The sequence below is a fragment of the Hydractinia symbiolongicarpus genome, chromosome 14 (genome assembly GCF_029227915.1).
Source record: "Hydractinia symbiolongicarpus strain clone_291-10 chromosome 14, HSymV2.1, whole genome shotgun sequence".
NCBI lineage: Eukaryota > Metazoa > Cnidaria > Hydrozoa > Anthoathecata > Hydractiniidae > Hydractinia > Hydractinia symbiolongicarpus.
The window spans coordinates 11661243-11766483 of record NC_079888.1 but is presented as its reverse complement, the minus strand read 5'-3'; the positions used below and the strand labels follow the sequence as shown (position 1 = coordinate 11766483).

At 34.6% G+C, this 105241-nt stretch overlaps 5 protein-coding genes and 3 long non-coding RNA genes across 8 annotated transcripts; 4 read left to right on the top strand and 4 right to left on the bottom strand.

Annotated features, from left to right (window-relative positions):
• Positions 1 to 17066: 17066 nt before the first annotated feature.
• Positions 17067 to 18283, bottom strand: LOC130625942 (synaptic vesicle 2-related protein-like). The gene has a single exon (XM_057441066.1). The coding sequence runs from the start codon at positions 17967 to 17969 to the stop codon at positions 17553 to 17555; it is 417 nt and encodes a 138-aa protein (XP_057297049.1). The 5' UTR covers positions 17970 to 18283; the 3' UTR covers positions 17067 to 17552.
• A 17339-nt stretch (positions 18284 to 35622) lies between these two features.
• Positions 35623 to 36603, bottom strand: LOC130625766 (uncharacterized). Its single transcript, XR_008981756.1, has 3 exons — positions 36134 to 36603; positions 35900 to 36023; positions 35623 to 35762 (listed from the first exon to the last, which is right to left on the bottom strand). It is a non-coding gene; the product is annotated as an uncharacterized LOC130625766 (long non-coding RNA).
• A 5936-nt stretch (positions 36604 to 42539) lies between these two features.
• Positions 42540 to 43025, top strand: LOC130625164 (universal stress protein YxiE-like). Its single transcript, XM_057440232.1, has one exon. The coding sequence runs from the start codon at positions 42540 to 42542 to the stop codon at positions 43023 to 43025; it is 486 nt and encodes a 161-aa protein (XP_057296215.1).
• A 9614-nt stretch (positions 43026 to 52639) lies between these two features.
• On the top strand, positions 52640 to 53780 carry LOC130625467 (germ cell nuclear acidic protein-like). Its single transcript, XM_057440569.1, has 2 exons — positions 52640 to 52808; positions 52902 to 53780. The coding sequence occupies exons 1-2, from the start codon at positions 52706 to 52708 to the stop codon at positions 53669 to 53671; spliced, it is 873 nt and encodes a 290-aa protein (XP_057296552.1). The 5' UTR covers positions 52640 to 52705; the 3' UTR covers positions 53672 to 53780.
• Positions 53781 to 57072: 3292 nt separating this feature from the next.
• Positions 57073 to 58305, bottom strand: LOC130625713 (aspartic and glutamic acid-rich protein-like). The gene is made up of 2 exons (XM_057440815.1): positions 58111 to 58305; positions 57073 to 58017 (listed from the first exon to the last, which is right to left on the bottom strand). Exons 1-2 carry the CDS (start codon positions 58211 to 58213, stop codon positions 57182 to 57184), a joined length of 939 nt encoding a protein of 312 aa, XP_057296798.1. The 5' UTR covers positions 58214 to 58305; the 3' UTR covers positions 57073 to 57181.
• A 10718-nt stretch (positions 58306 to 69023) lies between these two features.
• Positions 69024 to 70422, top strand: LOC130625163 (tigger transposable element-derived protein 4-like). Its single transcript, XM_057440231.1, has 3 exons — positions 69024 to 69079; positions 69287 to 69609; positions 69665 to 70422. The coding sequence occupies exons 1-3, from the start codon at positions 69024 to 69026 to the stop codon at positions 70420 to 70422; spliced, it is 1137 nt and encodes a 378-aa protein (XP_057296214.1).
• A 2899-nt stretch (positions 70423 to 73321) lies between these two features.
• Positions 73322 to 75561, bottom strand: LOC130625288 (uncharacterized). The gene is made up of 3 exons (XR_008981695.1): positions 75354 to 75561; positions 74149 to 74276; positions 73322 to 73875 (listed from the first exon to the last, which is right to left on the bottom strand). It is a non-coding gene; the product is annotated as an uncharacterized LOC130625288 (long non-coding RNA).
• A 13147-nt stretch (positions 75562 to 88708) lies between these two features.
• LOC130625287 (uncharacterized) lies at positions 88709 to 102349 on the top strand. The gene is made up of 3 exons (XR_008981694.1): positions 88709 to 95973; positions 97513 to 99692; positions 101355 to 102349. It is a non-coding gene; the product is annotated as an uncharacterized LOC130625287 (long non-coding RNA).
• The last annotated feature ends 2892 nt before the right edge of the window (positions 102350 to 105241 follow it).

Here is a 105241-nt window from a genome sequence, read left to right as displayed (position 1 = left end):
AAAATCTAAATAATATAGAATTTTGGTAAGGTGAAATTTTGCGCGTTTGATTTGTTGGTAAATTTTTCTGTTCTGTATATTTATCAAGATTAACGCCTAGTTAAAACGTTCCAAAATGCAGTGCAGCGAAAACTTTCTATAGCTAACAGCCTGACTCCATTGGAGCGTGAAAAGTATCCACTTATATAATGGTGTCCGCTCCATAGACGTTCTGTTCTAGTTGACTTACATTTCTTAAAAAACTATACTCCAGTGAAATTGATTAAAAAATATGTCAAAAGGTTTGTTTTGGCAGAAAAAAGACTTAAGTTATTCTTGCGAGGTCCTATTTTTATAGCCTTAAAAAGCCTTAAACTGTCTAAAAAGTCAAATAACAGAATTTAACGAATCCTTAAAACACCGATTTAAGCAAAATATGATTAAAATTCTTACAAAAAATTATTTTATATGAATTACTGTTTGGGCGTGTCCCCAATAAAGAGGTCAGTTCGAAGGGGTAATGTAAATCGGTACTTTGAAATGACGCCCGCTATGGGAAGTTTCCGCTATAAAGTGTCTGCTATATAAAGCTTTTGTTATGAAAGTTTGATCGACATTTTAGCCGTTCCGAGAAGTCCCCGTTGTAGGAAAGTGTTTGCTCTACACGATCTCCTCTATAATGAGGTTTTACTGTTTTATGAAACTTTGAAACATGGCAAAATAATAGCCTATCAGTGTCAGAATATAATAACAAAACCAAGAACATGGAATAAAACAATACCCATTCGCAGAATCTGTGAAACACAGTTTTAGATGAACACTTTCATTTTCACTTTTAGATTATGTGCCTATTTTTTGTGGCACATTGCTGCTGAAAGAAAATACTGGTTTTCATTGACAGCTGATCGAATTGGTGAGTTTTGTTTGTACTTACCACAAATAATTCAGGTCGCGGGCTTTATTTAATGTTACTGCAGGAATATTTTGTCTATGGGCCTTGATTTGTTTACCCTCTTTTTCTTACTACTAAACATGGAACTTCCACTGACTCTTAAATTAATCACTAAATTAAATATCAGAAATCTTCTCTAATTATACGAATTGACATTTTATTCGCGAAATTAAATTGTTGTAAAAAACCTTTTTGGCTGAGTTGCAAAATTATTTCCGCCACACCTAGCCAAAGCCGAAGTAGCTTAGTATATATTTTGCCTCAAATTAATACGAGTTTATATTAAAATTTCAATCTCTCCTTAAACCGCAGAGCCACGATCAACATGGCTTTGGAGAAAAACACACATTAGAATATTCTTTGGTGAAAAAGAAGAGTTCAATAGCGATGTTTTCATAACCGGTTTTAAAAACTTAAGCGAAAAATGCCAGCAAAGTTTTTTCAATAGTTTTTTACAGTGAATGAAAATCACCTTTTTGTCTTAACACAAGTAGCCTGTTCTTTTCTGCAACGTCGAGTCTTTCGTATAGCATGTAAAAAACGGTAAAATGATGCAAAAATAGCGTTGATACATATGGGTCACGGATAAATTTGGTCGAATATATAAAACACGCTGAAGATGCAGCAGAATCAAATCAATTTTGATTCTGTTGCAGAATTTGTACAACATGTTTTTACTGAAAAAGTATAATTGGCATACGTTTTTTACTACTGTGTTGCGTGCGTATAAACAATGTTGATCGTGGCTTAGTGACGAAAACAAAATATCACATAACTTTAACTGAATTCGATCGATCATCGAGAACAAAAAACATTTGCGAATCTAAAAATTTTGCAAAGCAACATTAGGTAACAGAATTTAAAAAAATTTCAATATGTTAGCCATTTTGGCTTTATCTTAATATATTTTTCCCGACAAACTTTGGGGTACCATTCTAAGTTTTACATCAAATTTTTGGAAAAAAATATGGAATATGGAAACACCATTGCTGATCAGTTGGAGCAGCTGCTTTGAAAATCATCTTTTTACTTCGTGCCCTTTGCATACTGACGTTTTTGTTTTTGTAGACACAATGTTCAAAACAAAAAGATAAAAAAAAAATATGAAAAATATGAACATCTCAGCTGAAGCCAAATTTTTTAGTTCCTAAATATAAAAATGTGTATGCTATTAGAATTATTGTGATAGTCGACTACCTCTCTGTTTACCGTGTTGTCTGTTTTATTGTCTATTTAATCGAAGAGGCAGTTTAGGAATTATTTATCGAGTTTACTTATCTGTGAAAGGTTTTTTCTATATATTCTTTCCAGTGTCTGTTAGATTATTATTTTGAATAGAAGCGCATTCGTTATTCTGTTTCCAAAATTTTAATGTTTTTCACTACTGCCCAGTTTTTCGCAGTTTATATGTATGCATGTCCCCATGAAGTTGAACGAACGACAACAGTCGAACATGAGTTTGCAAAATTTCCTCAATAACTCAGAGAAAGGCAAGAATTTCATGTTAAATAGTGCTGTATCGTTACTTGGTTTATACTATTCAGTATGATGTGCAACTTGGTCAAGACGAAGATAATAAAGTACACATCTGTTAGACAAGCAGTTGCCGTATATACTAGATATAAGAAAAACAAATAGCTGTGTTTTTACTTCCAATTTTCACGATATAAAAAATAGGTAGGATCTATCACATGTTATTTAGGCCAAAGAATTCGCAGAAATAATTGCAATGTCTCATGAAGCAATGTATTTACACGATTCCAATCGTATGTTGCTATTCATATTCATGGAACTGGTGGACATGCTTCGTAACCACGTTTTTTTTACATTTAATCCCAGCATCTCCCTAATAGCACGCCTAAGTGTCATTAATCTTAGCACAAAATTTAATGATCTCCATGAAGCACTGGCTAGGATTGATGTAAATATCACATCTCTCAAAATATGAATGGTTGAGCAACTGCAATCTTGGCAGACATTGATATATACTGTCATGACAGCAGCTGGAGCGTATGTCAGCAGAAACACGAGTAGCATCATAAAAAACGAAGCATTAACGCGCTTCTCTTTTCGAATAGATGACATAGAACACTTTCTCATGCGACTGTTGGATGAATTAAAATCGGAATGATTTATTACTCTTTTCCTACTCGAAGTACTGTCTGTTTTATCAACTTTACTTTTTACAGTTCTTCGAAAACAACAGTTGTGCAGGATTGGGAATTTTTGAAACAAGCTGAGAGATTCTGTATGTGTTGTTAATTTTCTTTGATAAACAATGGTTGTTATTACAAGTATGACAAACGTCAGTAGCACCGTTACCCAACAAAATATTTGCAAATACAATACGAACCCTACGTAAAAGTATGGAACCACTAAAATTGCTGATAAAACCCAAGTTAGCAACAAAACGAAATTTACTCTCCAATTATGTATGCACTTACGATATGTTAACGGTCGTAACAACGCGTAAACACGATCGACACATAACAGCGACATTGTTAGAATGGATACGTTGTTAAAAAGGAATAAGGTGAAGTGTACTAAGGTTATGTCACTTAAAGTTAAGTCGTTTGTTAAAACCTCTTTTGAATGAAAATATATAGACATTGAATCGGAGATAAAGCCTGTACATAAATCCGCCAAAACTATATTTAGCAGAATTTTGTAAAAAATAGATCTTTTGAATGCCTTTTGTTTTGTTACAACGGCTCCCAGAATAAGCAAATTTAAAACAGTTGTTGATAGAAGCAAGAACGATGAGACACCAAGTGTTGTGACCGAAAGTGATTTCAGTGGATGTGTATCAGTACAGTTAATTGCGAGGGCCATTTTGAGGCCTGAGCTCTTCTTGGAATTGAATTTTTTCTAGCCGTGGCTAAACATACGGTCTTTTGTTGATAATTATATATTACCCATATAGTAGAGCGACTTTTAAACTATTTTATCATCTACTAGGATTTCAGTCTATCTTCGTATACCCTTTCTACATCCAACATCTATGTTCCACTCCAAAACCAGACGAGTAGTTGAACTGTACATTCAGTTTGGTTCCTTGTAAAATTCCAATGTTTGAAATAAAATATTTATTTCCTGATTATATAAAGCAACAAAAACAAGAATGTCTTCTTAACGTTAAATATTAACGAAATATCTTCTACAAAACGATTTTTAAATCTTGAAGCCAGTTGAAATGTTGCTTTCATACCGCAATGAAAGTTGGATATCGTTACTCTTCATCATGTCGGAAGATTTTCTCACAAAAACATTGTCAGAAATTTCAACACTCGGAAATATCTCTGACATCTATTTAAAGATGTGGTCTAAAAGACTTCCGAGTGAGTCATTTACATTAGCAATACCAAATCCAAGTTATTGTCAAATATGTCATTACGCATAGAATAAAAATTTTAAATAAATCTTGATTTTTTGCCGTGGTGAGCCAACATTACGACCCATTCATTGAGCACTGGCAGGCTTGTAGATAAATTTGTTGACAAAATTTCTTGCTTTTTTATTTTTTTTTAATATACCCCAAAACATATTATTTCCGAAGGACATATCGAAGCAAACTTTTACTCTATCGTTTTGTTTTTCAAATTGAAGTACAATCTCCTTCACACTACAACGAAGGAAATAAGAAACTGACTGAATGATTCGTTGTTCTTATTTACATAGGTGTACAACAGGCCTTAACAGACAAAATACATTTTTTATACCGCCAACACACTTGTCAGAGAATAGTTAAAAGTAATATCAAGTATATTGTGTTCTGGAATTTCACTTTGACATTTATCCATACTTAGAGCTGTGTCACTTATTTTGACTTCAATCAAAACATTTGTTTATCTTATTCAATGACATGTCTTGAAAAACGTATATTGACAGCTACCTAAGTATTCACAATACAGCAGCATCTCTACCAAGTAGGACAATGACAAATAACACTCTGACAATTAATGAGAAATCTACCTAGCCGACCCTGGGTGACTAAGATTTTAATGAAAAAGTTGTTGACAAGAACATAAAAGGAAATGAATTCGAGTACTTTGATGCTGTAAATATTTGGATTTTTTGTCAAAATATAGCAATATATCTCAGAAATAGCCGGGGTTTTTTGTTTTTCGGTTGTCAATTCATAATGACCCGAAAAAAAGTCGGGATTACATAGATGCTTTTTCTTAAGCAAAACCCGATTTGTAACCGCGTGTTTTTTATGGCAACCCGTTTAAATTAAAAATGGCAGCGAGCAGCAATTTCCGCCTAAATGTCGCAAAAACTTACGATTTCCGCTTAATTGTCGCAAAATCTTAGCCGTGTCGAAAGGTTGCGATATGTATATTGAATTCATTAGTCCAAACCATTCCCAGGTGCCTGTTGCCAAAGGTTAAGTTGCCAGGGATTTTGGACGATAGAGATGATTTTTACACGACTTTTGATAGGTTTTTCCAAGGTCATCAAACTTGGCATATTTATAGTAGTTTAGTTAACGTATTATCCAGTCGTTAAATAATTTGCATGAAAAAAGGCCAGAAATCACCCGGGAATACCATTTTGGGTTAGAATCCAAACTTTGCGAAATGATCCCCCTTACTGTAATGCAAAACAATTGTCACTTATTTAACTTTAAAAAGAAAAGCTGTAAAAAATAATTGCACAAGCAAAAAAAAGCTGGTCTAATGTGGTGCCTAAAAAAGCCCATTAAGGGGGAGGGGCATCATTCAAGCCCTGCAGATGAGCCTGCATTTTTTTAAAAATTTTTTAATTCAGAATTTATTTCGCTTGAAAAATCACTACCTATTTACAGTCCGGTTTTATCGTAGTCCTACTAACTGTAGTTTATCGTAAAAAAATGAGAAAAATGTAAAAGTATTTAGTTATCAGGGGCGGATCTAGGGTTAGGCAGCCTAGGCAATTGCCTAAGCCTAGTTTTGTGAACTAGAAAAAAAATTCTCTATAGATAGAATAATCTATAAAAAAACTAAATTATTTTTATCAATTTATTTTTGGCATCCGCCGATTTCGACTATGACGATGCGCGGCGTGCGTGTTTTATTTTACTCAAATAAGCAAACCCGGGGCGATCTTAGGCAAAATGTCTATTCGCCTAAAACGTCCGCGGGTTTTAAAGTTCCGAATGAATGAAAATCACAGATGGAAGAAAAAACGCCTAAAACGTCCGCGGGTTTTCAAGTTCCAATGAATGAAATTCTGGAATGTGAAGAAAAAACGCCTAAAACGTCCGTGGGTTTTAAAGTTTATACGCCTAAAACGACCACGGGTACGGTTACATGGAGTGGATGTTTCTTTTTCAACATGGTTTACCTGGATCAGGTCCAATTGCAGGGAGCACTTCAAATGTCTAGAATATTAAAGCAATTGTATGCCACCTAAGTTAAATAAAGAAGTTTTGAATTTGGAAACCTTTTCAGATATTGAAAGGATTGGAAATGCTGGAGAGAAGTATTTTGGCCACGTGTGCCGTGTTGTTGTCTCAAACCAAACCTTTATCTTCCTCTGCAAGAGACAATAAATTCAGTAATACTTGAAATATTTTAGTTTTAGCTGCTCCTGAATTTTAGGCACTTTTGTGTCAAGAACTATTCTTAAAAGTGGTAAACCACCAGATGTTCTTACAAAACGTGTAATTTAAATCTTTTTCTTATCAAAACAAAAGGTTTTAACTTGGCCTTGATCAAATGCATTGTTTATAAACATAAAAGCCCAATGCCAAACGAGATAGCTAACGGAGGCAATTTATGTAAACACTGTCTTGGCGGTCGAAAGATGTTTTGATGTGTATGTTAAATTCGGTATAGAGTATTACTAGCTACCTGTATGTGTATTAATTGGAATTTTGTTAGTTTTTTTTTCTTTAACGTCTTAAGGGTCACTGGCTTCGTGTAGGCTTCGTGTAGCCGTTTATGCAACTGTGTATCTTTGTTTCTGTTTGGGAGAGAATACATTCTTGTAAGATAACTAAGGGACAGCTCTTTCATGAACGCAAAAGTCCAAGCTAAATGTTAATAGATCTGCAGATCCCCTTTCCCTCCCCTAAACATCAAATCAGAAAAGGTAATCTTTGAATGTTGTCAGTCCTTGAAACCATAAGCACTCATCCATGTGTCCCTGCTAAGCAGGTAGACACTAAAAGTTATTAATTCTTTCTGTTCTCTAAGAAATCGATGTATACAGTATGAGATATAATTAAACGTCAAAGGATTCTACCTCGTCCCACCGCCAAATTTATACGCTTAGCATATACTTTTTTATTGTGATTGTCCCTAAGAACTTTGACTTTGTGGGAACTTTTAAACAGTGCATTTTATATGCAACATCCCACTGCTCATTTTAAAACTTTTAAGAACACGAGAAGATCTCTTTGACTTTCCCATGTTACTTTTAATTGTAATAATATTGCTAAAAACAAAAGAATGAAGCAATACCTAATCTAAGAATAGTCCAAGTTTGTTTTATAATATTTCTTATTCTCATCTTGCTGAGCAATACATTGATATAATTTTGTTTTAGGATAAGATATTTTGATGTCACCCTGGTACCTAAGATGAATATTCTTCTGACAATGAAAATCACCATCAATTAAAAGAACACAGATTTGTTAATCCTTATAATATTGGAAAACTGTAAACAATGGATATATATCTGGTATAATCCACAAAGTTGTGTTTCATAAGAGGAACAAAGAAGGTGAAAAAAATCAATCAAAATAACTTGTATTTTGATGTCACCCTGGTACCTATGATGAATATTCAAGTAAATAACACAGAAGATTTGTTCTGAATCCTTATAATATTGGAAAACTGTAAACAATGGATATATATCTGGTATAATCCACAAAGTTGGTGAAAAAAATCAATCAAAATAACTTGTGAATATTCAAGTAAATCATAGAAATGATTTTCACGTAAAACATATACAGATCGAAACAAGAATTGCATGTTAAAAAACGTTCTGTTACAGACTGTAAACTAACAAAATGTCATGTCAACTTATGGATATGAGTAGGATTTGTATATATGTTGCTTTTTATATGAGAATCTTCATAATTGGCTTATAGTTACTAAAACTTTCTTAAAGATTTTACAGTATTAAAATATTTTTTAAACATAGTTGACAGGGACATGTAAGGGTAAATAATATGAGACATCTTAAATGTTTTGATGTTATTTTTCTAATTTCTAACTCTTTTCTGGCTTAATGAACTGCCTTTCTCTTGTGGGAATTTCATAGCATTAAAATTAATGCTTAATAGAAATTGGTGCAAAACTACACCAGTAACCCTAATGCTAAACTGTATTAACTTCATGAAGAGGTGATTACTATATACTTTTTGTACACGTTTATTATATGTTGCGATCTTACACTGTAAGTCTAACTGGAAATCTTTCATTCTTTTATATGCTGGTTTTCTTTGTGCATTTGCAGGTTGTTACCACAGACTATAATTTTCCAAACAATATTTCTACGTTGCACTACTGTTGACTATCTATTCCTAAAATTGTCTTGTAATGTAATTTTTTGTTGTATTGTTAGTTATTAGACTTATTGCATGTTTTGAAATGAAGCAAATCCCCAACTTATTACTTGTACTCGTATTATGTGCGCAAAACGAAAAAAGATGCTAAGATACTTAATACCAATATGTGATTCAAAGAAATTATGGAAACGCTAACCCTGTTTCAAATCGAATTTGCTAACCAGACGCATTTTCCATCCGCATGTTTTAACAAGGATAAAGTGGTAAAACTACGGGGTTACTGTTATTTGTTTGGCTATAAAGAAACTTTCGTTTCTAATCTAGAAGGATTCTTAATAACTAAAAACCTTACTTTTGGGAAAATTTTAGTTCCTTTTACAGCAAAAACACAAAACGGCCGATTTACCTCGTACAACACCACAACCCTTGACATTACTTTGCCAAAAAATCTATGAAATTTTGCCTAACCAGAAAAAAATCCTAGATCCGCCCCTGGTTATCGTAAACATTGCATCCATATAATAATAAAGCTGTTGTCTGTCTGTTTGGCCGCAAAATGGTACCAGTGCAGCTATGACTTTCTTGATCTCCCCGCGAAGATATTAAAAAAGAAACGGGTGGGACTATTTATTTTATTTTCTTAAATTTTATGATTTTATTGAATTTTCCTCAATCTGTCTAAAAAAGTGAAATTAGCCAAACGCAGTTTGGCTGCAGCAAATTTTTAAATCAATAGTTCTTATGCTAAATAAAGTTTTCATTTTATTTCATCCTGAATATTTATACAGGATATAACCACTTCAGTATTGGGAACACTGTTATCAAGGTGGGTCCTTTGTTCCGAATATATACAGGTATACACCGGCATTGCCTACCCAATTTCCCTCACATGGCATGGGTGGATATGCTGAGTTTATGATGGTGGCAGGACGTGATCTTTCTGACGGGGAGATAGAAAATCGCATTTTTTAATCTATAAATGTTATACGAACGGTAAAGAAGAAAAAATTAACACTACATAATACACTTAATTTTATTAGTAAAGGTACGTGCTCTATCTCTGAAAGTAGGATAAAGGATGATTTGGAAAACCTAGTGAAGTGCAAAAAGATTTATAAAAAATGACTTGTTGAAGATGCTTCGTATTTTTATACTGATACTATAACGTATATGGAATTATCTGTGACATCGCCAAACACTGGAAATGAAATTGTTACAGGTACGAAAGAACAGAATACTACTCTTAATGAGTTTGGTAAATTTGACATGATGTTGGATGAGACGCTCGCAAAAATGTAAAATAAATCTGTAGTGGATACGTTTTCCCCATGCACACCATCTCCAGGACATTTTCAATTTAGTAAGGGCATTGGTAAAAACACACTTCTGCCAGAGGACTACATGATGAGGTAATATTTTTACGAAAAGAGCTTGACAATAAACACAAAGTTATTGACAGTTTGTTGTTACTTCTTGAGAAAAAGTCCACCATTTTGAATTGTCAAGAAAAAAATTCCACTCATATTTCTACATTGGAATCGGAAAAATCCGCTACTGTTGTTGTGAATGATTCGGCAATTAATTTAAGTACAAGTGTTCCCACAGGAACGGAACAAGTCAATTTAACTATACAAACATGTGAAATAGTAAATTACAGAAAGAAATGTCATAGTAGTTATTATTCAAACGTAAATGTGAAAAGTACCACAAAAACTGAGAAAAATAATGTTGTTTTAGAAGATAGTTTTGTTGTAAATAACGAAGACGAAAGTAAAGAAGATGAATCGGTAATTCCATGGAAATTTGGTACAACACTCGTTGTCGGTGATTCAATGTTGTACGGACTTGATGAACAAAGAATGTCAGCACGTCGTAACGTTAAAGTTCGTTCATTCCCTGGAGCGAGGGTAGAAGACATGTTTCATTATGGAAAGCTTCTGTTACAAAAGAAACCGGATAAAATATTTCTACATGTTGAAACCAATAATACTATTAATGGAACCTCGCGACTGATTTTGGACAAACTATTAAGTTTGAAGACTTTTATTAACACCAAACTTCCTAGATGTAAAGTGATTTTTTCGTCCGTGATTAAAAGAACTGATAATGCAAAAGCCGCAGTAACGGTAAGCCATTTGAATAGGCATTTAAAAGAACTGTCTCTGAATGTTATTGATAATGACAATATTTTATCTGAAAGTCTTGGGAAAAAAGGGTTACATTTGAATGGGTTGGGGGCAGGGAAATTAGCAGTAAATTTTATTATAAAAATGAAATCTCGAGATTGATGTCAGGAAATTTCTGCAAAAGACAATGTTGAACTACCAGTAAAATGCAAAGAAGAAAAATTATTGAGTGAAAACAATTATGAGAATACGAAAAAGGTTCTTGACAATTTGAGATCACAAAACATAAATAGACTAATTTTTGGGCATGTTAATATCAATTCACTACGAAATAAGTTTGAGCCTCTTATTGATCAAGTTAATAGAAACCTTGATCTCTTTTTAATTTCAGAGGCAGTTTTTGATTCAAGGCTATAATGCATACCGTTTCGACAGAAATGGCAATGGGAGAGGAATGATTCTCTATGTACGAAATAATATTCCCTCAAAACTTTTAAAACCCAAATGTGAAAGTAGTGAGTTTGAATTTTTTATATTGAACTAAATTTAAGAAGCAAAAAATAGTTAGTTGTGTGTTTATATAACCCAAAAACTAATCTTACTGCTCAAAACTTAAACCACATAAGTAAAAAAATTGATTCGTTTTCCTGCAAATATGAGAACTATGTAATACTGGGTGATTTTAACGCTGAAATTAGCAACCTACATGTAAATGAATTTTTAACAACATATAAAATTAACTCTTTAATCAAAGAGCCTACATGCTTCAAAAACATAGATAACCCTACAAACATAGATCTCATCTTGACAAACCACCCAAGATGTCTGATTTTCATTAATTGACAATGACTGTTTTAAAGGCCAACTTTGCTAAACGAAAACTAAAAATTATAAATTATAGAGCATATCGGAATTTTAATAATGTAAATTTCCGCCATGATATAATGGATGCTCTAAATGATGACAACATCTCGATGATTTTCAAAATTTTGAAAATTTCAAAAACAATGTTTTAATTACCTTGGATAATCATGCTCCTCGAAAGAAAATGTATGTACGTCATAACCAGGTACCTTTTATGAGTAAAGAAATAAACAAGGCAATTATGAACAGATCAAAACTTTTAAATAAGCATAGGAAGGAGAAAACTCTGGAGAGTTAATTAGCGTACAATAAACAAAGGAATTTTTGTGTTTCATTAATAAGAAAATGTAAAGACAATTTTTTCAACAACCTTAATGTTAAAAATATAACTGACAATAGGTTATTCTGGAAAACAGTAAAACCATGTTTCTCCAACAAGACAGTTACAACTCAAAATAATATCTGATGATAAAGACATTACTGAAATAGTCAACAATTATTTTGGCAGTGTTGTTGAAAAATTAGGCATAAAGTCATTACAACCTTCAAGTAATGAAAACATACCTGAAAATGAAATAACCAATGAAATGACCAAATATACACCTTCCTCGAGCCATTATTTTCGAAACTTCAATTTGTTTTTCGCAAGGGGCACAGTTCACAACAATGCCTCATAAATATGATTGAAAAATGGAAAAACAGTCTAACAAAGGTGGCACATTTGAAGCGCCTTTAACTGATTTGTCTAAGGCATTTGACTGCATACCACACGAGCTCTTACTAGCAAAACTACATGCATATGGCTTTGATATGAACTCTTTGCTGTTTATAAAATCGTACCTAATTGACAGGAAACAGCAAGACGTATAAATAACAATTACAGTGCATGGACAAAAATAAAATACGGTGTACCTCAAGGATCAATTTTGGGTTCCTTGCTTTTCAATATATTTTTATGCAATCTTTTCCTTTTTGTCCCATATATGGACATTGTCAACTATGCTGATGATACAACCCCATTTTCAATAGGAAAGAATATCAACGAAGTTATTGAAAAGATTGAATATGCAGCTATTATAATATTTACTTGGTTTGAAAATAACGGTATGAAAGCCCAACCCAGAAATATCACATTTTTTTACTAACAAAACTGATGTACGATTAAAAGTTTGTGATGAACTTCTAAACATTTCTCAAACAGAAAAACTGCTTGGTATAACTATAGACAACAAACTTTCTTTCGAGGAACATGTTAATCAGCTCTGTAACAAGGCAGACCAGAAAGTTAGTGCGCTTGCAAGGTTATCTTCCTTAATGACATTAGACCAGCGAAAGCTGATTATTAATGCTTTTGTCACTAGTCATTTTTCGTACTGTCCATTAGTATGGATGTTTCACAGTTGTAAATTAAACAATAGGATAAACCATATACATGAAAGAGCGCTAAGAATTATCTATCAAGACTATTAATCTTTATTTGAAGAGCTTTTATCGAAAAATGGGAGTGTTACAATTCACCAAACGAACTTACGCATCCTTGTTACTGAGCTGTATAAGGCTAAAACAAAAAACATGTAAAATTGTTGAATGAACTTTTTATGTTTACTGAACCAGTGTATAATTTGAGAAAGGAAAAACTCAAGAGTAACAAATTATTCTCAGTGAGATATGGGATCGAACCACTAATGTTGTCTAATGTTGGGTTAAAGCTTTGGAACTCTTTGCCTAACGTGTATCGGAACGCTGGTACTTTAATTGAGTTTAGAAGCAAAATAAGAAACTGAATTCAAACCATTGTCCTTGCAGAATATGCAAAACTTTTATACCTGAATTAGGTTTTCTTTAGTTTCCCCGTTGTCTTCCTTCGTCAGTTGTGGAACAGGAACTCAGTTAAACATGTCTTGCGGAACGTCGGTTTAAGTGGGGTGCTATCATATAAGGATATTCTAGCCTTGTTATCTGGTTGCATATTATTTTCTCTCAACCCCCTGCCTAGGAGGATTGACTGAGTTCCTGGAACCACCACTACATAGTCTATCCGTTGACATATTATTTAAAATATTTAAAAAAATTGTATACGGTATTCTTTGTAGATTTTTTATATTTAGTTATTTATTATTTTTAATGTTTTTTTAAGGATGACTTTAATTAGCCTTAGAGCTACATTTTCTTGTAAACTTGTCAACTATAAATAAATTAATCATATCATGTCATATCATATACACGGCTGTTTCAAACTGTGATATTGCGGAAACACAGCGCATTTTAAGGGATTGGGTCGAGTTGCAAAGTTCGTAGAAAAAATTATGTCTTAAAATATAGTAACTTTCTGCTACCGCTTGCTCTTAATTTCACGCGTTAATGACCGCTTATATCATGTATCAGCCCAAACAAGGGTCTTCACAAGACGTGTACTTCTTAAAAAGTTAAAATTACTGGCGCAAAACGGTATAAACAAGGGTTTAAATAGACAGCTAAATTACTGGAATATTAGTAGTGCGCGCCTTCGGCCTAATATCTCGGTTCGTGGAGTTTTTTGGAGGTTGGTCTTTATGCTGATGTAAAGACAAAGGATTAATTTAAATTTAAAGAAAACCTTATTTCCCTGGTATTTTTTTAAAAAAAGTTATAGCTTTCTAAAAATGAACGATTTTTGTCACAAATAATGGAAAACACTCACCACTGCATAAAAAAACTTTGTCGAATGTGTGGCAAAAACTTAACTGGTGCTATTGTACACAGTGTAAGGAAGCATCAGGAATGGCTAAATAATGCTTTTAAGCTGAAGTTAGAAGAAGACCAGCCAGAAATTCACCCCGATTCATTCTGCAATAAGTGCTACTCCGCCGTTCTAAGCTTGGAAAAACAGGGTACCACAATCACTGTCACTCCCATTGTTTGGAAAGAGCATAGCAGTTGTTGTGAATCATGTGCCCTATATAAGAAAAACTGTGAAGGGGCATGCCCCCCAAAAAAATGAGATCTGGACGACCAATAAAAGCAATTTCTGTTCAAACCGGCATGATTAAAGCCGATGATATATTTAGTTTAACACCATCTAAAAATATACCGGCGGATGTTGAACAAATGGTATCTCATGTCGTTAGCTTGAAAAAGAAGCAATCAACACTACCTAATAATACGGTTTAACTGCCTACAAAAGGACCACAGGTACATTTTTATGTGTGTGCGTATAAGGTGGCCCTTAAATAATTGCTTGTTCAGTAACTCAAGGCAGGGGAAAAATTAAGTTAATAAGTCTAGTAGATCGACGAAAAAACGAAGAAAAAATCATTTTAACTTTAAAACATGAGGGAAAAAACAGCTTTAGGTTATATATATAATTTTTAAGGCCGGCTATATTTTTTAGGGTCAGTCAGGTTATGACAAACGAACAACTACTTAAGGACCAAATATAAATAAAATGAATGTAAATAATAATAAAAAATGATATATATATATATATATCATAACCCGTAGCTGTGGTGAAGACACTTGCTAAACAGGCCGTGCTGTGGACCGAATCACGGACCTTTGCGGTCCGTGATTCGCTCCACAGCACGGAAGCAAACTCCAAAAACCACAAGGCCACACGCCAAACGTTACGTAGCTACATCTTTTATTACTGTCTTGTAAACGTATTTCACATAATAACAAAACCGAAGTTGCGATAAAGTTCTTTTGGAGAAGGGTATTACGCCTTACGCATGTGCGACACGGTTTACCTGTACTAAGCTGAGCATATATACTGCATAAAGAGAGCTAAAGCGCTCCACCTGAATATGTTGCACAGTTTCCGGGTCTTATTAAGCGCTCCACCGGTCATTTAATGCTATGTCACACAGTACTTGTGGCGGTTAGTCTCTATTATAATAGCCGTATTTTGTCTGTGTGTTCAAAAGGGTTACCGCATCCCGTAACAGAAACACGAAACGTGATATATAAAGGACGGGCGACCCCGTGGATTTTTCCACGGGCTAACGACTAGTCTCTTTAATAATAGCCGTATTCCGTCTGTCTGTCTCTGCGCAGACCCCCCGCTGAGTTAAAAAATCATGCTACGGAAACACGAATATGAAATGCGATATAATTTTACCCACTTTGTTGCGACGGGTTAATTAAAAGGACGGGCGAACCCGTGGATTTTTCAACGGGCTAACGGCTAGTCTTTATAATAATGGCCGTTGTCTGTCTGTCGGCCAAAATCGGGTCATGCTAAACCACGCACGAAATCTTTAGGCCACAAAATGACAAATGCGTTATAGTTCTATCTACTTTTTTGTGACAGGGGGAATTTCTGTGGATTTTCTACGTGCTAACGGCTATAGATAATAATTCTTTGTCTTTGGCATTACTGCATGAAAAGCACATGGCGTTTAACATGAGAGGTAGTCCTGATTTTTTTGCTTTAGACTCTAACCTGCAATCCTCGGCCTAGGAGGTAAAAAGTATGTATGTTTTAAATGTAAAAAACAAAAAAGAGCATAAGAAGCCGACATTTGCAGATGTTTAAACCTTAACGCATAAAGGGTGGGCGAACCCGGACATTAATTCATGGGATTTCTACTAGTCTCCTTTAATAATACCAGTATTCTGGACACACAAAATAGCAAATAAGATACATTTTTATGGACGTCGCTGCGACGAGTTAATTCCTGTAGATTTTTTTTACCGTCTGACGACTTGTAAGGGGGAATGCACATACTTCATTAACGTCAACCTTTTTAATGATATTAATAGTAAACAAAAAAACCTGTAAACGGATCTATTCATTTCCTTAATCATTGCATGAATCTCTACACGAACTCTACTTGAATACAATCCAAAATCAATACAAATTCGAATCAAAGCAGCTTTTTTGATTTTTTGTTTACATTGCAAGGCTCCATAAATCTAGGAAATTATCTCTTACATATCAGTGGTTCTTACGCTTGTTTCATTGCGTAAGCATTTCCCATAAGATAACATGGATGATAAAAATATTATTATCTTGAGACTTGCTCTAAAGATAATTATATTCTTGACGGCTATATAATGAGCGTCTTTGTCTCACGTAACATTAGGTTCCAAAGGTTATTAAAAGAACTAAGTAATAGTTCACAGTTATTATTATCACGGTTATTCCAGCTGGAAAATAGCAAACGCACTCCAATTTGGCTCATGGAGAACAACTGCTTTTTTAGCCCAAATGGTTGTTAGTACTGTTCACCATATACAGAGTTGATATTGAAATTACGAACTACGTATGTTGTACTCCGTGACGCGTGTACGTCGGCCGCATGTAATACAAAATACCTGTGTAATACAGAACACCGCGTGTAATACAGAACACCAAGCGTGTAATACAGAACACCAAATCCCATCCGCGTGTAATAAAGAACACCAACCTAAGACAGAGAAATAGTTTGTTTTTATTGTTACCCATTCCGTATGTTATATCGTAAATAAAAAGAGACAAGAAATGTTATTGACAGGATGATATCTGAAAGTTCAAAGTTTGGTTTGTTTTTGTTCTACTGGATGCTCTACTAATGTATTTATTATTTCAACTTTTAGATTTGGATGAAATTGCACTGCTTTGTTTGTGAAACATAATATTGATAATACTGATGATGCCCAAAACTTTGAAAATATTTCCGAGCTCCTGTCACATTTACTGCCTTAAGCTCGTTTTATTAAGGTTTTTAGACTTCAGGGGACGAAAGAGTTGGTTCGTTAAATCGAAAGTTTAATATTAGGGGTTCGTTATATAGAAAGATTTTATAAGAGTTTCTTACGGCTAAATCCAAGGGGAATGAATTTTGGTTCGTTATGTCGAGATGTTCACTGTATACGATGGAGAGACATGGACTTAACAATAATCGTCACCCCTCCTTTTATTTAACAAGTGAAGCTTTATCGCTCCAAACTATTATACAACTAATCACATTAAAAAAAATTTACCGTAAATGAGACGTTCAGTAAGTATTGCACCAAGATTGGTGATAACGCCATCGATCATCGCGCTGCACTGGTATACAACGCCCCAATGCTGTAGTTCTGAACCTGGATAGTGTGTTTTCTGCACTGTGTAACCAAACTAGCTGCGCTGATAATGATGTTGTTGCTCGTAAAAAAAACATGAGGCTAGTTCTCACAAAAATACAGTACTGAACTTCAACAATAAGAGACATGCTAGGATAATTATATAAGTCGAGATGAATGCAGTTTTACGAGATATTTTATCCGCAAAGAGTATGTAAAATAGCAAGCCAGGTACCTGACCAAGAACAACAAAAATGTCTTGCAAGTACTCGATATCTGTTAAACTATGGCAGGACGATTTCCTAGCTTGTCCGATCGTTTGATCTAGTTGTGTATTTAAAAGCTGAAGACCATAAGAGCTTGTGAAAGTAAAAGACCACAGTATTAATGACAGCGTTGTATGCAATCTGTATTTGGGAATAAAAAGTTCCAATATGTCTACTCTTTTTTTAACAGGCTGTTTAAATTTGATCTTTTTGGGGATAGGTTTTTTATTGTTTATCGATATCACATGTAAAACTTTCATAATTTCGTGGTTATTTCCAACATTCTCCAAATAACGCACTGATTCAGGCAACTAAAACAAAATGCCAAAACTTAGTAGAATTGGTGAAGCAGCGAGCAGTAAAAAAACGCGACATCCAAATTTATTCATAACGATGTAAGCTCGGAAAGCGACGTACACATTTCCAAACCCAAAGAAAAACTGTAGCGAAATCATAACTTTTCCTTGGTATTTCGTACTTATTAATTCACTAATGTAACACGGTACTAATATGAGGCTACCAATACCGATTCCAACAAAAAAGCGGACGGTAGAGAACCATGCAAAGTTTCTTCTTATTGTTCAAAGTAAACCAAAGTATAACGTCATCCCTGTTCCAAGAAGTGCAAACTTTCTTCGACCGAATTTATCGGCGAGTTTCCCCCAAAATATGCACCCAGCAGCCATGCCTATAAACACACTTACTGAAGTAAGTGCCGTCTCAATGTTTGTCATATTCCATTCGCATTTTAATCTCGGAGCTAATAATGTCAGAAAACCAAAGCAGTTCAGTCACACATATAAGTTTCAATGAAAATAATCCAAATCCAAAATAGTCAATCACTTCTGTTAAAGATAACTCCTTTTCTGCCATCTCATATTGATAAACTGTTTAGAACATGTTGATGTGACTTTTTAAGCATCATATTAGGAAGCTAAATAATTCGTTAGTAATTAAACTTATTAACTTTTACAATAGTTTAAATCTTTGTCACTAAAAGAACTTTATTAAAGCCTAGCCCACCAGTGTTTTTATTTCTATAGATTATGACTTAAGCGTACGGTTTCCAAAGTAATAATTAACCAATTTTGTTACCATGCCCTGAATGCAATATTGATATTACACACTGTGAAAAAAATAAGCGCAATGCACTCTTTAAGCAACGCGAATTATCAATCTCTGAGGAATAATCTTTACAAAAATACTTTAAGTGCATAAGGCGATAATTTTAGACAAATTTCTAGACTTTCGGAATTCGTAAACTCTTTCAAGACGAGCCACAGTCACTCAAACTTTACACTTGTCAAAGTTTACTTGCTTGTGTTCACAGTAGCCTTTTGACTTAAGACATAAGAACAGTTTTTAATGTTTTAGCACGAATATTTTAACATTATGAAAAAATCATTCTGTTAAGATTGAAAGATATGAGAATGCATACTAGTATAAAAATCACCCCTTAGGTGATGTTGTTTAAGCAACTAGCTTAACTGACGGACAACTAGACAACTGTGAGGAATATATATCTCAAATGAAACACAGAAAAAACATTTTTATCATTATTACTATTTCAAAGGGCTGTCAAGTGAACATTGTTTGCCAGTGGGCATCAATCTTATATAATAATACAGAAGCTGTGTGACAGGCTAAGTCGATTATATTTTCCTCATTCTTTCTCAAGTTTCATTTAGGGGCAGAATAAACAACAACAGTGGCTCAATAAGTAGCAAGAGCTCTATTCAAAATCCTAGTGACTTAGACACGCCAAACCTTTGTTCGCGATTGTCCTTGATATAACCATCTCTGCTTGTGGTTAAAGGCCAGGGGCCGTGTTTGGAAATCATATGGTCTGGTATACTGTTGTTAATCTGGATCGACTATCATGGATATATTTTCAATGAATGTTGTTCGTGTTGTTGAATAAGAAACATGATATTCGCAGACCCTTGTTTTGTTTTGAATATGCGGCAAATCAAATATGCATTGGATTGGTTTGAAAGCGAGGATAACGTAAGATATTTTTACAGCCAATAAATAGGACAATATTTAGTACTAAGGTTTCCAATGAAAACGATGTTGCCACGATGTAGTTGATCTGTTTTAGCTCTGTAGGTAGAGAAATCGGTAGGCCTCCTGGTTAAAAAGTTATGTCTCTATTTCTTTATCTCTAGAAGTTCGATGACCCTGAGAAAACAGAAATATCCGATTGCAAATAATAAAAACCTTAACTTCATGAGGTTTTTCTAGCGTCCGTGAACCTCGAGTAAATGCTCCATCATTTCAGAGCTGATGGCTTCTTTCCTGTTTTTGTGTGTGCTAGTTCTTGCAATGGTGCGCTTCGTACCTTCCAACGCAAGTTTCACGAAGAGAATATTTGTCGGTGATGGTCGTCTTGTAATAATGCGACACGAACGGATTCCGCAGAAAGCAGAGTTTAAAAAGCCTACTTTTTTCTATTGACAATTTCGTTAAAGTAAATTGCGACATAAAATGGATCGGCGGAGCAAACCTTAACCTTAGTGAAATTATGACTCTATGCGAACTATTTTTTCCAAGCTTGTCTAAACTTGTCTAGGCAACAAGCCACAAATCAACCACAAATCAACAAGCCAATTATATTCGCAAGTTGGTTCATAAAAAACTTAATAAACGCTAAGGAATAGAACTTGGGAAACCCTTGTAAAGCAGACTTGTTGTTAGAATAATCGAAAAAAATGGATCTAATATCAGAAATCTCTTAAGGTGATAAAATATTCGTCCTGAGCTGTGAGGAGTAGCGAAAAGTATGCTGAGATCCGATAGGACAAAGTTTTTCCAATTAGTGTTATCAGTGGGGAAAACCAGTTAAACCCTCCTGCTCAGTTGGTCGTGAAGGCATCAACTGAATTTTCTCTTTTGAGTTTAATTCCTTGAAAAATATATCAAAAATCAATTTTCCCAAGTTTGGTTCAAAATCATCAAAAGTTTCAGTACATATTGACCAAACTATCTGTGTCCGGTGATTTTGAAATTGCATCCGCGGTGACGTTTAAGTTCCTAGGAATCCAAGTTGTGTGCAGTAAATGTCAGTTGCGCTGCATAAGCTGTAAATTTGAATAGCTAAATTTTGTAAGTTTCCTTTTGGGCTTCCTGTCTCAATAATTTTTAAGGTGAACCAAGGGAAATTATTTTCAATATCAACTTTTTCTTTTCAGTTTTTTGTGAACACGTTGAATTTCTTATAAAAGAAATTTCAAAAATTAATGTTTTTTCATTTCTTCATTCTGTAGGAATCGCACCAGATGAAGAAGATAACGAAGTAGGAGTTCTTTTTAGATCAAATGGCCAATGTCACGTTGTCCATAAAATATCGTTCGCCAGAGCTTTCACCAGGTTTGTCGCTTTTATAATCGTTAGCCTTTTTGATTTCTTCTCTTATTTCGCGAGAAAATTTTACAGCTCTTTTCAGTTCTTTGTGTTCATCAGAGCCGGACACAAGATCGTTGTACTCGAATTCTCGAGCTGTCAATCAGTCTTCCCTGTCCGCAATCCTTATCAATTTAATTCGTAAAAAGACGAGTTTCTTACCTTTTTGTAGGCACTCTTTTGCTGTGTTAAAATTGTTTTGTTTTTTCAGGGCTTCTAAGGAATCGTCGATGGTGTCTAGAATTTTCACAGCTGCATTATATTGTTCCTGGTCGCCTTTTTGTTGCAATGGTGCAATGGTCCACATTCCACGTTCCATTTTTTGTTTTCTTTTCATTCTGGCATCTTCGTAATGATATTGTTATAACGCTTATGAAATGATGATCCCTAGTCATTCTTACCTTGAGATATAACATTTTTTTAACATAGACCTTAACATAACATGTTAAGGTCTATCTCCCTTTTTTTAAAAAACTAAAAATGAAAACACGATTTCTTTTGCTATTGCAGAAATTTTCTTTTATAACGAATGAAATTGAAAAAAAATAGAATTATATCGTACTGGTTGCAGAGTTTTACAGTGTTTACATCGAACTGGTTTCAGGTTTTCATATCAAAGCACTTGTAGATTCTTCATATTATATCGGTTATTATTATTATTATTATTATTATTATTATTATTATTATTATTATTATTATTATTATTATTATTATTATTATTATTATTATTATTATTATTATTATTATTATTATTATTATTATTATTATTATTATTATTATTATTATTATTATTATTATTATTATTATTATTATTATTATTATTATTATTATTATTATTATTATTATTATTATTATTATTATTATCATTATTATTATTATTATCATTATTATTATTATTATTATCATTATTATTATTATTATTATTATTATTATTATTATTATTATTATTATTATTATTATTATTATTATTATTATTATTATTATTATTATTATTATTATTATTATTATTATTATTATTATTATTATTATTATTATTATTATTATTATTATTATTATTATTATTATTATTATTATTATTATTATTATTATTATTATTATTATTATTATTATTATTATTATTATTATTATTATTATTATTATTATTATTATTATTATTATTATTATTAGGATGTTCCTATTTGAAAACAGGATAGCCTGACATCCTATGTATAACGACAACCGGCAGGCGTTGGATCAATTATATTATTGTTGTTGCGCGAAATTTATATTATTGAGATTAGATCCAATAAAAAAAATTATTATTTTATTCCAAACAATATTGATTTCCTCTAACTTAAAAATAGTGATAATAATTGATTCAATAATTATTATTGGTAATACGTTGATCCAATTATTATTTCCAACCGCGGAAACAAATTGCCGTTTGACGATATCGGATAGCCTGCCATCTCTAATTTTTTTCACATATGGCAAGAGAAAATGTTTACTGTATTGGGTATCAGCAGTTTTGCGCCGGAATCGTGGAAAAGTCTTTTGCAAGTCAATAGACAGGGAAAGTCTTTGTTAGCCCCTTGATTATTGTTTTCTTGCGCTTTAGGTCTATGAAACCTATGTTTTTATAAAATTACCGATCAATTATATCTTGTGTATTTTTTAATGCAACGATGCGTTTCCTTTTTATTAGGACGCTGACCCACCCCTGTGTAAAAACCCGCATGAATTTGCCCTTCACATATATATCCCTGCATTTTATGCTTGCTTGTCCGCCTGTCATCATGAACAAAGAAATTACTGATCGGATAGTCTAAAATAACGCAGTGGTGCAACCGTTTCTAACACAGATAGACAACGTATATTATTGTTATAGAGAGGATTTCGGTTTGGCGATTAATGATTTTCCATTTTACTAAGGCCCAGTATAAACGACTTATTTTCAAGTTAAGGAGAGAAAATGTTCCCAAGTACTACAGGAACGAGAAACCGTTCGAAATATTCTGTTCAATTATGAAGACTTCAATTGACAAGATACTTATCCTATTTGGTATGGAAAGTCGCCGCGCCGGAATTATTTACATCAGTAACTGCTGCCTGAGGAGGAGAGGATGAAATTACTTTTTGGAGTAGAAAAAACCTGTACGAACATACTTTGGAGAACAAAAAAAAATCATTTTGCTGGCCACAGCACTGACATAATTATTAGTGTACAATGACGAAATTTACATTTTCACCGGAGGAGATTAATATAAAAGAGTAAATCATTGGGAATTTTTAACCATGGGCTTCTTAGCTTTGCTGGATGTGAGCAAGCTGTTACTGTTTGTAGTTGCTAGCATTACATTTTCTTATCGATAATCGACATTCGTTGTTGGAATTTTATTTCACAGTTTTCATCAAAAAGGTGAAGAGCTAAATTATATTAAAAGTGAAGAAGTTTTAAAACGATGTTAAAATAGCGGAAGGTATAACTAAACATTGAAATTTTAGGGAAATTCCTTTGAATCAATAAGATTGACGCAGTATCAAGTATCAAATAGCATTATCAAAAACAAACTATAAGCATAAATAAACTATAAAGCTATATGTATTATGAAATTCACCCTTTTTTTCTTTGTAGATTTTTCTCTCGTAATTTATTCGAGTGCGCAACTGAACGAAGGTGTACTTCTCGAACAACCCACATGATTCTAGATGAGTCCTCACTCTGTTTTCATCTAAGCTTCCACCTTTAATTAGTTCTTTTCCATGCATTAAAATTAATTTTAAATCATGTTTCGGAAACAGTGATTTTCGCTTCATGGCACACGGTGGTGTTTTTCGGTACGCAACTTGTCATAAACCTGTCTAGGTGACGCAGTTAGAGTTGGTACAGCTGCGCATTTTTGTTTTACCTCCGACGAACTCACATCATTATTGACAGGAAACACCTCTTTCAGCTCTTTAATCTCTTGTTCTGACCACACTTTTCTTTTGCTTTCTTGTCTAGCTGCTTCGTTTGACTTGTCAGCTTGGAAAAGTTCTTTAACTGCTGTTGACCCAACCAAGGAAGACTTCTCCATATTTCTTAGGAAATAGTGTTCCTCTGCTGTCCTCATGCTGTGTGTCATCAACGTGGCGGCATCTTTTAAATTACAGCTTTCCGATTCTCTTAATGCTGTGCTAACAGACTTCCGAATTATATTTGCTGAAAGATTTTTTGGAGGACATTTATCATTAAAATTACCAACTCTGTCCCACTGAGGATGAAGACGTTTACTAATGTCCTCAGGTGACACTTTCTTTCCTGACCAACTCAAAAATACATACTCGCATTTTGGTGAAGTTTGTGGTCTGGCAAATTTCACGTATGTTGTCAAGAAATCAAATTCTTCTTCATTAAGGATAATTTTAGCTGGGCCATAGGTGTCAAGTGTTTTATGGTCCCAAACATTTATTACACATTTTCCATCAAGCTTCGCTGCCCTATAATATTCATTCATTGTGAGGTTGGCCGTCACACCAGATCAATCACAGCATATAAATAATCTCTTCGGCGCAATACTCCGTCTGAGTTAGATTATATCCTATGTCTTCCTTTAAAAGTTTTAGTATGGCTTCACCCTTTTTTGCTCCCTTGTTACTGTTAAGGTATCTTCCTACTTGCTCCTGATCAATGAGCATTTCTCGGTCGTCTGTCATCTGCTCAAATTTTACCAATTTCTCTTGCACTTTAAAAATTTTTCTCCACTACCGCAATTTTGAAATAAACGTTGTAATGTCTTGATGACTGCTGTTCATTACTTCTTTTTCCTCAGCGATAAAAATTTGCAAAAGTCTATTAGACTATATAAATACTTTTTGATACTGGTTGTTTTTTTCCGTTTCTTGACAGTGCTTTGTAATGTATTTATCCCGAAAATCATTACCTCCATTTCTAAAAACGACGCTTAGGTCATCCTTTACTTCCATAACACGAAATATACGTCGTATTTCAATCGCAATCGTCAGGTAAACTGCCCTACGTTTTCTCTGTCTATCAGGGCCGATCCTATAACATATGAAGTCTGTAACCAAAGTTTTCACGTTACTAGCAAGGTTATATATTACAGATTCGTTCTTTTCATCAACAGGCTCAAATTCACTTTCCTCACTTTCACTTTCCTTACCAAAAGAACTAGATTCGTTTGTGGTGTTGCATGCAGTGTTTTCAACAACGATCATTATTCACTGGAATCTGAACAGATTGCACGAAACATTCCTCTACGTCATTTTCGTTCGCCTTTTGTTGTAACTGTTTAATAGGTGCAGTTGAAGTTGATACAGTGCTTTCCAATGTTCTATTTAAAAATACTTTGCCTTGTATAAAAGGGGCGTCTACCTTGGGTGCCTGTTTCAGCAAATGATAATATAAAGGACCTTTTGGGATATTGTGTTGTTTCATGACGTGATCAGGTAGGTTTGTCCTCACCATCATGCAATTTTTAACAAAACACATTCTCTTGCGATGATAGTTCGGAGTTTTTTTATCAATTTTACTTAATTTTTCGTTGCCTGTTATTGGTGTGCTACTAAAAAACTGACTAGAGGCTGGTGCAGCACTTTCCCAGCTCCACTTATGCTTTTGCCTTAAATGTCTTGTGATGTAAGTCTGTTCAACATCACACACAGGGCATTTAAACTTTCGATTGGTCCTTCTTCACTACCTGTTTTATTCTGTTCTCTCTTTTTTCTTCTTTTGACCCAAGCAGCAGCTCAATATTGTTATGAGTATAAGATTTACTTGAATCGTCATAAACCTTGGTATTACAAAAAACGATTTGAGAATTCTTCTTAGTGGTATCTTCGTTAGAGTTTCTAGCCTGCAATTTTCCTTTCTTTGAATCAGTAACTGCAAAGTCGACCTAGATATTGATGACATTATTATTTTAAGACTTGTCAAGCACCCATACCAACGTCTTTAATAAGCGACTATAGGAAAGGCGCAATCTTCAATAAGCGTCATAATTTTCTGAGTACACATTTTTTTCGCTCCTGACCATTATGATTCGATTGGATTGACTTACAAGTGAATTTTTGGTTACCGTAATGCTTCGAATATATTGTCCTCTTCCCTCGAATAGACGCTCTCCTTTTCAGTCATTTTTCAAATAAACGCCCCCTCTACTAGACACCCCCTCTAACATAAGCCCCTCCCTCATAAGGGGGCGTTTACTCGAGACGATAGTAAAAGTATATGAAAAAATCAATAACTGTTATCGTTTTGGTATTTTATTTGAAATGAAATTTTATTGGTTCTATTCTAATATAAAAATTTCATAAATACAACTAAATACAATCTCTCATATTTGATACATCGGTAAAATAAGGAAATTTTCTATAAATAACAGCTGCTGCATCCCGTTTCAATATGGAACCAAAGCGTGTGAGAGAATGGAAAAATGATATTAAGCAAATTAACTTAACAAAATTGAACAAGCTAGGTCTTGAAGGTGGAGGGAGAAAATGCGTAGATGAAAATTGGACGCAGTAGCCGCTTTTTGTTTTTTTTAATTTTTCTTGAACTTCTAAACTGAGCTTCAAAGGCTTTAAATAATTAGAACTTTTCCGCCATGGTAAATACTTTCCTTTATCACCGTAATCGTATCGAAGCTCTTCGTTTACGTCGACATCTTTACTTGCGACTAAGCATATCTGTGGCATTTCACCATCATGCTTTATTACCATTCGACAGTTCGAAAAACATTGCGGTGAGTCGTTGACGTATCTTGCCATGCAGTTAGAATTTGTCGCATTGACGCAAAGTTTATTATTTTTGTCAGAGAAATAAAAAAGGTATCTGGATGAAATATTTTCTCCGTACTCTTTTGCGAGATCATCTGCTTCCGTCGCACTAACTAAACTTCCTTTGTAGCTGAGCAAAGCATCTCCGTTTTTGAACCACTTTGTTGCAAAGACACCATAGCCTGATAAAAAGAATTAAAAAATTAGTAAACAGCTTCTATACCAGATCAATAGATATAATCTTGCGTATCATAATTCCTCAATTTTGTAGATATTTGCTAAAAATAATAAACTTAATCGACTGCCTGAGGTTGATCCGTCACCAGTCGGTTAGGGCGCAATATTTTCCTCGATATCATTCCGATTTTTTCGTATGGTGTGAAATTTTCGTGCCATTTTATCTATTGTTTTCGCGGTCAAAACAACGGTACTCTTTGGATTAGAGAAGTCATTTTCACTCACTCAGCATGAATGTTTGAGATAAATATTTCCATCAGTTGCTACCTAGGGACGATTTCTCGTCGATGATGATTAGTTGTTATCGGCGAAAGTAACACAGTTGGGCAAGTTCACGCGTGTCGGTTGCTATTGATTGACATATTAACTCATTCTATTTAAACAAAGGCGGTCGCATATAGTTACTAGTACCGTGACACCGTATTAGTAACTATATTGATACTTTTGATATTTATATTTAGCGCCATAATTGAGCCTTTTATTAGAGCGCGATTTTGTTAAAAAAATTAAAAATTTATGCGCCTTTTTAATAAGATATAGCGTTTATTTGGTGCATTGTTTGCTTGGCTGAAAATTAAAAAAAATCCACAAAATCCTTAACGTCCTTGGCGTGAATAAGAGATAAAAAAATAAGGCTTAATTATAGAACTCCAACGACGAAAATCATTGTTATATCAAAACATTCGAAACAGATACACGGGTCTTTTAAAGAATGGGCGTGGCATACCACCGACTGGAAAGTTTTTAAACTTTTTTGGGTCGGCTACTAATTGTTACTAAGTTAAAGTATGTCCGAAGGTCATTTCCCCCTCCTTTCCCTCTTCCCATCTCCTGTCTGACCTGAATAATGTTAAAGAAAAAATCAAATATTAAATACTCACCGATTACTGTGTCGATTTGATGCAAAGTAAATCCGTGGCCATCTTCAAGGGCTTCCTCCCAATCGCGTACCAAAAATCGATTATCCTGCATGAACATGAATTATTATGTTTTTTACTTTTCCATATAAAGCCTAGAACATTTTCAACATACCTTCGGTATTTTATATTCCTTTTATTTTCAAGGTTACCTCTGTGTAATTTTACAGACTTTAAAAACTGGATGATGACACAATGGTTACTTAGATGTATATAATTTTATTACCTTTTTCCACTTAGGAGGTTTTGAGGTAAACAACCAAAGATCATATTAAAATACCTTGTGTATCAATGTAATGTGCAGTAAAAGTATATAATAGTAACTCTTGGAGCAACATATATTGCGGGAGTAAATTCCTACACACGGGTGAGAACGCAGTGACTTTGGGTTGGTAATTATTTGCATAATTGCAAATTGCTCTTTTGACTCGATAAACTCGTACCCAAACTGATAAACTTTTAATCTTAATAATAAAATCGGATAGTCTGACATCTTCACGCACATTCCTCATTTGACTCGACAAACTCGTACCCAGACTGATAAACTTTAATCTTATTAATAAAATCGGATAGCTTGGCATCTTCACGCAAATTGCTCTTTTGACTCGACAAATTCGTACACAGACTGATAAACTTTTAATCTTAATAATAAAATCGGATAGCCTTGGCATCTTCACGCAAATTGCTCTTTTGACTCGACAAACTCGTACCCAAACTGATAAACTTTAATCTTATTAATAAAATCGGATAGCTTGGCATCTTCACGCAAATTGCTCTTTTGACTCGACAAATTCGTACCCAGACTGATAAACTTTTAATCTTAATAATAAAATCGGATAGCCTGGCATCTTCACGCAAATTGCTCTTTTGACTCCACAAACTCGTACCCAGACTGATAAACTTTTAATCTTAATAATAAAATCGGATAGCCTGGCATCTTCACGCAAATTGCTCTTTTGACTCGACAAACTCGTACCCAGACTGATAAACTTTAATCTTATTAATAAAATCGGATAGCTTGGCATCTTCACGCAAATTGCTCTTTTGACTCGACAAATTCGTACCCAGACTGATAAAATTTTAATCTTAATAATAAAATCGGATAGCCTTGGCATCTTCACGCAAATTGCTCTTTTGACTCGACAAACTCGTACCCAAACTGATAAACTTTTAATCTTAATAATAAAATCGGATAGTCTGACATCTTCACGCACATTGCTCATTTGACTCGACAAACTCGTACCCAGACTGATAAACTTTTAATCTTAATAATAAAATCGGATAGTCTGACATCTTCACGCACATTGCTCTTTTGACTCGACAAACTCGTACCCAGACTGATAAACTTTAATCTTATTAATAAAATCGGATAGCCTGGCATCTTCACGCAAATTGCTCTTTTGACTCGACAAATTCGTACCCAGACTGATAAACTATTAATCTTAATAATAAAATCGGATAGCCTGGCATCTTCACGCAAATTGCTCTTTTGACTCGACAAACACGTACCCAGACTGATAAAGTTTTAATCTTAATAATAAAATCGGATAGTCTGACATCTTCACGCACATTGCTCTTTTGACTCGACAAACTCGTACCCAGACTGATGAACTTTTAATCTTAATAATAAAATCGGATAGTCTGACATCTTCACGCACATTGCTCTTTTGACTCGACAAACTCGTACCCAGACTGATAAACTTTTAATCTTAATAATAAAATCGGATAGCCTGGCATCTTCACGCAAATTGCTCTTTTGACTCCACAAACTCGTACCCAGACTGATAAACTTTTAATCTTAATAATAAAATCGGATAGTCTGACATCTTCACGCACATTGCTCTTTTGACTCGACAAACTCGTACCCAGACTGATAAACTTTTAATCTTAATAATAAAATCGGATAGTCTGACATCTTCCCGCACATTGCTCTTTTGACTCGACAAACTCGTACCCAGACTGATAAACTTTTAATTTTAATAATAAAATCGGATAGTCTGACATCTTCACGCACATTGTTCTTTTGACTCGACAAACTCGTACCCAGACTGATAAACTTTTAATCTTAATAATAAAATCGGATAGCCTGGCATCTACACGCACATTGTTCTTTTGACTCGACAAATTCGTACCCAGACTGATAAACTTTTAATCTTAATAATAAAATCGAATAGCTTGACATCTTTTGCCACATTAATCTTATATCTCCACATCAGATTCACTAAGATTAAAATTCGGGCAATGGCTTTAATGTCCCACTATAAAGTATAATTTATAATTCCCCCGGTACAGGTTAAAAGCCTCACAGACTTTCTGTGCTCTCAGGCTATGCATCTTACAAATAAATGCACACGTAGACACACAAAGACACAAAATACTTCTTACTCAAAAATACTGTGCTTTCACTTTACTTCTAAAACGTTGATGATGGTAATGTACTTTCAAAATATCAATAATATTTAATTTTACGCCAATATCGTGATCACTGTTTGCCTTTTATAAACATCCCCCAATATCAATTACAATTTTTCACTACGCTGTCGTTGGGTCATCTAAAGTATCTGGTCAAGTTTTATTGTTTTTCATCATATAGTAGTTTTAACATTTAATCCTTTTATTGTATATATCGATCGTTATTTATGAGTATATAAAGTTTGTAATTATAAATTTGTAACTTGGTTTGGTGGTCATTTTTACCTATTAGATATTATCCTATCGAAATGGTCTCCAGTCTATTAGGACAAATAAATAAATGAATATTTACTTACTTACTTAATTCAGGATAGTCTGGTATTTACACTAAATTCCCTTTTAATCTTAATACTAAAATCGGATAGCCTGACATATTTTTTAATATTTCTCTCATAACTCAACAAACTCGGTACACAGACCTACAATGTTTTATTATTTCTAACAGATTTGTGTTTCCATTATCAAAAAGTGAAGAAGAGCCCTGGGGAGGAGGTTGACATTTTGTGTTGTGATTAGCAGTATGATTTTACTAATTTTGCGTTAACGCGGCGAGTTGCCGTAATTGATCACCGCGGTTAAAATAGAAAATAAAATATGATAATGCTATGGCCGCGAATTTTGCAAACTAGAGACTTTTGATTTCGATGATTGAATTTGTTTCATCTACAAATATTGAGAAAATATTATAGTTGTTTATATCTAGGTCTCAATATTTTGTATAGCTACATTATATGTTATTTAACTATTATATGTTTCGCTACTGCGGTTATCATTTTGCGTGACAAACAGACGTATACAGCTATTATAAAGAAGCAGGGGAGCTTTAAACGCCGGGATCAGCCACAAGTAGCTGTGTGACACTTCGTGGAACGCCCAGTAAAGTACTTAATAAGACCCGCAGAGTTGAGCGCTTCAGTATAGGAATGAAGTAAAGCACACACAAAATTATGGTGTTTTATTCTCCCACAATTTTAGCTGAAATAAAAACACAGTTTACAACCCGTTGGTACACCGTCATGGAAAAAACAGTTGACCAACCTTTTATATTTTTCAGAATATACTCAAAGCTGAGCAGTTAGGTAAAAAAAGAGGTAAAAAATGCCGCGCATAAAATTTATCGCAACTTCGGTTAAATAGAAACACAGGAAATAGCCTGTCGTTAACAATGGGATGAGCGCTTGGTACAGGTATACTGTCTCGAACATGCTATATGCAAAATATATACCATTTTCCAAAAAATTATATCCTAACAGCCCGTCGTTGCTCCGTCTAGCTAAAAAATCACTCAGCAATTTTTCTTTGTGGAATATATTTTCATGACTGTTATAAAAGTTGTAGTTACTTAACGTGGCTACGTGCCTCAGCTTTTCACATGCCTACATGCCTTAATTTTTGTGTGATAATTCTTTTTGTTGGATACTCCTCGTTGTTGCTAAAGAATCCAGTAGTAGGCGTTGTTAGTCTACTCTGAGTCAATGGAAAATCACGTGTTTTTTGTTGTTGTTGATACTTCAATGGGACCTTCACAATCTTTTTAAAAGCCTTGAACAGCAAAATTTCAACGCCTTAATTTTAAAAGGATTCATCTTTCGCAAAAATTATTTCCCTTAATTTCCCAATTATTTCGAATCGTGAAGGTTTATTAATGAAATCCCAATTACCGCAGAAGCACTAGGGCACGTAAGTACATAAAGTACGTTGCGAAAATAAGGCGCGTAGACACATAAAGCACGTAACCACGAGGGCACGTAAGGCACGTAATTTAGCAGACCCTGTACATGGCTAGAGAACGAGATGATATACAATCCCGATCGATATTAATACTTTTTTTCCGGTCCTTTTAGTCATCGCAATCTCTTGTAGGCAAAATTATGTTATACATCTGGAACTCCGTTATCTCAAATTTTCGTTTTGTGGAACTATTTTTCCGGTCCTTTCAGCTCACAGGACGTATATTTATAACAGTATTTTTTACTGATATACTCATCCTGTATATAAATTCAGAAATAAAAATAATAATAATAATAATCATTTTATTACGAACTGGATATAGCCTAGAGAAAGCAGAGTAATACTTTAAGCTTTTTTGGAAAGAAGTAAGTTTAGTAACAATCACATACTACTATCAATATATATATATATATATATTTCTTTTTTCTGTTCCTCGTTTTCGGCTAAACGAGTATTTTATCTCGAACTTCAGAAGGTCTTCGACGCTCGATAACTCGACTATCCTTTATCTCAAACTTTCGACGTCCTAAACTTTTTTATCAGTTCCCTGAGAGTTTGGGTCGACCGTATTTATTTTAACACGTGGTATTAAGAAGAAAAAAAGTACAAAAGGAGATCGACAAACCTGACACCACCACTTTCAAACCAAAATGGCCTTCGTTACATGTTTTCGTTTTTTTCTTTTTCTTTTGATTCTACCTTAATTCTGTAAACAAAATCCGCAAAAATCGCGTTCTGCGGAAATTTTCCGAAATAAAGCTGCGGCGCATCTTTTTCGAACAAAATACGACTATTATTAAAGAGACTAGTCGTTAGCCCGTGGAAAAATCCACATGTCCGTCCGTCCTTTAAATTTACCAATCCCGACACATTGGATAAAATTTATCGCATTTGATATTCGTGTTTCCGTAGCACGATTTTCTAACTCAGCGGAGCGTTTGAGCAGAGACAGACAAATTACGGCTAGACTAGTCAGTCCTCAACACAATGTTTTCGTGTGGACAGACAGACCCTTATTAAGATAGGGAGCATAGACTTACAGCCTTTGATCTGAAAAGTAATAGTCACCATGAATTGAATTGTAGTCTGTAATAAAAGGCATTAAACATATTCGTAACATGTCGGGATCACCATTTAACCTAAAAATATGCTGACAAGCTTAACTGATCTGAAAGTTTTTTAGAAATTATGCACTGGCACTAAACAAATAATTTTGTTACATTAGTTGTATATATTCTGTTTGTACTCAAATTATTCATTTTTGATTTTTACGAATTAGAGTCCCGGAATCTCAATCATTACGATATGATCACCACGCTTTAACTGATGGAATTTTTTGTCCGTATTTTATATACATGTTGACCATTTCAGTTAAGTGCAAAGAAGTTATTTCATATTAAAAGAAATTCCGTAATGCTACATCTGGTGTGCGTCACCGAGTAACATAGTTTCATTTTTGTCAGGCAACCCAAAATTCTCTGTTTACACGTCCTTGCCACGCCAAAAAATTGCATTACATTGCGTTGTAAAAACATAAATAAAAGTGCCAATTTTCCGAAATTTTAAAGACGTACAAACTGTCTAACAAACTAAAGTTTTACACAAAAATCTTCAAATATAGCTACTGAAATTCACAAAACTAAAAAGCATTAAAGAAATCAAAAATCTACTGTTTCTTAGACTGTTTTGGTTTCGCCATCATTATTTTTCACTCGCTAGAAGTCGTAGTTTTTTCTTGACGTCACGTGGTTTATGCTTACCGAACACGGCGTCCTTTTAAGAAAAATTTAGGTTAGGCAGAGAAATCTTATAATTTTTACAACCCTGGGTTTTGGGTTGTGAAACGGTCCCGACTCTGGTACAGACCTGTTCAACTGGTCTGTACCAGAGTGATGCTCGTATCACCGTCTGAATGTTAGAAAAAATACAGATGCCCTGCTTGATTTTTTCACAAACTCGTAGCCAGACCGATAACATGTTAATCTTAGTAATAAAGGTGGATAGCGTAACATCTTTTCACGCATTGATTCTATATCTCTGCAGAAGAGTCGTGCCCAGACATTATGAATTCTATTTTAAATAACTCCTTTGGTGCATTACTCTTATAACTTGACAAACTCGTACCCAGACCGACGACATTTTAATCCTAGTAATAAATTCGGATAGCCTGACATTTTTTCGCACATTGCTTATATATCTCAGTAAACTCGTACCCCAACCGACATAATTCAATTTTAAGTAATAAATTCGGATAGCCTGACATCTTTTCGCATATTACTCTTATAACTCGACAAACTCGTACCCAGACCGACGATATTTTAATCCTAGTAATAAATTCGGATAGCCTGACATTTTTTCGCACATTGCTTATATATCTCAGTAAACTCGTACCCCAACCGACATAATTCAATTTTAAGTAATAAATTCGGATAGCCTGACATCTTTTCGCATATTAATCTTACAACTCGACACACTCGTACCCAGACCGATAACATTTTCAACTCACCAATAAATTCGGATAGCCCGCTATGTTTTTGCACATTGCTTTTATAACTCAGCAAACTCGTACCCTGACTGTTTTGCTAATATAATTGAAAACTAGTACCCAGGCTGACATTGTTTCAATCTCTGTAATAAAACGCCAGTTCCGTGTGTCTGTCTGTCATTTTTGCAAAGTGGATTATTATATTCACTACTTTCTTTGATAAAGTCTATAAAACATCACCTATAAATTTGTTCTGTAAAGTACTAAACTTTGATGTTAACATAATGTTGACGTCAAAGGAAAGTATATTAATTAATGAAGCAATTACATTCCACCTAAAACTTTAAGGCCAAATAACTTGGAAATTTTTCACCGCGTGGGTAACTAAGGACCACCTTGGAGCAATTTGGGTAAGTTTCCCAAGCCTGGGTCCCCAATCCGTTTCGGAAGAGACGGGTCGATGACGTCATCAGAAAATATACAAATTTCTTAAAATAATTTTTTGCATATTTGTTCGTTTTTGCTGAGGTCAGCAAAATGTTTAAACCCTCATATCTCCTTAAGTGTTTGTCCAAAACAAATGATCCTATACATTATTTAAATCAGCTATTCAAGCTCTACACCATAAAGGCAACAAGTAAACAAATTTCCAAGAAAAAACATTTTGTCTCTTGACAGATCCTAGCTGACGTCATCAAAATTTAAATAACGGTCCCATTTTCGTTATCCTGTCTAAGTGGATTTTTCCACAGGCTTTATCGACTAGTTCAAATACTAATTTTAGACCTTCTTGTTTTTTAATGATGTTGGAAGACCTGCAAAATTTTGTATATAGTCTGTATATTATATTACAGAGGCCTGTATATTATTATACAGACCACTGCTTTTAACAAACAATAAAAAGTTCTATCGGGAGTGTGATATAAAGATAAATAATCATTCCGTTACAGTGATAAAAGTTCAATAAACTATAAAAATATTGTAAGAGTTTTTTCTTTATTCTCTTCTTCTTTTGCAGATATGACTTTCTCGTAAAACAGCATTAAGTTTTTCTAAAATATAAAATCATCTATCAAAATCTGGACAAAACTAAACACTATGCAGTGACGCACTTTGTATGTTTCATGGTGTCATATAAAAGAGTTTTGATAAATTAGCGTGTTGTAATATATTTATACGTTATACATACCTTGAACCTATAAATTAGATCCATTTCTTTAAATTTATAAATTACATCGGTATACTTGTGCTGTCATTAGAGAGCTTCAATTTACACTAAGGTGCCACCATTTACCTGGATACATAAACATGTGCTAAAAAATCACATTGAAATGTGATTAAACATTGTTTTTAACTACTCCACAAAGCAGTTTGTGTACACTCTTACACAGGTGCAGTAGGTGAAAAAAAAGTTACTCCATACCTGAAATATCGATAATCCCCAGATTGCACATATTCTTGCCTTTTTCATTTCAGTGCTTCCCATCAGGTAATATTATGAACTCTAAAGTGAAATTGTTTAGAAATATGAGAGGTTTAAAAAAATTTTTAACCATGCTTTCACAGAAAATTGCCCACAATTAAGGACACTATCAATCCAATTTAACAATTTAATTTTCAAATTGTCAGTTTTCTTAATCATTGCTTAGTGTGATATATACAACTACCTTTTTGCTCATTAAAAGAAAACATGCATCCAATTTTTAGATAAACAGTGTTGATGAGAAAATTTGAAAAATTAGATTGATCGTGTAATACTCCGAAGTTTTGTGAAGAAACACTGCTACACATACAATAATAGGAAAGATACGCATAAAGAATTTCAGAAATTACTTATACACACTTTTTTGTAATAAATCATTTTTTAAGAATATATATATATATATATATATATATATATATATATATATATATATATAAGCAATTTATAAGTATTTGTAAGTTCTTGTTAGATTATCTAGGTAGAATTTTCCAGACACTTTTCAAATATTTGCAATAATTTTTTTACAATGCACTACAAGAATATGTTAAAAAAATAATTCGAAATAAGAAAATTCTAGCAGTTTTCCAAGTGAAAGGACAAAAAAATTTCAAACTTAAACAATTACTAATAAAACCTTAACAAAACACCCTGCTTTTCTACCAGTAGAAGAAATAGTACTAGCAGATCCTATATTATGCGTAATCAAAGCTTATCAAGGTCTATAATTACTGGACAAACTTTCCATAATTTATAAACAGACACAAAATGATAATATTTTAACAATATCTACAAAGTTTCTGTTACTGTTTTACTGTCACAGTATATACAAATTGTTTTGACAAAGTAAAACATTTTATCACTTAAATTACAACTGAGTTAAAACTTTTATCCCAAAGTAAAAGAAATTAAGAATGTAGTAAAAAAATTGACAAGAAGAATTCTCAAAAAAATTAAGAATATTTTGCCTATGCTTAGTTTAAATATATCTGGAACTTCATCGCAAACTGCGTTTTGACAAGCTTTAGAATAATCTCTTTTTCACAATTAAACGATATAGGTCATATATGTGATTGAGCATCCTGAGACTCATTTCCTAAACATGAATATATATCAAAAATATAACTTCAGCAAACAGACAAATAGTGAACTATTTTTCTTATGTGGTGCTTTAGGAGCATTGTAACAGAATTAGTGTAACAGAATTAGTTTAGAAATTTAGGCATATTTAAAGAGGCAGACAAGATAACTGGCACATGATAGTCAAAGCCCTGAATAACATATTATCGTAATTATATTTATTGTGAATCATATAGCTATAGTTTCAAAAGTATGAAATGATTTAAGATAATGCTTAGCTAGCTATCTAGATTCGTGGATGTGCAGGTTAGAATTTTCTAATTTTTCCAGATCAGTCATGAAAAAGAACAGCTAGCTAAAGCTACAGAGCACACCTTTCGACTTGCTAACCTTGTTTAATAAAGTTAAATTTCTCTAAAGCACAGGGCTGTGCTATCTAGCTACAGACAAGAGGGTCATTATTAGCTATATATTTATTTTTTAAACAATTGTCAAGTTATCACAACACCAGGCACCTATAAAGTTACACACTCAAACTAACATAGCAATAAGTCTTGTATTTTTAACTTCAATGTAGCTAGCTATATATATTTAATAGTACCATAACAACAACTCAATATGTATGTTTAGATAATCACGTAATTAGGACTAATACAGCTATTAGTTTAGAAAAACTTTAGTCTCCGTATAACCTATATGATTAGCTAGCTAATCATATAGGTTATACTTAGCTTATTAAACAAGCATCCTCTTACAGAGATGGTCCGCCAGACTGTCAACCATTATTAAACACAAGTGGAAATGTTAACGGCGGCCGACAAGGATGGCAGGCTATCCTATGAAGATGGCAGGCTATCCTATGAAGATGGCAGGCTATCCTATGAGATGGCAGGCTATCCTACGAGATGGCAGGCTATCCTATGAAGATGGCAGGCTATCCGAAAAAGATGTCAGGCTATCCTAAATCCAATTAGGAACATCCTTATTATTATTATTATTATTATTATTATTATTATTATTATTATTATTATTATTATTATTATTATTATTATTATTGAAATTATTTATTCTTTATTTCCTATTGGTACTGCTTTCATAGAGGGTCCTGAGAAGGAGGTCCTAGTGCATTCAAAGCTCCCATTTGGGCTACGAAAGTCGTGCAAGCACAGCAATCGCTAAACTAGACAACTGCTTAAGATATTAAACCTATTCTCATGCTAAACAGAAAGGATAGATTTACACTTTTATAGTCTCTAGCATGAGTCGGCCGGAGTTTGAATCCAAGACCTGCACTGGAAGCGATCGCTCTAACATAAGGCTACCAGTCAGTTGGAGAGTTACATTTGTTGTCTACTGTAGTGTATATTGACTAACCTTTATTCTCATTGCAGTGTAAACAGTATTGTGATTGGCCTTCATGCATTTAATCAAACCTTTATTCGTATTATTTGTTTGCCTTACCCAACTTTAACATGGCACTGCAACTGAATACTTTTACCTACGTGGACCAAATTTTCTCGTCTGAAGCAAAGAAATATGCAAAACATTTTTTGATAATAGATATGAAACATTTAAAAGACATTACCATAACTGTCCTTGTAGAGATTATGGCTATATTTCTTCATACCCAAGCGCTATTTATACTGTCTTCTGCCACAACTAGTACAGCTGAACCATCTGCATTTCAATATAAACAACCCGTGGCAATAAAACAACTTTCACCTGAAATTTCTAGATGATGTCGTGGTTGGGTGGGGGCCATAAGAGATCAAGCAGATTCTCAATCTAATGCATCCACAAGCCATGTTGCAAGAATATGCAAGTACCAACGGAACAAAAAAAACCGTTTCGTCTACAGCAAATAACCACTCCCAAACAGTCGTTACAAACCTGTCCTGGTTGTGGAAACCATTTCACGGAACACGTGGATCCAATAATCGTGCCATGAAATGCCTAGCTTGATGAACGACTTGCAGCTTCTGCAGCAAACACACTTACTTTTCCATTCCTTGCCGTCAGACAGCATATGCCAATAGCCTTAACGCATGTCTATTATGACCCAATCAGTGATCTGTTTACTAGGTATTACCATTTACCAAGGTATTCCAGCAGGCGGCACTCCTATGACTGTCCATGCTCACCAAGGTACAGCTACCAACATAAACATTTTTCCTCATAGTGGCGCAAACCTATGCTAGCTGTAACCAGACATTTTCTTCAACTTAAGCTCTGACCATCACAATTTCAGGGCAATCCCACTGACATGTCTCAATCATTGCAACCATCTTTCCATCTGAACCTACCAAGTTTCCATACCCTTCAACTGCCGAAAATATCTCCAAACTAGAAACTTATCTCCGTAACCAGTTTGCGTCAACTGCATTCAATTTCCAGCCATGAACTCACCACCAGCTAACTAAAACCCACTTAAAGCCAAATGTAGTACCTTACGCCCGCTATACTGCAACGCTAGTCTCGATCGAGATGTTCAACGAAGCATAATTGCTGAAGTACCAGTTGGCACCCCTGTCACATTTTTCAGTCCGATGGTCATTGTAACCAAGAAAGATGGTACTCCAAGGCGTACTATTGCCTTCCAAAAGCTTAACTTACAATTTCTTAGGAAAATCCATTACACCCAAACACTATTTATCCTTGTGTCAAAAATTCCAGCAAACTCCTAAAACACAGTCATTGATTCTGTGGATTGATAACATGCAATTGAACTTAATAAAGAGCGTCAACCCCTTACCACCTTCATCACCGCATGTTAAAGGTACCATTGTCGGCGAATGCCACAGGGATTCCTAGCTGTAGAGGATGCTTATTTCAAACGGTATGATGAACTTATTAAAAAGGTACCCTGCGAGTTAAAAATAGTTGACGATACTCCTTTACAAAATACATTCATCGAGATTGCTTTCTATCATACTTTGGAGTACTTAGCTCTTGGTGGAAGCAATGGAGTCGTTGTAAATGCTTCTAAATTCAAGTTCTGTTGTGAGACTGTCGAATCTGCAGGATTCTTTGCCATCACATTTGCTACGGCACCTTCTGCTAGAATCCTTAGTGCCATCAAAGACTTCCCGATCCCGACAGACATTTCAGGGGCAAGGCTATTTGGAATCGTACATTTTACTAAAACGATAACCTTAAAACCTTTTAGGAGGTAAGGTCACATCATTAGTGTAGGAAGGTATCCCATCCTTTCACATGTCAAAGAAAATCTGCAAATAGATTGGAGCAAGGAAGCCAATGTGCCACCTCAGTATGCTGTTACGATAGTTGGCAGCTCATATATGCTAGTTTACGCTTTCTTTCATCATCCGAAAGCAGATACTCTCCAACTGAAGGTCCCTACAAAACTCCAGCAAGTTTAGTCTTAACTGCAAAGACTTTATGTTGGCCGTGACCACAAACCACTTCTAGGAATATTAAAGAGAACTCAACAATGTGTCAAACTCTCGACTGCAAAACGTGAAAGAATTCACTTTGCGTTAGAGGTGCAGAATTATATAATTTCCGTGGCCGTGATAAATTTTCGAGTTACAAATGATTTAAGAAATCCTGAGATTTTACCTTCTATTGCATCCATTCAAGGGGTTCCTTTGGATACCCCTATTACAGTACTCAGCTAATTCTCAAGTTCCTCGGCATCCACAAACTGGCTGGATCAATCACAATAGAGAACTTAAAAGAGGCTGCCTCTTTAATCAGGAATACCAATCAGTTAATCAGGAATACCAATATCAAGATAATTTAACTGGGTTTGCCTCAACGTCGAAACCAAGTAGAACCATTGCATACTCGGTCATTCTGGGGAGTTTTCACCGTCTTACTATAGCAAATGGGTTCATCATGGTGCACCATTATATCATAATACCCAAAATCCAACAAAGCAAATCCTGGAAACCTTTCATGCAGCCAAACTAGGTCTCAGTGGTATGAAGTTCAAGGCCAATCACACTGTGTAGTGGCCTGGCATGCGCGTACAAGCTAGGAGCTATCGACAAACATGTGCAGACTGCCTTTAACTTGCTCATAGTCAGCCAGCCAAGTCAGTAGTCCCCACTCCCGCTCCTGAACTTCATGCAAATGCGTACTTATCTGTGGGTTTGTGTTTAGTCCTTGTCCGAAGAAAATGCAGAGATTTATTTATCCCATATGGTGCACCCGAAGAAATAAGCTCATATTGTGAGCCACCTAATTTCAAGAATTTTTGCAGGCATGGGAAGTCAAACACTGTATTTCCTCTGTATCATACCCACAATCTAATATTCGAGCCGAACTTGGAGTAAAGGATCATCGACACCAAAATATCCAATAATAGGTCCTTAAAAAATGATCGTGCTGCCCGAGTCATTCTTCAGTACAGAAATCCTCCATTACTTCACATTAACCAGAGTCTAGTCCAAACCTTATTTCACCACACCTACCTAATATCAAAACTGATCCCCTACAACTGCCATCCACGTGCCGTTTGTCCGCGAATACCTTGCGAGCCTTGAAACCATTACGATCATACAACAAACCTCGCTTAAACGAACAATAAATAACGTAATAACTTAATGAGTAACGGAGGTGTTGGCCAATCTGCTGTAGTGTATAGTGACTAACGTATATTCACATTACATTGTAAACAATATTTCGATTGACTTTCGTGCTTTTATTCAAAGTAGTCGTTAGCCCGTGAAAAAATCCACGGGTTCGCCGTCCTTTTTATGCCGCATTACGTGCGTCTCGCTCCTTGCGCAGCTAAGCTATCATTTTGCGTGACGGACAGACGTATATATAATATTATATTATTATTATAATATAGATCTTTATTCGTATTATTTATTTGCTTTTCCCAACTTCAACAACATCCAACCATTCCGAGTTTTTATATCTCACCGGTTGTGGAGTTTTCATATGATAGCCTATCAGTTGCAGAGTTGTGAATAGTTGTTGCAACAATTTGAAACGTGTCTTCTACATGTTACGTTAAGTTTAATTTAAATTAATTAATCGCCATCCTTACCAACTCTCCTTCTCCCTGCTCTCCTGTTGCCCTTGGATAACAAAGGAATAGTAAAATTTAAATGATACGATAGAGGGAGATGAAAAACAAATTATTTATCTATTAACAGCGCTTGTAGCTTTAGAACAAGTTTGTTACTGATATAAGCAAGTAATTTTCATTTTTTTATTTTTATTTTTTTTTTTTTTTTTTGCAAACATAGATATATTCGTATAGTAATAAAAAGTGCTTCAAAGTCTTCGTATTATAATGGAAGAAAAAGAAGTGAAAGAAGCTGAGGACGATACACAGCGTGTTATTATACTACCAGTAGACAATTCTATACACAGCGAGCGAGCTTTTGATTGGTACATAAAAAACTTACGAAAAAATGAAGACACTCTTGTGATAGTCCATGTAAACGAAACACCAAATATTTCTACGGAAGGGACACTGATAGATCGGACAGAGAAGTGGCAATCAGCTTATAAAGAAATTTTAGACGAGTCAAAGGAACTCGTCAGAAAGTTTATAAACAAGGCTAAAGACATTGGAATCGAGGCTAAATCAGTTTTAACTTGGAGTACAAGTGGCGGAGCGGGTCGAAGCATTTGCGATGTAGCAGCGAAAAAACATGCTAGTAATATTGTGATGGGTTCACGTGGTTTGAACGTATTACGAAGAACTTTACTAGGCAGTGTTAGTTCGTATGTGGTGAAGCATTCAAACGTAGCCGTAACCATCTTACCACCTTAGCAAACAATAATACGAAGTTGTTAATCTTTAGGAGTCTAAAAAGTGCCGTATAATTTCGACCGACAATTTTGATTACTTTTTCTGCAAAGTTCTTATATTTTGTCCTCATATACGAAATCTTGACCACTTTTCAATAACGGTCATTTCACACAGCTTTGAAAGCAATGGAGATTGCGTCTGTCTAGAGTCACTGTTAAGTACATACCGTTTTTTACTTCGATTAGTAGTTTCGCATGTACTTCTGTGTTCCGAAGGGAGAGAGATTCGCAACTTTCCATTTTCCGTCTTAATAAATTTTACCGGGAACGGTAAATTGTGAAACTTCCACTGGAATTTGTATTCTTATAATTCTTTAACTAAACAATGCCGGAGCACAGTAAAATACATATAGTTAAATCTTTATGTTCTTCTCATGTTAATTTACCCCCACTCTTGTGATATACTGTTGAAATGTAAACTTTATATATTTGCAGAGTTGCTTCAACTGCTCCAATAACTTTATGACTCTATGACTCTAAAATTTACAAGACGTTCTCCTATTTATATATTAAAGATAAGATACTTTAGAATGTTCTAGTATATTCCAGATGTTCTATATTTACTATTAGTAGTTTCTAGTATAGTTATCTTATTTCTGGAATATTCTCCAATGTCCCTTATATTTCTAGATAGTACACAAGGTTCTAGAATGTTCTTGCGGCAAGAGTGCCTATTTTCAACACTCCTCCTCACTCGCAGTCCGTAAGGTTCTTCAATCCGATCATCGTTCGCAACTTTTCTGTTTGGAGGTAATTCAGTCAACTCCCATACTTCGTTTTTGTGTAGAGAATCCAATTCGGCTTCCATTGCTTGCATCCACTTGTCTGCATCATGTCCTTTGATTGCTTTAGAAAATGTATTTGGATCTTCTTCTTGAGTGATGTATACCCATTCTCCGTAACGATCAGGAGGCCGTCGTTCTCTTACTTGTCGCTCTTGCTCCTCCTGTATTTGATTATCTGTGTTTTCTTCACGAGGTTGTAATTCGATCTCTACTTTTGGTTCGTCTATGTCACGGTCGTCTTTCAATTCACCACAGATTTCATTGAATGTCACATTTCGGCTGTAAAAGACTCTCTTCTTGTCGTTGTCATATAGACGATATCCCTTGATTCCATCACCGTATCCAAGAAATACACTCTTCTTGGTTTTTGAATCAAGTTTCTTTCTTTCATCTTTTGGTACGTGAGCATACGCATCACATCCGAAAATTCGTAGATTTTCGACATTTGGTTTCTTTCCAGTTAATACTTCAAAGGGTGTCTTCCCTTTAACTGCTGTCGTTGGACATCGGTTACGAAGGTACGTTGCTGTAGCCAAGGCTTCGGCCCAAAATCGTTTTGGTAACTTTGAATCTGCTAACATTGATCTTACAGATTCCATGAGTGTTCTGTTCATCCTCTCTGCAACTCCATTTTGTTGCGGTGTTTTCGGAATTGTCAACTCATGATGAATACCTTCTTTCTTCAAATAGTCTTCGAACTCTTTGGATGTATATTCTCCACCATTGTCAGTTCTAAACGTTTTTATCTGAATTCCAGTCGATTTTTCCACAGTTGCTTTCCATTCTTTAAAATTCTCAAACACTTCACTTTTGTGTTTCATGACATATACCCATACGTATCTTGATTTATCGTCAATGAATGTAACAAAATATTCTGCACCACTAAGTGATTTTGTTTCTATCTTTCCACAAACGTCGCTATGGATTATACCAAGGAGATTTTTCGATCGATCTCCTCCTGTCTTCGGAAACGGTATTTTGCTTTGTTTCCCATCAATGCACGGTTCACAAAATGTCGGTTTCTTTGTTGCATCATAATCAAACCCTTTAACAAGTTTGTCCCTTGCCAATCGTTTAAGATTCTGCACACCGAGATGACCGTATCTTCTATGCCAAATTTCTTCCTTTGTTGTAGCGTTATTATCACATTTCATAACTGTGTGATTCTTCTTATTTCTCAATCCATTACAGTTGAGATGGTAAAGGTGCCATGCTTTGTTGAAATGTTCATTTCCAAGGTTACTGTTCCTTTTCCAATTGCTTGTACTGAATATCCATCACCGACAGTGATATCTTGTGGTATTTCAAGTGACGAAATTTCTTCGAACAATTCCTCTTCGTTACACATGTGACATGTTGCGCCTGAATCAACTATCCAGTTACTTTTTCCTTTGACTGCCAAAGTATTTTCAGCAACTAAACTGATGATTTCTTCGTCATCATCTTCTTCTTCTTCAGCCGTACACACATTTTGCGGCTTCATTCGATTTTTACCGTACGTCGAAGGAGTCTGTCTCTCGAACTTCTTCGTTAATTCTTTGCAATATCGTTTCACATGACCAATCTTTCCACAGTGATAACATCTGGGTCCCTTTCTTGGCTTTCCATGATTCGATGTCATTGCTTTGACATTCGTTTCCAAAGTGTCCTTATCTTTCCGCTTGCTTTCCTCGTGTAACAATCGTTCAGTTACGACTTCAAGCTTCGGTACTTCAGCACTAGCCTCCAGAGCTGTAACTAGCATATCATACGAGTCTGGTAAGCTTGCTAACAAATGAACAACTTTACTTTCATCATCCAACGGGTCTCCAATAATTGCAAGTTCATCGAAAATTTCTGTCAAAGCTTTAACGTGCTTTTGAACAGATTGCTCATCTTTCAACTTCAAGTCATACAACTTCCTGCGTAGTGTCAATTTATTACTCCATGTCTTCTTTTGGAACTGGTCTGCCAACTTCTTCCAAACCTCAGTAGGATCTTCTGGATCTGGTCCAAGCAGGTATAACAGCGTTGGTTCCACCGACAAAACAATCGTTGCTAACGCACGATCTCTACGCAAATTAAATTTCGGAATTTCTCTCTCTTCAGTTGGAGCATTTTCTCTTCCATCAACAATTCCCCAAAGTCCATCTTTGATTAACGCCATTCTACACTGTACCTTCCAGGTAGCATAGTTTGTTCCATTCAATGGTTTTATCAATACTTTGGTGCTTTCCATCGCCATTTGTTCCGTATTCAACTAATCCGGATAATCCGTTTCAGGTTTCCACAATACGATTTTTCGTGCGAACTTTACACCAATCCAAACCAAAATCAAAACAAACTCGTCGGACACACAAGATGGCTTCTTCTTCTTGAATATTATTTCTGTAAATATTCAATCTTCTTGGGCATAGACTGGGCCCATAACCTGTTGAAATGTAAACTTTATATATTTGCAGAGTTGCTTCGACTGCTCCAATAACTTTATGACTCTATGACTCTAAAATTTACAAGACGTTCTCCTATTTATATATTAAAGATAAGATACTTTAGAATGTTCTAGTATATTCCAGATGTTCTATATTTACTATTAGTAGTTTCTAGTATAGTTATCTTATTTCTGGAATATTCTCCAATGTCCCTTATATTTCTAGATAGTACACAAGGTTCTAGAATGTTCTTGCGGCAAGAGTGCCTATTTTCAACATATACTTTATCTCTATATCCTTTTATTAAATTATAACCCTACGTCGAAGAGTCACAACTAATGGGCAAATGATATCTTAGAAGGGTAGTCGATTCTAGAAGAGCCATTTTTTGCCCAACAACATTCTTTTGTCAAACTTTTTCTATTTTTACCCTTACTTTTTTTTCCAGTCTATTATGTAATAACACTGTAATAACACCTTTTTCGGCATTTTAAAGGGTGAAGTTTCGAAAATTTATTTAGAGCTTTAAAAATCCTTCCTCTTTACCCATATAGCTACGTTCCTTTACCTTTATTACTGTGTCAACGCACAAGAAACAATGGTATAATTCCAGGGTGGGATCCTAAATTCTACTTCCATGTTTCAAAATGACAGTTGCTTTTGGATTTCAACTTTTTTGTCATTAAATGAGTGAGGTGGCCGATAAAGTAAAATTTCTGATCAGACCTTAACTAACATTCTTGAAAGTGAACATCGCTTAAAAGACAATTTTCTGAAAATGTTTTTTATTTGTTTTTGTAGTGGCGTAAAAGGAATGTTGCAGCCAAAGTAAGGTAAAACACGCCACACTGTGTTCCCTCCATTCACGTGTAGCTCGTTCTGCATGTGGGCATTGTAATCCTGGTCCATGTCCTCTTCTGGTGCCTTATCTATAACCCCTTTCGTGCAATTTTTTGGAAGAGGTGTTGACTGTTTCACAACATATGCAGGTGTGCAGACGATCGTCAGTAGTACTGTCAATTATGTACGAGCATGGTGCCCACACGCCAGTAGTTTTCTCTTTATCCAAGCACCTCCTGTAGTTGCCAAATGCGATAGATTTTTTTACAACACATTTTTTACACCCGTCGCACTTCCTATCTTCTTCGCTGACGCTTACACTTTGTAACATAGAGTTTTTTTCCTCAGTACCACAAATTCTGTCATGATTTTTTAATTTTCTCTCTTATCAGACCCACAACTTCTTATTTTCAGTAATTGGAAGCAGTGTCGCATCACCCTTACTGTACGTGCTTGTGTTAAATCTCCCTCCACGTAATCAGCTATATTCTGGTAGAAGTCCTTTGTATATAGGTGATGGAAAAAGCTATCTGTATCAGTGTAGCAGAGCTGCAACTTACTGCCATATTTTGGTTGCATGTAGTCGGAGTTAAACTAATACATAATAAGCTTGGAGAAATCCAGGATTGCCTGCCCTAGATACACAGGCTTTACCATCTTGACCTTTGTCTTGCCTATTTCTACGCCCATGAGTTTCTTGCTGAAGCAAGCACCACCCATAAAGTTCGGCTTTGCCACCAGAGGTAACTGCCCTGGCTTTTAACAAAATTTGTGTCACAATGATGCCGAATGTTTTCTATAGCTTGCCAAATATGGAACATTTTATAATCTTAAAAAAGTCCTTTAACGAACTTGTTCTTATCCGCAGTTCTCAACCTTGTATTCAGATCAATGTAAAGGCTTGAGCCAGGGAATCTGCGTGAATTAAATGACTCGGTGTACCTTTTTTAACATAAGGTCGTGTTTTATAGCCTGATGAAGTGCTCAGGTGTGTACGATAAACTTGCTTCAAGTTTCGCAAGAGCTTCTCTACATCGGATATCATCATTCGCTCGTTCTCCTATCGCACAGCGTCTTAATGTACTCCTGTGCCTGCTCCTTTTGATTAGCTTTGCAATTTCCTTTGGCACCTGGGAACAATTTGAGCCTTGGCGCGCCCATGGAGATTGTTGATGTTGAGGTACTACATGTACGAGGATTCTTCTTATGGATTATACTGCTTACTCAAGTACTTGTTGTTGGCCTTAACATAACGATGTACCGCTTAAGTCATACCTCCTCCTTAAGCGCTACCTTCCATGCTAGTTCTGGAGCAAGGTAGCTAAAATGTGCTAAGTCCAACTTATAGTTGACTAACCAGACATCCCGAAAATATAGTTTATTTTTGAGTAAATAAAAAGTTTTATGGACCAGTTAGCTTTTATTTTCCTTGCATGCAAAACCAGCCTGTTGCGTGGTAGCTCAACTGTGCGTACGATTTTGTTTTCTGTAATGGGGAATGCCCAGGAAATTCCCATGTGGTGTTTGTTGTTATGGTAACACACATAGTCTTAAATAATTCTCTGAACAGGGAAACAGTTGAGTCATTATGTGCCCAGCCCTATATAATTGCATATTAACTTTAATAGTTTGGCATTACTGTACCAGCACATATATTATGCCATAGATCTGTCGATTTAAAATATCTGGAATTATGCGTATTTCCTGCACCTCTGATTGATACCCAGATGATACCTTGTTTTACGCCAGACGATATCTAACGTGAACAAGTGCCATCTTTTTATGGAAGTCTTCAAAATTAAATATTGATTTATTGACATCTGATAGGCAGATGGGAGCCGTCTATAGCTATAAACGCAAAAGAGAACTGCCACTCTGAACCAAGTTTAGACAAGCGGCCTACGTATTCCTCATTAGATTTAGGAAACAAATACGCCACAAAATCATCTAACCTTGAATAGATAATAGAAGAAGAAACTTCCCTAATAATAGTGCGAATTGTAGACACAGCCAAGTCACCCATCTTTTTTTCACAGCCTGTACAAACAAATCGCCAATCTCATAACTGGCTGTATGGGTATCTTTGCCACGATTTCCTTCGGCAACCTCAGTTGCACTCTTATCAAGTATCAGGTTAAATGTCTGTCTTGACATTCGTAAAGTCTCTTTGAAGCAGCCGTCAGTATAAGTATCTCTCACGGTTTCCCAACATCCTGAATTTCGTAAAAAGCGAAGGTAAGATCTGTTTCCTGTGTGAGTGTATTCAAAAAAAAGAAAGAACAAAATTTTAGCGCTAAACACTTTAAATACTTCCCTTCATTGCTGATATGCAAGCGGCAAGGTCTGTTGTTCTTTGCTTTTGCTATTTTATGTACATATATATCAGCCACAGTAGACGCCGGCAATTAATGTCAGCAATTTTTATCCCATTAAATTACGTTTGACAGACATTCAACACGTATTTAACAGATAATTTTTTCTGCACTTAATTGTATTAAGGTGGACACGACACAAAATTACCGTATAAACTTACCCTCAGATTTTTATAAGGTATGCAGATTTAAAAAGGTGACAAAGGTATTGCACGTGTGCAAACCTCGTCCCTAGAGTCTTGTGGCCCTTGAGCCGTTATTACGGAGTGGCCAACAATGACCCTGGTACAGGCTGGTCACGTGATACAAAAATGCCCAGATATGCTGGGCCTTTTTGAAATTTTAAAAATAATGAAATGCAAATGTGACGCTCGCCTTAAAAGCAAGATTTAGAGATAGAGGGCAAAAAAAAACACAACATCAAAGAAATTTTTTTGTCATTGAAAGCAAAATTATCAGAATATTGCTGACTTTACTTTATTGATCAGGCTTAACTTGATTGTTTAATATTGACAAAAGGCCTTTAATTTAGAAAATGTTTTGAAAGTTTGTTGCCATTAAAATATTTGAGCTGTAGCTAGCTAACTGTAGTGTGCATATCAGCAATGAAGGGAAGTATTTAAAGTGTTTAGCGCTAAAATTTTGTTCTTTCTTTTTTTTGAATACACTCACACAAGGAAACAGATCTTACCTTCGCTTTTTACGAAATTCAGGATGTTGGGAAACCGTGAGAGATACTTATACTGACGGCTGCTTCAAAGAGACTTTACGAATGTCAAGACAGACATTTAACCTGATACTTGATAAGAGTGCAACTGAGGTTGCCGAAGGAAATCGTGGCAAAGATACCCATACAGCCAGTTATGAGATTGGCGATTTGTTTGTACAGGCTGTGAAAAAAAGATGGGTGACTTGGCTGTGTCTACAATTCGCACTATTATTAGGGAAGTTTCTTCTTCTATTATCTATTCAAGGTTAGATGATTTTGTGGCGTATTTGTTTCCTAAATCTAATGAGGAATACGTAGGCCGCTTGTCTAAACTTGGTTCAGAGTGGCAGTTCTCTTTTGCGTTTATAGCTATAGACGGCTCCCATCTGCCTATCAGATGTCAATAAATCAATATTTAATTTTGAAGACTTCCATAAAAAGATGGCACTTGTTCACGTTAGATATCGTCTGGCGTAAAACAAGGTATCATCTGGGTATCAATCAGAGGTGCAGGAAATACGCATAATTCCAGATATTTTAAATCGACAGATCTATGGCATAATATATGTGCTGGTACAGTAATGCCAAACTATTAAAGTTAATATGCAATTATATAGGGCTGGGCACATAATGACTCAACTGTTTCCCTGTTCAGAGAATTATTTAAGACTATGTGTGTTACCATAACAACAAACACCACATGGGAATTTCCTGGGCATTCCCCATTACAGAAAACAAAATCGTACGCACAGTTGAGCTACCACGCAACAGGCTGGTTTTGCATGCAAGGAAAATAAAAGCTAACTGGTCCATAAAACTTTTTATTTACTCAAAAATAAACTATATTTTCGGGATGTCTGGTTAGTCAACTATAAGTTGGACTTAGCACATTTTAGCTACCTTGCTCCAGAACTAGCATGGAAGGTAGCGCTTAAGGAGGAGGTATGACTTAAGCGGTACATCGTTATGTTAAGGCCAACAACAAGTACTTGAGTAAGCAGTATAATCCATAAGAAGAATCCTCGTACATGTAGTACCTCAACATCAACAATCTCCATGGGCGCGCCAAGGCTCAAATTGTTCCCAGGTGCCAAAGGAAATTGCAAAGCTAATCAAAAGGAGCAGGCACAGGAGTACATTAAGACGCTGTGCGATAGGAGAACGAGCGAATGATGATATCCGATGTAGAGAAGCTCTTGCGAAACTTGAAGCAAGTTTATCGTACACACCTGAGCACTTCATCAGGCTATAAAACACGACCTTATGTTAAAAAAGGTACACCGAGTCATTTAATTCACGCAGATTCCCTGGCTCAAGCCTTTACATTGATCTGAATACAAGGTTGAGAACTGCGGATAAGAACAAGTTCGTTAAAGGACTTTTTTAAGATTATAAAATGTTCCATATTTGGCAAGCTATAGAAAACATTCGGCATCATTGTGACACAAATTTTGTTAAAAGCCAGGGCAGTTACCTCTGGTGGCAAAGCCGAACTTTATGGGTGGTGCTTGCTTCAGCAAGAAACTCATGGGCGTAGAAATAGGCAAGACAAAGGTCAAGATGGTAAAGCCTGTGTATCTAGGGCAGGCAATCCTGGATTTCTCCAAGCTTATTATGTATTAGTTTAACTCCGACTACATGCAACCAAAATATGGCAGTAAGTTGCAGCTCTGCTACACTGATACAGATAGCTTTTTCCATCACCTACATACAAAGGACTTCTACCAGAATATAGCTGATTACGTGGAGGGAGATTTAACACAAGCACGTACAGTAAGGGTGATGCGACACTGCTTCCAATTACTGAAAATAAGAAGTTGTGGGTCTGATAAGAGAGAAAATTAAAAAATCATGACAGAATTTGTGGTACTGAGGAAAAAAACTCTATGTTACAAAGTGTAAGCGTCAGCGAAGAAGATAGGAAGTGCGACGGGTGTAAAAAATGTGTTGTAAAAAAATCTATCGCATTTGGCAACTACAGGAGGTGCTTGGATAAAGAGAAAACTACTGGCGTTTGGGCACCATGCTCGTACATAAAATAGTAAAAAGAAATAGAAGAACAAGTACGAGCTTAAAGCTTGTCCTCTATGACAACCATTAGTTATCAGTCTCCTTCTTTTGACCGATATTGTGGCGGAAGGAAGAAGAACAAGTACGCGGTTGTCGAAACGTGTCAGTAATGTTTAATTACGCATATCTCCAATGAATTTCTTTTTTTGTAATCACCACGGTAATTAGTTTCTAATGTCACAGTCGATGTCAATATCGTGAGACGGTTTCCACATGGAATAATTAAAATTGTAAAATTGATCTAGAACGCCTACCTTAGAAGCTGCTATCTCTATAACACTGCTGGAAACCATGTCCTTATACTTTGAGTATGTCAGCATCGTCTCATCCCACTCAGCACGCCGAAATTAAATTTCTATAAAATGAAAGACACCAATATTCATATACAAGTTACCCAAAGGAGCAAACAGTTGAAAAAAAATTTGTGAAACGTTTCAAAGAAAATAAACTACAATATGAAGGTCTTTATCGTACTTTTGACTCTATTTGCTGTGTCTTTAGCAGCACCAATAGCAAACACAGAGAAGAAAACTGCAGAGGTCGCGGACGTTTCAGCTGGTAAGTTCTACGATGTCGAGTAAAGTAAAAGTGTTGGGAAAGAACAAGGTACTTGAATCAGAACTTAATTTTTTTAATTTCTTATCCTTTTAGTTGAAAACAAAGTTGAAATTCCTGCTGACCAAACTGCGGAAACTGAAACTAAAGCCGAGGATGAAGGTAAGGCCGAGGAGGATGCAGACGAGCCTGAAGAAGATGCTCCTGAAGATGAAGCCGATGAAGCCGAAGAGGAAGAAGACATTCCTCAGGACGAATCAGAAGATATGGAATTAGCCATCCCAGAAGATGAGGAATTTCAGTTCTTTGATGACGAAACCGAAGATGCCCCTGAGGAGGAATCAGACGAAACCGAAGATGCCCCTGAGGAGGAATCAGACGAAACTGAACATGTCCCCGAAGTGGAATCTGATGCTCCGAAAGAGCTTGAAGCCGAAGATGCTGCAGAGACCCAAACCGAAGAAGTTCCCGAAGGTCTGTCTGACGAGACCGAAGACCTTCCTGAAGACGGGTCTGACGAAACCGAAGGCCTTCCCGAGGAAGAGTCTGACGCAACCGAAGACGTACCTGAAGAGACCGAAGACCTCCCCGAAGAAGGGTCTGACGAAACCGAAGACCTCCCCGAAGAAGGGTCTGACGAAACCGAAGACGTTCCTGAAGAGTCTGACGAAACCAAAGACGTTCCTGAAGAGTCTGACGAAACCGAAGACGTTCCTGAAGAGTCTGACGAAACCGAAGACGTTCCTGAAGAGTCGGACGAAACCGAAGACGTTCCTGAAGAGTCTGACGAAACCGAAGACGTTCCTGAAGAGTCTGACGAAACCGAACACGTTCCTGAAGAGTCTGACAAAAGCGAGGAAAAATAAAGAGTGGGGCAATCAAAAATGCTCAAACACCAATTTAATTTACGTGTAATTTTTTAAAGCATCAATTTTTTTGGCGCAGATATCTTTAAAAGAAGCATGAGCAAATAAATATTTGTTTTCATTTTAATTACCTTTGTTATACGCAATACTGAAACCCCGTACCCAGGGTTTCTTCACGACCAATAAGCAGAAGAGGAAAGTAAACATTGTTTATTGGAGTCGACTCATCGCTTGTTAGACGTAATGAGGGGATTGAGAGGAAGCTTTAGAGCGCTGAGTTTTCCTATGGGTATGTAGCCCCCAAATATTTTGGAATATAAGTTATATTTTTAACAGGTCCGGCTTTATTAGGACACCACAATAAAAATTCTGCCCTTGATCTACTTCGTAAATTTTGTGCATTCATTATAAAGGTTTTTGGATATTTTGATCAATAAGGAATATGGTAAATTGGTATTGAATAATACAGATATCATGTCATTAACAAGCAGGTTTATTCTAGGCTACGTTTTCGACAGCTAAAGCTGTCATCGACGGGCAAAGATTGTAATTATCTTTGGCTATTTATTAGTTGAGAAAATAATTAGAGGATCACAGCAATTAAGGTAATTAGATTTTTTTCACGGACCTGGATGAAGGCAATAGATTGATTAAATCTTTCCTGCTTCTAAAAGTTCGCTTTTGTTACGTTTGTCCCGAACCAATTTGCACTTTTTCCTAAATGTTCGCTTTCCGAAGGGCGGGTAACCATATTTCTGGATGTTGATAAGTAAATACTATTGATATGAGTATTTCTGACTATACTAATTATGGTTTCTTTCAATTTTCTTGCTGTCCAACCGGTCTAAGATATTTTTAATTTCCCAGTCAATAATATAGTCATTCTTCCAGCTATGGTCAGCAATCTTATCTTTGTCTGTATCTGTGCTGCGTACGGCCCTTTTGTGCTCTTGCACACGTTGTTTGAGCATTCATTTTGTTTCACCGACATAAACAGCATCACAATCCGGGATTTCGTAGATAATATTGCATTAACTCTCTAGTCTTTCGGATGTTAGATGTGCTCTTTTAATTATTAAGAAGACGTCATCCACATATCTTTTCCAAACTCTGGGAGCGTGAAGTACTATAGGGATACGACGTATCCCTATAGTACTTCACGTGGTTAGTAGATTTCCCACTAGCTAACGACTAATTTTCAATATTTCCTAGTGACGTAATATCTGAACCGTTGTGCATGGTTTGATAATTCGAGAAAAGCAAGAAAGATGCCCAATGTTTTGTCTGCGTATAGAACGCGATCGCAATGGAAAATTTTATAAATTCTTTATTATGTCGAAGATGTAGAAACAAGGTTTCGCACGTGCCAACCTCGTGCCCAGGACATTTTTGCCTTGTTGATGAAGTTGACAGCAGCGAAAAAGCCCTGGTACAGGCTGGTCACACGATCACTTATAATTCATTATAATTGTAACCGATAATTAATTTACAATCAGTTTTGCCCTGCAAAAAATTATTTCTACCCCGCACGGAAGTTTATTCTAAACAAAAATACAATAAATATGGCGGTCAATTTATTTTGTGGAGGTGATAAAAATTCAGCTAAAGTTTTGCATCAACTTTAGGGAGGCTTGTTTGAGAAATATGTTGGAAAAAATACCATTTTTAGTTCTACATGATATAAAGCAAATTTATCTTGATAATTAAATTGATATATGTGAGGTGTTTGTCTTTCCCTGCATGACTGGTAGTTAGCTAGCATATACCGTCCAAATTACGTGAATATTGTAATTAATAGCTAGAAGCCATATGTATCCGTATTCTTTCCTCCAAGGTAGAACTAAAAATGGTATTTTTTCCAACATATTTCTCAAACAAGCCTCCCTAAAGTTGATGCAAAACTTTAGCTGAATTTTTATCACCTCCACAAAATAAATTGACCGCCATATTTATTGTATTTTTGTTTAGAATAAACTTCCGTGCGGGGTAGAAATAATTTTTTGCAGGGCAAAACTGATTGTAAATTAATTATCGGTTACAATTATAATGAATTATAAGTGATCGTGTGACCAGCCTGTACCAGGGCTTTTTCGCTGCTGTCAACTTCATCAACAAGGCAAAAATGTCCTGGGCACGAGGTTGGCACGTGCGAAACCTTGTTTCTACATCTTCGACATAATAAAGAATTTATAAAATTTTCCATTGCGATCGCGTTCTATACGCGGACAAAACATTGGGCATCTTTCTTGCTTTTCTCGAATTATCAAACCATGCACAAACGGTTCAGATATTACGTCACTAGGAAATATTGAAAATTAGTCGTTAGCTAGTGGGAAATCTACTAACCACGTGAAGTACTATACGGATACGTCGTATCCCTATAGTACTTCACGCTCCCAGAGTTTGGAAAAGATATGTGGATGACGTCTTCTTAATAATTAAAAGAGCACATCTAACATCCGAAAGACTAGAGAGTTAATGCAATATTATCTACGAAATCCCGGATTGTGATACTGTTTATGTCGGTGAAACAAAATGAATGCTCAAACAACGTGTGCAAGAGCACAAAAGGGCCGTACGCAGCACAGATACAGACAAAGATAAGATTGCTGACCATAGCTGGAAGAATGACTATATTATTGACTGGGAAAATAAAAATATCTTAGACCGGTTGAACAGCAAGAAAATTGAAAGAAACCATAATTAGTATAGTCAGAAATACTCATATCAATAGTATTTACTTATCAACATCCAGAAATATGGTTACCCGCCCTTCGGAAAGCGAACATTTAGGAAAAAGTGCAAATTGGTTCGGGACAAACGTAACAAAAGCGAACTTTTAGAAGCAGGAAAGATTTAATCAATCTATTGCCTTCATCCAGGTCCGTGAAAAAAATCTAATTACCTTAATTGCTGTGATCCTCTAATTATTTTCTCAACTAATAAATAGCCAAAGATAATTACAATCTTTGCCCGTCGATGACAGCTTTAGCTGTCGAAAACGTAGCCTAGAATAAACCTGCTTGTTAATGACATGATATCTGTATTATTCAATACCAATTTACCATATTCCTTATTGATCAAAATATCCAAAAACCTTTATAATGAATGCACAAAATTTACGAAGTAGATCAAGGGCAGAATTTTTATTGTGGTGTCCTAATAAAGCCGGACCTGTTAAAAATATAACTTATATTCCAAAATATTTGGGGGCTACATACCCATAGGAAAACTCAGCGCTCTAAAGCTTCCTCTCAATCCCCTCATTACGTCTAACAAGCGATGAGTCGACTCCAATAAACAGTGTTTACTTTCCTCTTCTGCTTATTGGTCGTGAAGAAACCCTGGGTACGGGGTTTCAGTATTGCGTATAACAAAGGTAATTAAAATGAAAACAAATATTTATTTGCTCATGCTTCTTTTAAAGATATCTGCGCCAAAAAAATTGATGCTTTAAAAAATTACACGTAAATTAAATTGGTGTTTGAGCATTTTTGATTGCCCCACTCTTTATTTTTCCTCGCTTTTGTCAGACTCTTCAGGAACGTGTTCGGTTTCGTCAGACTCTTCAGGAACGTCTTCGGTTTCGTCAGACTCTTCAGGAACGTCTTCGGTTTCGTCCGACTCTTCAGGAACGTCTTCGGTTTCGTCAGACTCTTCAGGAACGTCTTCGGTTTCGTCAGACTCTTCAGGAACGTCTTTGGTTTCGTCAGACTCTTCAGGAACGTCCTCGGTTTCGTCAGACCCTTCTTCGGGGAGGTCTTCGGTCTCTTCAGGTACGTCTTCGGGGAGGTCTTCGGTCTCTTCAGGTACGTCTTCGGGGAGGTATTCGGTTTTGTTAGACCCTTCTTCAGGAAGGTCTTCGGTCTCTTCAGGAACGTCTTCGGTTGCGTCAGACTCTTCCTCTGGAAGGCCTTCGGTTTCGTCAGACCCGTCTTCAGGAAGGTCTTCGGTCTCGTCAGACAGACCTTCGGGAACTTCTTCGGTTTGGGTCTCTGCAGCATCTTCGGCTTCAAGCTCTTTCGGAGCATCAGATTCCACTTCGGGGACATGTTCAGTTTCGTCTGATTCCTCCTCAGGGGCATCTTCGGTTTCGTCTGATTCCTCCTCAGGGGCATCTTCGGTTTCGTCATCAAAGAACTGAAATTCCTCATCTTCTGGGATGGCTAATTCCATATCTTCTGATTCGTCCTGAGGAATGTCTTCTTCCTCTTCGGCTTCATCGGCTTCATCTTCAGGAGCATCTTCTTCAGGCTCGTCTGCATCCTCCTCGGCCTTACCTTCATCCTCGGCTTTAGTTTCAGTTTCCGCAGTTTGGTCAGCAGGAATTTCAACTTTGTTTTCAACTAAAAGGATAAGAAATTAAAAAAATTAAGTTCTGATTCAAGTACCTTGTTCTTTCCCAACACTTTTACTTTACTCGACATCGTAGAACTTACCAGCTGAAACGTCCGCGACCTCTGCAGTTTTCTTCTCTGTGTTTGCTATTGGTGCTGCTAAAGACACAGCAAATAGAGCCAAAAGTACGATAAAGACCTTCATATTGTAGTTTATTTTCTTTGAAACGTTTCACAAATTTTTTTTCAACTGTTTGCTCCTTTGGGTAACTTGTATATGAATATTGGTGTCTTTCATTTTATAGAAATTTAATTTCGGCGTGCTGAGTGGGATGAGACGATGCTGACATACTCAAAGTATAAGGACATGGTTTCCAGCAGTGTTATAGAGATAGCAGCTTCTAAGGTAGGCGTTCTAGATCAATTTTACAATTTTAATTATTCCATGTGGAAACCGTCTCACGATATTGACATCGACTGTGACATTAGAAACTAATTACCGTGGTGATTACAAAAAAAGAAATTCATTGGAGATATGCGTAATTAAACATTACTGACACGTTTCGACAACCGCGTACTTGTTCTTCTTCCTTCCGCCACAATATCGGTCAAAAGAAGGAGACTGATAACTAATGGTTGTCATAGAGGACAAGCTTTAAGCTCGTACTTGTTCTTCTATTTCTTTTTACTATTTCGGTCAAGAAAAAGACTGGTAACTGATGGTTTATCGCCGCAGACAAAACTTTCCCAGAGGAAGTTGGAAAAAATAAAAATGTCAAATTTAGAGTTAGGCGACGCAGTAAGAGAAAAAAGTTTGCCTGCTTATTTTGATCATGATATACATTTTCATGAAGATTAGATAAATTGGAGTTCAGCCTCAGCCAAAACATATTAATGATATGTTTATGTTTATTTTTGCTTACTCAAACTAATTTAGTCACGACCTGACTTTTTGTTTTGTTTTTTCACAGCGACATTTTACCTCCCCGGGTGTTTTTTTTGTTCTAACAGGCAGACAAGTTGATTAAAGAGAATGTAGTTGCTCGACCTTGGATATGGATTCGAAGTTATTCGAGTTTTGCGTGCTATTTATATCTTATACAGTTGACTCTCTCTATCTCGACTACCCTCTATCTCGAACATCTCTCTATCTCGAATCAAAGTCTCGGTCCCTTGGACATTTGTGTAGGCTCTAAGCTATTTTCCTCTCTTTATCTCGAACCTCTCTATCTCGAATACCTCTCTATCTCGAACCAAAATCTCGGTCCCGTCTGACTGTTTCTCTCTCTATCTCGAACTTTTCCGGATTTAAGAACCTATTTACACTAAAAATCGAATTAAAATGTTCCAATTTCGAACGAAAATGTTTGACGTTCGAATTCTAAAGTCACTTACAAAACATTGTTTACAGTGTTTTGAACCAGAAACCTTTTTGAGGTGAAGATGTCGGCTTTAAAAAGAAAACTCAATAACGTTTCTTTAATTCAAAAATGTCAAATAATTCGGGAAATCGAGAAAGGAATGTCAAACAAGGAGGCAGCAGAAAAATACGGGATCCCCAAAAATACAATTTCAACTTGGATGAAAAAAAAACATAAGATCCTACAAAGCTTGGAAGAACAAAAAACCGCGTCTGGTTCGAAAAAGGTTCGAGGCTGTGATTATGAGCAGATAGACAAGGCTGTTTTCAAATGGTTTACTGTTCAAAGAAGCCAAAACATTCCGATCGAGAGTGGCATCACTTAAACAAAAAGACATAACCGATTTCTTTAAATGAAGCTGTAAATTTATTTTATGTATTTATTTTAAAAGAAGTCTTGTGCATTGAATATTAACATTTTAACATCTCTCATTGACCTCTATCAACTCCCGATACACTGAAGGTTAAAAATACGTTTTTTACGAAAAAATCCAATTTTTGTCAATTTTTCTCTATCTCGAACTTTCTCTATCTCGAACAAATTTTCTGGTCCCTTGCGAGTTCGAGATAGAGAGAGTCAACTGTATAAGAATAAGTCAAAATGACTTGAGGATGATATAAAAGAAAATATCTACACAGAAAAAAAAGTTTGAACAGGGGGGGGTGGTATTCGTAGTGAAAACTTCAAAATATATTATGGCTTTAAAAAAACTTTCATTTTACGAACGAAACACATGATTTTTGTATATCAATACTCGAATTTGATTGGTCGCAATTTTCGTTATAACAAAAAGTTGAGTTGTTTCTATTCTTCGTCACAAAAATCGTCGCGAATATCGTCCGGTGGAGATTCGGCCTAATGAGATTTGAATCTCTTTAATTAGTGATGTAATTGTTCTTAAGGAAAAAATGCCACAGTGGTGGTGAAGATTGTAATTAAAATATGCTTAGACATGCCTACAGTCGCAGTAATAACTGGCAATGCTGCAGCAACTTGCTGCCCAGGACTCACTATTACTTCTTAAAGAGGAAGTATTTTTGAAACAACGAACTATTGATCAAATTGAAAATCTATGTACTCGTCTAGATAAAGTAAAAAACATTGCTAGTGTATTTATATGTGAAAACCTTTTCTCATTTTTCATCCTTTTGAGAATGTTTTAAAAAGTGTAACTCGGTGCGACCAACACAGTTATTTCCTATCCTTCACCTAAGGTTTCTGTAATCAAATTTTGTTGTTTTGTTTCTCAAATTCTGAATAACGTCATGTGCAGGTAAACCGTGTCACACATACGTTATAGGCGTAATAACCTTTTGCAAAAACACTTTTCGCAACTTCAATTTAAAACAAGAAGCCCGATGGCTTGAAGATTTCCGCCATCAGCATGGATAATAAGTATATAGTGCGAGACTATCCTCAGAGAAAAAAACGCCATGCCTGTTATCTGCATGCAATCAAAGTTTAACAAGTTTAAAAACAAAAAGAAAACAATAAAGTAAACCCAGCGTAAATATTTGTCGTTCTGAGGACGAAATTGATTTGATGTAGCCCTTCTAGAAGATTTCGTAAACATCATGTTAGAGAAAGTCTAAGCCTGATTGCGTCATGATCACTGAAATATACATTTTTGACGAGCGTATCGACTTCAAAGGCGTTTAGAACATTCTTATGGACATAGATGTGGTCAATAAGTGAACCGGATATATGAGTTGGAGAGGTTAGAACCTGTGTATATTCATTGAGAAAATCAAGGAAATAGTTTTTGGAGTTCAGCCTCAGCCAAAACATATTAATGATATGTTTATGTTTATTTTTGCTTACTCAAACTAATTTAGTCACGACCTGACTTTTTGTTTTGTTTTTTCACAGCGACATTTTACCTCCCCGGGTGTTTTTTTTTGTTCTAACAGGCAGACAAATTGATTAAAGAGAATGTAGTTGCTCGACCTTGGATATGGATTCGAAGTTATTCGAATTTTGCGTGCTATTTATATCTTATACAGTTAACTCTCTCTATCTCGACTACCCTCTATCTCGAACATCTCTCTATCTCGAATCAAAGTCTCGGTCCCTTGGACATTTGTGTAGGCTCTAAGCTATTTTCCTCTCTTTATCTCGAACCTCTCTATCTCGAATACCTCTCTATCTCGAACCAAAATCTCGGTCCCGTCTGACTGTTTCTCTCTCTATCTCGAACTTTTCCGGATTTAAGAACCTATTTACACTAAAAATCGAATTAAAATGTTCCAATTTCGAACGAAAATGTTTGACGTTCGAATTCTAAAGTCACTTACAAAACATTGTTTACAGTGTTTTGAACCAGAAACCTTTTTGAGGTGAAGATGTCGGCTTTAAAAAGAAAACTCAATAACGTTTCTTTAATTCAAAAATGTCAAATAATTCGGGAAATCGAGAAAGGAATGTCAAACAAGGAGGCAGCAGAAAAATACGGGATCCCCAAAAATACAATTTCAACTTGGATGAAAAAAAAACATAAGATCCTACAAAGCTTGGAAGAACAAAAAACCGCGTCTGGTTCGAAAAAGGTTCGAGGCTGTGATTATGAGTAGATAGACAAGGCTGTTTTCAAATGGTTTACTGTTCAAAGAAGCCAAAACATTCCGATCGAGAGTGGCATCACTTAAACAAAAAGACATAACCGATTTCTTTAAATGAAGCTGTAAATTTATTTTATGTATTTATTTTAAAAGAAGTCTTGTGCATTGAATATTAACATTTTAACATCTCTCATTGACCTCTATCAACTCCCGATACACTGATGGTTAAAAATACGTTTTTTACGAAAAAATCCAATTTTTGTCAATTTTTCTCTATCTCGAACTTTCTCTATCTCGAACAAATTTTCTGGTCCCTTGCGAGTTCGAGATAGAGAGAGTCAACTGTATAAGAATAAGTCAAAATGACTTGAGGATGATATAAAAGAAAATATCTACACGGAAAAAAAAGTTTGAACAGGGGGGGGGGGTGGTATTCGTAGTGAAAACTTCAAAATATATTATGGCTTTAAAAAAACTTTCATTTTACGAACGAAACACATGATTTTTGTATATCAATACTCGAATTTGATTGGTCGCAATTTTCGTTATAACAAAAAGTTGAGTTGTTTCTATTCTTCGTCACAAAAATCGTCGCGAATATCGTCCGGTGGAGATTCGGCCTAATGAGATTTGAATCTCTTTAATTAGTGATGTAATTGTTCTTAAGGAAAAAATGCCACAGTGGTGGTGAAGATTGTAATTAAAATATGCTTAGACATGCCTACAGTCGCAGTAATAACTGGCAATGCTGCAGCAACTTGCTGCCCAGGACTCACTATTACTTCTTAAAGAGGAAGTATTTTTGAAACAACGAACTATTGATCAAATTGAAAATCTATGTACTCGTCTAGATAAAGTAAAAAACATTGTTAGTGTATTTATATGTGAAACCCTTTTTTCATTTTTCATCCTTTTGAGAATGTCTTAAAAAGTGTAACTCGGTGCGACCAACACAGTTATTTCCTATCCTTCACCTAAGGTTTCTGTAATCAAATTTTGTTGTTTTGTTTCTCAAATTCTGAATAACGTCATGTGCAGGTAGACCGTGTCACACATACGTTATAGGCGTAATAACCTTTTGCAAAAACACTTTTCGCAACTTTAATTTAAAACAAGAAGCCCGATGGCTTGAAGATTTCCGCCATCAGCATGGATAATAAGTATATAGTGCGAGACTATCCTCAGAGAAAAAAACGCCATGCCTGTTATCTGCAATGCAATCAAAGTTTAACAAGTTTAAAAACAAAAAGAAAACAATAAAGTAAACCCAGCGTAAATATTTGTCGTTCTGAGGACAAAATTGATTTGATGTAGCCCTTCTAGAAGATTTCGTAAACATCATGTTAGAGAAAGTCTAAGCCTGATTGCGTCATGATCACTGAAATATACATTTTTGACGAGCGTATCGACTTCAAAGACGTTTAGAACATTCTTATGGACATAGATGTGGTCAATAAGTGAACCGGATATATGAGTTGGAGAGGTTAGAACCTGTTTATATTCATTGAGAAAATCAAGGAAATAGTTTTCGTCACTAAATGCATTTACATTAAAATCTCCGAGTATAACATTAACGATTTCGTTTCCCAAAAAATGTTGAATAAGGTATAATGACTCGTCTCGATTAAGAGAATTTTTACGATATAGAAGTAGAAAACTAACAGCATTCTTTTGAAACGTTTTCTTCGTCATTTTAAAAAATATTGCACCTGGAATTTTCACAATATCAGTCAATGCTATAGTTTTATTATGAACAGCTAAAAGACTAGAAAACCTATCCATATTGTTGTTTGGAATTAAAGTAAAGTAATCTAGTTTTGTGTCGCAGTGTGAATTAAATGGTATCTGAGTTTCTGTTAGGCATAATAAATCACTTTCCATGAGAACGCGATCGGACTTAATATCATTTTTATGTTTGTTGTAGGATCTTGTATTAAGCAAATTTACTATGATTGAATTTTCACTAATTACGCCAGTATCTTTTGATGTCAATTTTGAGTGTTCTCGCATATAATTGTATTGCTCGGTTGCTCGTGTGTCTGATTTGATAGCTGATCTGGAAAATGTCCCCGTTAAGTATAAACCCTCTAAGCTTGTGACTCGACTTAATGCAACATAGATCTGTCCTGCGTGAAAGGCTCGTTGCTTTGTTAAATCAAAACAAACAACAATTTTATCAAACGTTTTTCCTTGAACCTTGTGAACAGTACAAGCCCATGACAGCATTAGTGGGAATTGCCTTCGTCTCATAGTAGGTGAAGTTAGATTCTCTTTATTAAATTTGATTACCTTTTCTATCCTTCTTATTGGAATAACATTTTCTTGCATAGCATATGGATCTGTTCTCATAGCTTTAACTCCTATACTTTTGTCTTCCATTCTCAAATATATTTTTATTACTTTTCCTAATCCATCGGTTTTTATATGATGAACAGTCCCAATCTGTCCATTAATAAGTTTATCTGATATGTCGATATTTGATGTTAACATGACTCTCGCGTTAAGTTTTAAAAGAAGGTTTTGAGGTAGTCCACCTGTCTCCATTTGAGTGCGGCTATGGAGTTTTTGCACCATTGACACGGGAATATATTCTGGAATTTTGTCAATGGCCTCGATATTTATTTCATCCGATGCTATACTGTTTAGCATCTTTTTATTGTGTTCAGAGGCAGGTTGGTTTTCAGCAAAGATATGAATCGCATCCTTGGAGTAGTTTGGGTCATTCTAAAAAATAAATTTAGATTTTAGTAAATCTTCGTCATCATTTAATGTGTGTTTTATCAATTTTTAATGTAGTTGAGGTATAATAATTTTTTACTAAATGCCTAAACTCCTGTGATCAAATGGTATGATATTTATGATACAATTTCGTAAAAGGTTCAGGTTCGATTCCTGACAGGAGGAAACTATATGTGATGCAGGCAGTACCTTTAAAATTTGTGTCACTCTATATCTATATATTTTTTTAATTTTGTAGCATCCTATTAAAACCACCTATCAAAGCTTATGATACAAACAAATGGACAATTTATTCAACCCAATTGTTGAGCCCAGGAGAGGTGTTGCTGGTGTTTCTGTGAAGGTATTTTGATTTAACTAGAAGGTTAAGTTTAAAGAATTCCTGCAATTGTTTGCGAGTGATATTCTGGCCCATAGTAACATATGCCCAGTTGGATATGTGGGGGATATTTTGGAAAAACTATCAAGGTGCTCTACCAACAGATATCACCTCTTCTTAAAACCACAAATAGGTACACATTTACATCAATCTGTGAAGTTTTGAGAATTTTGGCTACAATTTCTGGAACCTTATGCACTTGTGAGAAAAGTATCTCTGGGCTAAGGCGATTAAAGACTCAGATGCGAAACACAATGTCGGAGGAAAAATTGAGCAGCCTAGCAGTTATCATGTTTAACAGGTCAATCACTGTGATCTCTAATGAAGTGATAGATGAGTTTGCTGAACAGAAAAGAGATAAAGGCTTTTTGAAATGTATATACTTGCTGATTGATTTATACATAGTTTACATGTTTTATATATTTTAGCTATATATTTTTATGTATATTGTTACTTATTGTACTTTTTAACGCTGGAAAAAGCCTGAACAAGGTGATAAATTTTGTTACTATTAGGTCCGCCCATTTGGCGTATTTTAACGCCCATTCTGGGCGGTAATCTCCCCCAAAAATTTTTTGCTTAGTTACATAAAAAACCTCGATCCGACCCTGTTAATCACTTAAGAATATTTTAAATTTAACCTGATCTTGACAAAAATTACTAATGCTATATATAAGAGTGATATTTAGTTGTTTTGATGTGGGAGGTAAGCTTTAAAAAGAGAAGTTAATAGTTAGACGAACAAATTCTAGTTGCTTTTCTGTCTGAAATCAGTAAAGTTAGAAGCTAATTTGCCTATGTTGTACTCCATTTTTGCCTCTTAGTATGCACGCACAAATTCCATAGCTAGCTAGCTATAGCTAACTTTGTAAACATTGAATTATCTATATATAGCCAGCCTATAGCTATACTTAAAATACTGTGTCCTGTTAAATGCAAAAAAATACAGTATATATATCTTCCATCTGGCGATTTTAAAGATTCCGCCCCGCGTGGCGCTGGCGGAAATCAATAAAGAACAAATAAAACAGCCTGTTGCTAACAACGGGTTGAACGTTCATTACAGGTAAACTGTGTCACAAATAAGTAATAGGCGTAATACTATTTTCCAAAAAACTTTATCGCAACGGTTTAAATAAAATCACAGGAAACAGCCCGCTGTTAGCACCAGACTGGGCACTTAACAGGTAAACTGTGTCATGCATGAGCGTAGGGGTAATATTTTCCAAAAATCTTTATCGCCTCGTTTTAAAAGAAATCAGGAACCTGGTGTTACCCTAGTCCAGTTAAAAAGCTTACTCAGCAATTTTATTTTGCAGAATAAATTTTCATAACAGTATTAAAAGCTGTGGCCACCTGACTGTATTTAGGATAATTATTATAAGGAATGTTGTTGGTAGCGCGCAACCATTTTGAACAGACAGAATACGGCTATTATTATAGAGACTAGTCGTTAGCCCGTGGAAAGATCCACGGGGTCGCCCGTCCTTTATATATAACATTTCGTGTTTCCGTAACAGGACACGGTAACCCTTTTGAACACACAGACAAAATACAGCTATTATTGAAGAGACTAGCCGAGAGACCCGGCGTCGAAACGCCGGGTTAAGCCACAAGTAACTGTGCGGTCTGCCATTGAACGCCCAGTTGAACGCTTTATAAAAAACCGCAAACTGTGTCTAACAGTCGGGTGGGACGCTTTAGCACAGGTATGCAATATGTCGTGAATCGAATGAAGCGCACACAACATTATAGTGTGTTGGCTGTAATGTATTCTTCAAAATGTAACTTTACTGCAACTTTAGCCAAAATAAAAAGTTTACAATAAACTTTGTTGCACACGCGTTTTGGCTTAGTACGCTTTAAAAAAAACTGTATTGCCGCTTTGGTTTACAAAACACAGGATACACTCTGTTAAAACCCTGGGTTAAGTCACAAGTAACTGTGTTACCCGGCGTTGAACGCCCGGATGAATGATTAATAAGAACCGCCAACTGTGCCACACATTCAGGTAAAGCGCTTTAGTAGTGCACACAACTTTTTGGTGTTTCCGGCGTAATATATTTTTAAAAAAATAACTTTTCAAGCTTAATCTGAAATAAAAACACAGATTACAATTCGTTGTTACTCCGTCATAGCAAAAACAGTTGGCCAACCTTTTTTATTTTTTGGAGAATGTTTCCGGTGAAAGTTCAAAAAATAAAGCTGAACGCTTAGTACAGGTAAACATCGAGACAAATTTAGGTGTAAAACCCATTTCTAAAAAAAAAAACGTTATCGCAACTTCAGTTAAACAGAAACACAAGTAACAGCTTGCTGTTAACACTGGACTGAGCGCTTAGTACAGGTTAACCAAGGCGTAACACTAACTTTATCGCAACTTCGGTTAAAAAAAATTCAGAAAACCGCCTGTCGTTATCATGTTAAGTTAAAAAAAATACTCAGCAATTTTATTTTGCAGCATAACAATAAAAAGTGGTAGCTGCCTAACTGCATTTAGCATAAAAATTACTTGCAGCCTAACTGACTTAGCTATTTTCACTTTTTAGCCACAGGTAGCTAGGGAGCTAGCTAGATAGACACAACTTTAACATAAAAATAAATAACAATATATCAAACTGAATAAGCCACTCCGCACACCTGGGTGGATTTCTCAGCAGTATATTTTGAAAAAAAACCCTTTAACAATTTCGGCTGTCATGGCAAAAACAGTCGCCAAACATTTTTTGTGTTGCGGAATTAAGTTCCGATGAAAATTTCCAAAAGTAATCACGAGTAAAACCGAGTTGAACGCTGAGTGTAGGTAAACAATCTCTCTGTGTAGAGGGCTAGTAGCAGTCCGTCCTTTTCAAAAGGCTAATACAGTAGCTCCATAACTCGAACCTCTATTACTCGAACGTCTCCTAACTCGAACGAATTCGTTGGCACCGTGAAAATTTCCTAATACACACTTATAAAAAAAACTCTATTACTCGAACCTCCATGTTCCCTTAAGTAATTTATTCTTAAATTTTCATATTTTAATGTTTACGTGTGTTGTGGGCCTTTTTTCCAATATTTTTCCAATACATGATTCGAATGTTTTGTTTGTGTTTCGAACGACAACGCTTTCTCAACCAATTTTCAAAAACAGAATTTCTTAGCAATCTGACAATGGCGTCTGTGGCAGGGTCAAAAAGAAGTAGAGCCGATAGCAAGTCCTGTAAAATAAAATACAGTGCCCTCAAAGAGCTTGAAAAAGGAACTGCTCCAAAGGATGTTGCAAAAGCTTTCAATATTCCTTCAAGCACATTGTCGACGTGGAAAAAAAATAAGGAAAAAATCTTTAAACAGTTTAACAAAGGGTTAATCTCTAAGAGATCAAAACCTGAAAAATTTGAAGATGTAAACAAGGCTGTTCATAAGTGGCTACTTGAGATGAGAAGCGAAAATGTTCCGATAAGTGGAGTGATTCTGAAGGAGAAAGCTCTTGAGTTCGCAGAAGAACTGGGTGTTGAGTCGTCGTTTCAAGCTTCACAAGGGTGGCTAGCTAAATGGAAAACCAGGTTGGTTAAACATACTTTTATATATAAATTTATATAAATCTTATGAATATTACAATAGCTTTGGTAGTTGTCTTTGCAAAATATCAATAGACTTTTTTTCTGAGATGAAGGATAACTTGCATGGAACTTTCATCCCCAAACCATCACCAGCATTTAATGACTTTCCAGTAATTGTTATTTTGCAAATATTGAAGCTGTCATTCTTGAGAAAATAAAAAATGACTTTTGCAAAACGGCCGGACTTCCCGAGGGTAGATGACCTATGACTTTTTTTTTCTTGACTGCAACTGCATATTTATCCATTTTATTTGTCGGTTCCATAAAACCATAAAAATGCGTCTCCGGTAGAGGGTGTCCAGTTACTTTTATAAACATGATAACCCATTACAAAAGCGTTGATTTCGTAAGTAAGAAGCCTAATGATGGGAAGTTCCTTGCAGCAAATAATGTCTTTTGATTTTTTGACTTGTTTGACTTCCATGGCATCCAAACTTTTTTTAAAATTTTGTTCCGAAAACAAAGTAAACAAATTTAGAAAAGTCGAATCTTTTATATTCGCATCAAGCAAAGCTTAAAGCTCTAATCACACTTGACACAACAACGGAGATACACACTTTTCTTATCTTATATTTTCAGGTATGGCTTATCCTTCAAAACCATCGCCGGCGAATCAAGATCTGTCACTGAGGAGATAACAGCACCATGGTCAGAGACAACCTTACCAACCATTTTGTCCCGCTTTCCTTTGGAAAACATTTTCAATGCCGACGAATTCGGGCTCTTCTTCCAATGCCTTCCAAATACTGGGTTAGCTGCTGGCAATGCCTTAGGAGAGCGCTTACAAATGTTTGTAATCGGGAAGTCTGCCAAACCTCGTTGCTTTAAAGGTGTCAAAACACTGCCCTGTCGATACCGTTCACAAAAAAGAGCTGGATGTCTGGAGAGCTGTTCGAAGAATGGTATGCGAGCTTGATCGAAAATTTTCTGTTTCTAAACGAAAAATTGCTGTGATAGTTGACAATTGCACCGCTCATCCTCATGTCGAAAGGCTAAAATGGGTAGAATTAATCTTCCTTCCTCCGAATACAACGTCGCATACTCAACCTATGGACCAAGGAATCATTCGTGCACTGAAAGCGAAGTATCGATCGGTAGCAGTCCGCAAGTTGATAAAAGCATTGGATGAAAAAGTCTCTATCCCGAAGTTCTCGATTCTTGCTGCTATGTTCATGCTTAGAAAATGTGACGATATTGACAACCAAACCTTTACCAACTGTGTTTGGAAATCAGGAATTTCCCAGAAGGATGCTGAAAATGCCATTAACGATGATGACGATCCATTCAAAGACCTTGCCAGTAGCGAGGTAGAAGAGGACCCAATCCCGACCCTCGATGCTGATCTCTCGTACATAAAACGAAGGTTTCCTGACCATATCGATTCTACCATATCAGTTGAGGATTTCATTGATTTCGATATCGAAGTGAGCATAAGTCTAAAAACTGCTGACATCATTGCTGATATCACTGGAACTCAAGATGAGGAAGATGAAGAGGATGAAGAAGATGACGATGACAAGGATGAGGATAATCTTTCAAGACCGACGGCCGAACAATTGCGTTCAGCAATCACCGTCCTTGAGGACCTAAGCGTTTTCTCGGAATTTGGGGAAGAAATGTTAGCTTCCCAAAAGAACTTGAATAAAAACATCAAACGAGATTATGATGATACTTGTAAACAATCAATTATAACTGATTTTTTTCAAAAAAATTGAGCAAAAAGCAACTAAAACGCTCTGTTTTTTGTATTTCACCAACCCAGAACCCCCAATAAGTAAGACTACGTACTTAATATACTGTTTTTGTTCATCTGGTAGGCAAATAAGGGAAAAATTTTGAAAAAACTTGAAAACCTCTACTACTCGAACGTCTCCTTAACTCGAACGGTTTCCTTTTCCCCCTGGCCGCTCGAGTTATTGAGACTCTACTGTAACATTTGGGTATACCGCTTACAACGGAGCGCCATTTTAGTCGTAAGTCAAAATACAACTGACTGCAACTATAAATTTAAATGCTAAAACTGTTCATTTTAAAGTTGTTTTTTGTGACATTTTACAACTGTAGCGTACAATCTTAACAGCATGTTGGCGTTCAAATAGGCGGTGGATAGGTGAGACTGGCCCTAAATACATGTTGAAGCAAATTAGTTAAGATATTCAGAAAACGATAATAAACTGTGATACAAATAAAAACAAAGTAAACACTTTTCATATGTATTTGCACGATAACGTCATCTTCGTAGTCATACACATTCTTGGTGACGTCATACATCATACGCTTTCCTATAAACATGTATTTATTACTTCTTCATGCTTGTTTGCTCAGACGTGAGATGAGTATTCCTCACACTTCAAATAGTTCTGTGTTAACAAACAATATTTCAAATTAGTAACCAGGCCTTCACAAGGGTAAATTGTTAGTGATTCTCTACGTTCCAGTCTCTTTACCATACACAGAATGCATTTCACTCAAATAAAAGCTGTGGTAGGTTTTATTACGTTGCTATAAATGACTTCCAATATACCAGTTGATAAAAAAGAAATTGAAGAATATAAATAATATACACAATTTAAAAGTTGAGATCGATGCGTGAGAAATTTGCCATTGGAAGCGACAACTTGAAAGATAAAAGTAAGTCATACAGATTTGAAAAAAAATACTTTAGAGTACATCAGAGGTGATTGTGACAGAATCTATTTATGGTAGCTAATATGCCAAAAGATAGAATGTCACATAAAATTCTAGATACATTGCATATACACTGAAATTTGCTCAATATTAACCTATAATAAGTATTTGTGTCCACTTTCAGCTATTGAAGACTATTGAGACCCTACGCTGATTCAATTGTATTATCAGAGGAAAATATTGATGACTAAATACTTGAATTTAAGCATGAATCATGTTACTACCCACCTTTGTGTTTACCCACACGCTTGTTTTGAAATTTTTTTCTTCTGTGTTGTGATATTTTTTTATTTTCATTAGTTTAAAATTTTGCAACTCATGGTATGAAAGTTTAAATTTATGCCTGTAAATTGTTGTTAGTTGACGTTTCTACCGACAAACTTCGCGACGTTTTAGAGTCATTTTAACCGACATCTATGTCACACGATTTCTTACCTCTGCGCACACTGATAGTTGTCCTTGAAGACCCTAGGCTTATGCTGCACAACAGTGCTGCCAGAATATTGTGTTGGGGTGAACCTGTTCTTCATTAAGTCTGTTTCATTGACGATAGTCTGTTTCTGGGAACAACGACTAAGAGCATATTGTTGCGGAGATTAAAAGCGACTGCGAACCAGGACAATATTTATTTGACCAACATGATGTCTCTAAGTTCGCAACTTGGTGACGAACAAAAAACTACGACAAAAATTTGTTAATAAATGTTGGCCAAGGAGGTGTCTTGATTTGTGGCCGTTACTTACTGGTTTATGTATGGTATTCAAAATGCATGTTAAAAGACGGAATGGGTACTCGATGTGTACATGATTGTAAAAAGGGTTTTGTCATCTACGTCTTGTGGGCTTCTAAACAAAAAAAATTTTCCAATTTTTGACAAAAATGAATTCTGCAAAACATCAATTTGGAAATATTGGACCTCGACCTGGCAAAGAATAATACCATAACGCTTTTATGTGTAACTAAAATGTATTTAAAATTCCTGGATGGAGGGTTAAAAGTTTTAAAGGAAAAAGTCTAACATGGACCAATATCTAAATGTAAGCTTGAGAAAACAGTTCTAAACTTTATGTATACCAATATAAAAATAATTATTTAGGAAATTCGTGAAACCAAACACGCCTTTTTTACCGTTCTATGAAGAAACTTAGTACTAGATAACAAAACTTTTGCAACCGGAAAACAATTCATAATTTTGTCATAAATCACACCCATTCCCTTAACCAAGAAAATCGTTAAGAAACATGATAGAAATTGTTGGAACTTACATAAATAGTTAGAAACTGTGTTTTATGCAATAAAGAACTTGCAAAATTGTTTGACATCAACCGAAGCTTTGTTTTGAAACATCTTTGATCATGAGCATGCTTCAACAAGTACCTTTTATTATGACCCTGTGCTGTCGAGGTCTGGAAATGACCTTACTCGCAATAACTGTTTAAGATCTTAATTGTTTTTAAGTCCTAGAAACAAGGTTGATCTAACCTAGGAGAATATAAATTTCTATCCTTCTAGATCTTACACCGCCTAATTTTTTTTAGTTTGAAAATACTTTTTATTCTTTCCGTCACTTATAACAATAATTCTTTTGTGTAAAAAAGAATACTTCTTATGTTTCTGGCGGAAGATTTTTTTTTTATTCAGATCATTTATTCAGAGGCCGTTATGTCAACAAACATACTGTTCTCGCGAAATATTGACATGTTAAATTATTGTGACGCCATCAATTACACAGGAAATGTAACAGGTCTTGTCATGTCTACAAGGTGTTATAAATATCGTGCGGAACTTGTTTAATTACATCGAGTCAACAAAATGATTTGCTTTCCGCTCTCCCTCTTTAGAGATTCTTTACGTATACACTATATGCTTAGATTTCCTTTTAGTAAAAAGGTGCTTGAATGATGTTGGAAAAAAACAACTAACACAGCCACTGGTGAGTATTTATTCACTTTTAATCATAATAGACACAGCGAAGGAGAGTGTTTAACAAGAAATGTATCATAAATGTAACAAGTTAACTGTGAAGGAGAGAGGCGATATAAAAACTTTGTGTACTCATTACCGTGAAGTACTCCATTCAGTGATGGTTGAAAGGTACACATGAGCATAAATGCACAGAGATTCTTGAGGTAAAAATATTCAACCAACAAGGTTTGTTATAACGTAGTTTTTTATGATTTAAAATTGATGTAAAAATCCGAAGTGACAAAATGTTAAAAGAGCGTCAATGTCATCACAGCTAAACAACTTGTTGCTATAAGATTCAATACAAATTACAAATCGTTAATACAGAAGGGATAAGCCGCCGTATTTACAGCAGACTTGTTATTTTCGTATCTATCACAATTCTGCTAGACAAAAACACACTTATTGACACACTTATTGACAATTTTTTTAAAGCTTTCTGGCTTCGAATGATAGCGACTTCGAATCATACGAAACACGCAGTCTGTTGTCAATTCTTTTTTAATGCATCTACCCTAAAAAGAGAATAAAACTGGTAATCATGTTGTTATATTCTCTTTTCTATATCTAATCTGTTAGACCTATTATGAATGAAGGTAGCTAGCTACTTCTTTCTTTAGTTGACAGACACTTACAATTTACTCCCTAACTTCGAAAGTTTATCAAAAACACTTTATAAAATCAATCAACTAATCAATCAATCAATCAGTCAATCATTAAAAATATAAGGTATGGATAAGGGCACACTTGAAATGCATAAAGAATCTTACCGACATAATAAACTATACCTTGGGAAGCAGGAAACAGCTACTAAACTCTTGTTTTAAAATGATTAACATTCTTCAATGGCGAAGAATTTGTGGTAAAAATAAATACCAAGTTTATTTGTAACATTCGTAAACCTGTTTCTCTTTTTCTATAATAAAAAGTGCTCCATCAATGCTGGATATGCGAGGGAGGGAGTATTTAGCACCTCTCTTATAAAATAGAAGCTGCTATTTTTTATATAGTTATTCTAATAAAAAAATTCTTGATATCAAAAATAGGAATCTGAGCGCAAAAGAAAACCCTTTTTTAAAGATGGCTGTCCCTTGTGCACTATACTAAGGTTGATTCTACGCGCGAAGAAACCATGGTACTTCTGAGGCCTGGACACAAATTTCCATTTGTACTATTAATTAAATTGAAATTGAAACATACAATAAGTGGAATATCTGAAGTAGAATCAGAAGGTTTCGTTTTGTCGTTAAAACTTAGAATGCTTCGGGGGGGGGAGGGGGGGGGGGGGGGGGTGGGTGTATTTAATAAAAACAAGGAAAAAAAGTGGGCAAAAATAATTAATCAATTGACCAATTTATAAAACGAACAACAAAAAATATCGAGACAGTATTAAAAATTCTATATCTCATATATTTTTGGTTTTGGTTTCTCTCAGACTTCGGCGATGCATTCGCAAAAAACGGCTTCATTGAAAAATATATTTATAAAAGAAAATGTAATCGCTATTTTCATAGTATTAGTGTTTATTTTTATTTCACTTTATTTGTTGTTTCCCGATAAGATATATAATTATGACTTTCTTAAAAAAGAATACAACAAAACGTATAGAAGGGGAAGCTGTCTAAACAAGTTGTTTGATGAATTGCAAATTCATCTGACTTGCGCCCCTGTGATGTGTTACTAAGGCCGCTTTAAGTTTGAGATTTGTGCGCAAACTGTTTACACAACCGGCGGTAAGAGAAACTCGAATGTTGGTGCAAACTTTTATTATTTCGCGTATGATTCTACCGACGTGACTTAGAATAATTTAAAAAGTGAAAACTTTTCTTTATTCTCCCTTTTTTTCTACTATTTTTATGTTCATATTAGGCGATTTAATTATGGAGGTCAGTTTCTTTGCACATTTCCTGCGTTGAAATATCCCAACTTAGTACTTAGTACTTTTGTTGGTTTGCTTACAATAAAATTCAAAGAAATTAATGTTTAAGTTTACCTTTGCTAATAAAAAGCAGAATTTAATATTCTTCATTTTCTTTTGAATGATGCCTACAAACGCAAACACTTCAAAATTCTATATAGCTGCCATCTTTGATCTACCATTTTGAATAGTGTGCTGTTTAGAAACACTTGAGCGTTTAATTAAAAAAAAACTGCATTTTTTTTTATCTAAGTTTGCTTATGCGAATCGTAATGTATTTCATTAATTTTTCGCGGCATATACTTCTGTCTATTTTAGAGTATGTTTCGCATTTCTAACAGCACATGAATGTGTTATTTGCGTATTTATCGGCTATTTCAGAATTGATGTCGTATAACAGCTGTTTTTACAGAGCGCGAGAACCGCATAATTTGAGAAAAATCTTTTTAAAATCACAACGTTAAATAAATGTACGAAAAGTAAAAACAATAAGAAGAACACAACGAAGGATAAAATTTGTTGAAAGATCATAAGTATAAACATGAACAAAATATGCAACCTCAGTTCTAGACCTCAACCTGAACTTTCTGTGACCTGTATCATAAATTTTCGCAGACTGGTTACAAGGTTGCTGAATAATATTATGGCTTCTAAGCTGTTTGAGCTTATGGAGGCAACGCGTAATTAATTACCTTTGATTCTCTTTCGGTAAAATAGATAAGCCGGCTACAAAAGAGAAACCGAGGTACATAGCTGGTTAAAAAGGGGGCTGGTTGAAGCAAACAGTGATTCTTAGCAGTTAGTTCACTTAAACACTTGCATAGAAAAGAATGCACAGTTGGTTGTTTGGCAAGGTAAGAAATATTAAGCGCCAAACCTGTTAATGTAAAACAGATAATAATATTATCTGGGTGTTTTTATGCAGTACTTTTATGACTGACAAAAGCACATGAATAACATACATTTTCAAAACTTTTACTTTCACTTTTTAAGTTTTTTTAAGTCAACATTTAACGGATGTAACTTTATTTTTTCTTCCAGTAATTTTTTTACTCTCACAAATTTCGTCCAGAGCTTCTTCGCACTTACTTAAAAATGTGTGGTTATATCAACCTCGCTCCCAGGACCTGTTGTCATTTTTTGCATATCGGACATCGAGACGTATCAATAAGCGCAGAGCCGATGAGAGACAAAAAAAGCCCTGGGAACTTCATTTAAACAAATAACATGTCTGTCAAAACAATGCGCATGCATACTTGAAGAACTGCATAAACGACCTCGTTCCTAGGACTCTTTGTATTGCTTTGTATCCCAGAACAGTTCGTTCCAGAATAAGAATAGATAACAAAGATCCCTGGGAACGAGGTTGCAGCATATACAAAAGAACAACATCGAGAAATATGCAGATTTTTTTTAGAATTTTTCATTTATTTTTTTTATCAGTTAAATATTTTTATACTCCACTTTATCACAGCCATAATCTATTACGTCGTGCTGTTTAGCATAGGCATATGGATTTTTAAAGTCGTGTCGGCCAAAAACTACGAATTTTGAAACACATTCACCCTGTTGATAAGTTTTGTCATTTAGTAAAAGTTAAAACAATGATTCTTAGCTCTATGTAGGCCGGTAAAGGGTAAGATTTTTATTTCAAGGACATTGGGTCCCACCTGCATAACATGTGTTGATTTAAATTGCGATGTACTTTTTATATAAATAATGTCTAACACAATCATTTTTATAATGAAACTTTCTGTTTTCAAAGTATGCTCGTTTGTCGTCAGTTTTTGACGACTTTCACTTCTGGAAATTCCAAATAATTTTAATTTTGATGTTTTGAAAAATATAATAATTATAATTAGTTCACCAATTATTAAAGGTGCTAAATTGAGAAAAAGCAGAAATAGTTGAAATAATTTCCTGCAATGCGCTACTTATTTTCTAGTACCTATTTCATAGCCGGCATGCTAAATAGTCAAGACTCGATTAACGCAATCAATTTCTTGGTTTCCCGCCAAATCAGGGTCACACTTTAACATCAAATTCATAAATATCAAACACAATAACGAACATGTTATTTTACCAACGCAGAAAAATATTAATCGAACTTTAATTGTCAATAGGGGTGTGGAGATAAAGAAACAACAAGGTTTGTTTTTCATAACTAAAAATCTATTTTTATATTTTCTACTAGTCGTTAGCTCTTGAAAAATCGACGGAAATTCTATCGTCATACACGTCGCGTTTGCTTTTTCATGCTTATATTTCGTATCTTCGTAACACAACATTTTTGCACACAAAGACAGAAGACGGCGTTATAGGGGTTGATAGAGTACTTTTGACGCATAAACTGCTGGTGTTGTGTCGGCTTATGACAAATGGCGGCTAAAGTATTTGTGTACGATAGTTTGACCATTACCATTTTATAATAATAACAACTAACTAACATCAGTAATAATGTTTAGTCGGTGTTTAGTATTTCATAAAGGAGAACACGGTATATTTGTCTTTTCTAGACTAGTACCTCGTTGCCAAAGTTTTTTGCCTTGTCGAAAACTGGTGTTAAAACACCTCTTCGTAATAGCCTGGTGTGTTCTTTGTGTTCTTCTTCGTCATTATTTGCATTGTTCACACGTTAGATTTTATTTGTTTTATCGCTTTCTTTTGATGCAATTATGCAACATTTTATCTGTTCTAATTAGATGAATTTAGTTAATAATCAATGTCGGTACAGTAGACCTCATGAGGGTGCATTTGTCCAATCGCAAGCTGCTCCCACGATCAATATACTTAAAAGCTCCTCACCTTTCGTCTTTGTTGTCATTGTGTTGGTGTTAATACTAAGTGCTATGTTTTTCAAACAACGTCGGTAACTTGTGTAAAGCCAATATTTCAATCCCAGCTTGTTACGAAATTGTTTGGTTTTTAATGAGCATGGTACAGCCACGAGATTGGCAATTATTATGAATGAATCAGAAACCACGAGAAGCTTAAAGAAAGGCGAAAAATAGAACACGTAAAATAGTGTACTTAATACAATTGAATTTTTTTCAGCGTTTTTCTAATTTTAACTCAACATTCTTTCCTAGCAATTTAAATGGCGGAAAAGCGGGCGGGGGGGGAGAGAATTATCCGTTATATGAAATTTTGCTTTTTTGTTTAACCTTACTACCTGAATAAAGTTTTTTGCATATCAAAAATGCTTGAAAGTTGAGTGCGGTGGAGGAAGCTGAATATAACATTCGTGCCCTTTTGCATAATTTCGTTAAAAAATTGCTATTTAAATAAAAATTTTGTTCCCATTGCCTTATAAAAGCTCATAGATTAACTTGAACGAGTTTTCTGGTCCTAAAAGTCCGAGTTCAGTTTTGTGTACACAAAACATAAAGCAAAGACACGGACATTCGACAACGATTCGATTTACATCCAATGAACTTGTTAGTCATTTAATTAAATGACCACCACTGTGATTGCCTGCCCCGGTAGTAGAAAAGTAAAAATAAAGTCAAGTAAAAAAGCTAATGAAAAATCTTTTGTAACCAACTTCCACTGTTTGTCTAGTATGGAATATTTTTATTTTATTTTTTGAATACCTAACTCAATCCAAATCACAACGACCTTCACAAAAAAACTGATACTCTTGCATCCAAGGCTAGGATTATCACTAGCCAGCATCAATTTCATCGTTAGGACAAAATGGTGTGAAAACACCACACACTTTATGTCATGAAAGTTAAGCAAAATTCATAAGTATTCATAAGTACAACATTCCTCTCGAATAAATTAACGGCGTATTGCATTGTTTTTTCCGTTGGATATTACCCTTTTCCTCAATTATTAAACCTTGTCATTGCAGTTTTAACGGTCTCTGTACTGGTGCCCGTATCTTGTTCAAAATATTGCCGAATGTCTCCCTTGTGCTAAAGATGCACTATTAGCGATTGGGGCGAGTTCCCGTTGTTTTTTCACGAGCTAACGACAAGTTTTGAAAAAAGCATTAGTCGATTACTCTTTCAGAAATTATTTAAAAAACACTTTTAAAGTTGTTTAAGGCTCAAAAAGTGTGTACGTCAACGAAAAAAAAAGCAGATTTGAAGAACAAAAACTTTCTTCTTGTTTCTCCATACTCAAAATTAACCTTTGTTCGTACCCTAATTGTTCTTTTATTCGTTCCACATGGTTAGCTAATTACTGTGTCAAATGCGCCGTGCAAGACTCAACTACTAGTGTTCTACTTGAATGAAAAATGAAAACGAAGTGCAATAAGTTTTTCAAGTTTTACAACTGCTTGGAAAAATAGTTAAAAAGCACTCTGAAGTTTCGTCAATGTGTCCCAGGCCTTTATTCCTAGGAAATATTTTCAATTTTTTTTCTTTTTAAGAAAACTTACTTAAAAAAAAACCGCTTTTCAAACTGGGCGCTAAGTTGGTTATCATTTTTTACTTCCTGTGAACACTTTATCGATGAAAGAAAGCAAAATGAATCCTGGATTACATACCCCCGTATCCACTAAAATGTTATTACGTTTTTGATAAATATGTGAAAGAAAAAAGGAGGTCGTTATAGATTGAGCTTGCTTAAAAAAGAAAACATCATAATTACAAAATTTAGAAAAACACTTGGATTTAAGTACTTGTTTTAATACCTTAACTGCTAAAATGATGTACGAGACGGGGGTAATGTAATTAGAAGTTAATTTATCACCTGTATGTGTTAAAACGAAATGTAACAAAAAACAGATTGTCTTTAATCATATCAACACCTCGCACTATTTAAATGGAATTTTGCACAGTGAAATATCAGTAATTACTTATATATCTAAAAAAAATTTAGCTTGTGGTAGTGGATATCAAATCTTCAGACGGACAATTTTACCAGTTGTTCGCGTGTGATTATAGTAAATGTGGTTGTGTGTGTACTAAATCATGCTCAATGGTGATTGTTGTCAGTTTGTGCAAAGAAAGGTATATTTTGATTTTGATTTATTAGTTGGTTTGTTTGAGCTTGTTGCTTCTATTTTTACAAGTGTTCTTCATTTTACCATATGCTGCGTTTGCTGTTCTTGCAGGCCCTATAAAAAAGGTTAGAGAGAGACGTGGTTGTGAATGTCCCTACTCTGGACAGTATCTAACTATTAAGTTGGACAAATGTCAAGTTAAGTTGAGTCTATAACTGGTTAAGGTTTAAAATAAACTTGTTATTTCTTAGTTTCCTTAAAATGAAATATTATTATCTTCACCTAGAAATGGCACAATTACTATCATCATTGCTAGACACTCTACGTTCTCTGATATTTTTACGCAAATGTGTCCAGTAAAGAAATGAGAAAAGAAAAAAATAATAGAAGATGAAATAGAAAGCTAATAGTAAATGATCGCATAAGCGCCCTGGGTGCTTTCTTAAAATCTTTATTCACAGGCGCTTCAAAAGGGGCAGTTATTCGAGTAGGGGCGCTTATAACTAAATAAGCAAAAAACAGAAGGCAATATAAATATTTATATACATATAATGTCTTTACCCACAACACACAAATGTCTTCCACACAAAACATCCTGATAGCGACAGTTATAAGAAAGAGAAAGAGGGAGGTTGGACTTGTTGTACCAGCCATGTACACGCCACAACAGAAAACAAAGAAATCATAACAGTCTTAAACAAAGAAAAGCGAAAATGTAAGCATTTTGAGATGAATTTTGACTATGTAAAAGAGATAAGAGAGCTGTATACTTATAAATATTTGTTGTTTTCTATTTTATAAACTAATACAAATTTCGAATAAGCGCCTTCTTATGTTCTAATTTATGCAAGGGGGAGGGGGCTTATTCAGAATGGGCGAATATTCAGATCATTTACGGTAGTGCAATAGCGGAACAAATAAATTATTTGCCAATATTGATTGCAGGAAAGGTGGCAAGGTGTACGTTTACACTAGAAATAGGCGAACTTGAATATACATGCAAAATATATTTGCGAAGATGTTAGTCTTGACTCTTCTTTTATTGTTAGCATCATCTCTTTATTTAATCCACGCAAAATGCTCACATGTCATCTAATGGCCATAGCTTGTGGTCACTTATCTATGAGATATCAAGATATAGGCTCGTAATAATAGGAAATTATATTCCCCGTGCGCCAGTTGTCATGTTTACCATTGTAAGTGGCGACAAATCGGGTTCAAGGTCGAAAGTTGTGCGTTATGCGTTTCTTCACCATATAGATCACAAGTAAAAATATGTTTTCTAAAACCTTTCGTCATGTAAAACAATTCATTCTTTAAGCTAGCGGAAAGCACGCTTTTTTAGGAATATTCACTCCATTTGCTTCTTCTAAACAACACAAGCATTGTTGTAATAATTAGTGTGTTGACGTCAATATGATTATAGATGTTTTGAAGTTTGACGACTGCGGTTTAATTGTGGAGCCAATCGTACCACGCTTGGCTATACTTCTTGTTTTTTGTTGACACGATTTTGGCCCTTTATCGGATAAAATTTTTCTCACAAAATTAGTCTCTTTGTATCTTGCACTTAACCTTGTTCCCAGGGCATTTTGCCTTGTTGATGAAGTTGGCCACTCCGTAATATCGACTCAGGGGCCACAAGACCACTGAGATTCATCCCCTCCGACGAAAATTTATTGTCCATGAAAATGGTGTTGCACGTGCCACAGTCCATTTACAAATATATAGTCACAACATTTAACATGACGTTCATTTCGATGGTGATATAAACAGAAATAGAAATAATGACCCACAGCATTGTCAGAGATGACGTAAAAAATCTGGTAATACTAAAGGGGCAACGCACGTACAGAGTGTCGAACAAAGTTTATTGCAAGAATTGAATTCTCGTAATTATTCTAAATCTGTTGTTGACAAATTTGGACTTTTTTTATAGGAGGTTGACGCCCCTGTAAAAGTAAACACGACGAGTTTGTGTCAGCTAAATTGATGGCGAGATGACTGCCTCATGAAGTTACTGAGTTAGTACAATTAGTATACACTAGTCGATAAAGCCCGTGGAATAATCCATTTGTGCAGATTAAAAACAAAAAGAAGCGTCATTTAAATTTTGATGACGTCAGCAACCATCCACAAAAAAAAATTAGAACCATGTTTTCACGTTGCTTAAACTGCTGATCAAGAAAATGTTTATGATCATGTGCTTTTGATGAGCGGTTAAGGGCTTAAAAATTTTGCTGACGTCAGCAATGACCCGTCAAAATTGTAAAGAAAATTTTAAAAAATTTGTATACCTGTTGCCCTCATCGTATAGATCTTTAAACGCTGATCAAGAAAATGTATAGGATCATGTACTTTTGATAAACGGTTGCAGAGATATTAGGGTTTAAAGGTTTTTTGACGACGTCATCAACCCGTCCATTCCGAAACGGATTCGGGGACCCAGGTTTGGGAAACTTACCCAAATTGGTCCTTGGTGGTCTCTAGTTACCCACGCGGTGAAAAATCATTGGCGTCACCACCTTCTTTCCAAGTTATTTGGCCTCGAAGTTTTAAGTGCACTGTAACGGCTTCATTAATTTAATATAGGATATTGACGTTAAAGTAGTGTTATTGACGTCGCGCCGTAACGTCGGAAAATTTAATATATTAGACATGCATTTTTCGGTTACTTCAAAGAAAATTTCGGTAAGATCAAAGGAAAATGAACATATCCACTTTGCCTGTTACAGACACACAGAAGTGGCGTATTATTATATAGACTAGTCGATAAAGCCCGTGGAAAAATCCACTGAGGCAGGATAAAAATGAAAAAGAAGCGTCATTTGAATTTTGATGACGTCAGCAACACATCCACAAAAAAATTAGAACCTTGTTTTTACGTTGCCTCCATTGTATAGAGCTTAAACTGCTGATCAAGAAAATGTATATGATCGTGTGGTTTTAATGAGCGGTTAATGAATTATAGGGGTTTAAAAATTTTGCTGACGTCAGCATTGCCCTGTCAAAACCCAAAAAAAAGTTTTTAGAAATTTGTATACCTGTTGCCTTCATCGTATAGATTTTGAAACGCTGATCAAGAAAATGTATAGGAACATATACTTTTGACAAACGGTTGCAGAGATATTGGGGTTTGAAGTTTTTCGATGACGTCATCAACCCGTCCATTCCGAAACGAATTTGGGGACCTAGGTTTGGGAAACTTACCCAAATTGGTCCCAGGTGGTCCCTAGTTACCCACGCGGTGAAAAATCATTGATGTCACCACCTCGTTTCCAAGTTATTTGGCTTTAAAGTTTTAAGTGCACTGTAATGGCTTCACTAATCTTAATTAACTTTCCTTTGACGTCAATGGTATTTTAACGTTAAAGTTTGGTAAATTACAGAACAATTTTATAGGCGATGTTTTATAGAATTTGTTAAAGAAAATTGTGAAGAATATAATCCACTTTGCAAAAGTCACAGACAGACAGACAGACAGACAGAACTGGCGTATTATTATAGAGATGAACTATCATTTATTATCACATGAAAGTCAGCAGTGGTGATGCCAGGAATTTCATCTTATTACAGAAAAATAGCTTTAAAGTAACCTATTAACCCACATTATTCGCCAAGGGGTGCTGACTCTACAAATGGCGTTGTTCAGCAAGGGCACCTATCAGGGGCACTGGCACGGAAAAGGTGTTGTTTATTCAACCAGGAGGCGTCTGTAAACAGTCATTTGTGGTGAGTAGAATAAGAACTATCGATACTGTTTGCATGTTCACAGCATGAGAAATTGACAACAAGCATAGAAAACTATGGTAACGAGATCGTAACCTAACTTTATAAAACCCTTGTATTTTTAACATTAATTTATGATATTCGAGTTCTCAACCGCGTTGAATTTTTTCGGTAACCGCTATAAAATTCCAATAAGCCAAATGATATATGAAGCACTTCACCACAAAGGATATTTACGATGCCCACTTTAGATTCACCCACAGAAGTGTTGTCTCTATGTAGGAGAATATTTTTTGTAAGAGGCTATATTATTTTTTAATTGCTTCTCTTCAGACCAATTACAATGCTAAAACCATGAAATTACAAAAAATACAATTTAACCTCAAAAATTCGACTTAATACTTGTCTCCATGGATATGAGAGGAAAAATAAAACACAAAATATTTTATTTGCAAAGGAAAAGACATGACAAGTTCGTAACCAAATCCCACAATTATTTTTTTCAAATTCCTAGGGTTAAATTTCCCCATATTTTGATAAATTATTTAACATGAAACTGCAGAAGACATGATTTGTGTGATACCATTTTACAACTGTTAAGTGAAATGTGTTCGATAATCACGAAACACTGTAGCTGCTAACCCTATACAGGGCAGTAGGGGGGAAGCTCCCCCACCAACAATTTTTTGCTTTTAATATTTGAAGTACACCTTTTTAGGAGTTTAAAAATTGTGACTATTGACATCATTTTTAGGTATAGGACATTACAGATGTGTCGCCTCTGTTGCCATGGCAACTATTCGATTAGCATGTCAGCATTTTTCTATCCTTAAAACAAAAATATTCAGAAGCTCCTGAGTTTTGAATTTTTTTAGAAGTTAAAGATATATAGATACCTAGTATAACATTAGAAAGCTTTTTATAACAACCCCAGTCCTGGACCTTTTGCTTCAGCCGTTTCTACAAAACTTGTGCATCTACAATATTTATCACTGACAGTACTGGAAACGAAAGTGGTGAGATTCTTTAGCTTAAAATATTCAATATGAATCAGATATAAAAAAATTTTGAAATATAACACCGCACTGTAGATTACAAAGTTCAGATATGAAAAGAGTAAATATTTGAAAATTGATTCGATCTATGTTGCGCACTGGCCTCATAGCATCGCCACTGTTTCGTCCAGCTCGACCCCAGCACCTATACAACTATCAAAAACCGCAACATTGTTGAGAAGCAACTAGTCCTGAGAACGAGGTGTCTGTTTCGTTAGTTCTCCGGTAGTTTAACTTAGGCGTGACCAGCTTCGTACGTAGCTAGTTCAAAACAACATTACTCCAGACATCTTCGATCTACTGTGTTAAAGTGAAGATACGAATGGAAAGATATTTTTTACAATTAATCATAAAAAATGAGCTGGTCAAGTTACGCGTTAAGTTTTACAATGATCACATGAAAATTTATAGCTGCCTAACCGCACAAGTGTTCAATCCGTTACTGTGCAAGCACTGGCATTCTGTAATGTAAGTATATTTCGTGAGCGTCATGAAAGGTATAAATATGGAGGTTGTTTTAAATTAGAATCAAGGGTAAAGATTTTTTGTGTCTGAATTTAATGCATTTAAAATTCCAAACTTTTTATGTTCTTATTTAATTCTTGTAAAGGTCTGTTTGCATTTACATATCTAGAAAATTACATCTTGTGTTAAGATAGATCCCGTGCAATCTACAATGACAGCTGGTACTTTCTACCGATGAAGCTAGAATTGTCGGCGTTATTTAGCACTAAATAATAAAAATCTGTACTAAACAAAATTTCATTTTTATTGCGCTATGCACTTAGATATATGGCTATTACCATATAGTGTCACAAGCTTGGGAAGGGTGGATAGAATTTAAAGACATCAATTCAAATATGCTCACTGAATGTTTAAAAATGCTTTGGCTGCATTGATTTTAATTGTTGTTTGTTTGTTTTGACTTTACCATTTTTTACATAAAAAAATGCTAAACCAATAAATAAAAAAAATTAAAAATCATATTAGCAACAAAGAAACTTTATTACGATGGCAATCATGACATATTTGCATCGCTGGTTGACAAACTAATTTTTTTTAGAAAAGAAGAATTTTTGGAAAACAACCTGGTGCGCAGACCTTTCTTACCAGGAACTTTTTTATTTTTTTAACCAGAGCAAGCACAAGAACATCTGATGTCATGCAACCTGTTCTTGAAATCTCATTGGTTCATTGAATGCGATGGAATAAAATACTTTAGGGGAACATGAATTATTTCTCACTTTTTTAACATAGCATGTCTGTCAATAATGTGTTGACATCAACTTCTTTTATCGTTCATTGACAAACCTGTCAGCGCGCGTCACTCTAGCTAAATGAAAATTAAAAACAATTTTTGCGGTTGCGTGGACGTAATTACGTGATTTTTTTATCATACTTCACTAATTAGTCTGTTTGTTGTGTTTATTGTTTAAGTCATGGTTTATGCTGACTAGACAAATTAATATAACATGGCAGCATTTGCGGTGGAGTTTTTAGAAACTATTTACCAAACCCCTAGGTGAATTGAAGTTTGAATAATGGATTTCTGAAGTAAACATGAGGGAAAGCATGAGGGAAACTGTTTATACTTTGTTTGATTGAAGTTTGAAAGTTCAAATTCGGGTCCCGTCTTCATTATTTTTTAACAAAATCAAAAGCTGGGATTTGGTAAGGAGGTTGTTGCATATCTTCAATTAAAAACACTTAGCAGCGTAAATAACAATAACAATCTAGATGTTTTTATGATTAGTTGAATGAAACCCGAAGAGAATAACAAACATTAATTGATGTAAGTTGTTTCTGTTTTTCTTCTTCTCCTTTAATGGAATATACGTCTGTGTATGGCAAAATTTTTATGGTGGTATTTCAAGTAGAACTATTGGCGTTGTTACATTTTGGCAAAATTTCGCCTAATATATTTGCTCGCGAAAATATATTTCCCTATTGTGAATTCTTTTGTTTATTCAACATGAGTATGTTATGAAGAAAATTATTATGAAATTTTAGATTTAAGTAAAGATGGAAAAATTAGCACGTTCTTTATTTGTTTGTGTTTTTTCTTTTTCTTGTTTGTTTTGTTTTCAAAATAATTCTGTTTATATGTATCTTTCATCAATCATTTTGAATTCTTGCCATTTTAACAAACAAAAAATGAATAATATTATGAGAACTTTACAGGTAGCCGAACGGTTAGCCTCGGCTGCATAGAGATCCCACTTTTTTGGTACTAAAGTGACACGAAAAAAAATTCCTGAATCACAACACGCTGTCTGAACGCTGTGATTTGTTTCAATATAAAAGGAAAAAAAAATGTTAAAATTATGCCTTACAGAAGCAAAAAAATTATTAGTTGCTCGTAACTAATATCCCAGCATCCTTTGCTATTTATAGTCAGCTATGTAATATTTTTTGACACCCTTTTCCTTTCTTTAAATTAGAATTGATTAAAAAATAATTAGATATCAAAATTTAGTAAAATTGAAATTTTGTCAATACATTGATTTACGAAGACATTGCAATTTCTAAATTTATAACATTGGATCATCGATGTTGAGCAGCTCTAGAACGAGATGTGTATTTGGAACCTGTGTTTTTGTTGGGCGTTATAAGAGTATCAAAATCCTAAACAAACTGGTTATTATTCTTATTTCTCTTTTGTTCTAAACCATAGACCCATTGTTTTTGACCTGAAATTCCAGCCTGATATTCTTATAAAGCATATTTTTATAAAAGAAAAAGTGTGTACACAAATATTTCTAACCAGGAATGTTTTTTTGTTTTTAATAATTTTATTATTTTCTTTACATATTTTAAAAATATAAAAAATATAATAAAAAATGGACAATTTGACAAAAAATACATTAAATGTACTCGTTATCCAAGACGTCTTTCCTAAACCCAACTTGATATCCTTATAAAGTAGCTATGTTCGAGTCGATAACTGACAACCCGTCTTCAAATGACCTGTACAACGTTTTAAATGTTGTCCTTTGTGTACATGCTGCGCTCCCTTCCCGCGTTGTGTTGAAAAACACATCTTTTTCCTTAATCGGGTAAGTCACTAAAATTTCAAACTACAACCTCGGTTCGTATCCAGTGATTCAACTTTCTTGTACTTTTTTAACAACTCCAAGAAGTCATTCTAAAAAAGTTGTAGAACTCTGAGTAAAAAACATAAACAAAAAAATCTGTTGTCAACGTTTTCTTGTTTATTCACGTCTTCACACAAATTAGGTAATTATTTCTTCCATCATTATGGTATCAAATTACTTTTTAATATCATTACAACTCATATGATTCAGCATGCGATTAGCTTCACTGTCGCTGGCGTGTTGCAAACAAAAAATAACTTCATCAGAAATGCCTGGCTTCCAATGAAGTGAGCGGACGTTTGCATCTCGGACAAGCACTGTCACTATTTTCTATCTTCTTTCATATTTCGCAAAAGAAGTTTGAACACCAGACCACATTCATTCGTCAAATCTTCGATTCAATGTGGCGTATAACAATTAGTGGTCTGGCTTGTTTGCGGCACCACTTTCATGTAAGACATGCAGACGATACATGCAAATGGGATTCGAAGAGTTATGCAATGATGTTGAATCTGCAACACGCAAGAAAGTACGAGAAACATAGCATAACACAGTCAATAACTCCATGTTGGTATATATCTTGTATCTTGGTACATGTTTATTTTGTAATCAGAGATATGAAGCTGGATTTACACTATGTTGCTAGTTTCATATATCAATACAAGCGCTTTAACTTTCTGCCAGCCAATCGTACTTGCTTAATAATTGTTTTAGTCTTAATTTGATTCAGAAACAAATAAATAAATATTCCGATATTTTGATGACGTCAGCATAGAAATGATTACACAATCCTATGAATTCACTTTTACAAACTTCTTTTACGGAAAAAGACTTTTGTTTGATTCGGGGGCGAATCAAAAAGGCTTTAATTAATATAAAGCCATTTTTGCAACTTAAAAAGTAATTATGCGTGTGTATCAGCCGTGTACTTTATTCTTAGTCTATGATTTGACAAATTTCACTGGATCCAATTTACCTGGCATCTAAATCACAGTGAGTGGTAGCCGTAAAATGAAAAACTGTGATAATGGTATGGATTAGTTTCTTTTATATTTTTTGTTTTGTTTTTCTCCTAATAATTTTCCTTCAAAACGTCTTTAAACGCATTCAACGAAATGTTCAGTCAAAATATAAACAGTGGTTTAGAATTTGCATTTTTGTGTTCCTAAACCATTTTTAAATTGGGGATATAAAGTCATAAAATCCTAACAAAAAAACTCGTTTTTTTCCAAAAGCACGTGTTTTATCAATGAAAGAGCTTCCACCAAAATTAAAATGCAATGTCGACCACCATGCTTTCCACATGACAAAAACCGACTTGCGAATTACTTAAAGACATAGTCTGGCACCACCACCATGCTAATGGCAGGGTATTTAAAAGTAAATCAAGACATGGAGTCCTCTTAATGATCTTCAACGTTAACCACATCACTCTTTTCTAAGTAGCAACCTTGATAAAGCTATCTGTCCAAATGCATAACGTTTTGCACATAACCAGCGGTATATGGATTTGTATACTAATGAAATATATAGTATATACTTTGTTTCTCATATATGTCTTTCACAAATTTTATCTTATGAACGCATGCTGAACATATAATATCTTACTTTTCTATATTATAATACCCCTATCTGTCACGCAAAATGGTACCAAAAGTAGTGAGACGCACGCAGTGCGATATAAAAAAAACGGGCGAAACCGTAGATTTTTTCACGGACCACCGACTATTCTCCAAAATTTAATACTGGTATATGGTATATGATTGGTTCTCATTATGATTCCCATATGCACTTATAACTCGCGCGTATTCTTTCGTATAAGAGTACTGATATATGTTTACTCATCGTAAGTAAGAACAGATTACACTCTTTTTTTCGTCTATACTGATTAATGATAATAGTAAGCTTATGTAAACTTGTAAGTATAAATAAAGTTGACAAAGTTTGTTTCCATGACATTCCAAACGTTTATAGGTCTCCAGGTAGCGTTTTGCAGACCATTCAAATATTTTAAAGTATCTTGTTTTCTTAATTCTCTTTAAATTTTTTTAAGGATGTTTATCCCCTTGTTACCATTAAACTTCCAAATTTATTTCATTTGATATTTCGTTACTCTATTTAGTGTACCATTTAGGTACAAGTTAAAAAAATTAGGCAACTTTAAAATTGAAGATTTGTAAAATATATGCATGTAGAAACGTGTCGTTACAGGGGCTACAAAACGGCTCAAGTAAGATCTTGTCATTAATGATACAAGTCAAGGTACAAGAATTTATAACAACTTTTTTGCCAAAATATAGACACACTGTTAATAAATAATTACTTTTCATGATTTGCTACTTTTAATGGTATTTACCAAAAATAAATACATTATCTTTTAGTAATAAGCTTTAAATTTAGATCTAAAAAGGATATTAATACCTCTTAAAAGTCGTTGTTGTTGCTTCAACTGGCTCTATATGCAATAATTTGATAGGATTCTGTACAGAATTTAGAATAAAAATAGCTAGCTAGCTAGGTCAAAAAGTTTAACAAAGATTCTTTTACCGAAAAAAAACTGGATTTAAAAGCAAGATATAGATGAAAAGCAAGATGCTTATATATAGAATAAATTACAGATAGATAATATTTGCAAGATACTTTTCTATCGTTTTTAGTTATAGTTGGGTGTCCAGGATGATTTAAGATGTTGTTTTTGTCCTCACTGCTCATGGACTTTCCTTTCGCCATAAGCCCGACTTTCGTGCAAGTCACTAAATTTAAAAATCAAGAGCTCGTTTTGTAGACTCAATTCAGGACGGGTGAAACCGGGGGAGAGAAGACGGGGCGGGAGGAGTTGGGAAGCGTTGGACGTAAGGCATTGTCCCCTTACTCAGATAGTCTAGATAGTTTCGAAAATACTATATTATCCAATTTAACTCCGTAAAACTTTAAAATTTGAATAGTAAGCTAATCTGGAGATATTAAACTTCAAATATTTTTAAAGCAGCTTCAACCATTGTGTGCTAACCTGTCACTGACAACATGGTCCCTCCACTCTTAAAACTATTTAATTTCATTTAAATCAGTTTAATTTTGAGGAACTTGAGTTTTTAGTGATCAGGAAATTAACCTAACGGACATGTTTATTAAAGGATATTAAAACAGTAATTGACAACTTTCAGAACACAAGTTTTTTCTTTCCATAATTTACTCTTAATACTTAGTTTTAAGAGGTTATATAGCCTTACCCTAACCAACTAATTACACATACACTGAAAAGTTAATATGGCTAAATTAGATCCATTATACAGGAAACCGCAAATTTTATTCATTGATAGATATTGTATTAGCTCTAAAATTGTCCAACTGACGTCAACCTGGATTTTCATTTCCTGGTACCAAATGTTTGTCGTTAATAAATTCGAAAGAAAAAACTTTCACTATACTTTGTAACAATTTATACAATTTTTTTATTTGTACAATTTTAATATTTTTTAATATTGCTATTTTTGTACACCTCGTACTCAGGGCTAAACATGTTCTAATAAGAGGTGAGACTTAAATATAAATTACAAAAACTTGCATGAAGATGAAAAAGAAATTTGTGTAGTAGTAGGCAGGGTTGGATAACAGAATAAAATGACGTAAATAAAGAAAGAGAGTCAAGAGTTCTCAATCTCAACACAACACATTATATCACTTATAATAATGATTGGTGTTTATTGAATTTCCGCGCCCGAAGGCGTAGGAAATTCTTTAAAACCGTCGTTTTTTTCTTTCGGAGCATTTTTTAAGAAAAAATCGACCCTGGGATTTCACGTTCCTCTGAGAGGAGGATAGATAAGTGACTAACTAACTAACCCTGTCCCAAATGGTCAATTGCAACGTCACAGATTTAAACTTCGTACCCAAGCTCCCGAAGTACTGGGAAGTCATCTAAATGACGTTTCAGGCCAAAATTGGTATTTGTTTTTGACAAAATTTGGCACAGTTAACAAAAAAAGTATGCTGAACATAATGGTGACATCATAATTTTGGTTTTTGTCACCCAAATGTCATTTTAGGCCAAAATTGGTCCAAAAATTAAAACTACTTTATTTTCAACAAAATTTGACACAGTTAACGTATGCTGAACATGATGGTGACATCAAAGTTTTGATTTCTTGTTAACTAAATGTCAATTTAGGCCAAAATTGGTCCAAAAATTAAAACTACTTTATTTTTGACAAAACTTGGCACAGTTAACAAAAAAAGTATGCTGAACATGATAGTGACATCAAAATTTTGGTTTTTTGCCACCTTAAATGTCATTTTAGGCCAAAATTGGTCCAAAAATTAAAACTACTTTATTTTCAACAAAATTTGGCACAGTAAACAAATAAAGTATGCTGAACATGGTGGTGAGATCAAAATTTTGATTTTTTGCCACCTTAAATGTCATTTTAGGCCAAAATTGGTCCAACATTTAAAACTACTTCATTTTTAACAAAAACTGGCAAAGTTAACAAAAAAAGTATGCTGAACATAATGGTGACATCAAAATTTTGATTTTTGTCACCTAAAAGCCATTATAGGTCAAAATTGGTCCAAAAATTAAAACCACTTCATTTTCGACCAAATTTGGCACAGTTAACAAATAAAGTATGCTGAAAATGATGATTATAGAAAAATGTGATTTTTTGTCACCTAAATGTCATTTCAAGCCAAAATTTGTCCAAAAATTAAAACTACTTTATTTTCAACAAAATTTGATACAGTTAACGTATGCTGAACATGATGGTGACATCAAAGTTTTGATTTCTTGTTACCTAAATGTCATTTTAGGCCAAAATTGGTCCAAAAATTAAAACTACTTTATTTTTGACAAAACTTGGCACACTTAACAAAAAAAGTATGCTGAACATAATGGTGACATCAAAATTTTGATTTTTGTCACCTAAATGCCATTATAGGTCAAAATTGATCCAAAAATTAAAACCACTTTATTTTCAACAAAATTTGGCACAGTAAACAAATAAAGTATGCTGAACATGGTGGTGAGATCAAAATTTTGATTTTTTGTCAACTAAATGCCGTTTAAGACCATAAACGTTTCAATCGCAAGACTTTCAAGCATGAATGATAGGCTGTATTTTTTGTTATCAATTTCTTTTAAAATGTGAGCTTATTATGACACGTTTCGTTTTGTTTGCGTTTGTTGTAAGATATAATGTCACTTGTGTGCTTTATCTTCAGAGCTTCATGCACCAAACCTCTTCGAATGTTTGGCATGATTTGGCATGACAACAAATTAGCATGTTGTCATCAAATATTTTGGTAGCGAGCGGAAATTCTTAGAGCCCCCAGGGCTTCTTGTTTATATTTGGTTAAAAACAGTATCACTATAACAACAATTATTCTCGTCCTCGATACAGAAGCAACGTAAAAATATGAATTTTTTTTAAATAAGACAAAGAGTAGAGAGTCATGTTGAAATCGCCACGAAAGATCTTGCTTCGAGACTCATTTTTAACATATCCATATTTAATAATGTACGGGTGAAATCACGTAAATGATGTCTTTGTAATTATAAGAAAATCAAATCGTAGTTTCGACTGGAAAGTTTGTCTGGATTTTTAGGATGTTTAATTCGTTAATGTTCTTTTGTTTGTTCGGACTGTTTTTGTTATATTTTTTGTTTACGTTGTTTTTGTTTATCTTGTTTTGTTTGTGTTGATTTTATTTATATTGCTTTGTTTACGTTGTTTGTTTACGTTATTTTGTTTCATTTGCTTTTCTGCACTTTTTTTGTTTATGTTGCTTTGTTTACCCTGTTTTTGTTTACTCTGTTTTTGTTTATGTTGTTTTTTTTTCGATTACGTTCACGTTGTTTTATTTGATTCCGCAGTGTTTTTTACATTGTTTTTGTTAACGTTGTTTTTGTTTGGGTTATTTTGTTTACGCTGTTTTCAGATGCGTTACTTACTTCGCGTTTTCTACATTTCTGAGGTAATCAAGTAAATTTTAGCAAAGAGAAACTCGATGAATAAAGAGTCTTCTCTTCCGTTTAAGTTACACACATGTGTAACAGCTACGACTTTATAATTTTCGAAGAGGAACTTGTTAGTAATAGGATTTTGCATGTTCGTGTATTATGACCTACAGTGCTTCCTTCAATTAAGTTGCGAAAACGATCATTGGCAAATAGAAAGGAGGGGATGCTGTGTAATTGTCAATCGGTAAACAGGATTGCTTTTCTATTCCTGAAATTCATTCAGACTGGATTTCCTCTTTTTTGGAAAAGGTTTGCACAAAATTGGATTACATAAATTAACACGAATCTGTTCCTTCTTAGTATACATTTAAATAGTGCGGAATTTTTATTGACGGTTTTAAAACCGGTTTCTATTAAAACGTTCTAAGCAACAGCTTGCAGTGTTTTGCGTCTGCGCATGCGCATAAGAGTTTTTCCGATCTCGGCACAAATATTTTTCCAAAGTGTTTGCAGACGGACTTATTTTTTAACAACCAATTAAAATTCTAAAAGCCATCTTTAGTAACATGGAAATTGAGCATTCTAAGCGCCAACATTCAAATGAAGCTTCGCCTAAGAATGCTGTGATAGAAACCGTTCTTTATAAGCGGGGCAAACAATTACCATGCATCTTTGTTTTGTTTTTTTATCCACTATCATGCACTCGTTCTACACGTTCATCCTTTTTCTCACCTTTTTATAAATACAACATCGCAGTTAGTGGTTTTAACAAGTGATTAACATTTCGCATTTACACGTTTGGCTCAAGTGTAGTAAAAAATTTGAGAAGAAAAACATTCGAGAAGAAAAATAACATCAATGAGATTTGAAAGATAAGAAAATAACATCTTAATTTCATAAAGTATGAGAAATTTACTTAACACATTAAGTTGAAATAAACAGTACATTTAACTTCAAGTAAGTTCTTAACTTTTTTTAATATTTGCTGCTTCTTTTTTAGTTTGCATTTCTGTGATTACTCACACTATAAACTTTTTCCTCACTCTGTGTGGTACAAACATCACTTTCTCCAATTGAACAACTGTTCCCTGCTAACTGAATTGTAAGATAAATTTAAAGTGGGAGGAAGAACGGTTTAAAAATAAATATTCGGACATAGCTAAGGTGTGACATTAACACAACCCGACTTCGCTTCCCTCCGAGCACAAATGAAAGTGCCAATGATTCATCATGAAAACCACAATAAGAATATAATAAAATAATTTTTGTTAATAATTTATACTTTTGTGTTACGACACGAAGTGAACCGCCCAACACTGTGTAAATGTCAGTACAATATCTTACGCCATCATGGCCGCTATTGTGTTTATAGTTACCATAGAAACAGAATTTTGCATCATATCAAGATTAATCAATGAAAACTTCGTTTAAAGCGACATTAGTATTTTTGAAATTCTGTTGTTATGGAAAAAGTATGAAGCGAGAAGAAGTGAAATATTCACTGTTGGTCGTTATCTTCCGCTGTCTTTGTATGTAATAAACTTTAGTACAATAGAGTGGAATGATAAACGTGCTTCACAGATTACACTGGGTGTGACGCGACAATTTCATAGTCTGTGAAATTCGTGTAATTTTATTTAAATATCCATTTCACATCACCGCAAATGACATAATGGAGAAAAAGAGATTATTAACAAATGAGTAAAAAAAGAAGAAAGAATCAAAGCACAGATAAAATTTAAGTGCGTATTCTTCTTTCTTATTTACGGAGATATCTACTGAAAGTTAATTATGGAGAAGTTGAAAGTTAATTATGGGGATGCTGGAAATTATAAAAGAAAGTGCTGCCTAAATAGCACGAAAGACACGAATGAAAGCAAGTAGCTGAATCTCGTCATTTAAGGTAGGTACGAGGGAAGGGTATAGAGAGATTGAAAGTGGGCGCCGCTGTATATTTCCCTCTTGAGTCGCCCCTAATACCTATGAGAACATTATTCTACCCTCCTACGTTCAGCTTTGCCATTTTAAGATTTCCCCTTCTTTTGATGTAAACTCGAACAAGAAATATTTGTTGGCTCTGCTTTTAAACAAATAATGAAATTTAAACAAACTAACAACGCAACTAAAAATAGCACATCAAGTAGATGCGCATTATTGGAACCGACAGACCGACATTGAATTACTACACGATTCTAAATACCCGACATAGAATTGTTTCATCTATAAGTTTTATATCCGAAACCTTCTTAATATTTCGTGTTTACATGCTGTTTTGTTCACGCTGAGAATTTGTATTCATTAACTCGTTTATTTATTTATTTGTTTATTTATTTACTTTTATTTATATATATATAAAAAATGTTTTAACAAAACAACACTGGTCTATTGAAATTTCTGGACAAGTGTTACTTTAAAATTTCTCTTTCAAATACGTTTTTTCGTTTCATAAGAAAATCCACTATAAAAGGGATTTTCATCGCCTATTTAGCCAGATGTTGCGCATATATATGTACACATATGTTTGTGATCTGTAGAGATTTGGGCACTAACAACTATGAAAACAAAGCCTTGGCTCGCTTTAATCTTAGCGGTACAAGCTGTTTTCGTTTTCTTTACACCACAATAACTTTTTAACCTCATTTTTTTTATCATAATTTATTGACATAAAACTTTATTTAACTACTGGGGACCGATGTGCTTAACTTCTTTGAAGATACCTCTACAAATAAATTAAACTTTTTTGTTTTGTATAAACACTTTTCATTTTCATCACTCTGATTAATCCCAAAAGCGCCTAATAGGGAAAATCTCTAAATCCTTGAATTCTTTGTTTTAGTGGAGGTGTAAGAAAGAAAAAAGCTGAAGATCAATTCAATTGCGTACTTCCGAAAAAATGCTTGATAATTCTTTTTAAGCTGAATATTAAAAATAAAGTGTTCCAACTTATTTGAATGTAAACATGTTAAGCTTATACTGTTAGGTTGAAAGTGATTCTAAAAGTTTTACCGACGTCCAATCCTTTTGAAATATATACACGCGAATCATTATAGCCGCATGCAACTTTTAAGACCACTATAGACTCCCACTATTTTTCATTCAGCCAATTTCATTCTATGCGACTGTTTTCAAAGTTTTAAAAACTCGCGTTCAACATGAAGCTATGTACATTCTCGCATAGGTGGAGGATACTAACATAAATTAAGTTCTGAAAATATTTTGTAGTATTTTTGCGTAAAGTTTACATTAAACACAGAAATGAAAGCGAATTAAGTTGTTAAAGAAATTGTACCGCATTTAAGACTTTTGAGTAAAGCAGAACCGAACTTATATTCTGTTAGATCGGGCTACTATTTTTCTATTAGCTGTTGATTATGTTGAAGCCGTCTCTATAAACTTTCTTTAATTATTATTATGTTCATGTTTTTATTATTCTCTTTTGTAGAAATAAAGTTGGAGTCAAAAAGTTATGAATCTCTTAGACAAAAAACGGTGAGTGACTTCAAATTTACTATCTTTTTATGTTAAGCTATCAGTTTCTTTTGACCCAAAAAGGTAAATTTGTGCGGTTGGGTCACGTCAACATATTTATGTTTCCCTAAGCAGCAAGTTTAAACCTTTTGTGAGAAGTTCAAAATTAGTTTTAAGATTCTTGCTATAATTTAATCCAATCATGGGGACTTCAGAAGGTAAAAAGGTATAGTAGATTTATAACATTACGGCGGTTGACTGGTCGCCAACATCTGTATAATCAAGAAAATTCAACAAAGAAATATTCGTAAATTTTATTGTCTTGCTGGTACTAATATGTTGCTTTTAAAATCCCTGCCAGCTGTAAAATTCCTGAACTTAAAACTCATTGCGTTTTTTCATCCAATCAACCAATTTAATATATTTCATCACGAAAATCACGGGATTATGGGAGATGCTTTGAAAAAAGTAAATTTTTGTTTCACTTGCGAAATAATGTCAGAAGAATATGAAAAGAACAAACATTTTAAATGTGTCCTGGTAGTTGCTTCGAATTGCAGCTAACGCACAACACTGCAGAAAAATTGGTGCATGACATGTAATTCTTAAGGAAATCCTAAATTTCTCAAAATAAGCATTCGTTTTCAATAAAAATTATGATTTTTTTACGGGCTAAACAACTAGTCTCTATAATAGCTAATAGCCGTGCCTCTGCCTTCCAAATGGTCACGCCGAGGCCCTAATTTCTTAACCCTTGCAGAGTCATTCGATTTCTCCGTGCTAACAGGCGAAAAAGAATGCACGAAATACCGATACGGAAAATATGTACAACAGGTGGTTTTATGTGGTTTTTTCCACGGGCAAAATGGTTCCACTTGGAATCAGGATGGCACGTTAGGGAGTCACGCATTTCATTTACCACCAATAATTGTATCATTTATTAATCTTTGACTTAACATCTGAAACATAATTTACTTTCCGCCTCACACAGTGTTTTAACATCACAGCTTTGTTATTCTTGACAAAGGGCTACCGTTAATTAACACGGTTGACTCATAACAGTTAAATTAACACGATTAACTTGTAAATAGTTCAATGACTGGATGACTCATAAAATATAATCTATTAATCTTAGGCTGATATTTTTTTAATAAAACGTGTAACCCATTACTAAGACTACTTGTTTTTATTTTTTATAACATTTTAACCCCTACATTTATGTTCAAATCGAGAAACTTATTTGCGAACTTTACAATGACATGAACAAATGACCAACCCCTTTTGCAATATATTTTAATGTCAGTCTTTCTCACGACGATTTTATACTAGGGTAGATGGACCTAATTAACTAGGCTTATTCTGCTTTTTACCCTTCTATCGATTCTTTGCTACGACTAGGTATGTTTTAAACATTATTAAAAATTACCGCAGAGCCTAAATGTTCTGCTCTTATGAACTAGATTTTTTTTTATAGAAAAACCGTTTATGCGTTTATAATATTCTCTTGTCATCCTCCTTGAATGTGCTTTTCTTAAGGCGGTGATACACGATCCAATTAATCGAATTCGATTAATTGGATCGTGTATCACCGTCTTTAGAAGTTGATGTATAGGTTTTGACTTTCAAATAAGAAACAGAAGTATTGTGATGAGAAACAGTAGAATTGTGTCATATTTGAAAGCAGGAAGTGGTCAAATTGGGAATTTTTCTTTCTTAATTTATACCAATTAGATTTTAATATCCCTACAACCTAAATTTAATCCTTGCATACAAATAATGCTGTAATTAAAAATAAAAAGTTTAAGAACAAGTAGAAATAATAATAGAAGAAAAATTATAGTTTAATATAAAAACATTTAAATTCAATGACCTGCAATAGATGTCTTTTTTTTCTTTTAGCTTTTTATAATTGTTTGACGGATTAGAAAGATCTTTGTAAAGATAATCTTTTGAAACCGTTAGATTTTTTTTTCTTTTACGTACCCAACCGATTTATTCACCACCTCGTGTATATGAACAAGCAAAATGTAAACAATATCACGTGGTCGAGCTAGTAAACAACTTTCGCGCGAAAACTTGAAGGAGAACGCAGCTATCTATAGGATGGAGAATGTATTTCAACTGTGGAAGAAATCTTTAAAGCTTCAACTGACGGTGAGAGTTTTTTTTAAAATATCTCGCTTTATATATATATAAAATGTTTTTTAAATTCAGTTAAAAAAATAATAATTGTCTTTTTTCCCTCATAAAATTGCAGGGGAATATGACAGTTCTTTCCGAGTAGTATTTTTGGAACATGTTTTGCTAACGTGTAGCTTTTCGTGTGTACTAAACGGAAGGGATTCAAAATTTTATAACTGTTGAAGAAACTTTATGATAACGCAATGTGGAGTGATCTATCTTGTACATCGGAAATTTAAAAAAAGATTTTGGGTACGATTTTCTGACTGCTGGATACAAGTTCAAACACCTATTTTTCCAGTCGATTATATCTTACTGCATAGAAATGTATCTTTATTATATCTCTATATTTAATGCCACACCGTTCCAGAGATTCTAAAATTTTAATCAGAATTTAAAGAGCCCTGGGACGATGAGCGTTAAATACTTCGTTTTTGCAATGCATCAAATTTTAGGTGTGAGTATCAAGTTGGTGGGAAAACATGGATCAACATTGAGCTTTAGTATTATACTACTTTTCTTTTTTTTTTCTTTTTCTTTTTTTCACAGCTACTTCCCGCGTGGTTTTTTAATAACTTTTTAGCTTAAAAAATATAAATTATTTTATTTATTTATTTTTTTGTATATTTTAACGTAGTGATAATGCAATAGTGAAACACGACGGGGGGTTTCACACATATTTTTCTTTTTATTGCAACTAATGGAAAGATGTTATGTGCAAAGAAATAAAGAATAAAAACAGAAATAATTAACAAATAGATAATCCGAGAAATTGATGTTTATGAACTTAAAAGATTTACCTATGGAATTTTTTCTGTGCTACGACCTAAAAGAAACTCGGAAAGAATTTAGTAAAATGGATTATGACGTGGAGTAATCAAAGTATTCATTTGATTTCTTTGTATTTACTTTATAAAGTCATGTTTGTTCGAACACAAGAAAAAGAATGAATTTGTTGTTTGCCTCGTCTTGGAAACGTGGTTGCATTTTATCCCTAAGTATTTTTCCCCTACTTTTTTCTTCTGTAGCATTTGAAGTTAGGAAGACTAGTGCCAGATATCAAGTAGTTCTCTTATTTGCTAAAGATTCATAAGAAAAAATTCATAAAATATTGTACGAAACATTTAAAATTGTAACTATACTTATATCATCCCTTTTACACTTCGGTTTTGACAATATCTGTCACAAATAGATACAGTTAGGGACTGTTTTAGTGAAACAGTCCACGAAAAATAACAAGAGTTAAACTTCCCCCTTTCCTTACGCTATAAACCTAAGGCAAAAGGCAAAGGAGAATCGGTAACTAAGTTGTAAAACTGAGGCATATAAAAAATTTATGACACATTAACTTAGGCAAAAAAGAGCGGGAAAACCCGTTATATTTTGTATATACATTTTGATGTCAAATTTCTCAAGTTTATTTTAGTTCTTCTCATTTTCCCAATCTTAAGTGTAATTTTTTTGTGTAAATGTATGAATTATTTTTAAAAATACATACAAATAGAAACAATGGAAAGAAAAATATTTTATTTAATTGTAAAAAAAATAGCATAATAATTTTTTTTAAGCTAAACTTGACAAAATTAGCATCAGGAAAATAGATGACGTCATTATGCTTTCATAATTGTTATGTAGTGTATTAAAACAACCGGAATGAGCAACGGAGAAGGGAGGAGAAGAGAAACCGTTCCAGTAAACACCGCCTCTATCGACATGCGTGAAGTCATCAGTAACTAAGTTACAGTCGTGGCACAGAGTAAGCAGGCTTGTCAAATAGTTTGCTTAAGAAACTCTAAGAAAGGCTAGGATAATTTTAAATGTGAACTTTTAAGAAAGTGGTTTTTAAATAGTTGTTTAAATTCAGCAAACACTCATTATATGAACACGCGTGAGATTAACGCGCGAAAGACGCTCCAATGTTTAACGTGACGTACGTAACACGCTCCGATATTCAACTTGACGTACGTAACACGCTCCGATATTCAACCTGACGTACGTAACACGCTCCGATATTCAACTTGACGTACGAAAGACGCTCCGATGTTTAACTTGACGTACGTAACACGCTCTGATATTCAACATTGTATGGCCATGTTAACTTTTAAGTTTTACAGTTCCAATTGTATTGTTCTCTTGTATAGCAGTTTTTTTTCTTTATGATTCAAGAAGTTGGGTTGTTTGGAAAATGCATCAATTATGAAATATTAATCAATGTAAATTCATTGAACTAACAATGTATGTACACTGTCGAGATACGAATCCAGTGAATACGTGCACGATGAATAGAAAAACCGCATTATTTAAACACACTTCATTTTTTTTTAAATGCTGATTTCATACATCATAGTGAGCAAGTCATACAGTTCGCTACCAATCCTCTGTCCTATATGCACGCCTTGTTTATAAAAAGACTGTACTTGTTTTGAAGGTTGACACAAACAGCAACGTAAAAGTCAAACTTAAAGAGATTACCTTATAAAAAAATGGCGTCAAATTGCTAACTACATGACAACGAGGCTGTGGTTTGATAGGGGCGTCCATAGAGCAAACAAGAGAGGTATATTAATATTTGCGTAAGTGTATGTATATATTTTATCAAATATTTATACTTAAAATATTAAATAATTTAACTTGAAGCCTTGACAAAAAACAATTGGTTACAATCAACAAGCGTTCCTCCAGTGACTCAGTGGATGTTGCGTTCTGTGATGTAAAAGTAGCTGCAGATCTTTGTATGAATTTGCTAACTATATTTATATGTATTTTTTAAACAATCATTGTAACCTTGTGATAAAGCATGGCTGTTGTGTGATACAGGGTTCAGGTTAACTCCTTGAGGAGCAGGCCAAATAGGGTATGGAGAAGTGATATAAGGAATGCGACCCACTGAAGTAGTTAGTTGTAGATAAAAAAATGTTATTTTGTTTTGTACATTTTCTTTACACAAACTACAGATACTTCAATATCTTATGGCAGAAGACCTATTGTACATGCGGTGTAGCGCCACAAAGCCTTTTTTTAAAGGAGGTAATTACAAAGAGAGCTGCAGGCAAAGACCAGAAGTTGATGTTTTACACTATGTATTAAACGTATGATTGTTTCTTAAAAGACCTGGAAACAAATTTTCTTGGTATTTCAGCTGCCATATAAAGCAACAAAACTACTACCAAACTCGACAGTAGGTTACATGAATAACTACCAACAATATGTCATCAGAAATTCAATAAAGAGTATGGTTGCATCACACAGGTGGATAAAGAAAAATTCAGATTTTTTTCACACATAAGTAGGTGCGTTTATTCATTCTACATATGCAACTTTTTTCACAGGTTAACAAAACGTAAAGAACGTCTTCGAGACGATCATAAAATACAACGCCATATGCCGCGAATTGCTTTGTTTCTACGTGGCATAAAACCATACTGCATAATTCACCAACAAGGAAACAGGCAAAAGCTTGTTGATAGTATAGACCTTCATATTAGTTCATACAATTTTTTGTTATATAACACGTAAAACATCAGGCAGATTATTTAATTCATATTCTGCCTTTTTTGCAGCATGTAAAGTGTAAACAATATATTGAAAACAAACTGTTCTCCATACCTGATCTTAATTTACCTTCCATACTAATTCTTACAAACGAAAAGGTAGAGAAAGAAGAAGAGTGGTCAATTTTCGGTATGGAACTGGAACTGCAGATCAAAGAAACCGACCATTCAGAGCAGGCTGTCGCATTGCTTTCTGTTCCTGCAGGTACATTCTCAACATATTATCAACGATCATTATCAACAAGTATCTTTTGTTCAAAACACCCTTGCTGTCTTAAAATTCATACAGGTGTCAGGAGATATAATTAGTTCGCACCGAAAATACAGCAAGCAATCATTGTTTCCACCATGGGTAAGAATATATTTTTTTTCGCTAAAAAAATAAAATACAGCTATTTCAAAATTACAAATAAAAGTTCTGCATACACATCAGTGCAAGCATATATTTTACAATAGTGTATGTATATTTTTAACCTACATAGAATAAAATGGCAGGAAAGTAGAAGTAGTACATGAGAGAGAGAGTAAGTATGACGGCAAAATAAAAGAACTATAAAACATTTGTTTTTGTTCTGTATATATTCTTCCAGTTATATCATTGTAATAAGCCTGAATTGGTTTGATTACAGGTTGTTTTTATAAGAACTATATAAGAACTTTTAGATTTAGAGCCTAAAACATGTTTTTAATTGTTTTTAATTTTCCTCCTATTTTATCATTTTTAAAGTTTAAAGCTGCTTTTCAGTACTTCTTGTTATTGACAACGGCTAAATCTCTTTTAGCATGTTCTAAAGTTTTGGAGCTCTGAAGCCACATGTTCTTATATAGTTTCTTATAAAAACTTCGTGGCATAAGTTCGGAAATGCGAATATTTTATTTATTATTTCTGGATAAAAAACTTTAAATTTTCTAGAACCACCTTTTTACCAACGGTATCATAAAGTTCATATTATTTTATTTTTTGTAATTCATTAGATCTGGGAACTAGATTGGTTTTACTCCAAGACAAAAGGTGGACTGTTTGAAAGACCCATAGTAGAAATTATGTTTAAGAAAGGGCGTTTAAAGCTAAATTCTTTTATTGTACTCCCCCAATTTTTTTACACCTTTTTAAATACGGTTGATTTTTTATTCTCTTTTATATTTACCGACAATTCGCACGTCTTTTTTAAAGTGTGGCAGACTTATTTATTCATGCATATCATTTCATTAATCATGTTCGCACTCTTTGGTCGGGTTTTCGAATAACACCTTTTCTGAGATGCTACTGCTTTTACACATTGTTAAACATTTCTTAAATTTTTACCATTACGTGAAAACAACCTCTGGACTAGTGTTACTTGTCCTGATTGTGCTACCTAAGTCTACTGTACATAAAACTTTCGCACATGAAGTCTTTGTATTTTTACCGAAGTTACTATCCGCAGTATGATTAATGTTTCTTACTCACAATGTCAAAAAATGAAGATGACAACTGGCGACATGAAGAGTTAAAATTGTTCATCTACATCGATGACCCGCCTACCGTCTGAATGCATCAGCATGTTCTTTTGAATATTACGTCTTATAAATAGGAGATCTGGATGTTGTTGTCCGTAATAGCTTTAGTTTCCCAAGTACATTTAACACTTGTTATATTTCCGGTTGGTGATATGATGTGATGTAGTAGCCATCTTTTTTTAAATATATTTTGTCGTGTTCTGTGCCGGTGCAAAAACATTGACGTCATATTAATGACGTCACACACATGCGCTTTTTGCTCCGTGAGGGTATTTAAGAATTCATATTTTTCTTCGATTTTGATGTATTTGTGAAGAAAAGTACGCATGCGTCTGATGATCCCTCACGAACATAGCACAAAACAACCAACTGTATTTCTGTGCTTGTCAAAGTGTATTAAGCCATCTGATGCCTGGGCTGTGTTCTGTTAGAGTGTTGATAAAGAAAGAGGTTTTTTGTTTCTTCATATTC

Excerpts from the sequence above, each read along its gene's own strand:
- LOC130625942 (XM_057441066.1), bottom strand. The coding sequence starts at position 17,969 with ATGAAAGTTTTACATGTGATATCGATAAACAATAAAAAACCTATCCCC.
- LOC130625164 (XM_057440232.1), top strand. The coding sequence starts at position 42,540 with ATGGAAGAAAAAGAAGTGAAAGAAGCTGAGGACGATACACAGCGTGTT.
- LOC130625467 (XM_057440569.1), top strand. The coding sequence starts at position 52,706 with ATGAAGGTCTTTATCGTACTTTTGACTCTATTTGCTGTGTCTTTAGCA. Across the intron at positions 52,809-52,901 it reads GGTCGCGGACGTTTCAGCTG|TTGAAAACAAAGTTGAAATT; the intron begins GTAAGTTCTACG and ends TTATCCTTTTAG.
- LOC130625713 (XM_057440815.1), bottom strand. The coding sequence starts at position 58,213 with ATGAAGGTCTTTATCGTACTTTTGGCTCTATTTGCTGTGTCTTTAGCA. Across the intron at positions 58,018-58,110 it reads GGTCGCGGACGTTTCAGCTG|TTGAAAACAAAGTTGAAATT; the intron begins GTAAGTTCTACG and ends TTATCCTTTTAG.
- LOC130625163 (XM_057440231.1), top strand. The coding sequence starts at position 69,024 with ATGATAACCCATTACAAAAGCGTTGATTTCGTAAGTAAGAAGCCTAAT. Across the intron at positions 69,080-69,286 it reads AAGAAGCCTAATGATGGGAA|GTATGGCTTATCCTTCAAAA; the intron begins GTTCCTTGCAGC and ends TTATATTTTCAG. Across the intron at positions 69,610-69,664 it reads GGAGAGCTGTTCGAAGAATG|TTGACAATTGCACCGCTCAT; the intron begins GTATGCGAGCTT and ends TTGCTGTGATAG.